Raw genomic sequence first — 136,407 nt, forward strand, 5'->3', positions numbered from 1 at the left:
AAGGAAAGCAAATATCTTGCCTAGGCTATATAGTACATATGACTATAATCTGGGATTTTTAGTGAATCCTCACCACTTAGTTTGTGAGCTCCTCCAGAGCAGGGACTATCTTTTGCCTCTTTTTGTAGCCCCAGTGCTTAGCACAGTCCCTGGCATATACTGGTTGTTCTTCAGACTGGAAGAGAACCAAAATATACAGCGTGTCCAACTGTGACTGATTAAACCCAATATGAGCTTGGAAGACTACCACAGGTTGAAGACAATTGCCCATCTGAACGCTTGGGATAAAGATGTCTCTAAATTTGTGCATCCCACATTTCTTTTGGCAATTCTTCTTTGCCCATTGAGCCTAGCACATAATAGGCGTTTAATAAATGTTTGACTTCAAGAAGAAGATGAAGCAATAATGTGACATTCCAGTCCCCCAAAGCAAGCTTTCTTACATTGTGTTTTAGTGGCTATTTGCAAGTGCTTTGCTTTATGGTGCTAGGAGGAAAAATCAGGCCATGCCACTGGCTCAAAAGACTGGATTTCCTTAGCAAGTCATAGTACTGTGGCAGAAGATCATAGATTTAGAGTTGGAAAGGACTTTTGAGGTCATCTATTCCAGCCCCCTCAGAGGGAGGTGACTTAAAGGTACAACAAGTCTTCAAGGGTAAAACCAGGATTTAAGCCTATCTCTTCCATCTCCAAAATATACACTTAATGTTATGGTTTAGTTTTCTATCATATCTGACTCTCCATTCTTGGCAAAGATACTGGAGTGGTTTGCCATTTCTTTTGCGTCTCATTTTACAGATAAGGAAACTGAGGCAGATGGAACTGACTTGCCCAAGGTTGCCCGCTGGTGTCTGAGGTCAGATTCAAACTGAGAAAGATCAGTCTTTCTAACTCCAGGTCCAGCACTCCATCTACTGTACCACCTAGCTGCCCTAAAATGCACACTAGGCATCTTGATTTCCTTGGTGCATTCGATCATAAAGAGACCCCAAAGGAAAGTAAGGCCACAAAAGGCCAATAAAAGGGACAGCATTCACTTAGGGCAGCTGGAGCCTAGAGAGAACTCTGGTTTTAGTTCAGCTTACTAGCTAGGTGATGGCAGGCAAGCCAATCCAACTTTCTGGATCTATTTCTGCTCATGGAAAATGGGAATACGGCAATGTTGGAGGGGAAGCTCATGGACTATAAATATAGGAATGGCCACCATCATTCACTCCCTCAATTGAAACATTTGACAACCTTAGAAGCTAACTGTTTCCAAGATTCATAGTGTTATGAACACACTAAATGTAAAATAAAGGTTTTGTCTCAAAAAGAAGGGAAAGAAAGGAGATAAAATGAAAAAAAAAAGCATTTTAATTCCCTTTCAAATATGCATTGAGTTCAATACAAATTGGTAAGGCATTTTAGGCCCCTTAGAGCCAAATTTTTCAGAAGAATACAGCAATAAGGCAACTGCATGTGCACAAAAATATAACCTAATCTATTTTTTTTTATTTTTTAAAAAATGAAATTCAAGACATGATGCTATTTTTGATGGGTGGCACAGGGAGCCATCATTACAACTCAAGATTCTATAACCCAACCACATGGCATCCTGGTCAATGGATATCTTGTTTTTGCATTTTTTTGCATTGTCTTCATATCCCATTAAAAATAAATTCTTTAATAAATAAATATTTAAAATAAATATACATAATTTGAAAAAAGTATAAATAGGTCCATCCAAAAACAAACAAAATAATCCTTTTCTAGGTTAGTAGCCTTGTTTGAGATCAGTTCCATCCACAACTCTCATAGGTCCAAGTTCTATGCTATAGACGGAGCTCAAAGAATAAGATTTGTGGCAAAACAACTATTTTCCCCATGTTCTCTACCATATTATCTACAGTCACAATTTCTCATCCCACTCTTCGTGTAAACATGTTCCAAGGAAATTGGGCACCCACAAGCAAGCAGAGTCCGTCTGTTTTTTGCCTTATTCAATTGTCAATTAACTAGCATTTAACAACCCAGAATGGTGTCATCTGCCTGAGTCCAAGTTTGGGCAAAGGAAAATTCAACATGAACAAAAGCTCTTCACTGAACCATCCTTCCCAATCCATACTCTCTAAGCCAGGGTTCCCAGGGGCTTCTAGACCACTGAAATAGCAATGCTGAAGAGAAAGATGTCCCCATGAGGCCACAGTCCCTGTTCAGCTATACAGCAGTACATCCCTGTAGAGCTCAGGCACCCTCTCTGGGTCCACCGGCCTAGGCAGGAAGTGGGTGAACTTCTGGTGACGTCTCGCCCGGGATCCATCGCGTGGGGTGCCATCTTTGTTAAGGGCCACAAAGAACCTTCGCCCTGAGTCCCCATGTTTGTGTATGTTGGATGAATACGTATTATACCAGTTCTCCTCAAATTGCTCCCTGAAGATACACTCAGAAGTCAGTTTCTCCTGGAAGAAGGAAATCAAGGGTCAGTTATGAAATGATTTCTTGTTACGGTTTCTTGTTTATGGCTCTCTAGTGCCTCCCAAAGTCAAAAATCCCTTTAAGGCCCTTGCTCCCACCAGCCTCTGGAGGAAAGAGCACTTCTTAAGTGTCTACTTTGAACTCCCTGGGTCCATGTATCTCCATCTTTACCACTGGTCTATCCATCCAAACTAGACCAGAGCAGGGAAGAGAAAAGTCCCTGTTCTCTGCAATCCCTGAGACCAAGAATCCTCAATTCCACCCCCATTCTTTGGAACCCTGTCTCACTTCCCCTTTCTGCCTCTTGCTCTAAACAATGAAATCAGAAGCACTTTTACTTCTGCAAAGGGTATGTTCCTGGTCTGGCCTATCAGTCTATTCACTGTCCTTGTGACTCCCAAGGAGAAAACTCCTTCCTTGGCCACCATTCCCCATCCTCCTTGCATTCTACTAGGAAGAGTCAAGGTCCTTGAGGGCAGGAACTGCTCAGCATAGTGGGTGCAATACAGTAAAAGCGCTTAGTGCCTTCTCATTCACATAGTCACCTTTCCTAACTGTTCCTGCCATCTCTAGTCTCCACATCTCTGTGCAGGCTGGGCCCTTTTGCTGAATCATCTTCCCTCCTATCGCTTCTTTGCCTCTGGTGCTCTTAACAAGCCTTTCAGTTTTCTTAACTTGTTTTGTGATAGATTCCTTGGGGCCATATGCTGAAGCCAGTTGACTCTTCAGAATGATTTTAAAATCATAAAATGGAAAACTAATCATAGTGACGTAGTTATAGAAAAAAATTTAAGTTCAAAGACCACATGTGATTCATTACGTTGAGGTATACATTTGGGGGTTTGGGTTTCAAAAGATTATTCACTTATAAAAATGAATAATACAGAAATTAAAAAATAAAGTTCAAAGACTCCAGGCAAAGATCCTAAAGCAGAAGTATATCATCAAGACCATCCCTGTGAAAGGAGCTTCCCTGAGCCCCCATCTGTGATGGCACATTGTTTTGTTTCTCTCTAATGTCCTAGGATAATAATATTTCATGTGCTGGGGTTATTTGCATGTGCCCTTTATCAGGAGGTAAACTGTACCTGTGTCTCCTTGTCATCTTTATATCTCTAGGAGGGCACAGCAGGGACTTGGCAAATGTATCCCAAATAAATGGATTCTCCTTTGCCTTAAATCTTCCCCATTGGAGAAGAAAAAGGAGAAATTGTACTCTTTGAAAGTCAAATCCTGCTGTGGAGGGCTTCCTTCAGACCACCCTAGAAACCAAGGAGCTCTGTTACTGTTCTCTTTTTAACCTGGGGCAAGTGTAAGGTCTCCAACTCATTCCCTAAATGTGGCCTCAAATTCATTGCTTTTCATTAGATCACAAGATTTTAGAAGTATGCAGTACAAGGCTCATTAAGGAAACAGAAGACTCCCTCCAGCTAGGCTATACTGGGAAAGAAGACAAAGGAAAGCCCTCTCAAACTTCTCTGGGGGCCTGGAGGGAGGCAATAAGAAGGGATGATGGGAGAAGCAGGGAGACATAAGCAGGCACACTCCTGGGCCTCATACAGCTGACAGGAAAGTAGGGAAAGACAATTCAGGACCCAATATCAAAACTTTAATGGCTCCCAGATAAGAGTCATACACAGGAGAGCTCCTCCACCAATATGGCCCCCCATTTTATGGGATTCTTGCTATGACTTCCCATAAAACTCATAGGGACCACCTAGAGATGGGAGATCTTGGGTTCAAATATGGCCTTAGACATTTCCTAGTTGTATGATCTTGGGCAAGTCACTTAACCCCCATTGCCTAGCCCTTACAGCTCTTCTGCCTTAACCAATACATTCTAAGACAGAAGGTAAGGGTTAAAAAAAACCCATAGGGAGTTTACCCAGCACACCAGTGGCCTTCACCAAATAGGCCTATTTCTGTATTATTGTACAATGAGGGCAAATATTTTACACACATACATGATCCCATCCCTCCATTCAGTGCTTCAGAGAGGCAAGGCCCACTTACAGATCCATAGAGTTCTCCTTTGTCATTCATTCCAAGGTAAAGGCCAGTGTCCACACCTCTGATACTGACCAGTCCTACAGCCACGCTGATGAATTCCAGAATACCTGCATTTACGACAAAGTAAAGGGGTCTGTTTATTTATCCCACTGTGGCCAAAGAGCATTTTTCTGTCACTAGTTAATAGGAATAGCCCCACTACAACCGTCCCCGCCATCCCTGGCCTCTACCTGCCTTACACAAGCCAGTCACATTATACCCATTTTCAGAGTTTAGTTAACTTATTCAAGCACATCTCTGGTCAAGAAAGCAAACACATCATTGCAAGAAGGAAGACTCTAGGAAAGGGTTTCTTAACTTAAAGTTCATGAGTTGTTTTTTTTTTATTTGTTTGATATATGTTGTCAAATATTTGTATTTGTATTTCAATATTATGGGTTTCTTTGTAGTCGTTTATGTTTTATTTATTCATTTAAAACTGTGATTTTTGAGGAGGGGTCCATAAGCAGAGAGCACAAAAGAAGTTCAAGAAACTCAGATCTACTTCAATCGTCCCATTTTACAGCTGAGGAAACTGAGGTTCAGAGCTATTCCGAGGCTTGCCCACAATCATGTAGGTAATAAGCAGCAAAGCTGAATTTGAACCCTGGACTCTCAACTTCAAATCAAGTGATTTTGCTCCCCCTTTCCTCTACAGAGCAGATTGCTTTCCCTTTGGAGGTATCAGCTTCCACAGCTTAAAAGTGAAAAATGGACGAGATGATCTCTAAATTCCCTTCAAACTGCATCTCCTAAGAATTCTGTGGGGGTACAAGCAATAATAGAAGTGGTACTACAGCAGGCAACCACAGATTCTGTGAGGGCTAAACCAGGCAGCACCTGTCCCCACCGTATCCTTAGATCCACTGCCTATAGTTCTTCCACTGAGACCCAGGGAGCACTACCACAGCCCAGGGTTTTTCAGGGCCTGGAACGGCCCCCTCCTCTCCAATACTATCCAGAAAAGAAGGGGGGAGATCTGTGCTTTTGCCTAACTTGTGTTCAACCCTGATGTCTTGGTTCACTATACAAACTTCCGATTTATAGAGATTCAGACCATTTTTCAACCACTGGCTTTTAGAGTCCAGAGACAGGTGCTTAACAAGCTTTATCTTCTCCAGCATCCCTGGCACTCTCTGGTAATAACTTTTGATGCTCCAGGGAGGCACAGAAATCCTTTCAAGCCATTCAGGGGTCAGACTGCAAGATACCCATAAACTAAATGACCTTCTAGCAGCTGGGAAGAATCAATGCTCCTGCCTGGAGGAGGCAAAGACAGACCAAAGTAATGCCTACTTAATGAGGAGGATGGGCTGATAGGCAATCAAATAAAAATTAACTTGCATTAAACTCCTGTTCCAAGTACCAATATCAGCCAAAATGTGAGAATACACAGACCTGCAATATTTCATCCCGGATAGCTTTTGAAATGTCTAAAGTCCCAGGAGGGAGAATGAATATCATCTTGAAGAAGATGGCCCCATACTTGATAGGTAACAATTCTCTGAATTATCACCATTAAAAGTCTCCTGCTTTATAAGGACCAGGAACTGTCTTAAAGACATTCAGAATAATTAATTTTCTAGAATTTGAAAAATATATTTAATAGGTATCTAGATGGAAAAGTGAATAGAGCACTAGACCTATTATCAGGAAGACCAGCCTCAGGCACTTAGAAGGTGTGAGACCCTGGGCAAGTCACTTAACCTTTATCTGCCTTAGTTTCCTCATCTGTAAAATAGATATAATAATAGCACCTGCTTCCCAGAGTGGTTGTAAGAATTAAATGAGATAATATTCATAAAGCATTTTAAAGTTTATATGATAATATAAATGCTAATTGCTATCATTTCCAAATAAAGTACCTAAATAAACTCATCCCGAAGTTCCCATTTTACTTGGAAGCTAAGTGGAAGAGGAAAGCTATAAGGAATTCCTCTGATCTCAAACCCCACCTGACAGGAGGAACTTGTTTGTGTTTAGTAAGAAATAAGGATTGACCTTTCCTCCCTGCCACCCTCTCAACCTTCTCCCAATGAGCACAACTGCTGGGAAATTTAAATAATCTTGATTGTCAAGCACATAGTAGGCACTTAACAACCAGAGAGAAATTACACTGTCAATATGGTAGGAAATCTGTCTCAGGGAAGAGAGGGTCATCAGACTTTGGGATCTGACCCAGATCAATTAATTAGCAAGCATTTATTAAGCTCCTACTAAATGCCATGAAGGGGTCGTGGAGGTGGAATCAGAGCAATTCTCTTGATTTCCAGGTGAATTTTTCAGAGAGCAGACCAGGCTTCAATTATAGGGAGATGCCCTCATCCAGCACTGGGTTTGATCTGTAATTCAGAGAATCTGTGTCTCCTGCCCAGACACCCAAACTCTGAAGTATTCCAGACCCAAGTTTCCAGGGCTTTTTGTCTGCAAGCAGGGCTCCCTTCTGGAAACTGCATAGGGCTAGAGGGGGAGCCTTTGTAGGGGACTGGAATGACAAGTACAGGAGTAGGGGCAAGGACTCTAGGAGTCCTAGTATACAATCAGAAGCACTGAGGCTCCATGAGCTACTACAGAGGGATGTTCATTGATAGGCATCATTTGTAATATGAGCTCTGCTAGTCTTTGGGTACCAGTAAATAAATCATTGCCATATGCAAATGCAGAGTCAGAATCAGAAAGACTAGCTGTGTGACTGTGGACAATTCATTTCACCTCAGTGCCCCAGGTCACCGAGGGAAGACAATGCAAAGCAGGTCCCAGACTCCATTGGTAAAGTTCTCATCCTGGAGATGGCCAGACCAATCAGCTCATGGGTCCTGTCACAGTCACACTTCTTGAGTTTTGTAAACGATGCTTGCAAGAGCAGTTAGCAATAGCGACCACCTAGGGTAGAGTGGGAGATTTTCACAAATTGAAAATGGGGAGCAGTTCCCCAAGATCTACACAAGGGCCCTTCTGGGGCCCAATCAGGATCCCAATTCAGGATCCAAGCAGAAAGAGATGATTAAGTGTGGCTATATTTAGGTCGGAGAATACCACTTCCTCTACCTTACACTCAAGCAAATCACAGTGAAGACAAAAACAAAACAAAACAAAAAAAAACAACCCTTGGATATGATCAGGAGGAAATAGTTTCCCCTTTGTTCTGGGGGAGGGTGGGTGGCTGTGGATGGGTGCTTTCTATTCCTGTACACTCCCTCTCAGGATTTGAGCTCCACTGTTTGCAAGCTGCTCTGTTTTCTTCCCTAAAGAAAGAGGACACCCTACCAAGGTTTGTGATCATTTGATTTCTAAATGAGCTTTGACAAGGCTTTTTCAAATTAATAATGTAAGGTGGCAACTCAGCTAAGTCCTTTACAAAAAGAGGCTGTGAACAGTTTCCAGGAGGTAAACACCAATTCCCCGTAGTAGGATGTTCTGGCGCCCACTGTCCCATGAAGCCCGGGAGTGGGATTTTCTCATTCTGCTCTCATTTTCAAAGCCAGCTGTCTTTAAACTCATCAAAAACAAATGAGTCAACCCCTAGGACACACAGCAGACAAAGAGAATGGGAATAGTGGATAGAGAGAGGTCTCCATTTGATTTCTAGCTATGCTTTTCCCCACTCATGATTCTATAGTAATATAGTCTAGGAAATTCAGCACTGTGTGGAACAGCTCTAATTCAGGGCTTAAGCTTGAAAGAGAAATACCTTTCTCAAGTCTGGAACCATTTTCCCTGCAGGGCATCCAAGGGACTTTGCTCCCTGTGTTTTTGAAATGAAATCATATTCAATTCCAAAAACATTTTTCCCCTTAAAGTGGTGCCAAATTGCCACCAAAGGTAGCAATTAAGCATTCCCTTAGTGCCTCCAAAACTGTACAAATCGGTCTTTACAATTGCAAGAAGTCATCCTTGGAATGTTTGGGAAATGGGGTCTGAATGTCAGGAATCTGTATCAAATGGCTTCAGCCATATCAAATGGCTAAAAAAGGTGAAGGTATGAGTAAGGGGACAGTCCCACGTGAAATCTGCTCTCCCTCTCCCCAGCCCAGGCATTCTCTGGTGGGAAGACAGGATTCAGACACCCCCTAAGGCCACTAGTATGCTCCCCAGGCTCCTGGGGGGTGGGGGGGGGGGAGGGAGAAGCACTCTCCTTTCTTCCAGTTGCTAGAATACACGCTCCTACTACCCCAGAATTGAGCTCTGTGCCAGGAAGTAACTTGCTACCGTCAGGGTCAAATCAGTTAAACACCAATTAACACGTAATAGTGAACGTTTTGGAGGAGAGATATAAAGAAGGCTCATGTTCCGAGAAGCTCCGAGTCCCGCTAGGCAACATCAGTTCTCAGGGGGAAAGGCATCAATCCTTACTTGGGAGTTTAATCAAACATCTTTGAGTGGACTCAAGTCTCTCCGGTCTCTGGAGCCCACCATACCGAATCAGACCTAACCTACATCCTCCCACACCCTGTGGTGTCAGAGAACAAAAGAAGAACCATCTTTTCCAGCCCCTGAAATAGGATGACTGACTAGAACAGAAAGCTTGGAGCTATTGTTACACCACCACCACCACCACCACCCATTCATTTGGAAGATTTGCCTCAGCTGGAGGCAGCAAATGGTTCTCAAGCCCAGAAAGGCCTAGAGGTTCTCTAAGAGCCAGAAGGACCCAGGTCAGCCGACATTCCTCTGTCCCCAAGGCATATTCGAAATGTGCACACGCTGGCCATGAGCTCAGGCTCCCAAGGAAAAGGAGGGGGACGTGAAGAGGAGTCAGATCAGGGGCCAAAATGGGACCGCGGGCTTCTTCTCTGCCTCTGGAAATAGTCCCCAACTGGACAGTTGGCAACACGGAGTTTGGATAATGGGGGATTCGGTGAGTAGGAAAAGGTCAAACCAAAGGTTGGCTCCATGAAGGCTGTCAGCATTGACACCACAAACAGCCCGCAGGGAGAAATAGCAACTAGAATCACTGCCCAACAGACCTCTCCATCCAGACCATTTGAGAGCCAGAGCTCCTATCTATCCCTCTTTTGGTTGATGAGGAAAATAAATGGCAAGGGAGTTAAGAATTTGCCCAACGGGACCCAGGCATAGAAGGTGTAAAACAGCATTTGCTCCTGGCAACCACTGAGGGAGGGAGATGCTACTTTTATCCCCGTTGTACACGGAAGGAAATTGAGGCAGCAGGTCAGTGTCTGGGGCAGGATTCGAACTTACGCCTTCCCGCCTCCAGGTTCAGGCTCTGCACCCTGGTTTGGGAATCCAGAGGACTAAAACGCTCACTAGTTCAGTGATCCCTGCACCGCAGGTCCGAGGTCGCTGCACTTCTGAGCTGCAGTCCAACGTCAGCGACCTCTTTGGAAAGTGCTCTGCTGTTTATTTTTACAGTGGGGCATAAAGGAGGGATGGCTTTATCGGAACTCGAGTCTACTCCTCCTTCCCAGGGCAGGGCTGCTCCCGCCCCCGTCCTCCCTCACGTGGAGGGTCTCTCCTCTTGCTAGCTTCTGCTCTCTCCGCCTCGGTCTTTCTCACAGCTCCTCCTACCTCCTGGCATCGTTCCAGCCAGCGTCAAGTCCTGTCCTGAACCCGAGAACCGACCACTGGCCAAACCACCCACTACTTCTCATTGTCCCGTTTCCCCACAACTGCAAGCTTCAGCGCAGAAGCCTGCGGAAGCAGGAGGCCTCAAGTTCGGATCTCGACTTTGGGGACTCGTGGGCGAGTCACTTCGTTCCTTTGCCCTAGGGATCATCGGGGAAATTGGCTTTTAGTATTTGGATCTTAACCTAATTGGTTTGCTTCCCAAGACTGTGTATTCAATGCATTCAAAAGCATGAGTCGGACAAGGAGTCCCTTAGGCTTCCAAAGTGTGAGGAACCTGAAAAGACCCCCCCCCCCCAACCCTTCTCCAGTCTGGAGCATTGTCCTCTGATGACCGGGAAATTACTAGCTCCTACTTACGCCCCCCAAAGCTGTTTATGTGATAAGCAAAGCACTCTGTAAACTGGGATGGGAGAATGGGGAGTTTGGGTTCCCACTAATTTCTTGGCAGTGGAGGTAGGGGGAAGCATGCCCAAAGGAACACACTCACACACACGCTCCCCAGCCTGCCAGTCCCCTCAAGTGACTGAGTATTAACAGATATGTGTATAAGAGGCATTGGGTCATTATTCTAGAGATGCCCGGTACATAATTCCCAGTTACTTGCTCCCTGGACAACTGCCTTTCTTGAGCCTCAGTTTCCCCACATGTAAAGCAAAAGGCACTTCTAAAGTTTCTTCCAAGGCTCGGATCCTGGAGACCTCGACTGGAATGGAACTCTTAGGGATAGGCTGCTTCCCAGGAGGTTTGGAAATCGACCGCTTTACAGAAGGGAGCTTCCACTTTCCCCCCTATACCTGCAGGTCCCCGAGGCAGCCAGGAAACGGGTTAGCGGTGGGAGCTGGGAGGTTGCAGTGGAGACCCGAGGAAGGCGCCCTGCCACTATCTTGCTCTTCATCACCCCCGCCCTCGTCCTGGTCAGTGCCTGAATGGACAGCTGACTAGACCCAGGACTACAGACTTTAGGTCCAGGCTTCCCTATCTGTTTTATCACCCCGTTTTCCAGCTGGAGAAAAATAGGGAGCAGAGAGGGCTGGTGATTTGCTCCGGGTCACACAGCTGGTGAGCGACGAGGCGCGACAAGCTGGCCTCGGGGCTGGGAACACTCACCGAAGAGGCTGTGGTCGCGTCGGGTGCCGCGCACACGGCCGTCTGGCAGTATCTGCAGGTGGAAACCGGTCCGGCAGTAGAGCTGCCTCCGCCGCAAGACGCCCTGCAGGTGAGCGAAGTCAGCGGGTGCCCCGGGGGCGATCCCAGGCCCGGGACCACCTCGGGGGCCCAGCAGGGGAGCCCGCGGTCTGGGGCCCTGCCCGGCCGGGGGCAGCAGGAAGGGCGCGCTCAGCGGCGGCTGGGCCAAGCCTTCCCAAGAGCCCAGGAAACCCCCGACGGCGGCGTGTGCGCCGGCCACGGGAGCCATGAACCGGCCGCGGCCGCCGACTGCAACCCAACAGCAGCCTCCGAGGAGGATGCAGGGCAGGAGAGTGCCGAGTGAAGGAGTGGAGACAGCCCGGCTCACGCACGGGGCCAGGCCCCAGAGAGCGGAGGATGTCCGGAGTCCAGCGACCACTCAGGTGCCCAGCTCAGAGGCGAGAGGCGAAGAGGGTTCCTGCGGACAAAGCGCGACCATCGGGGGAACCCTGCCCCGGCCCTAGTCTGGGTCTGCAGCTAGCCTTCCTGGGAGCGCACTGACTGGAATCGCGCGCCAAGTCCTCGGACAGCTCCCCGAACCCACGGGCTAGCAGACTGGCCCCGCTGTGAGCCCGGCTATTTAAGAAGGTTCTCTTGACATATGCTAATGAGGCCCTTTGGTGGGAGCGGTCCCGCCTCAGCTGGGGGGTGGTGGGGGGGAGGTTGAAATTGTAAACCGGCCCTTCCCCCCACCTTCTCCCGGTGCCAGAGGCCCCAGGGGAGCAAGCGCCTCCCTCCTCTCGGCCCCGCAGTGCTACGAAGCATCCCTCCGCAGCTGGAGAGGCCCCCGCGCGCCACCCTGTCCCCCACACCCCCAACAAAGAGCTCCCTCTTCCTCCCCGCCCTAGTCGCCCCCTCGGGACTCAGCGGATCCTTGGTAGTGGGGACCCCCCAGGGCGGAGAGAGCCCCACTAGGTTGGGAGCAAGAAGAGGCAAAAGAGGGGGATCTAAGGGGAGGGTGGGGGGAGAAGGAGGAGGAGGATCGGACCGGGGCTGAGCATTTAGGAGACAGGTGCAAAGAGGTGGGAGGGGAAAGAGGGAGGGCGGGTCCTCAGGGTAAGACCTGCCCAGACACACTTGAGCGGAAAAATCAAAGGGGACCCGACTTCCTCTCTAATTTTAAAGCCCTAATTCAGTGTGCGTGCAGCAAGCCGCCTTCTCTTTTATCATTTAGATACGGGGAATTTTTCTTTTGCATAATCAAAAAGACTTCTAATTCTGTCTTGCCACAAAGTGCAAGTCCTTTAATGCATATCTAGTCGGTCGGAGCCCCCGAGCTCACCTGGATAGGTGGAGGCCCTGTATGTCTCCAGGGACTTTTGAATTTGGGTGCCCGGGTCAGGGCTTTCCAATTAACGACGTGTGCTAGCACTCTGCAGTAAACAGAGAAGCTCCTGGGGAAAGAGAGATGAAGTCTTCCCATGTTCATTCGTTCAGTCTTAGATGAGTAAGCACCTGCCGGGCACCGGGCGTGAATCTTGGATTGGCACGGGGACCCTTGTTTACTGCGGCAAGAATTCTTACATTGAGGTTGGCGAATGACTTACTTTAGGTTCTGAGGACCGTTTCAAAATAGGTGGGTCCCTTGATTGTCAGAAATATTATATTTGGGAGTTATAAAGCAGAAGTCTGACCACCAAAGGACACACCAAGGGAGCGATAACCCCGGAGCGATAACCCCGAAAGGGTGAAGAACTCCTGAGTCTGAATCTTGCACCTGGAGTCAGGAACACCTAGGTTCATGTTTTGAGCTGTGTGACTGTGGGCAGGTCACTTGACCCTTCTGTGTCTCAGTTTCCTCCTCTGTAAAAGAGCATCAAACTTTCTTTCTCTTTCCAACATATCCTGTCAATAGCATGTTTGTACCTCATCTTGTATCCCTACAGATTATCTTCTCCTTAGATTGTGACCTCCTTGAAAGTAGGAATTGTTTTTCTTTTTTCTTTCTTTCTTTCCTTCTTCCTTCTCCTTCCTTTCTTTCTCTTTCCTTCTTCCTTTCCTTCTTTTTTTTTGTTCCTTCCTTCCTTTCATTCTGTCTTTCTTTGCCTTTGTAACTTCCGAGTTTATTTAGCACTATACCTAGCATTTAGAAGGAGCTTAATAAATATTCATTTACTAACTGAACCATTTCTAAGCTAAGCCTCCTCCCTAACCTGTAAAATCCATTTAGGGTTGGACATTTTAAAAAGGGATTAATGGGATACACACCTTCACGAGTGGACATTGGAGAAGAGAAAAACGAAGTGAGTCAAGAGAAGTCTAAAGAGTCCAACAGGGTCACAACTATCAATGGAAAGTCCAACCCAATTGTTCAGATGCTGCAGAGTTCTAGAGCTGCTTTCAGTTCTTTCATCTTTCTCACACTATCTCTCTGGTAAAGAGTCAAACTACTCCAGGCACTGAACCCCTGCTGACTCTACCGAGGGGAGAGGGAGGAGATGGGAATGCATGGACCCTTGTTGACTTAAGAGCATTGCTTTGAGACATCTCAGCAAAGCCACATCATTCACTCTTATAACCTTGGGATGGCCCAAGATTTGTGAGCTTCACTAGGCTGGGGAAAGGAGGAAAGATTGCAGTTTCAATCTGGCCTCCTTTTCTTTTCAGTGCCTGCCTAACCCTGGGAGATCAAACGGGTTGGCTGGCCCACTCAACTTTCTTCACGGGGAGGAGGGGATACAGTGTTAATTAATTGGCAGGTGCTTGGCAGCCGGTAAGGCTACACCTTTTCATCAGGGCAGCCCTAAGCTCTGCCCCCTATGCAGCCAAGTTGTAAAAAGAGCCCTTAAGGCAAGTGATTTACTGTAGAGAGATGGAAAGCACAACACAAACTCCAACTCTAGCTAAACCCAGAACCCAGAGACCTAACTCACCTCAGAAAAGGATGCTGGGAGCCTGGTTTGAGAGGTCAGAGCAAAGAGATGTTAGCAGAGTCTTGTTTGAGATGGGACCCCCAAATCCACAGAATCACCCTTTCAAAGCACATCTGTGTAAACAGTATCACATCAGTGTAAAGTGTGGAGGGGGGAGGTCAAGCTGGTCTTTGAACCAAATCTTCTTAATTACAGTGTTAAATCAAAGAACATTAGATCAAAGTTGAATAATCCTTAAAGCAGGCTACCTGAAGTAGCCAGGACTTGGATCCCTGAAAGGGGTGACCCTGAAAGCTGGAAAACTCTGAGGCACACCTTCCGAAGAGGTATCATTTCAGGGTCAAACTAGGGCCTCACAGTTATATCCCTGTCATTGTCATCTCCACCTCACAGGTAGGGGTACTGGGCTGGGCTAGGAGACTGGTGACTAGTGACTGGTCTTTGGTCCCAAATAAGGGGGAGACTGAGCAGGCTGGCATTCTCTCCCTCCCAACCTCTGACTTGGGTCCCCGGCCATCTCCAGGAGTCCTTTCAAGGTCACCCCCACCCCAGCACTGTTCTCAGATGGTCTTCTACCTCTATATTTATCTTGAATGTTCTGATTACTATAGGTCCTCTCCTTCCATGGACTGGAAGCTCCCTGAGGGGGGACTGCTTTTCCTTTTTACTTGGCACAGAGTAAACTTTGAATAAATGTTTGATGACCAATAGCTGCCTTTCCAGCACCTTTGGCAAAGCCTCAAGGGTTCAGATGCAGCTCCCTCCCTTCTACTGCTCAGCTCTGTCACAGGACCTGCTCTTGGGAGTAGTGACCCAAAAGCATTCACTGAGCACTGAAGTTGGGAAGACAACAGAGAAACAGTCCTTGCTCTCTAGTAACCTACAGTCTAGTGGGGGTTTGTGGGCAGGGCTATTCATGGAGCTGGGGAGGTGTGAGTTACCCAAACTTAGTCATGCAAATGACTGGGACTGAGTGCTGAGCCCAGAGGTTAGGGAGCAGACCTGGGGCAATTTGAGTTGACTTTCCTTGAGGTGGATTGATTTAGGATCCAGCTGTGGAACCTTTGAGCTGAGGAAGATGAAGAGTCAGCTCTAAGATGATGGGAGAGCCCACATACCCCAACTTCCTCCACTGAGGCTTCTCCCTTCCTTCAGTTGCTTCCCCCTGACAGTGTTTGAATGGACTTTTATCAAATGAATTGTTTGTTTAAATCCTGAGGTTCTGAATGACCCACAGCACCAAGTGCAGAACTGAGATCTGCTCAGGGGAAGACATGTACATATGGAGGTATATATAGTGATGAGATTGGGGAAGGTGGTGTTTGACCTGAGCCTTGAAAATGTAGACTAGGGATTCTGAGAGATGGAGGTGAGGAGGAAGGATGTCCCAAGAATGAGAAAGTCAATACAAAGACACTGGTTCAGGATATGAAGTTGGTACCTTCAATGGACAGCAAGAAGACCAGTTTAAGATTGGATTGAAAAATGGATTAGAGAGGGCCAAAGTAGGGAGATCAATTAGGAGGTGACGGGAATAGCCTGAGGAATTAAACACCTTGACTAGATAGGTAGTTATGTGAATGGAGAGGAAATGGATGCAAAATGACAAAATTTGGCAACCCAATGAATGAAGTATGAGGAGTCAAGATTGAGCCTTGAAGGACAGTGGTGATCTGGACAGAAACAGAGAGGTTCAGAGGAAGAGTGAGGTTTGGTATAGGGGGGAAAAAAGGAGGACCTTTTTAGATCTAATGAATCTAAGCTGCCTAGGGGATGTCCAGTGGCAGTTGGTGGTGTGAAGCTGGCATTTAGGAGGGAGACCATGGCTGGGTCCATTTGTATTGGGCCCATGTGAAACTAATAAGGCCACTGATAGAGTCTAAAGAAAGAAGACCCAGTAGAGATCCTTGGGGAACATCCCCCAGTAGGGCTTGTGCTATAGAGGATAACTCAGCAAAAAAGACTGAGGAAGAGTAGGGAAGCACGGGAAGAGGAAAGACAAAAGAGAAAGCAGTGTCTAGAAAACCAAGAGAGGAAAGACAGTGCCATATTAAGTATCTGTCATGCCACAGACACAGCAAAGAAAACAAGAATATCCTGGGAGGTCGGTAGAGATTTTCCATGCCCTCATACTTTGCCTCAATGACTAAGACGGGAATGATGTTTAATATAATATTTCCATGGTCCAAAGGTGGAAGAGTATAACAATAAACCATAACATTGTAAGTCTGATTATTCCCATCTTCCAAGTGATGAAGAAAGTTGGCTTAATTTAGTAGGGAAAGTGTTGCATGTCATGTAGAGTTGGGTTCTGGCCCAGCTGCTTCTAAGACTTCCAGGCTATGTGACCCTGGGCTGCTCTATTAAGTTCTAAGTTAACTGTTATTTGTTAGGGGTATGGCTGGCGAGAGAGAGAGAGAGAGAGAGAGAGAGAGAGAGAGAGAGAGAGAGAGAGAGAGAGAGAGAGAGAGAGAGAGAGAGAGAGAGAGAGAGAGAGAGAGAGAGAGAGAGAGAGAGAGAGAGAGAGAGAGAGAGAGAGAGAGAGAGAGAGAGAGAGAGAGAGAGAGAGAGAGAGAAAGAGTGTTAAGTTGAATCTGGGCACAGCTGAGTAGCTTAGTTGATTGAAAGCCAGACTTAGAGATGGGAGGTCCTAGGTTCAAATCTGACCTCAGACACTTCCCAGCTGTGTGATCCTGGGCAAATCACTTGACCCCCATTGCCTAGCCCTTACCACTCTTCTGCCTTGGAACCAATACATATTAAGTATTGATTCCAAGACAGAAGGTAAGGGTTAAAAAAATAATAAATAAATAATAATAAATTGAATCAGCATTATTAGCATTTTCTCCATCACTTCCTTAAGGCTAAGAAAGTTTAGCAGATCAATAAATCAAAGCCCAATGTATAGAGATTGTTGATTTCTATGGCATAAATTCAGGGAGGTGGAATCGAAAACTTAAGGTTGAGATTAGCTCAAAGGATAATAGAGATGAAGACATGTGGTGGCCAGGAGCAGGCTGCCACCCATTATAACCAAGGGGTGGCCCAGGAGAGGTTGTATCCAGGCTGTCCATCAGAAAGTACAGGATCAAAATGACAGGAAGAGCAAGCTTGAGGAGTGGAAGGAAGGCCCCTGGCACCATCTGGGCTCCTTGCCATCCGTCTGTGGAAGGTCAGGGACAGCAGGGGTGCAGAGGCGAGCCCTGATCAGTTGCCACCAGAGAGAATGCCCAGATCAAGGAAGCCACCACGGTGCTAAAATAAGCTGGTAGAAACACCTGATGCCTGGTCTGTGATGGAGATGAAATGAGAGAAAATCCTGGGCAAAGCTTTGAATGACAGTTCTGAATCAATGTTGTTAGGAGAGTTCTGGCTTCACAATCAACCTGTAGACAGTGGTTCAAAATGCAAAATAAACTTTTTCAGCTCTGCCTTGAATGTCTGGACTCTGGGTGGTGCTCCATCTCCTTTCACAGAAGACCAGAATAGAAACCAAAAGATAAGGGTTCCCTTGTTTGCCCTGGTCATGTGACAGGAAAAGATAACACCAAAGGTTTGGGGTAGGGTTTTTTTTTTTTACACATTCTATGATGATATCATGGGAAGTTAAATAATTTTGAAGAGGCTTTTACAAAAGTGTATTATTCAGCTATTGAGCACACACTGCAATCTAATCAACTTCAGCTGGACTTCCTAGAGACCAGGCCAGGCCATGGTGTTGTACAAATACTCAGGACAATTTCCATTTCCACAAAAAGTCCTTCACAGCATTTACAGACAATTTCTGGACTTGGGGGTCCTTCAGAATCAGTCTTGGAGGGGGTGAGGACCAAGAAAAGAATTGGCACCATGTGCTGCTTGGGCCTTCCTGAACAGGTGGCACAAAGCATTGCCTCCAAGTCAGGCCCTGAGAAGTGAAATTTTAACATTTTAATTGTGTTTCAAAAATAAACACAGTTTTGAACTGTGTTTATCAAGCCACTGAGGCAGAATAAATTCAAGTTCTGTAAACTTCAGGTGTTGTGTCAAAAGTTTCTGAATTCTCACCAAAAATCTAATCTAATTACACACACACACACACACACACACACACACACACACACACACACACACACACAGGAGATCTGATAGGAAGAAAGGGTTTCCAAGGCCATGATGAATAGCTGGCAGTTACCCAGCTCTTTAAGGTCAACAAATGCCTTCTATCATCTCAAGTTTCATTCTCCCTATTTTACAGACAGAGAAACTGAGATTCCAGTGGTTTCAGTGGTTTGCCAAGGGCCACACAACTAAGAAATGGCTGCCCTGGAATCTGAACCCAGATGTTCCTAACTGTGGATTCAGCGCTGTAGCCACTACAGATGATTCTCAGTGGCCCCTGGCCCAGATCTTGGGCCATTACAGCTAAGGGGGTAGGTGTCAGCTCTGTGGCTGGGCAGTTAGCCCAGTTCATTTCTATCTTGTGTGAGTCTAGCCATCAGCACATGTGTCAGTGGAGCAAGAAAAATTACTCTAGGTGGGTTTTATTAATGATATTCATTATAGCCTTGTTATACGACCTAAGGCCATAGAGAAAGCCCTGCCTCCCTCAGTCTTTGACTTTAAGAGTGAGGAGCAATTCTTTAAAAGCCAGTGTTCTGAGCCCTTTGGGGGAGATGCTAGGAAGATGGCCCCGTTGTGATCACCATCACCAGAAGACTATACAATTAATCTTCAGATAATCATGTTCTCTGAAGGTAGGGTGCTGCCATTTAAATCATGATTTTTTCAATTTTCCTCCACCCTAAATGCAAGCCACGAAGGAGCAAAAGATAGAAGGGAACAAAAATTGGATTTGGAATTGAGAGATGGGCTCTATCCTAGTTCCGTCATTTATACATTGTGTGAGTTGAGGCAAATCATTTCTCCTCCTTGGGCCTCAGTTTCCCCAACTTTAACATAATGGGGTTGGCTAAATGACAGTTCACTCCCAACTCTAATCTTCCTAAGTTCACGTCCTACAAAAGGCTAAAGAAATGGAGAGGAAAGTATCCTAGGGGAGGGCCCATTTTCCTTTTAAAAATGTCAATGGAATGAAGAACTTTCATGAAAGCCAAACTCTAAGGAAAATCTAAAGTTCAAATGGCCCTTTCTCCTCCATAGTTACTGGCCTATAATTAATGTGAATTTTGATAACAGGGGAAAGTCCTCAGAAGCAGAGTGGCTTAGGGAATCACAAGAAAGGACCTTAAAGCTCATCCAGTCTAAACCATTTAACAAATGAGAAAACTGAGGCTCGGTGCCATCAAATGAGTTTCCCATGGTCACAGAGCTAGTTATTGGCAGGGGTTGGAGAACTTGAGTTTCCAAGCCCCAGGCACATCATTTTTTCCCACAGTATCACACTGCCTTCCCTGTCCACACAGAAAACAAGGGCAGGATGATCTGGGAGCTTGGTCAAGGGGCCAAGTTAAGTGCAGCTACCCTGTCAGCTTGGCTCTGGAAATTGTGGGGTTGGGAAGAGAGACTTACCCAAATGGGCTGTCTTCCTTATACCATATCACACTCCAGGATTCAGGCATTTTGCCTGAGAAGGTTAGATGGGAGAGGGAGAGGCTGCTACTAGTGGAACTGGTTACCTTGAAGAACACTTTTTTCCTCCCTCCTCAGATGCCGTGCTGTGCCATCGTCTGTGTTGAATCTGAATACTGGTATATGTCCAAAAACACTGAGGCAGTGAGATGGAGGGCACAAGGAACTGGCAAAATGGGATGGGTGAGTTTTTCTTTTCATTTTTATTTATAAGCATTTTTATATTACCTTCATTTCTGAAAAAAAATCTCTCCCTACTCCAGAGAGCCACCTCTTGTTGCAGAAGTTTAGAAGGAAGGAAGGAAGGAAGGAAGGAAGGAAGGAAGGAAGGAAGGAAGGAAGGAAGGAAGGAAGGAAGGAAGGAAGGAAGGAAGGAAGGAAGGAAGGAAGGAAGGAAGGAAGGAAAAAATGCAGTTCAGTAAAACTAACCAATAAATCAAACAAGTCTGAACGGGAGACTCTGGCTGCTCACTGGTCAGTTACTTCAAAATAGCCCTCCCTTCATCACAGAAAGGAGGGGGCACATGAGGGTACCAGAAGCCTCTGGTTGAACTTCATTTTTATCTCTCTTTTATCATATTCCTTAAGATATCAGAGTGAACATCGGCCACGGGGGGGGGGGGGGGGGGGAGGGAGGAAAAGAAAATGATCTTTGTCTTTAATGAAAAATGCATGGAAATGATCAAATAAAATACTATAAAATTAAAAAAAAAAAGATATCAGAGTGAAGACTACACTAAGCATGCTCTGAGAGATAGCTACTGGGATTGTCAAGCATTTTCCAGAATGCTCAATGAATTCACAGCCCTATTGACAATAGTCTAATACTGTGCCCGTCCTATCCCAGCTCCTCCAAATTTGGCTATTCAAATGAGATGATTCTTATCTCTGTGCCTAATAAAACATGGCTACCATCTGTCCAGATAGAAAGGACAGAAGGATACCTGGGAACATCTCTGGTAAAACCCTTGCCCAGGCATATCAATGTATTCTGAGTAACTAAAAAAATAAGTAAAGATGCGACAAAGCAGAAAATGAAATTTACCTCCTCCATGATAGCACAGAAGTGGGAGGACTACTGGCAGAGTTGGGAGATTTCTTTCTGAAACAGAGATTTTACCTAATTGTGCTTGTCTCAGTCCCAAAGGATATTTACATCCGGAGGAAGGCTGGGAGAAGACAACAGAAAGACAAAAAGCAGCAGGAAAATGCATTTTTAAGAAGAAATGATCTAAGATTTTAGATGATCAAAAGATCTAGAATTTGATGGAAATAAGAGGCTTCCATAGAAGCCAGTCCTTTATTTTACAGATAAGGAAACTTGGACTCAACATGGAAAGAACCTGCTCCAAGTTTTACCACTGGTAAGTGATAGAGCTGAGATTTGAACTCAGGTCCTCCAACTTCCAATTCAGTATTCTTTCCAGGCTTCCTTTTCGTGTAGCAGAAGTGAATTTCAGAGCTGAAAGAGACCTATAGAGTCTATTTAGTCCACAGGTTCTCAATCCTTTTCTCACAGTACAACATACAGCTTATGACCTCAAAAAATCAGGATATGCCAGACATTTCCAGTGTCGGCCATGCTAGGAGAATCCAGAGAATTGTGCATGCACAAAAGTAGTTTTATAGAATTTTCAGGAGACCTGCAATTGTATTTTTCAGTTCAATTGTCAGCTCATCTAGACAATTTGGGGCATCCTGTTGTACCACAGTACACTCTTTGGAAACTACTGATATAGTCCAACACCCTCTTCTTGCAAAGATGGGAAACTGAGAGAAAGGACATTATTTGCCTAAGATTTTACATCTATTAAGAGTCAAACCCAGATCTGATACCAAATCCAGGACCCTTGGAATTCTTTACATTTCTATAGTTCTTCATTTGTCTGACCCCCATTTCTTAGTTTTCATCCTGGCACATTTCTTATTTTTCTGCTTTGGACAAGATTCGTTCAGAATAAGATACTTTAAAATCCTGGCAGACTGGTTCAAATCTGGCCTCAGCCACTTCCTAACTGTGTGACCATGGGTAAGTCACTTAACCCTAACTGCCTAGCCCTTACCAACCTTCTGCTTGGGAATCAATACTTAATATTGATTCTAAGACAGAAGATAAGAGGGCTTTTTTTTTTCCCTTGGAGGACTTATTTTTGAAGTTATAAAAGTATCTGTCCTTACAGACAATAGAGGCTATTAGAGATGCTATGCCCTTGCAGGTCATTTCCCAAAGCAAAGTCCCTGGGTACCAAGTGATGGATAAATGAACACTCTCCTTTTGTGGTTCAGAGAAGCAGTGGGGCTGATGCTCTCTCATCCAGCCAACCACTAGAGGACACTATCATTCATCATATATGCTGTCTAGTAGAGAAAAGACAGTGATGGATGAGAGAGGGAAGCTCATCTGAGTACATGTTTAGGAAGGCTAGTTTTTGCATGCAAATACACACATGCACACACAAGTGTACACATACTCTGAATGCTTTTGATTAAGTCATATGCAAAAAAGTAAAGCAGAAAGATAAAAATGTTCATGAGCTTAATGTTTAAAATAAGAATATAAGTGCTGCTAGATTTGCACTCCTCAAGATCAGGGACAACATTATTGCTTTCCCCTGTGTCTGCAACATTTAGCATATCATATCATATGTGCTTGACAAATATTTGTTGACTGACTGACTAATGAGCTGCCAGGCGGTCATGGAAATGTGAATGCTGATGTTCAGAGATAGCATCATTACTATTTTTGCCCACAACCTGTCCAGTCCTCCAAGGCAATGGAATGGCACATACATTTCTTTTTTTAATATTTTATCTCATTTCTCATTTACATCTAACAACAATTTCAAACATATGTTTTCTGAAATTATAAGATCTAAATTTTGTCTCTCCCTTCCTTCTCTATCCCCTCCTAGAGATAGTAGGTGGTGTATACATTTCCAAGATAGGTTGCCATGTATAAATAGAGGAGGGCTGAGGAATGGGGCTTCCTGGGAAATTCAGCATCTTCAGGTGCATTCCATTGAATCTGAAGAGGGCCCTGCTGGGGAGAATTATCAATTCAAGAGCCTTAACTTCAAAATATCATCCCAGTGACTAGATCATGAGTAGTGACAAAGCTGGAGAAGTAGCATGATGCAGAGCAAAGGGCCCTGGTCTGAGTTCAAATCCCACTTCTGATAGTTACTACCTATATTACCTTAGGCCTCAGTTTCCTTACCTGTAAAATGAAGGATTTGGAATAAATGACCTTGGAAAGACAAGTGACTTGTCCAGGTTCACACTACATCAGCTAAGATTTGAACCCAGATCTTCCTGACTCTAAGACCATTACCCCAACCATCATACCATCTAGCTGCTTCTCATCTAGGTTTGCATCTCAGATCTGCTGATAGAAGATCTTGAGTTATGCTGCCTCATCTGCAAAATATGGGCAGCACAAGGATGACAAGGAGGCAATGTACATAAGTGTTTGACATTCCTTAGTAACTTCTACAGCAATCCTATTTTCAACATGGCACCTTGGCATGAGTGTCTGGACCCTGGAGTCTGGAAGTCTATGCTCACTGCACAAGTTCCTGCCAAAATGGGAAAGTTTCCAGTTTAGGGTGGCAACACATTTTGTGTCTAGGGTTCAAGGACCAGCCTAGCTGGGTATAGTATAAGACTTAGTGCTACCTACTATCCTGCTACCATGTTCCCAGACTTCCTGTTGTGGCAAGAAAGCTTATTCTGGACAATATTTACTGTTGCAAACACTCCTAGCATTTTATTGCTACTGATGGCCTCAGAGTTCAACCAATGACAAGTATAGCAAACCACTGTCATTAATATCATCACTGAAAACTCAGATTGGTAAGCCTTACAGAGGGGTTAAGTCACACCTCTGGACATACAGTCACATGATCACAGAGGCTGTCCAGTCCAGCCTACATCTCCAATCCACAACTGATAAGTAGTATGTTAATGGTTCCATTTCCACCTCTGTTTGAAAACCTCTTCTAGAGGGGAAATCTGTGGAATCAGCTCATTCCTCCTTTCATGGAAAGCTCCAATAACTAGGTTGCTTTGTCTTACACTCAAATCCCTTACTTTTCAGATGAGGAAACCAAGGCCCACAGGGCAAAATGAATGACCCAAAGTTATACTGAGAGTAATAGACTTGGAAGTAGAAGTTTGTTGATTTTCTCCACTAAATGAATACTTCTCTGCCTTAAAAAGCTATTGTTGTCAGTCCTTCATTTTTGAAGAGGACCAAGGCATTAAAGGATGATGTCTTGACTTGCACATAAATTGGATTTTAGTGGGGTAGAGTTGCTCAAAGTTGTCTTTTCCAGAATCATTAAAATCCAGTGGCCAAACAAAAATCAGGATTATGGGCAATGGCTCTAGATGCAGTGGATGGCATTGGTTTCTTCTTTGTCTGACCAAGTTCTAGGTACTCCACAGCACATTCATGGCTGTGAGACATGGGACAAACTGTTTTTATCTGCCTATTCTGCCAGGGGAGTTCTTCACATACTTAGGGTAGACACCACCTAACTCATTAACAGGTTTTGGATCCATTGGTTACTCTTAACCTGGTTTAGCTCATCTGCCAAGATGGATTACCTTGGTGTGCATGCTACAGCTTCTTGGAGCTATGGGTGAGAACTGTGTCTCACCAAAGGTGAGAGAATGAATATCTATATACCCTATCTTAAAAAGTACAAACATGCATGCTTTTTCTTCAAACATATAAGTACTTATGGTACTTAAATTCATTTCAACAAATATTTCTAGAACCCCTATTATTGGGAAGCACACTGTAGGACCTCTAGGACACACAGAAATAAGCACAGTATTTCAATTCTTTCTATCAAGAAGTTTACAATCCAGCAGTAGAATTAATCCAAATGTTATTTTTACTCCCCCAGAGAGCTGTCTTTGACCTTAAGGATTGACTTTCTCCAACAGAAAAAAATTTACTTTTGAGATGTACTTTTGAGAAATTGGATAGTACTTTGGCACAGCACTTTTTAAAAGCATTTCCAACAGAAAGAATACCAACATTGACTATAATGAATTTTAGCCAAAAGTTTAGCCAATGTAAATCAATTGGCAAAACAAGGAGACCAAAAGAGACCATAAAGTGCCTTAGTCAGCAAACATCTGATTGATTTCTAAATAGAGAGCAATGCCTGGTGAAAGCAACAGCAGGTTCGAATATAGGCTTTTTGTAAAGTCTCGAGGATGACAAATGGTTATAAGCAATATAAGCACATAAACCAAAAGGAAGCATTGAAGGATAAAACTAGTTTAAAGCAAACATGGAAAATCATCCAACAAAGCTGGATTATCCCATGGGTATTCTAGAATGGAAGTAGATAGAAGATGACAAACTGCAGAAAAATGAGAACGATCTGTAGAAACCATTATAGCAAACTCGTTTCTCCACCCACGACAGTGGAATCACCACACTTGGATCCTAATATCTTACTTCCAACTGTGCTTGTGGAAATGGTAAACATGGCCCTTAAGAGATAAAGGATGAGAAAAGTCAGATTGGACCAAGTGATACGGAGGAGATCCATGCTGAAGGTGGCATAATTGTGAGGGTATTCAGAGATCATTATTCAAGGTATCTTAGGGAGAAAGATACTGAAAGCATTGGGGGGATTTCAGGCTCAGTTAATAATAAAAAGAGGGGATCAAGCAATCAAGGTATCAGCATCCACCAACTATATGCCTGTTCTCCCATTTATGCACAATCCATCTGATGAGTTATTTATATACCGAATGCAAACTTCTTCCACAAAGATGTTATCAGTAGGCTTTCACAACCCGCCAATTTTATTATTTCAGTACAGAATACAAGTCTATTGTGCTTCCTGTCTAATCACCAACAAAGCATTTGACTTTGTAGAAACAATCACCCTTCAAGCACACGGTCTGTCTCGGGAAATGGACCTTGGGTCTCAAGGACCCAGCTGCCTCCTAGTCTTTGCATCTCTTCCCGGGCCTGGAGGGAATTCCGTGTTTGGACAGAGCAGGCTGAAGGGGAATGGGAGATGGGACTATGTCATAGTCCTGAAAAGTCCCCCCTCCCCCCTTCTATTCTTTTCCTAGTTTAAATATTGCTCTTTCAGGAGAGAATGCCAGGAATTCCAGGCTAGTAGGTCTTGTGGAGTTTAGGTGAACAGTGTTCTTGCCTCTCCGTGTTCTCAGAATCTGCCACTCCTCCCGGGTTTACACAGTCGCTCCCTTCCGCGCCAGATCTTCCCTTTAAGGGGAAGGGCAGGCGCTCAGGGCTTGGACACCGAAATTCGGGTCATCGTGTCCCTTCCGTAGAGGCCTGGGGAGCCCCTATACCCTCTGGAGCGGAGGAAGGCATGGCTGGGACGCACTAGGGATGTCCCTTGTTCCACTTCTCCCGGGCTCCCCTACCAGCCTCCCCACCCCACCCCCACCCCACTCGTGAAGTCTCCCAGCCCTACACCACACGGGCATCCAGGGGTATCCACGCCCCTATCACGAGGCCACGCCCTCTTAGCAACGCCCCCACGTCAGCACCGCCCCTCCCGCGTTCTTTTCAGCCCTCACTTCTCTCTCTGGCCCCTCCCCTTCTCCCTGTCAGCCCCACCTTCCATCTACCCTCCCTCCCCGCCCCCTCCCTTAGCTCCTCCCTCTCTCTGTATCCTTCCAATCCCCCCGCTTCTCCCAGGTCCCCGTCCCGCCCCTCGCGCGCTCTCTGGCCCCCTCCGCTCCATTGGCCGCCGGTCCCGTTGTCGCGAGATCCCGGCTCTGGTGCTCGGTGCCCGGGCAGTGACAGCGGCCCTGGTGACAGCGGCGCTTCTGGCCGAGCTATGGCGGCCCTCAGGAGGCTGTTGTGGGCGACTCCGCGGCGTCTGGGCCCCTCCTTGCCCGGTTCAGTACCGGGACGGTCACTGCGGGGACGGCCTGACGCAGAGGCCGAGGTAACGGCGGCGGAGCCGGAGGAACGGGAGGACAACGAGGAGGCCTGGCAGCGGCGGCGGCGGCGGCGGCGGCGCTGGGGGGAGCTGGGTGCGGCGGCCGCGGCCGGGGGTGGCCTGGTAGGGGCTGTGTGTCACCGCCTGTATGGGCCTCAGCCTGCCCCGCCCCCCGCCCCCACGCTGGACGAGCCCGGCCCCGAACCCCCAGCTGCGCCGCCAGCCGCTGCGCGCTTGCCCCTCGCAGTGGCCGCCGCCGCCAGAGACAGCACGGTACGTGATCACACACACCCCCACCCCTGGGAGCCCCGGGCTACAGGGGGGAAACTGAGGCACTCAGCCCAGGTCGAGAGGGGCCACTTCCCATCCTCCGGAATCCAAACCCCCCAGGAAGCCTGAGTCCCTCGCCACCCTGGGTGTCTACCGATCCCAGGCAAAGCCTTTCTGAGCCCAAGGACGGTCAGTTGCAGATTGTAAAGGTCCAGACCCTCCAGTAATCCCTCCCCACCTCGACTCAGCTCGCGCTGATCCTGGGGGCCTGCAGGATTGGGAGGTCGGTCAGAGGGTGAGAGAGGCATCAGTCTGGAGGAGAGGAACCTTATCAGCCCAGGCATAGTTCAACCACTCAGCGCCTCCTCAGAGAATAGATCGGATTTTATAAAATGTGAGACAAATGACCCTAGGAGAAGAGAGGGCCATGAGTTGAAAGTGACTACCTTGACTTGGATAAACAGTCTCCCTTAAATTACCATTACACAGCCTCAGGAGCTTGGAGGCCTGCTGCTGTCGAAGATTCAGCACAGTGAGGGCAGAGGAACTCAGAAAGCACTTAGCTGGCAAACTCCTGGTTTGATTGCTAGACTGGGATAACTCATGCCCAAAGCAACACAGGGTTAACATCTAAACTCATCTGAAATCTTACAAAGACCCAGTGGAATTGCGGGTTGGCTATGGTAGGGGGATGAGAGGAAGGGAGGGAACATGAATTATGTAACCATGGAAATATTTTCTTAATCAATAAAATAAAATTAATATTGAAATCTTACAAAGAAAAGTGGTATATCCTCCCAAAACAGAAGCAGGAGAAGGTAAAAACAGTTTAAAGAAAGCTCAAAAAATTAGCTAATTAAGCAAAGTCATCCCAATGGCCTTCAGGGATGAAAATTAGGAAGGAAGTCTACAAAGCAACAAAAATGGAAAGGATTAGGGAAAATTATTTTTTTAATTGTTTTCTCCATTAAAGGTAGTGGAATCACTGTACTTCAACCATTAGCATCACTGTGGAAGTGGATTGGATCAAGTATATTTTGATGAGATCTGGTGCTTGTAGTGATATAGTTGAGGGCATTGTGGCACTGATTCATAAACAAGGTATCTGAAGATGGGAAGTTACAGAAGGGAAGGAAAAAAATCTTGGATTTTATTAACAAAATTTAAAAAAAGTGTTTGAAAGAATGTCATTAATTAACAACCTATCTGCCAACTTCCCCCCTGCATACAATCTTTTTTTAGACATTTGTACCAGAATTACAGTCATCTTTTACTTGGAAATTAGTGGGGAACAAGCAGGCATTCACACTGTTACTCAACAACAGCCCTATTTTTTTCATCTCAGAATTAACTAAGGTGTAAAAATTATGAGAAGCTTTGGTGGGTTGGAGACAGAGGAATTTAAGCATCTAATTCAATAAAGAGACTGCTGTCTCTGAGACTCTTCTATACCACGGTCTCTCCTATACTGACATCAGGATTATTTGGGATTTTTTAAAGGAAGCAATGACAGAAACAACCTCATTCTCAAGAGGCACACAGAGATGTGTGCCTGTCCGAGATCTCTAACTCTGGGATGATGAGATCCTGCACTAAATCAGAGTCGTTGAAGAGGGATTCCTGCCTAGCAGATGGCTAGGTCCTCCAAATGTTCCTGATTGTCTGGAACCTCAAAACTTTGCAGAGCCATGTGCCTAGATATTTACAGGTTGTCTTCCCCAGTAGACTGTAAGCAGCCTCAAAATCAACAGAATTCACTAATGTACAAATACCAAAATAATGTTTTCAACATGATTTAGGCTTTGTGCAAAGGGGGGACTGTAGCAAGGGAAAGAAAAGTAGCAAGAGAATGATTGACAGGTCTTGAGACATAGAATCTTTCCTGAGCTGGCAGGGGCAAAGTTCCAAGCTGTTGAAGACACAGTTTTCCAACTGACAGTCTGGAGCTGAAAAGTGGAGCCTGGAAGGTGAAGATGGATCTCTCCTGGACTCCCCTGGATATCTTGCAAGCAGCCTCTTTGAATACCAGCAAACAAGGGTGAGAGGAAATCTCCATACACTCTGGTAGACAGAGTGGAAACTTAGAGGAACCTCTCTTTCCTGGGACATTTGAGGACCTGACCCACCAAGGACTCTGTGTGTAAGAAATCTGGTTCCCTGTTGGATTTACCCTTAGGAAATTTAGGTATTTAGTTTAAGGTAGTTAGATAGTGGTTTTAATAACTGGGATAAGTCAGATGCAAAGCCCCCTTCCCCTTATCCTCCCTTACCTTTCCTTTCTTTGTTAATAAATTCATTTTATTTATATATACCTTTTCCCCTTGTGTATAACCTTCCTTTCCCCCTTTCCTATAATCATAATAACACTAACTTTACCCAAGACTCAGTTTCTTGCAAACTTCCCTATTTCTGATGATACCATAATACTTCTTCCACTCCGCAGATTCACAACTTCGAGGGTATTATTGGTGTCTCACTCTCCCCCACCCCATATATTTAATCAGTTACAAAATCTCAACCTCCATCTCAGTCATTTCTTCCCTTTGGTACACACACACACACACACACACACACACACACACACACACACACACACACACCCTTCATCCCAGTTCAGTCTCATCTCCTGGACATCACTCAGTAAACATTTGTGACTCCATATTGCCTTTAAAGTCAAATATAAACTCCTCTGTTTTGCTTTAAAAAGCTTTTCATAATCCTGCCTCAATTTCCCTTTCTAATCTTGTTATACATACATTACTTCCTTTCCCATACCCTAAAATCCAGTTAGAGTGGCCTTTGTGTTGTCCCTCATAATATTCCCATCACTTGCCTTTACCTTTGCATTGAACATCTTCCCCTGCTGGCATAAAGCCCTTTCTTATCTCACCCTCCTAAAATCCTATGTTTCCTTCAAAACTCATTTATGATACCACATTCTGCATGAACTTTTTTTTAGCTTCCCTCATTTGCTTTTTCTTTCTTTCCACTTCCCTCCATTCATAAATATCTGAATGTATATATGTGTGTGTGTGTGTGTGTGTGTGTGTGTGTATATATATATATATATATATATATATGTATATACATAGCCCCTTGGCTAGACTGGTAGCTTCCTGAACATAAGTATTATTTAGTTTTTGTCTTTGTATCGCCATGGTCTAACATGGTGCCTGACATATAGTTGGCACTTGAGAAAGGCTGATCAGACACCCAAGTCTTTGGTCCCATAATTGGGGTTCCATTCTTTGTTCAGATTACCAGCACATCAAGTTCTCAGCTTCTTGTTCCAACATCAAGGCACATGTGGCTCGAGTGTGCTAAATCAGTCTTTCTATCAGCAAACATCCAAGAGCATTCTACACCAGTACTTTCAAGAAATAGATTCTTACTATGGTGAACTATTTTGAATTTTTGAATTTTGAATTTTGGGGTAAATTTTACTTAACATTCAATTTGTTCTAGACCTAATTCCCCCCCAACACTGGTCCTTGAAGTCCTTGCTAATGTACATGAAACACTGCATGTGGAAAATTGTTTAATTTTATGAGAATTGTGATTTAGATTGTATTTATCTGAGTTAGCTATTTTTAGGACTGTACTTAGGGAAATGTCACTCTAGTTCAAAATTTCAGTCTTTGTTGCAGTATCAAATCACATGAGACAGTATTTATTTTAGCTAAGCAAGTTTTGCCAAAATTTTTGTTGATCAATAGTGACCCTGAACTTTATTCTACTGAAAAGAGATAAAGTTTATTGAATTGCTTAGTAAAAACTTTGCCTTAGAAGTTTGGGGCATTTTTCATGGTGGAAATTTTGAATGACGTTTTCCTATACCTTTATCATCCCTCAAATATTTTTTAGCTTTAGAATCCAAAGACTTGTTCAACTCTGGTATATAACTTCAAAGTCCAATTAATGAATAGATGTTTATATAATAACAGGCCTTAGGGCTTGCAAAGTACTTTACACTTCGTTTGTTATAAACCTGGAAGACTGGAATAAATAATACTAATTTCTTTACCAGAAATGAGAAAATGTGGAGGAAAGGAATAGGTTTAAGAGAAAATAGGATCATTTCTCTTTTAGACAAGTTGAGATTTCTCTGGTACTTCCAGTTTGAAATGCCCAAAGGCAGTTGATTATGCAAGACTGAAGCTCAAGAGAATGATGAAGGCCTTATATATATATATGTATATATATATATACATATATATATATATGATCTGACAAGGTCACACAGAGAAAGTAGAGAAAAAAGATAAGAGGTCCCAGGATAGAACCCTGGGAAACAATCAGATTTGGGGAACTTAATCGAGGTGAACCCCAAAAAGAGGCTGACAAGTCATATGGATAGCCAGCCAAGCAGGAGGAGACCCAGGAGAGAACAATAATGTGGAAGCCTAGAGAGGAGAGGATATCCATGTAAGAGGTCAGCAGTGTCAAATGAAGCAGAGAAATAAAAAAAGGATGAGTACTGAGGAAAAGTTACTGGATTTAACAATTAACAGTTCATTGATATTGGAGAATATTTTAAATTGTGTGAAGGTCAAATTTAATTGAGTGTGGAGGTCAAAAGCCAGACTGAAAAGGTTTGAGGAAGAAGTGAGAGGAAGTGAAGGTAACAGATGGTCAGATTTTTCTAGGAATTTGCCTAAGAAAGAGTAGAAAGGGAAAGGACATGATGATAATGTCTAGTGGTTTTTCAAAAATGGGTATGACTTTATGTTTGAAAGCAGTGGGGAAGAAAAGAGTAGAGGTTAAAGATTACCCACACTACCAGATTACCAGCCCTATTTCCACCCCAAGCTCAAAGACATTCAGGAGCACAACCTCTGTGGAGAGGGGGGGCACGTCATCCCTGTCACCCATCAGCAACTGACCATTTGCTACTTCTGTGGTAGTCAAGCTAGCCTAGATGGGTCAAAACACCTCCCTTTGTCTTCCAGTGGAAATAGCCCAAGACTGGGTGCTCCCAAACCCAGAAACAACAGTCCCTTCCTAACTCCCACTTGGAGTAAAGTAAAACCTGGGGATTCTCTGTACTTTTGAAACAGCTTCCTTGGCATTAGTAAGGACTCATGGCACAATTGGAGTGGAGGGTTTTTACTCATAAAATAGCAAGACAAAATTGTTTGGATGAGTTTATAAGGCTGTTTTTTTCTTTTAAGTACTGAACCCTGGGTTCCTAAATTGAGATGAAAGTCTCATGTGACCCTTGGTTGAGATCTCATTGTTCCTTTTGTGGTTGTCAAGAGACCTGGACTCTAATAACTCTGGATTTAAAACAAGAAAGTCTCCATTTCTTTTTTTTTTTTAACCCATACCTTCCATCTTAGAATCAACGCTATGTATTGCGTCTAAGGCAGAAGAGAAGGGCTAGACAATGGGGGTTAAGTGACTTGCCCAGGGTCACACAGCTAGTCTCCATTTCTTTTCAGGCTGGTTTGATGATGGCAGCAGCCTGGCAGAATGAAGGATTTGGGGTTGGCAGGTTGACTTATATCAGTACCTTAAAAGTTAAGGGGAGAACATCCTGTTGGGGCTGGATGGCATAATTGGATTGTCAGATTGGTTTGGATTCCTGTTGACCTCCTTGTTGGCTTTTTGAATCTTGGCATCATACATAAAGTATATTGCATATTCAGAGCATGCAAATGGATTTAAAGCCAGCCTTGGAACCTGGAAAACCTGGGTTCAGCTCCTGCTTCTGGCTCCTGCTGACTATGCAGTAAATCTCTAGACTCCAGGCAACTTTCTCACTAGAACTATAGAGCCTTGGAGTGAAGGCACTCCCCCCTCAATGCCAAAGAGCATTTCCTCATCTGAGAAGGAGTTCCCTGTGAAGTCACAGTCCAGCCCCCATTACTATAGTCAGCCAGTATGTGATAGATACACAATAAGGGATCACCAGGAATGAATTCAATCTTCCTCTCATCTGAAGATGAAATACTTAAGGTCATTTAGAAAGTCTGGGATCAGAGCAATACCACTCCTAGATTTGTATCCCAAAGAGATTTTTAAAAATGGGAAAGGATCTGTTTGTACAAAAATATTTATAGAAGCTTGTTTTGTGGTGGCAAAAAAATTGGAATATTGGGGGGTCCCTCAATTGGGGAATGTCTGAACAAATTGTGGTATATGATGGGGATGGAATATTATTGTGCTTTAAGGAATGATGAATCAATGGATTTCTAGTAGTAGTGGTAGTCTCTCGGTGACCGAGAATGACAGTTGTCTTTGTGCATTATCATCTATTGATATACCCTCATGTGGCTTTGGAGAACTGGTAAGACCTACATGAACTGGTGCAGAGCAAAATAAGCAGAATCAGGAGGACATTATACATAGTAACTGAAACATTATGGGCCGATCAAATGTGATTGCCTCTGTTACTAATAGCACTGAAATAATCCAGGACAATTCTGAGAGATTTGAGAAAGACTACTATCCACATCTAGAAAAAGAAATGTGGGAGTAGAAATCCAGAAGAAAACATATAATTTATCACTTGTTTATATGGGTATGTGATTTGGGGTTTTGGTTTTAAAAGATTGCTCTATTGCAAAAATGAATAATATGGAAATAGGTTTTGAGTGATAATACATATATACATGTATTATATATATATATATAATACATGCATACATAATACATGCATAGCCCAAGATAAATTACTTGTCAGCTTCAGGATGGAGGAGAAAAGTGAGGAGGACAAGAATCATATAATCATGAGGGGAAATTTAAAAATAAAACCTAAAAGAAAAATCTGGGATTAGGAATATAGGGAAGAGATAGGATATCTGGTGCTCTATCCACTGTGCTACCTAGCTGTGCCAGAGAATAATTCTTGAGCAACTTCACCTTGAGCATTATTACCTTAGTCTTGGTACAATTTAGTTTTGACTTCAGAAGGCTATGGAACAGTTGGGTTATCTACCCTAAGAATGCACAAGAGGATTTTCCATTTCTTTTACTCCATCCATGTTTCACTACCTCTATACCCTCAGATCTCTCTGTCCAGAGCAAGCTCTGTCTCTCACTCATGAGCTCCCAGGGGCTCAACATTTTTTCTCCTGAGCTCCAATCCTGCATGACTATTATTCAGACCAGCTGCCTATTGAACACCCTATGTATATGTCCTATTGGCATCTCAAAGTTAGCTTGTCAAAAACAAAACTTCCCCTAAACACACATTCTTTTTTTAATATTAATATATTTTGTTTTTATATCACTAGAATTTTTCCCAGTAATAGATAGTAACAAATAGAGCAGCTAGGTGGCACAATGGATAAAGCAATAGACCTGGAGTCAGGAAGACCTGAGTTCCAATCCTATCTCAGATACTTACTAACTGGGTGACCCTGGGCAAGTCCCTTCACCATATTTGCCTCAGTTTCCTTATCTATCAAATGATCTGGAGAAAGAAAAGGCAAACCAGTCCAGTATTTTCACCAAGAAAATTCCAAATGGGGTCACAAAGAGTCAGACACAGATGATACTACAGAACAACAAAAATATTTCTATAGGGCTTTAAAGTTTGCAAAGTGCTTTACAAGTGTGATCTTATTTTGAACCTGACAACAACTCTGGATGGTAGGTAGTATAATTAACTCCATTGCATAGATGAGGAAACAGAATGACAAAGGTGAAGTGACTTGCCCAGGGTCATACAGTTAGGCTGAGTCAAGATGTGAACTCAGAACTTCCTGGCTTCAAGTTGAACACTAACCACTCTACCATGTTGCAGTCTTCTTCTTCCTCCTCCATTCTCTATAGCAAATGATCATTTTAAGGAAAAAATAAAAGGAAGAAAATAAAATTCAACAAAATTAATTAACACCTGAGGAAGTCTGAAAATCCATGCAGTATACCACTCTCCATGGCTCTCCCATATTTAGGAGTGTCTTTTTAGGTCTCTTCTTTGGGGCCACCTGTTCTTTGTAACATCTGCTTTTTTATTGCTTTATGTTGGCTATTCTTTCCATTTCCCTTATTGTATTCCTTGTATCCATTGTTTTCTGGGCTCTGTCAGTCACTACTAGAGGATTCTCCATACACCTTATCCCTGCTTTATGTACTTGTTTTGTATAATATCTGAATAATTTTACTTATGTAGGATTGGTTTCCTCTAGTTTCCTAAATACTTTATGCATTTAAAAACACTGTGCTAAGAAGGATTACTCTGAGACCTACCCAGGACTGCTGCCCAAAGAAGTCAGGTCCCTTGCCCTCTCTCTAACCTCCCTAGTCATTGATGGCCTAGCCTTCCTTCCTTCCTTCCTTCCTTCCTTCCTTCCTTCCTTCCTTCCTTCCTTCCTTCCTTCCTTCCTTCCTTCCTTCCTTCCCTTTCCTTCCTTCCTTCCTTCCTTCCTTCCCTTTCCTTCCTTCCTTCCTTCCTTCCTTCCTTCCTTCCTTCCTTCCTTCCTTCCCTTCCCTTCCCTTCCTTCCTTCCTTCTTTCCTTCCTTTCCTTCCTTCCTTCCTTCCTTCCTTCCTTCCTTCCTTCCTTCTTTCCTTCCTTTCCTTCCTTCCTTCCTTCCTTCTTTCCTTCCTTTCCTTCCTTCCTTCCTTCCTTCCTTCCTTCTTTCCTTCCTTTCCTTCCTTCCTTCCTTCCTTCCTTCCTTCCTTCCTTCCTTCCTTCCTTCCTTCCTTCCTTCCTTCCTTCCTTCCCTTCCCTTCCTTCCTTCCTTCCTTCCTTCCTTCCTTCCTTCCTTCCTTCCTTCCTTCCTTCCTTCCTTCCTTCCTTCCTTCCTTCCCTTCCCTTCCCTTCCCTTCCTTCCTTCCTTCTTTCCTTCCTTTCCTTCCTTCCTTCCTTCCTTCCTTCCTTCCTTCCTTCCTTCCTTCCTTCCTTCCTTCCTTCCTTCCTTCCTTCCTTCCTTCCTTCCTTCCTTCCTTCCTTCCTTCCTTCCTTCCTTCCTTCCTTCCTTCCTTCCCTTGGTTCACTTCCCTCCACTTCACATGTCCAGTGAAATGACCAGATCCTGCTGCTCTTGTCTCTACCATACCTCTCAGTCCTGTTCCTTTCTCTATTTTTATAGCTACTGCTTCATTTCATCATTTCTCCTGCTTCCATACCTCTTGGCTGGCACAAGAGATCTCCCTTCCCATCTCCAGGTGCCACCACTGTTGTGGCCACCTCCTGCCTGAGGCCTATCCTGATTCCCCCAGGTTTTAGCATTCTATCCCAACCCCAAACAAAATGACTGTGCTTGTTTTCTACTCACTTGTGTTTGTGCATCGTTTCCATTGCACAGAGCACAATAAATACTTTCCTTTCAGTCCTAGTGCCCGGCCCAGAGCAGGGTCCCAATCTAAGTGACCTCCTTATCATCATCATTGCTGCTGGGTGGCCCACATTGAAGACATGTGAATAGAGGCTCCTCATTTTCCAGAAGAAGAAGAGAAGCATGAGGATTACACAGCTCTTGAAGAATCAAAGCTCATTTTCTCAAGAAGTCTGGGCATCTCCAAGGATGGTGGTGAACTTGGTTTCTAATGACCGTGCCCAGGTTTCATGAGATAATGTTGCATAATGGGAAAGGGTGCTGCCACCCAGAGTAGCCACTCACTTACTGGCTGTGACCAATGCAGGTCACCCCACCACTCAATTTCCTATTCTGTAAAATAGGAATACTAATTCCCCAACAGCTGCCAGGAAAAGGGTTTGTGAATTTAAGGCTGAGATCAGAGGTGTGTGAGCTGAGGTTCACCCGCCTCTTAGGGACCTCTAGGGAGATGTCAGGAGGTCTGAAGTTTGGGATAGAAAAAAATTGTAACTTTCATTAACCTTGGATTTCCTTTGTTATTGTGTCATTTCTGTTTCTGAGAATCAGTCAGTTTGGAGGCTTCAAGAAACTACTAAAGGGGACCATGCCACAAACCAGCCTTTCCATACTGCTTTACGATTTGCACAGCACCTGCCAAATATCACTTCTGATCCTCCAATCCTGGGAGGCAGTGGCTAAGAAACTTGTAGCTAGCTATGGTCTGAAGCAACATTTGAACTTGGGGCCCCCAGGCTGGGCCCAGCTCTCTATTCGAGCAGGTCCCTTGGCTAGATGCAGGTTATTTATTCCTGACAAAACAATATGCTGACATGTCACAATGATGAATATCAATAAGAGGGTTAGCTTTGACCCTGGCAGACTTTTCAGCCTGGTAATTTGAGTGATTCTGATTTTTTCCCTTTTTTTTCCCTATTGTGTCAAACATGCCTTTACAGCTGATATCTTCCACCCCTACAATGCCCTTCTCTCTTCACTGGCATCTCTTAGAATCCCTTGTTTCCTTCCATACTTAGTTCAGATGCCAAAAGTTCTCTCACTTCTACCCAGCCAGCAAAAAAGTCTGCTTCCTCGTTTCGATAAGCATATGTCATCTCCTTAATAGAATATCACCTTCTTGAGGGCAGGGACTGTTTTATCTCTATGAACCCAATACCTGGCACAGTGTCTGACTTATATAGTAGGTACTTAATGGATTTTTGGTCATTTTTTCAGAATGACATCCCCTCTCATATAAAAAACACTATTAAGCCTACATAGTTTTATATGAATTAGGAATTATACAAAGCAAACACTTAAATGTCAGAAGCAGCAGAAAAATCTTGTGATTCAAGCTTTTAATGGCTGGTAGCTTTTAATGCTGTGAAATGTCTTTCTGAAGAAGAAGGGGAATTATTTTATCATCTTTCCTAAAGGTGTCTTATTCACCCTTACTAGAAATCTGACCAAAGCCCTTTTTTTAACCTATGATGTAATATTTAGCTTACATAGGAAGCACATCAAACAGATAATACAATACCAGTTTTAGTCTTTGTGTTTAAACATGTTGAGCTGGTTTAAATTTGAGAACATTAATTCTCAGTGGTTTCCTGTAATTGTTGGGCTCAATCAAGAATTAAGTAACTTTATTTCCTGAAATATAAACTAACTTGTAATAAAACAAAATGTATACAAACTAATTTATAAAAACTACATTTAAAGTATTAGCTTTATCAAATGAAAAATCAGACTAATTAAGGATGATTTATAAACTACATAGGATTTCTAGACATATTTTCTCTCTCTGCTTAAATTGTTTTAACTCCATTGTATCATTTTGTACTAGTTACTAGTGTGTAAGTTATGAAAAATATACTTAGCACTTTAGTGTTCTTTATCTTGTGGAAAAAGGAAATGTCACCCACACCAAGTTCCCTCTAGGAGAGCCCCATTTTGATCACTCATGGAGATATAGACAATTAGGACCTTTGGTTCTCAGGAACTTTCCCAACTGAAGTCAAGTTCCCTTGGTCTCTAGCCAGTTGAAAGGATCCCCCATAAAGACACTGGGTCTCACACCAAAGGACAGCTTAGTTGATGAAATTGTTTGGCCATAGCAAGTCCTAATGACCATGTAATGCATGGGAGACAGAGATGTCTTTATGGAGGGAGCAGGCACACTAATGAAGTGCAGTCTTTTGGATATGAGATTATTTGTTGAGCATTCAGGTATTGGTAAGCGGATCCATGGAGCCCTTCTCTTTTAAGAATTTCAGTACTCCTTTGTGCTTTCAGCAAATGATGAAAAAAGCCATGAAGTCCTGTAGAGAGGGAGCTCCTAGTGCTCCTGCTGTTCTTGTTCTGATACCACCCATGTACCAAACTCTTTCCAAGCATGACTCTGAGCTTCTTTAACCAGCCTGAAGATGACAAGGTCCTGGACTGAGGACACACAGATGGCAAAGCAGACTCATCTCTTCTCCATTCTTGTCTACCATTCTCTCCCCAGTTATGAAAGTACCTCAATCAGGACTAGGAAGTAGAAGTTGCTGCTGAAAAAAGCAAAAAAAAAAAAGGACAGGAGACTTGATGATCCCTTTCTCAATGCCTTTTTACCAGAAGTGTAGAACATTAAAGGTTAAAAAGTGTTGGGAATGTAAAAAAAAAGAGACTTGCTTAAGAGATTTTTCTTTAGAGACACAAAGTGCTTAATAGCCAAAAGCAAATGGGTTTTTGATGGACTGTTTGGTCTCAAGCATTTTGCAACTTTTATACAATAATTTCACTGTCATTATTTAGGTTACATTATGTTTGGTCAATCAGTTTAAATGTGTTTAAAGTATCTGTTCCCATAAATATTTAAAATATTTCTGTATTGTGCTTCATTCTTTTCTATCTGATTGCTAGAGCAACATGCTGTGAGGCAACATAAGGTATTAAGAAAGATCTGGGTTTTAGTTCTGCCTGGCTAGTCCTATGGCTATGAGCAAGGCATTTAAACTCCTTGACTCTCAGGTTTCTCATCTCTAAAATAGGTAACTAAATTGAAGTCAACTATCTGCCCTGGGGCAAGGGGAAAAAAGAGAAATAGTTTTTAAAACACCAATGCCTGTCATTCTGTTCAGTGAGCATATGTCATGAAGTGAGCATCAGATGGAAGAGATGAATCTGTTTTTCCTCCAGCTGGTCCAGGTTTCCAGATGCCCCTGTTAGTGTGAGCTCCTCACCGAGCCAAATATTAGAATCTCCCATCTCACCACAGTCAGAATTTAAATCCTGCTTCAGTTGATGGAGTAAAGAAGAGGAGCCTCTTTGCTCAGCTCAAAGGCCTCTGCTATGTTCCCTCAATTTGTGTTTTCTTTGTATGCTGGGTAAAAGGAACTGATTAGGTGAAAGGGTTGGGATGAGGAAGGTCTAGTCATGCTTCTGGGGGAGAGGAGAGAGTCCCCTGTTATCTGGAGTAGAGTGGAGGGGGACCTCAGGCAGCTCAAGATCCACCTGCCCTTTGTCCTCTTCCCAACCTTCCCTTCCTTTTCCCCATTCTCCTCACTTGACTGATTCCCCAGGATCCCCTGTGTGTGTGTGTGTGTGTGTGTGTGTACTTCAGTGGGAGTATGTGAAGGGGGGGGAGTCAGCACAACTGATAAATACATTCAGAAAATGTGTACACTGTGTAATACCTGTGGGACTCTCACCTCCAGGAAAGGGAGGGAAAAAGAAGTTAGCACAACTGTATAACACTCAGAGGTCAAGATATTTGTGCTTAGAGACATTCTGCCTGACAACGTTCCAGTTACTCCAACCTTGCTCTCTGTGGAAACATCTGGTCTCAGAACAATGGAAGACCAGATAGCATGTAGCATGATCCACAATATTTGATAACCTTTGAGTTGCCTCATGCTTGGCCTCTGTAAAAGCTAATCTGGTTTTTTATCTTGATCACTGTTCCATGAAAAAAAGATAAACTGAGGCACAAAAAAGCAGGTCTATCCATGTGTGGAAATCCATGAACCAAATGGGAACTCACGGTGAAGAGCATTTGATTCAAGGGCAAAGGAGATGAAAAGCAAAATTACTTTGTCATTCAAGTACACTCTAGGTGATCCTGCATAGGAAGAAAATAGATGAGAATTATGGGAAGCAGACCACAAGCCTGGCACAGAAGTGAACTATATAGTATGATAGGAGAACTTCCCACCAACCTGAATTTTAAAAAGAAAAATATAGAAGATGGATGTGAGGCCAGGGAACAGACAATGAATTGGAATATAGCCTGGCCTTATAAAAAGGACAGCAGGTGTGCTAAAATTCAGAGTGAGCCAAAGTTGAGAAAGGAAGCAAAGAATGACAGAAAGCCTTTTGTTTTTGTTCTAAGCTGTCTGGGGGACAGGGGAGGGAGAATCTAAGAAGAGTTAGGATCTCTTTGGAGCATGCAGCTGGGGTGTGCAGTCAAAAAAGCACCAAGATTAGAGTCAGAAAGACTCAAGTTCAAATTCAGTCTTAGACACTAGCCATGTAACCTTGGATAAGTCACTTTGCCCGTTTCAGTTTCTTCATCTGTAAGACAGAGACAAGATTATCACTTACCTCTTAGGGTTGTTGTGAGATTCAAAGTACTTTGAAAACTTTAAAATGCTAGCAGCTTTTAGATGAGATGTTAAGAACTGGCAAGAGAAAGAAGACAAAACTAAATCCTTAATTTGCTTTTTTTCTGCTTTTGTCTCATTCTCCTCACCCCTTCAGGACCCCCGAATGTTTGTTAGGACCCCTTAGGACCCCCTGACAAAACATTTTGTAATTTGCTTTTCTGTACCTTTGTACAGAAAATGACAGAAGAAGAGTGAATGACATCAGGCAGGAGGTAGTAGGAGACACTTAGCTTGCTGCCCTTTGGTACCTTGCCCATCCTGGTTGAGAAAACCAGCTTTTGGGACTGTTGAGCTGCAATTAGTGTATCTAAAAGATCATGGAAAATAATGGAGGACAGAATCTATCCTGATTTTCAAAAGACAGACTAGAAGAGAGTCTACAAATTATAGGCCAGTGAGCTTGCTTTTTAGGTTTCTGAAAACAAATAGTAGAAGGCATTAAAATGATTGTTCATGGCTATCTAGAAAGTGAAGCAACATCTGAAGATTCAACCTAACTTCATCAAGAGCAGGGCTCTAGTCCCAATTCTCTTTTTCAGTAAATAAGGGGCAGGCTGGGGAGACAGGCTCCTTAGGTTTTGAGGCAAAGTTCTTGTGAATGAAGAGCTGTGTCCTAGATGATGCTACAGATGCATAGACTCAGTACTAGTGGGACAGTTAGACTCCATGAGAAGCCATTAATAATGCAAATCTCCATTTGGCAGGAGGTCTCCAGGGAAATGCTTTGACTATTTCTGTTTGGCCCTGTGCTAGTTAACATTTTTAGCAGTTACTTGGATAAAACATTGTAGCCCCCAGTAGTAAGAGTGGACCCCAGTAAAATCAAAGCCATGGTCTGGCCAAAATCACTCCTCACATGAGGCCCCCTAAGCCCCTCCTTTCCAACCCTCCAAACACCCCCATCCCCCTGCTCAGCTGTATTTGGTAATAATTGGCTGTTCTTGACAAACCCACTGAAGCCAGTATTTCCCTGAGAATCTGGGCTAGATGGTTACATATTTACCTATGATTTATTCTATAGAAAATTCTGTCTAAGCTTCAGCGTACTTGGATTGTAAATCATTACTATCCATTGTCTCTGTAAAAAGCTTAGCCTAAAATCCCTTAGCCTACATCATTTTCTACGTCACTTTCTCTATAAAATACTAGCTGTGATCAATAAATCTTGCCTCTGATTGCTACCAGCGTCAGTGGCCCTCCTGATATGCATCATCCATCCTTCTTACCATGTCTCATTCTCCTCACCCCTTCAGGACCCCCAAATATTTGTCAGGACCCCTTAGGACCCTCTGACAAAACATAGGTGTCAGCAATGATGTGCTGGTAAATTATTAATAATCAGTTCTCCAAAAAATGTACACCCAACACTACCTTTAAAGTTTTGAGATTAATCCACCTTGTTAACATTTTCTCTTTTTTTATTTTTTTAAGTCTAGACAGTCAACAAGACAATAGATCTAGTCCCAATTTCCATCATTTGCTGCTTTCCAAAGTAGAAATGCTCACCATGAAAATTAATCTGTTGGCTCTTAGGGGCCTGTTTGATCTCACTCTAGCATAGCCCTAGGTGGTACAGTTATCCAATTTTCAGAAAACACCTAGAGAGACAGGTTAATCAAAACACGCAACAACAGGGTCACAGTCTGAGAGCTCAGTAGGCCAATACATTCAAGGGAATCTAATAATAAGAAGGTTACATATCAGTCTCAGTTTCCCAAGTACACAGTGGAGCAGACATTATTAGCAGTTTGTCTGAAAAGGATCCAGGGATTTTAATGGACTCAGTATGAATCTACCTGGACTGTGACAACCAGATCCAAATGGGATCTTTGACATAAAGCAGAGGAAGAATGATAACTATTTGTTAGCTATACATTGGTTTTGATGGCCCTGAAGTCTCTTCTAGCCCTCAGGTTCTGTGGTTCAATGATGATTCGTGGGAAAACAGAGAGAAGCAGTTATTTGACAGGGTAGTTATCCCTCTTAATATGCAATAATAACTAAAGCCTTCACAAATAAATGAAGCCTTTAAATAGTATTTTTATTATAATGATCAGTTTTCCTGTATCAATAGAGAAGTTTTGAGGAGGAGAGGGTTTAGGAGGAAAGAGAATGAATTTAATTTGAACTTCTTGACTTTGAGATTGGAATGTCTCAAAGACAATTGATGATCCATGTCTGAATCCCAAGAGAGAGACTGATCTTGGATCTATATAGATTTTGGAGTCATCAATATTGAGATGAGCCAACCTGTGACCTTGGAGAATAATCCTAGAAATGACCATCAGCACCCAATTTTTATGATTTTATGGTATTGCTACTGGGTTTATTAGGCATTGCCTAATAAAAACCTGCATTCATTTCTTGTTCTTGTTACTGACACATGCAATGGATTCTACCACCAACCTTGGATCTGACTAAAAAGCCAAGAAAAGTGTAGTTGATGCATCCTTGGGATTTTACGTTTGGATAATTCACTTTAAGACAGTCTTTAAGAAGGCATTTCATTAGGGGTCAGCTAGGTGGTTCAGTGGATTTTCTAAAGACAGGAAGTCCTGAGTTCAAATCTGGCCTCAGAAACTTCCCAGCTATGTGACCCTGGGGAAGTCACTTAATCTCTATTGCCTAACCTTTACCACTCTTCTGTATTGGAACTAATATATAGTATTTATTCTAAGACTGAAAGTAAGGGGTGTTTTAGTTATTGTTGTTGTTGTTTTAAAAAAGAAGATGAAGAAGACAGGCAGGACTGCCTGGATTGGCTCTCATTTTGAAAAACTATTCTTCAGAAAAAGGCTAATCAGCCACTAACCCAATTTTTATCTAATTACATGTAGTAGAAAGAGTTTGGGATTTGGAATTCAAGACTATGCTTGAATCCAGATTCCCATTCCAATCTGGGAAAAATAATTTTTATTTTTGAAATATACATTTTTCTCATAAATGTTAGAGGGTTGGACTAGATAAAACCTGGGATTGGTGGACTTTTTAAAATATCTTCTTTTTACTTCTGGGTTAAGATGGCTGCTGTGTAGAAGCAGGACTCTTCCTCTCCTCATGACCGACTGATATAGACTACCTCAAAAGGTGAAAAAAAAACCAAAACAAGTTCAGATGAATGAAGGGACTCCACAGTAGGGCACAGCATTGAAGGAACATGGGATTGGGGCATTTCCACGCTATAAGGGGGTGAAATAGCTCCCACCAAAACGTAAGCTGATCAAATCCTCCCCCATCCCACCTATGGAGCCTAAGTCAGAGCCAGTGCACCAGAATCGGAGCAAGCAAGGGGCAATCTCTAGCTCTTTGGGAGCTGATTAAGAACACCAAGGATTTACTCCTGAGAGCAGCTATACTTGAGACCCCAGGAGGCTAAAGAGTGCAGACCTTGGGTGCAGAGATAGAGCAGAGAGGGGCTGCACACAGTAGAAGCCCCAGAGACTGGAGAGGTGGCCTCAGGCACAAACCGCACTCCTTAACTCCATACACAAAGAGCCTGCCCTCCTGACTGGAAAGGGAAGGAAAAACCAGCATAGTGATGGCCAGCAATGCCCAGGAAATACAACCTTCAACCACCAAGAAGAACAAGAGAAAGGCACTGATCCTGGATAATTTTTTTTTTTAGGTTTTTAATTAATTAATTAATTTTAAATTTTTTATTTAATCTATTTAGAACATTATTCCTTGGTTACAAGAATCATATTCTTTCTCTCCCTCCGCTCCCCCTACTCTTCCTATAGCTGACACACAATTCTACTGGGTATTACATGTGTCCTTTGATCAGAACTGATTTCCATGTTGTTGATGTTTGCACTAGGATGTTTATTTAGAGTCTATATCCCCAATCATATCCCCCTCCATCCATGTAATCAAGCAGTTGTTTTTCTTCTGTGTCTCTACTCCCACAGTTTTTCCTCTGAATGTGGATAGTGTTCTTTCTTGTAGATCCCTCTGAGTTGTTCAGAATCACTGCATTGCCACTAATGGAGAAGTCCATTACATTCGATCATACCACAGTGTATCAGTCTCTGTGTACAATGTTCTCCTGGTTCTGCTCCTTTCACTCTGCATCAATTCCTGGAGGTCATTCCAGTTCCCATGGAATTCCTCCAATTTATTATTCCTTTGAGCACAATAGTATTCCATTACCAACATATACCACAATTTATTCAGCCATTCCCCAATTGAAGGGCATCCCCTCATTTTCCAATTTTTGTCACCACAAAGAGCACAGCTATGAATATTCTTGTACATGTCTTTTTCCTTATCCTGGATAATTTTTATGGAGAAAAAAATCTAGACTACAGAGGAAATAGCAGAAGAAAACAAACAAGTAAATGCATCCAAACCTTCCAAACAAAAATGGAAATTGGCCACAAGCTCTTGAAGAATTTAAATTTGAGAATATGAGAAAGATGGAAGAGATTTGGCAAGAAAAATGGGAAATAGTTCAAAAAGAAAATAACAGTTTAAAAGACAGGAACTTCTAATTGAAGAAAGAAACTCAGAAATCAAATGAAATTATAAATAAATTGGAGACCAAAATTAAACAGCTAGAAGCCATGAAAAGCAGGATAGACCAAACCAAAAAGGGAAATCAAAAGATTATAGTGGAAAACCAGTCTTTAAAGACCAGAATTGGGCAATTAGAAGCCAATGATCTTGCAAGACAGCAAGAATTAATAAATCCAAGTCAAAAGACTGACAAAATAGAAGGAAACATGAAATATCTCACTGACAGAATAACTGACCATGAAAACCAGTCTAGAAGAGACAATTTGAGAATCATTGGTCTACCTGAAAACCCAGAAAGAAACAGAAATCTTGACATCACACTACAAGAAATTATCCAAGAAAACTACCCTGATGTTCTTGAACAATAGGGAAAAATAGACATTGAAAGAGTCCATAGATCACCCTCTACACTAAATCATCAAAAGACAATTCCCAGGAATATAATTGCCAAATTCAAGAGCTTTCAAGCTAAGGAGAAAATTTTGCAAGAAGCCAGAAAGAGACAATTCAGATATCAAGTAGCACCAATCAGAATTACACAAGATCTGGCAGCTTCCACACTAAAGGACCACAAGGCTTGGAATATGATATTCAGAAAGGTGAGAGAATTGGGGCTACAACCAAGGATCACCTACCCATCAAAACTGATAATATAGATTCATGCCAGGAATGCAAGGATGGTTCAATATTGGGAAAACTATCCACCTAATTGACCATATTAACAAGCATACCAACAAAATCACATGATTATCTCAATAAATGTAGAAAAAGCCTTTGACAAAATACAACACTCATTCCTATTGAAAACACTAGAAAGCATAGGAATAGAAGGGCCTTTCTTAAAAATAGTAAACAGTATATATCTAAAACCATCAGCAAACATTATCTGTAATGGGGATAAACTAGAAGCCTTCCCAATAAGATCAGGAGTAAAACAAATATGCTCATTATCACCTCTATTATTTAACATTGTACTAGAAATACTAGCAGTAGCAATTAGAGAAGAAAAAGAAATTGAAGGTATTAAAATAGGCAATGAGGAGACCAAGCTATCACTCTTTGCAGATGATATGATGGTCTATTTAAAGAACCCCAGAGAATCAACCACAAAGCTAGTTGAAATAATCAACAACTTTAGCAAAGTTGCAGGATACAAAATAAACCCACAGAAATCATCAGCATTTCTATATATCTCCAACACATCTCAGCAGCAAGAATTAGAAAGAGAAATTCCACTTTAAATCACCCTAGACAATATAAAATACTTAGGAAATTATCTGTTGCAATAAACACAGGAACTATATGAACACAACTACAAAATACTCTCCACACAACTAAAACTAGATCTAAACAATTGGAATAATATTGATTGCTCATGGGTGGGACCTGATAACATAATAAAAATGACAATCCTACCCAAATTAATTTACTCATTTAATGCCATACTCATTGAACTTCCAAAAAACTTTTTTACTGAATTAGAAAAAATCATAACAAAGTTCATTTGGAAGAACAAAAGATCCAGCATATCCAGGGAAATCTTGGGAAAAAATGCAAAGGAAGGAGGCCTTGCAGTCCCAGATGTCAAACTATACTATAAAGCAGTGGTCATCAAAACAATTTGGTACTGGCTAAGAGACAGAAAGGAGGATCAGTGGAACAGACTCAGGGTAAGTGACCTCAGCAAGCCAGTCTATGACCAGCCTAAAGATTTCAGCTTTTGAGACCAAAATTTTCACTATTTGATAAAAACTGCTGGGAAAATTGGAAGACAGTATGAGAGAGATTAGGTTTGGATCAACATCTCACACTCTACACCAAGATAAACTCAGAATGAGTGAATGATTTAATTATAAAGAAGGAAACTATAAGCAAATTAGGTGAACACAGAATAGTATACATGTCAGATCTTTGGAAGAGGAAAGACTTTAAAACCAAGCAAGAGCTAGAAAAAAATCAGAAAATGTAAAATCAATAATTTTGATTACATCAAATTTATAAGTTTTTATACAAACAAAACCAGTGCAACCAAAATTAGAAGGGAAGCAACAAATTTGGAAACAATCTTCATAATAAAAACCTCTGAAAAAGGTCTAATTACTCAAATTTATAAAGAGCTAAACCAATTGTACAAAAAAATCAAGCCATTCTCCAATTAAGAAATGGGCAAAGGGACATGAATGGGCAATTTTCAGTTAAAGAAATCAAAACTATTAAAAAGCACATGAAAAAGTGTTCTAAATTTCTTATAATCAGAGAAATGGAAATCAAAACAACTCTGAGGTATCACCTCACACCTAGCAGATTGGCTAACTTGACAGCAAAGGAAAGTAATGAATGCTGGAGGGGATGTGGCAAAGTCGGACATTAATGCATTACTGGTGGAGTTGTGAACTGATCCAGCCATTCTGGAGGGCAATTTGGAACTATGCCCAAAGGGCGCTAAAAGACTGTCTGCCCTTTGATCCAGCCATAGCACTGCTGGGTTTGTACCCCAAAAAGATAATAAGGAAAAAGACATGTACAAAAATATTCATAGCTATGCTCTTTGTGGTGGCAAAAAATTGGAAAACAAGGGGATGCCCTTCAATTGGGGAATTGCTGAACAAATTCTGGTATATGTTGGTGATGGAAAACTATTGTGCTCAAAGGAATAAAAAAGTGGAGGAATTCCATGGGAACTGGAACAACCTCCGGGACTTGATGCAGAGTGAAGGGAGTAGAACCAGGAGAACATTGTACACAGAGACGGATACACTGTGGTACAATCGAATGTAATGGACTTCTCCATTAGTAGAAATGCAGTGATCCTGAATAACTTGGAGGAATCTACAAGTAAAATCATTATCCACATTCAGAGGAAAAACTGTGGGAGTAGAAAAACAGAAGAAAAACAATTTCTTGAATACATGGGTCAAAGGGATATGGCTGGGGATGTAGACTCCTAATGCAAACATCATCAACATGGAAATAGGTTCTGATCAAGGACACAAGTAATACCCAATGAAATTGCACATCGGCTGCTGGAAGTATGGGAGGAGGGGAGGGAGGAAAATAATGTGATTCTTGTAACCAAGAAATAATGTTCTTAATTGACTAAATAAAGTAATTCAATAAATAAATAAAGATGGGCAGATCTCCCCACTCAATTGTAAAAAAAAAAAAATCTGACTATACTTCCAGGGAAAAGTATGGGAATTCAACAAAATAGAGGATTTCCAAGTATTTGTAAAGAAAAGACCAAAATTAAGCATCAAGTTTGATATCCAAACACAAAAATCAAAAGAAACATGAAAAGGTAAATAAGCAAGAGAGGGGAAAGAGAAAAAAATTTTTTTTTAATTTTCTTCTTTAAGGACTTCAATAAGATCAAATTGTTTATATTCCTATATGGAAAAAAATGTTATTTATAACTTTCAAAAAATATCTTTTTTTTAACCCTTTTTTTTAAACCCTTACCTTCTGTCTTAGAATCAATGCTGTGTATTGGCTCCAAGGCAGAAGAGTGTGTAATAAAAATGATAATCTGTGTGACTATTGCTGGTTGTGGTGTCTGGGTACTCTGGCAGGCTAGATAGCTGTTAGTATGGGGACACTTGAGGGCTGCCTAGTTACAATGGGGATAGATGTACTCTGAGATACTGAGAGGTAGAGAGAAGCTGCCACAAGGGAATGCTCTGGGGTTTGACTACTAAACTCTTCTGATGAGTAGTAGATCAATATTTTTCTTATCCTCCTCCTCCCTTCACTCCCTCCCTTCTTCCACCCTCTCCCTCCCAGTTTCTTCTGAAGCTTGTGGCTTCGCCCCTCCCTCCTGAGTGGACTATGATATTTATGAGGAAAAACTTCTTCCTTTCTTTTCTCAGGTAAAGGGTTTATTGGAATAACAGGACAAGGAAACTGAGGTGAGACGAATGAGGGTTTCCCTAATCTAAAATGAAGATTAAGAGGGTTTGGGAAGTGTGATAGGGGGACAGTCAGAGAGATGGAGGTTAACTGTTAAGTCTTTTCTTCTTTCAAGTCACAAAACCACCAAGGTCTCTCAGCCTAACTCCAGAAGTCCCCTCTCCCCCCCCCCCCCCCCAGGGTCCTTCAGCCTGGGACAGAAGCTAATAGGATCAGTTCAGCTTCTTCCTCTTTCAGCCAGGCTTGCCTCCCTTGGTCAGAAAAAAACCCAGATCAGAGGTTTCTCTCTCCTTTGTTGGTCAGTCAATCCCAGAGAGAGAGACAGAATCCATTCCTCTTCCCCTGGCTAGCTTCAACTGCCTCTCCTGGGAACATTCCATTTGGAATCTTCGTCTTGATTGACAGACAGGTCCCCAGCCTTGTTTCTTTCATGACCTGGCTTGCAAGTCCTTTCTCTCTTCATGCCTCTTCCACAAGTGGTAAGGGCTAGGCAATGGGGATCAAGTGAATTGTCCAGAGTCACACAGCTGGGAAGTGTCTGAGGCCAGATTTGAACCTAGGACCTCCCATCTCTAGACCTGACTCTCAATCCCCAGCTACCCCTCAAAAATATATCTTGATACCATATTTTAATATAATTGGTTTCCTTTTAAATACCATGTATTTAATTTTGTGCATTTTATCACATGATTCTGAGAAGATATTTAAGGGATCCATGATCAAAAAAATTAAGAACCCTTGACTAGGTTCCTGCTAACTCCATGTTTTATTTTGTGATTTCCTTCTCATTGTTAACTATTGATGCCATATTCCTTTATATTGGCTTGGCTAGCATAGTTATTTATTTTCCCTAAGTCTAATGAAATGTTTAAAACCCAGACAGGCAGAGTTAGTTGTAGCCAGACTGAAAGTTCTTTGTGTTAGCAGTTCTCCCTGGGTTCTTCTTGGTAATCTAGAGATAAAGGACTCAATCAGGTTAAGTCATCTCAGAGTCTCTCTTGATTGAATTTTCTCTAACTACAATATTCTCTAATTCATTTTATAGCTGAGTGAGAAATGGGGAGGAGTCCTCCCCTGACTCCACTCTTTCCCTCCTAGGCCTAGTCAAGTGTGCCTCCTACAGCTCATTTACACCATGGCCTCATAGTCTACATCAGTAACTATCTAATGTCCTTGTGCCATAAGGAACTCTTGACATCTTTCCATCTAAACACAAATATAATCCAGGTCACATTCTATGGCCATTATACTTAATGCTTGTCATTAAAGTCCTCACCTTGAGGACAAATTTCTAGCAGGTATGGTCCAACGTAGAAAGACTTGGAAACTTGGAGTCCCAGCTGCTCTGTGTTGTGTGAGGACCAGCATGGCTAAGTTTAGAGGGCTTTTAGCTCTATGGATAGTGGGATTTCCAATCACATTAGCTCTCAAATACCACCCACTACATTGTAGTATTGTGTTCTGTGTCAGCCAAGGAGAAACTGGCCTGGCAAAATCAGAAATTCTTTAAAAAGTATGAAATTATAAGTTCAGGCTACATTTATTAAAGCATTTTATGGGTTTTTTCACCATCATGTTGACCTTCTCTACCCAGTTGTAGGTTGGTGAATTTATACTATGCCCCAACCCAGCAAATCAAAATAGGTACTATTTGACCAGACATAAACTTTATTTGAAAAAAAAAATTTTTTTGAGTAGTGGAATTGGGAGTGGGGTGCAGGTGTATATGAAATTAACTTTTGAAATATATATATACATATATATATATTGGATTTGGGTGAGAAAATGATAGGGCTTTGGGTTCAACCAGCTTTATTTGAAATATTGTATTATGCAAAGTAGGTCAGCCAGTGAATACAGGTGTACAAGTATTAGTTTGACATGTGTAATATAAGGATAATACCACTAATCGGAGATTCGTGACATTTTGCCTGAGGGAAGTGGGGATGCTTAGTTTGAAAAAGGCACAGGGTGTTAACATGATACAAGATCATTGTAATTTGCAGGCAAGAAAGACATCCAAGAGGATTAGTGAACTGAAGTTTAGATATCCACCCCAACCCTCCTTTATTTGTTAGCACATTTGGTGTCTTTTTTCCCCTGAACATCCATAATGGTGATGTTGAAACTTCAAAAGTTTTAAATTTAGAGAAACTCTACAAAGTTCAAAAGCAAGGTCTACCATTTCATGTGACACTGTGACCGTCTCTTGGCCTGAGGCTTCATCTTTCCTTACTTTTAATGTTCTGGTAAATCTGGTAACCTTGATTGAACCCGTAGGTTCAAATTCTTGTACACTGAAAGGTTTAACAAGGTCAGATTCAACAATTATTCTGGAATACAAGAGATTTGACTTTAAGTAGGATTGAAGATAAGGGTTTAGACAGAGGTTGATGGCAATGTCAAGACCTAGCTATATAAAGGGCAGTTAGATGGTACAGTAGAGAGTACCAGATCTGGATTCAGACAGATCTGAGTTCAAATCCAGCATCAGACATTTACTGTATGAGCCTGGGCAAGTCACTTAACCCTGTTTGCCTCCCTTCCCTCATCTATAAAATGAGGTGGAGAAGGAAATATGAAATTACTCCAGTATCTTTGCCAAGGAAATCCCAAAAGTGGCCTCAAAGAGTTAGAAATGTCTAAACAACAACATCATCTAAACAACAACAGACATTATATATATATATATATATACATATTTTAATCCATATGATACGACTGCTTAGACAAAGTAGAAGGTGAGAAAAAGTCAAAGAATATTCTAAAATTTCAAGTCTGGATATGAGAGTAAAAGTAAACCTGAGAAAAAGGGGGAAGCCAGGAGGGTAAATTGGTCTGAGCAAAATGTTCCCTGAAGAGAACAAAGTCTCAGGTTCCTTTTATATCTCTTACAGTACTAAGCACTTAATAGAGACTTAATGATCAATCACTTGTAAATTGGATGAAGATTCAAAGAAGATTTTTTCCCCCAATAGAAGCAAAAAAGAATGTGCCCAAGGAGAATATGTGACTGAGAATACTCTGCTATACTTTTATTCCCACCAGTGCCTTGTTGGTGATGTCATCTTCAGCTCTTACCTGGACCAATTCAGCAGTCCTCTAATTGGCCTTTCTGTTGTAGTCTTTCTCCTTTTTGGTTTTCCCTTCATCTAACTACCACCTTGCTATTAGTAAGAAAAAGAAATCAATATTAAGAAAATTAACTGACCATTTTTCTAACAAAATTCTTTAATACTTCCCTGTTACCTTTAGAATAAAATAAAAATTTCTCAGTTTGGATTTTAAAACGTTCATAATCAGGATTTCCTTCCTGCATCCCATTCCCATCTTCACAATCTCAGAACTGGAAGTCTTGTCCAACTCATACTTGTACAAGAATTTCTGCAACAGTATCCCCAATAAATGATCATCTAGCCTTTAATTGAGGACTCCTATGGGGAGTGGGGAGAGAGGAAGGCTTTCCACCTTCAGAGATAACCCATTCCACTTGTGAATAGCTCAAATAGCTAGAAAGTTCTTCCTGATACAAAGTTTAAACCTGCTTCTTCACATCTTTCACCCACTGTTGCTAGCTCTGCCCACTAGAGATATGCAAGATAAATCCAATTCCTCTTCCAGATTGTAATAGGGTATTTTGGGGGAGATGGGATTAGATGGGATTGGATGGGATTAAGTAGGTACTTTGGGCCGGTAACAGGTTCAACACTGTGAGTGGAAGGGCCAAATAGTCAGCCTGGACCAGGCAGAGCCTGGTTTGGGACTAGTACATAAACAACAAAAGCTTAATAACTGGGAGCATATTCTATTTCAAAAGGGAGAGGTTAAGAGGATAAGGGGGAAATCCCTAACACTAATTTTACTAACTAAAGTACCCCAAAATCTAAAGCCTTAGCATGAAGGATCTTAATAAAGTTGATTTTCTACTCTATTTATGCTAAGCTATAAAACCCGAGTCCCTGTCTATCTATCCTGCACTAAACCCTCTCTTGGTTTTATTAGAGATACTGGTCAATAACAGATCAGGCAGGGAGCCAGGGAAAAGTCTGAAGTCCAGATGGATTTGGACCTAAGCTTATTGACAGCTTGATGTTGACACAGGACAGAGATAACTTCTTCAGATCTTCTTCAGAACACACAGCACAAAAACAGCAATGCAGGCAGTAATAAAGGATAGTCAAACCCTTAGGACTCGGCATCCATACCCTCCAGGTTCCAATCCAGAGAGAGAGAGACAGACAGCATCAAAACTCTCTGAGTTTTCAGCTTCACCCCCCTTGCAAGCAATTCAGAATCTTTTCCCTGTTGGTCTCATGCCACTGTCCCTTGCAAATCTTATCTCTTCCTTATAACAAGATAAATCATTATGTCTCCATAAATTTCTAAGAATTATATTCAATGATTTTCAAATCTTTTAGGGCAGCTAGGTAACAAAGTGGTTAGTTCCCTGTGTTGCCTATTGTATATATAGAAGGAGGTTTGGCTCCTGATTGACTGAGAGAATGTTGAGCACAATGATGCATACCTGAGTGAAGGGCAAACACTTCAGACACACTTCAATATAGTTAGATTAATTTAAATTAATGTATCTAGAGAGAGGTGAGGAGTGGACTTATGAATGATGGACTATAGCTTCAGAGCTACAGATTTGTAGGGACTTGACCTCCATCATATTCTTTGACTTCTGCCACTTGTGATTCAGAAGAAAATAACAATGTGAAAACAGCTAAAACCAAAGCCTCACAGAAAAGTGCTGATTATCCAACAACAATTCCTGGAAGACTTAGATAAAGACATAAGACACGTGGGGGAAATAAGGAAAAGAAATGAGAATGATGAAAGAAAGTTATTAAGAGAAAATTAACAGATTGGCAAAAGAAGCACAAAAAAATACTTTAAAAAACAGAATTGGCCTAATGGTGAAAGAGGCACAGAAATTCACTGAAGAAAAGAACTTCTAAAAAAGTAGAATTGGCTAAATGGAAAAGGAGATACAAAAGTTTACTGAAGATAATAATTTCTTTAAAAAAATTAGAATTGGACAAGAAGCTAATGACTCCAGGAGACATCAAGAAACAAAACCAAGTCAAAAGAATGAAGAAATAGAAGAAAATGTGAAATCTCATCAGAAAAGCAAGGATCCAGGAAAGATAATTTTTATTGGACTACCTGAAAGCCATGATTGAAAAAAGAGCCCATGCATTGTATTTTAAGAAATTATAAAAGAAAACTTCCTCCCTATAAGTAGAAATTTAGAGAAGCCACCAGTCAAAAAATATCCCAAAATTAAAACTCTCAGGAATATTATAGACAAATTTCAGAGCTCCAAGGACAAGAAGAAAATATTTCAAACAGTCAGAAAAAAGAAATTCAAATAGGATGGTACAATAATCAGAATCACAAAAGTTTTAGCAGCCTCTACCTTAAAAAGATTGAAGGGCATGGCATAGGATATTCCAGACAGCAAGGAGCTAGGATTACAACCAAGAAAATTCTACCTAGCAAAACTGAGTATAATTCTCCAGGAGAGAAAAATTGATATTTAATGAAATTAGGGACTTTGAAGCCTTCCTGATAGAAAGACCAGTGCTGAATTGAAAGTTTAACATTCAAACACAAAACTCAAGAATAAAAATGTAAACAGGAGAGAGAAATTACAAGGAACTTAGTAAGGTTAAACTGTTTACATTCCTATATAGCAAGATGATACATGTAACTCCTAAGAACTTTATCATTATTCGGGCAATTAGAAGGAGTCCACATAGACAGAAAGCATGCTTGTTGTTGATGTGAATTGATTATGTTGGGATGATCTCTGAAAAAAATGAACACATAAGAAAGAGGTATCCACTGGGAGAAGGAGAAAGGGAAAAAACAAATGGGGGAAATTATCTCACATAAAAGAGGTACATAACAATGAGGTTTTAGAGAGGAATGGAAAGTGGTGGTAGGGTGAGCAAAACTTGTCCAAATAACTAAAGCTGCCCATCACTGCATGGGCATGCCTTCATGCCAGATTTGTTATCTCTTTATCAAACTCCTCATTCATTTCCTCTTCCTTTTCAAGTGATCTGAACCATATTCTTTTTTTAAAATTTTTATTCCAATAACAAATTTACACATAAGTTTTCCAAAGTTATATGATTCATATTGTCCCCCTACCCTTTTCTCTCTCCTCTCCTGAAGTTGACAATTAGTTCCACTGGGTTATACATAGATTATCTGAACCATATCCTAATGACAATATCACTTGTATTTCTACCTCCATTTGGGTTTTTTATTTATTTTTTAATTTTATTTAATTAATTTAGAGTATTTTTCCAGGATTACAAAAATCATGTTGTTTTCCTCCCCTCCCTGCTAACCCCCTCCCATAGCCAACACACAATTCCACTGGGTTTTACATGTGTCATTGGTCAAGACCTATTTTCATATTATTGATATTTGCAATAGGGTGATCGTTTAGAGTCTATATCCCGAATCATATCCACATTGGCATATTATCAAGCAGTTGTTTTTCTTCCATTGCTTTTCACCCAAGTGCTGTCCACCATCCTTACCCTTTGGTTTCTGGATTTCACCATATAAATCTGTTCACTGCTACTCCACTCCTGTCTCCTTTCCTTAATCTAATATAGCTGTACTGAATATATACACCTTCTAGAGTTGTATTCCAGTCATAAGTCCCATCCCACTAAGTTGCAGTGATACCCATAAATCCAAATTTGCCTCATTGCTATAGGATCTTCCCTTTTCCCTTGCTTATTCATGGAACCATAGAATTTTTGAGTTGTTAAGGGAGTCCAATGACCATTCAGTGAATATTGTATCCATAAAATAATCCTTTTTATAATGTGCCCAAAAAGTGATTAGCCAGTTTTTGAAGAATTCCAATAAGAGGTCACCATATTTTGTGCATATGTATATAGATATCCATGGCAATTCGTTTTGTTCCTGGTCTTTTTTTTTTTAATTTCTCCTGTGACTTATTGAGCATCTTGAATCTTCTTGTCTATTGTCCATGGTATCTAGTTTGATATACATAACTAAACTGTATCCTTTTTTTCCTCTCCCTTTTAAGCTTAAAGCCCTTTTCATTTTTATATCTCCAAGCAAATATGTTTTTAACCTTGTTAGATGCATTCCTTTCTTGGCCAGAGTCTCCTAACTAATCTTACCTCTAGTTACTATTACCATCCAATCTATTCAACACCTCTGTCTAATTAACTCTCCTGAAACACCCAGGTTTATTGCCTTACCAACAGACTTTCCTTGGGTCCCCATTGCTTATTGTAGTGAGTTCACTTTTTTTTCCCTGTCTTTTTTTTTTACTTTTCAAATCTAAGACTTAAAAAGAGCCACAATTGGTAGAATTTCTTTTAAAAATTAAATTCATTTATAATAATTACTATTAGACAAAACTCTCTCTTCAGTTTTAAGTCAGTCAGTCATTTACTAAGTGCTTACTCTGCTCCAGGTACTAGGGATAGAAAGAAAGGCAAAGGCTCATGCCTTCTAGGAGCTAAAAGTCTAATGGGTGAGGGTAGTACATAAAAAGAGGATGAAAAGGGATACCCACATGAGGACTCTGCCCACCTTTTGCTCTCTCCAGGCAGAGGAAGCTGGGACTGAGAATGAATCAGTTTCAGGGTTGATATGATCTTGCAGGATAGGGTTTCTGGGGAAGCATGATGAAGATTAGAGGAGCACAGTCATCTAGGAGCTGAAGGATTCTGTTCTAGATAGGAGAGGAAGATGGCACTTCTGATGCTTGACTGTTTCTGTGATGATAAACCGGTTGGTGTACCCTCAGTTTGCTGCTACTCTTCCTGTGTAGGGTTAGGAGCTGGCTCTGGAACCACACCCTCTCCATCCAAAAGAAGAAAGAAAATTTTGCCCTCCCTATACTTTTGGGGGATTTTTTGCAAGTATAGAACCTGCTCATTGTTTTGAGCCTTTTCTCAGACATAATTAGGTATAAAACTTGAGGTTTGGAATCAGTGGCTAAATGCCTTAGCATCATAAGTCCTGCTCTGTGGGCCATCTCTGATCCACTAGCCATATGAGAGCAATGAATCTGCTTGACTATTCCCATGTGACCTAATAGCCACAGACACCATAAAGATTGCTTTATGTAAATTATATACATACACATATATATATATAATTATGTCTATCATAATTTTTTCTATAAAGGCTTTGCCAGAAACTCCAGTCTTGGTGCAGGGTTATTTTTCTCTCTCCTGAACCTATGCCTTAGCATAATAAAATGTTGGTTTTTACTTTTGTAATTTCTGTATTGTGATTGATTTATTTGGCAGCAGTAATCTATCATAGGAACTCAAAGAGGAAATACTTCTCTCATAACACTAGGAAATGCATAATAAATGCTTGTCTTTTTCCTTCCACTCCACTCAGCCATTCTTGGCCACTCTAGCCCACAGGGAATATGGATGTGAATGATACTTTAGAGCAGTGATGTCAAACCTATGGTATGGGTGCCAAAGATGGCATGCAGAGTGCTCTCTGTGAGCACATAGCCACTTTAAACACACACACACACACACACACACACACACACACACACACACACACACACACAAACACAGAGTTTGTTATTAGAAAGGCAGAGGGACTTGGGCAAAGCTGCACCTCTCCCCTTCTCAACCATGCCTGATGACATTTTTTTTTCACATCCCCTGCCCTTCTGCCCAGCAGCCCAATGGGAGCACACAGAGGGGGTAAGGTGGGCAGCAGAGCTGGAGAGGAGCAAATTCTTAGGCCACTCCCTTCCCCCTCTCTACATTCATGGAGGACATTCCTTCCTTCACCCACCCCTCCGTCCAGCACTTCCTCCCTCCCCTGTGTGGGGTAAGGGGGGGATTGGGGGGCAGGGTGCACCCAGCATGTGGTAGGGGAAGGGGCATGGCACATGGTCTCTGGGGAGGGGAGGGGCAGGCACAGCACACAGTCCAGGGGGTGGGGTGAGGGTGGGACCTGGCACTCCACCTCCAAAAGCTTCACCATCCCTGCTTTACAGTGTCTCCCTACCATGATGCTGTGTTAACTACTCCATAAGTATTTATTGACTGAAGGAATAAAGGAATGAATAAAAAAGAATGAACAAGAACAGCAGCAATCTCTTCCTCTTGTGCCATCCTGACTCAGGCATTGATGTTAAATCTGTTTCTGTAAAGCTCTGTAGACATTTTATCATACTCTGACTTCAAGGCCTCACGTATCTAACCATCCTGTAAGATGAGATCTCCTTTGTAGAAGGGTGCTGCCTGCTCACATCTACTTCATGCCTCTCCCCCAGTATTCTTGGGGTCACTATCAACTTCTCTTCTTTGGATACCCTAATGTTCCATGACCGTAGCCAGACACCATCACCAGATCAATACTAGTAGAAGGATAGAAAGATGGGTCTTTGTTTCAGCAAGGAATTGGGTGTCATGACAAGGATTGTGCAGTTTCCCAAAGGGGATCCATCTGGCTTTCTTTGTTCTCTTTCTGTTCTTCATCACAAATCTTTTAAGTGTGCCCTAGTGGCACCCACACCACCCAGCAATTTCAGCTGATTCATGCCATCTCCTTCCCCTGCTGCTTCCCCTACATTCCTGTGACAGAAGCCTTCAAGTCACTTTGCGGTTCCTCTGAATATCGGCCGAATGGATCGCCCTGATTTGTCTTTTTGTTTCCTGTATGCACAGTGGATCTCCTGAACTGGCTTCTAAGCTCCTTTAGGCGAGGCCCATGTGTCTTCTACTTCATCAGTAGAATATGCTGCCTTTAAAAATAGTGCCTGGAACATAGTAGGTGCTTAATAAGTGCTCATTTACTGCCTGATTGACAGGCTTACTGACAAACAAGTAGGTGCAGACTCAGTGGAAATGAATATCAAAGTAAGCAGAGTCCTTGACATTACTCACGTCCTGCAGATGTCCAGGGGCTGGCACATTTGCCTTCACATGTTACATGGAAGTACCTGTAAATGTGCCAAGTGAAATACAGAGAGCTTCCATCAGTTATAACACCAGCCATTCAACAGGCGCTTTATTAATTAAGCATTCCCTATGTGCCAGGCACTCTGGCCTATAAGCTCTGATGGGGTAATGTGCAGTGTAGTTCTAGGCATCATCCTAGTAAGGTGGGTCACCTCAGAGGGATTCATGAGGTCAGTTGGGGTTTCTGTTTAGTGCTGGAATTACTCTTGACCCCAGGTCTGGGCAGCAGCAAGCCCCAAAGCCAGCCTTCGAATTAGCAGGGACAGAGCCACACAGGCTCGAGGCCCTTACTTAGCAGCTGCAGTACTAAATGTGTGCTCAGGCTAGAATTACAGAAGGTCAGCCCTTTAAATGCCAGACTTCCTGGCCCTCATTTTATAACTAGCCCCTTTCTCCAACTAGACTAGAAGATGGCTTTTGTGTCTATGCTTTCTCCCAGGAAGTTTCAGAGACCTTCTCCATGGCTCATCTCAGCACCCTCTGATCAAGAAAGGGCCTCTGGGCCTTTAAAGAAATTACAAGATCTCTACCTGTCTCCCCTTGGTCTCCCACTTTACCTCTCTCCAGGGGGAATAAATGTCTCTGATCCTGTTCCCTTAATTACAAAAGAAAGTCTCCCTCCCCTCTTTCACCATATGAGTGTGAACAGTTGACTTCTATCTGGGAGCCTGGAGGACAGATTCTGTCTGCTTGTGTTCCTGTCTCTCTTTTTAGCTCTCTGTCCATCTCTTCTTCTCCTGCCAGACTGGGAAGGAAAGGGGCTCAGAAGAGAGCATCCCACAGTTCAGCTGGGAAGGCAGGGTTTGCAGGTAAATTCCTTCAGTGGGCAGAGAGGAAAAGCCCAGGGCCTACCAGGCAGCCCTGGCAGAGGGGTCAGCCCTTACCATTTCCAGTCAGCATCCCTTTAGTTTTTGCTTCCTAGCATCCCTTCCCACTACCGACCCCCCAGCTCACTTCTAAGGGTCCCAAAGGGGATACCAAGAAGAGGAAGTGTTTCTCTGGTCCTGCAGCCCTAACTGCTCCAAACATCGTGAGAAGGAAGATGTATTCATCTCCTTTCTCTTTCCTGGTCCTCATCCCAAGTGTCACTTTGGGTGGCCTCTGGGCAATAGTCTGCTTGCCATACAGAACCAGGGTCTTTAGTGCCTCTAGCAACACTCACTCACTGACCAGTAAGCCAGGAGGCAAGGAATGAGTGGTACATATAATGAAACAGTTGGTGAATATTTGAAATGAGCCTTTTTTAGTGAAAACCTTCTGGCAGTTTTGATCACTGCTTACCGATACTTTCAAGTCCTTTGGCTACTGCTCTGGGACTTGCTATGCCTGGTACATAAGAAAAGTGGCATAATGAACTCCAGTGATCCCTTGCTGTGGCATTGAGATCACCCTCGGTTCTGGAGGTCTTTGCCAGGGCAGGGCAGACTTCTGTAAAACGGGAAGGGCTTGAGTTGAGCCTGTGAGAGGCTGACTCCAGGATCAGGGCTCCTTGAAAAGGCTTTTCCCAGAGACTAGGCCACCAAGACAAGGAAGGGGCAGGCAGAAAAAGGACTGGGACTGAAGGAATCATGGATTCTAGAAGTATGTGTCATTGTCAAAAGGACACATGTGTGGACCTCCCCCAGTGTACACTTCACAGAAAAATGGTCTTTGTGAAAAAGAAGTGAATCCTTCTGCAAATTCCCTTTAATTGAAAAGGAATCCAAGTTATTACAGGATTACTTTTCTAAAAGGATGCTTTTTGATCACCCTAGTGCAAATACTAATAAGGAAATGGGTCTTGATGGATGGCACATGTTAAACCCAGTGGAGTTGTGCACCATATATGGGAGGGGGTGGGGGTAGGGGAGGGAAGAAACATGAGTCTTGTACACATGGAAAATTATTCTAAATCATCTAATTAAATAAAATTAATATATCTAAAATTAAAAAAGAAAAAAGGATGCTTTTTTTCCTAGCGATAATAACAAGGTAGCTTATGTTATGTAGAGGTCTAGTTTTCAGAGATCCTTCACGAATTTTATGTCTTCTGAATCTCACAACACCTTTTTTTTTCTTTTCTAAAACCCTCACCTTATTTCTTAGAATTGATACAAAGTATCAATTCCAAAGCAGAAGAGCCAGAAGGGTTAGGCAATTGGGGTTAAGTACTTGCCCAGGGTCACACAGCTGAGATGTGTCTGAGGTCACATTTGAACCCAGGTCCTCTAGGCTTGACTCTATTTAAATGCCCCTACAATTTCCCCCTCCTCCTTCCCTTCCTCACCTTCCATCTTAGAATCAATACTCTGTATTAGTTCTAAGGCAGAAGAGTGGTAAGGGCTAGACAATGAGGGTTAAAGTGACTTGCCCAGGGTCACACAGCTGGGAAGTGTCTGAGACCATATTTGAACCTATGACCTCTGGCTCTCAATCCACTGAGCTACCCAGCTGTCCCCAGTTTCTTCTTGATGTAGGCATTATTAGCCTTATTTTAAAAATGAGCAAACAAAGGTCTGGTGACTTTCTTAAGAGAATATAAGAGAGTTGAGTTTTGACTCAGGTCTTCTCATTCTCCCTTTAACTGCCTTTTGCCAGTGTTTCCCAATTGTCTCAATCAAATATGTTTTAGAGAAATAATAAATCAATTTCTCTGTAGTTGGTACAGAGATTAGAGAATCTTTACATAGAATAATTTTTCTCTTTATGCAAACCATTTAAAAAGATTCCTGTAGTTAATTGAAGGAAATAACAGCAAACGATGGTGGAAAAATTCTGACACAAGTGCACATAAGTTGTAGCAAAGAAAGCATGCTTTTGGCTTTGATCTTACTGCAAAAAAGATTATCTGCCAATTCTGTCAAAAAAAAAACTAACTCATAATAAAACCTCTCATGCAAGAACTAGAGGCTCTTCTTTGAGTGTCAAGATGAAAACTTCTTCTTTCAACCTTGCTTCCACCAAGAACTGACTGTAACCATGAATGCCTCCGTCACTTCATTCCTGTGGACCTCCTCTATCTTGTATGCCTGGCAGCCTTTGCCTCTGCACACACTTCTCCCATTTTGTTTGTTCCCTCACTCCATTCCCTGCGTAACTCAATTTAAGGTAGTGGTTTTTTTTTAAGGGAAAAAGCTCTCAAAACAGTCAAAATTTTTCTCCCTTTCATAGGTGGTTGCCAGTAAAGCAGATTCAGAAGACTTAGACTTCTTTGCCACTTCTCGTGAAAGACGGTTTCGTTTATTTGCTTCTTTAGAATGTGAAGGACAGTTATTCATGACACCACATGATTTCATTCTGGCTGTTACAACTGATGAGCCCAAACGTAAGTGTGATTTTAAAACACATTTTATCTATTTGATTTGCTTTTGTTCTTTTCAGTTTACATGACCAGGCCAGGGAACCCATGCTCTAGTGTCCAAAGGTCCAAAAGTGCCTAAGGTCCATCAACTAGGGTTTAAGCCTTGGCTCTGTCACTTCTAGCTGAGGCATCTGTGGCTCAAAGAGAGGGATTTGCTTGCCCACAGTGATACAATTACTTGTCAAGACAGGATTCCAACCAAGGTCTTTCCCGATTTCCAAGTTCAGTGGGATTGTTCCATTATAGTATAACACTGTGGTATCACCTAATCCCCCTGCACTGCCTTTCTTGCCTTGTAAAATGAGAAGAATAATACCCATTTCATTATTTGCTTCGAGGACATTGTTTTAAAAAAACACCTTAACAGACTTAAACTGATCTACAAATGTCACTTATGTTGATCTTCCATATTTGCTAAACAGACCAACTACCTATCTCCTTCCTTCAGTGAGTCTGGAGTCTCCTGGCTTTGAATTTCCCACTCTAGCAGAGCAACCTCTCCATGCCAGCACAGAGGAGCTAGGTAGCACACTGAAGGCTGGCACCCCCTTGGACTTGTTACATTCTAAGGGACCACCTAGGGGTTCTTCCAAGGGAAGCACTCAACTTATGCTCCTATCTTCCCAACTCTTGGGTGGAGGTTTACATTAGAAATGAGCCAACACTTTATCAGGCCCACTGTGTAAGTCCCTGTGGCCTTTTTTGTCACCCACAACTCCAACTTACTGCGGTCAGCAACGTTCCAAGATTAGCAACCAGAGAATAGAACCAAGAGTAATGGGGAAAGCACCATAGAGGTTTCCAGCTGCCATCCAGAGAACACCCTCAAATGTGGGCCTTCCTCCCTGTCCATCTGCAGTGCTTATCCCAAGAGCATGTTCTCAGATATATCCTCAATAGACTGGTCATCCAAGGCATGGAGCGTCACTCTTGAAGCATTGGCCACTCATTGTTTATCTCATGGGGATTGCTAGGCTAATCTCTCTTGAGGAATCATGAATTTCATTGCAAAGGTTCTACAGTCTTCTGGTCCTTAGGCTCCTAGGCTCATAGAACTATTGTTGAAGAGGGCCTCCAAGGCCATCAAGTCACCCCTTGATTTTATAACTGAAGGAACCAAGACCCAGAAAGGTTCAATGATTTGTTCATGGTCACCCAAGTGGTAAGTGGCAGGGTCAGGATTTGAAATCAAGCCCTATAATATTAAGGTCTACATTCTTTCCACTATATCATAATTAGTACAAGATAGTCTATAAACAGCAGCCCCAGGAAGGCCTCCCCAAAGAGGAGGAGCCCTCTTCCTTTTGTCCATGTCTTTCCTGACCAGAGAAGTGATTTCTCTGCCTGATCTCACCTCATGTCCCAAACAGAAAGAGAAACATACAGATGGAGGAATGTTGTGAGATCTGTTCATGTGTACAAGAAACTCCTTGAGGAGAGCAGCCCTAAAGGCTATGCTAGCTCTACTGACCCAAGGGATTTTTTTAAATCAATAAACATTAAGCACAAGTGGAATTTGGTATTTTCCACACTTTTTAGTCAGTTGTTGGACTGCAAATTTGTAATCTATTGGACAGAATTCTTTACAAAAGTTTACTTGCTCCCTTCTCATATTTTCATCAAATGGAAATTATTCTTTAAAAGATTTTTTTAAAGACATAGTAGCAAGAAGAAGAGGAAATATTCTAGTCAAATTCAATGTCCTCCCCCACCACCTGAGAAAATCAGAAATACAGCAAATGATATAGAAGATCAACAATTAAGAAAAAAGAATGAAAAGAAAACCCTACACCATAATCCTCATGGGAAAAAAAAAATAGCAAAGGACCAAAGGTTTGGCTTCCCTTTCTGCCAATTGCCCCTCCCACCACATCCCACATGATTGCTCCCAGCTCTGTGCATGCTGACCAAGATCTGCCTCAGGCCTTCTACAGAGGACTAAGAGTTCTGTCCTAGGAGTTCCTAGGGGCTGCTATCTATCTACCCCCTACCACACACACACACACACACACACACACACACACACTGAGAAAGAAAAGGAAAAAACCTATATTAAGTGCCTATTTTATGCCAGTCACTGTCCAGATTGCTTTACAATTATCATATCATTTGAGCCTCACAATACCCCTGGGAAGTAAGGTCATCGGGGGTGAATTGTTTGCTGTGGTGACCAAAAAACTGGCCTTATCATTGACTCCATTAATCAAGACATAAAGTTGTGGTCTTTGGGAGATGCCAGTCCTGCTTTGTTCTGCCCACCATAGATGACTACTCTGTTTCATTCCCATTGCCATGTTTTTGGCAGTATTTGCAAACAGGGAGTACCCAGAGGAGAGCAGCCAAAGTGGCTAGACACCTATGAGCTCATGCTGCGTGAGGTGAGTTGAAGGAAATGGGGGAGTGTATACCCTAGAATAAGGAAAATGTAGTGAGGAGGTAAACCTATTTTCAGGTGTTTGACAAGCTGTCAAATGATAGAGGGAATAGCTTATTCTGTTTTATCCCAGAGACCAGACCTAGAAACAACAGGTAAGATTTGGAAAGGGATCGAGTTAGGCGAAGAGAGACAGAAATATCCTAAAGAACAGAACTCCTTGGAGTGTGATGCGCTGCCCAGAAAGTGGTTTCCCACTGCCAGAAGGTCTTGGAGTAGAGGCTGGTTATTGAGGGGATTCTCCCTCAGGTATAGACTAGTAACACTGAGTGTCACTGGGCTCCTCTCCATCTCCCAAATTGTCATTTTGCTATCTCTGCCAAAGAATCTGGGATAACTCAGAGAATCAAATTCAAGCATTCCTCTTGGAGAGGAAGGCAAATATCTGCCACACCTTGTATAAGATAAGATAAAGTATTCCCAGTGTTTGTTTTGAAAATGGTAATATGCTGCATGTGTAAGACATATGCAAGAAAAGCAACATAGGAGAAGAGAAAGTTTGGGAAACAGTTGAAGAGAATTTCCAGCTTCATCTGATCCACGGGTTCTTTCCCTGGTGCCCACAAAGTCTCACAACTTGCCCACCTCTCCTATCATCTTTGATTTCCCTCTCTCCCACACCTCACAGCCAAACTCCTAGAAGACACTGTTAGCAGTTACTGGGGGGGGGGAGGGGAGGGCAAGTGAAGCCAACAGGGAAGAGGAAAGTCAATGATGCTCCTGAGCTCTCCCAAATTTCTCAACACACAAATTTAATATAATTCCTCAAAACAAATTCTTGACTGACAGAACCTTAAAAGATGGGATAAAACAATTTTCCTTCCCCAGAATATCTAGAAGGTTGTCAAGAAAGGTTTATCACAATAGAGTGAGAGTAGAGCAGAGTCTGGTAGAGGCAATATCCTGGTGAGACTACAGCAGGAACACCTTAGCAAGCACACAACAGCAGCTTTGGAAACTCTCACCCCACAGTCAAGAGAGCAGTCAGACAACTAGTCAGAAGAAGAATACAAAGATCCTTTGCTGGTACTAAGTGCAGGATTCTGTTGCATTTTCCATATATGGGTTGCACTGCTAGGGCATAGTCCCAGGGCAAGGAGAAGCACTAGCACATCAGAGCATGCAGCCATGGGGGAAAAGGACTCTGGTCACAGCTCCCATGTAGAAAACAATAAATGTGGTTGCTCACAGACCAGAGCACAGATCAGGAGAGTAGTAAACATACCTCTCCTTAGAGCATACCACTTTGGAAGAACTGAAAATTTATAGATCTCCAGAGTGATCTCTAAAGACAGCTGCACAAAAAGCCTAAAGCTTTGGATGATGCCCCCTAAACCCTGGGAGAAGAACCTAACTTTAATATAAGTTAAAAGTCAAGAAAAAACTAGAAAAATAAGGAAACAACAAAAAAAGAACCTGACCATAGAAAGTTATTTTAGTGATAGCATCTAAGTTGCTTAATAGATAGAGAGCCAGGCCTAGAGAGACAGGAGGTCCTGGGTTCAAATTTGTCCTCAAACACTTCCTTGGCTGTGTGACCCTGGGCAAATCACTTAACCCCCACTGCCTAGCCCTCACTTGCAATTCTGCCTTGGAATAAGTTCTTACTATTGATTCTATGATGGAAGGTAAGGGCTAAATTTTAAAAAAAGAAAGAAAGAAAGAAACAATAAACAAAATCAAAAGAATGAAAAAACAGAAGAAAATGTGAAATATCTCACCAGAAGAACAATTGACCCAGGAAATGGATTAAGGCAAGATAATATAGGAATTATTGGACTGCCTGAAAACCATGATCAAATAAAAAGCCTAAACATCATCTTTCAAGGAATTGTCTAGGAAAACTCCCTGGTACTGTAGAACTAGAAGTTAAATAGATATTGGAAAAAAAAATCTACCAATAACCTCCTAAAAGAGATCCCAAAATGAAAACTCCCAGAACTATTATAGCCATATTCCAGAGCTCCCAGGACAAGGAGATAATATTGTAAGCAACCAAAAAGAAAAATTTCAAATATTATGCAGCCATAGTGAGGATAACATAAGATAACAGCTTCTACCTTAAAGGATTGGAGGACTTGGAATATGATATTCCAGAAGGTAAAGGAGCTTGGATAACAATCAAGAAGGACCTATCCAGTAAAAACTGAGTATATTTCTTCAGAGAGGGAAATGAAAATTCCATGAAATAGAGAACTTTTAAACATTACTGAATTGTGAATGGATTAGAAAAGCCAAAGAAAGCCCTTATCAAATCTCACACTGCTATGTAAACATAAATGTTATTAGTGCATAGTTTGTATAAGCATTGCATTATAATCCTTGGCATTCATGTCCTAATTTTTTGTTTGCTCATTTTAGGTGTCAAACAGTGGAGATCACTTTCCAAACAGGTAAGAAGCATTTTGAATTTCACTCGAAGACCTGCCTATGTGGTGGCTGTTGTGTTTCAGAGTGAACAAAGATAGTTCTGTTAGTCAGAGAAGTGTAAATGCTCTAAAAAGACAGCGTCCTGAAATGCAATGGGTACTTCCACCCCTTAGCTCTCCTCCCCAACCCAAATCCCTATTTCCTGAGCTCTAGAACCTCCCTTCAGCCTACAGATGTCAGGTTTTGGTGATGGTGCTGGGGGAGAGCGGAGGAGGAGGAGGAAGAGGAGAGGAAGAGGAGGAGGAGGAGAAGGGAGGAGGGAGGAGGAAGGAGAGAGGGAGAAGAAGGAGGAGGAAGGAGGAAGTCATTTAAAACTAATCATGTATCCCTTATCCCTCTTCCGACTTTGAACTGATCCATAATATCAATTCTAAGACAGAAAAGAAGGGGTCTTTTTTTTTTTTTTGGAAGGGGGGGATAAAAAAATTAGAGAAACAAGGAAGAAATTTGTTTTTGGATCCACAGATAGGGGAAGACCTGACAAGATTGACTGTATAAAATTGAAATTGTTTTCACAAACAAATCTAGTATTAGAAACAAATCTGAAATCAGAAGGGAAAAAATTCTTTACTACCAGTTTCTTGGGTAAAGCTCTCATACCCAAAATACAAACATATACATATACATGTATATGGAAATGTACATATCTTTGTGAAAGAATAAGGTGATCCATTGCATTTGATAGACCAGAGTAGTAAGGTGAAAAGCAATTTTACTTTTTTTAAAACCCTTATACTGTATACTGGTCCCAAGGCAGAAGAGTGGTAAGGGCTAGTCACCCAGCTAGGAAGCACCTGAGGTCAAATTTGAACCCAGGATCTCTCATCTCTAGGCCTGGCTCTCTATCCAGTGAGCCACTCAGTTGTCCTCTCAGAAGACTGTTCTTGAAAAGAACTAGAATTCAAGTTTAAGCTTAATTGGTAGAGACTGCTTCCTTCCATTCTCTCCATCACTGGTTTTTATGAATATTTTATTGTGGTTGTAAACAGAAATGTAGCTTATGATCAGTATTGAATAGTCCTTTGTTAGAGGCCAAAAGAGAGTAATCAAAAAAAAAAATAGGGGAAGAATTTCTAAGAAAAGGAATATATCTATATGTGCATTTGTGCATATAAATTCAATCTTTTTAAATTAGACCATTTGTATATAATTGAACACAGATTTATATGTACGTATATCTGCATGTATGTAAACATTATGTGTATAAATCCTATCTTTTTAAACCAGAACACTTCTATGTAATTATTTAAATAAACAATTGTCCTCTTTTTAAGTTAAACTATTTTTGCCTCAATCATAATAATAAAATATTTTTATAGGAATTAAATGAAATGCTTAAAGGAACACCACCAGCATGGAAAGGGTCATCAAAACTTTTTCGAAATCTTAAGGAAAAAGGTAAATTAATCCTTTGGCTGTTTTACATTGACACACTTTGGGAATGCTACTCCAAAAGCAGGACAACTTTATACTTCGAGGGATCAGAAGCACAAACTCCATTTTCATAAAGAAAATATCATCAAAAATTAATATATTTCTTATGTGAAGATGCATAAACCCTCTTTTCTTCCTTCCATGTTTTTTTCTCAATACAGAATGAATATTTTCTTAAGGAACATGGGAACACCACCTAACAAAGTCATTCAATAACAGGAGGCCTTTCTTTCAAGGCTCTCCTTTTTCTTTGTTATCCCCTCTAGAAGAACATACCAGTTTCCAGCTTATTTCCCATTTTCATTAAATCCATTTTATTGACTGCTTCTGTTCATATCTCGTCTTTCAGCTCTCTGTCACCACCTTCCCTTGTAAAAAGGAAATGCAGTTAAATCAGAATCTAGGCCCTGATCTCATCTTGGCTTCTTGCAGTCTGACCTCTTCTTCTTCTTGACCTTCCCACAGATATTTTGTACCCTGCTCTCCTGGCTCTGCAAGTCATCTCTGCCCCAGCTCAGATTGATCTTCCTATGGCAAGTGACTTTTTAGAGGCAATGTTTTGTTAAGCAGAGCCCATTTCCACATCATCCTTATTCAAGGGTGTTCTCCAGGCTATCTGTGATCCAGCTTTAGTCTTGTGATGGAGGCTGAATATTTAAGTCCTCAAAGCAAAGCTAGATGGGATTTCTCCTACCCGAGCTTTTACACAAGGCTGTAATACTCCTCTTCCTAACTCACAGCACATTAAAGCATTTTATCTGTATTTGCAGTAAACTGTCTATATTTTCTCAAGCCTTGAAAGCTTGGAAGGCATTTGATCTTCCAAGGTATTCTTGAATAGAGGGTGTTTTTCCTTTCTATCTGGCCCTGAACATCCTGTGGCAAACTTTTTTCTAAAAATAAAATTCTGACTTCCTTCCCAGACAGATATATAGATATAGATAAAGATATAGATATAGATATAGATCTTATGCCTCCTCTACAATTTCCTTGTGGATGTTCCCTGGGTGAGTTTGCCCAGTGTCTGCCCTCTTGGAATCAACAAGGGCTTCAGTTTTTCTTTCATCATTAATAGGGGCTCTTTAGATGACATGATACTGAATGATTCATGAGCCCCTTTGCTTGAATTAGCCCTTAGGCAATAGGGATCATGAGCGCATGGCAGGAGCTTGGGTCAACACACTCATTTTATTCTTTCTTTCTTACATTTCAGTCTATTTTGCTTTTCTTCTTCATTGAATTCTAAGTTCTGGGCCTTCTTGATTTCCATTGGCCATCCCACAATCTTTCTCCTAGATCACCCAAAGCAGCCAAACAGAACCATCTGCCAAAAGGTCACAATCTTTTCATTTAAATGAAAGAAGGAGAAGGTTTTCAAGGCCTCTGAGTGAGCTTCTTCCCAAGCCTCACTGTTCCTCAACATTGCTTTAGTTCTCCACAAAAAGGGATCACTTCAAAGAACAATGAGTGGTGAGTGGTTTCATGAGTCTTGATGCCCCTTTGTCAAGCATTCCAGCTCTAGATAAGGGGAAGAACACCCCACTTCAGGTTTTGGTTTTCTTGGTCTTGGCTTATCCAATTATAGTTCTAGTCTTGTTTGGAGCACCCCCAGAGCAAGAGTCCAAGCTATAGGCAGATGCTTCTAAATTGTTTGGAAAGTTTCTCTTTTACTAGGTCACAGAGAGTACAGTGCCCTTTGCTCATATGTGGCAAACATTTCCACTTGGTCACTTTCCCTCCCCTAACTTTTTAAAAGACTATGCTTAAGAACCCAGTTTCCTTCCCAAGGAATACCAAACCATGGCTTAGATGCCTGAAGAAGTCCACAGAGAAGGACAGGTGCAGGCCAAGGCCGATCCTCTTTCTGAAGCTAAACAGAAATCATACCCCTAAGCAAAATATCTAGTATGTCAATAATCTATTCCTGTCTTACCAAGTGGCTGGGCTCAATGAAGTAGTATCTCTGAAAACTGGCTTCTCCATCATTCGTGCTGATTTCATGATGGCCATTCACAGAAGTGATTTTAACAAGAGGCTAAGGGAAATGGGACAACTCTTCCTTTATCTGATTGATCTTTGAAAGATCATTAATAAATTAACAATAATTAATAACATGAGCAATGCCCATAATATGCCTTTCCATTTGTATTAATAAGCATCAAGAAAAACCTAACACAGCTTTACCTAAGATTTTATGAAAATGAGAGATTAGAATCCATTTGGCTCTCTGGTGATAATTTCACAAAATCACATATTCTAACCTAGCCCAAAAGTTAACACCTGCTATAGGATCATCCTCTCTGTCTTGGCCTGTTCATCCTCTGTCTAGACATAATATTTTATTGTTGGGTGTTTTTATATTGGTATGTAAAGATAGAGTAACATTGTACCCATTTTCTGTGGATCAGAGCTGATGGTGTTTTTCTTCCTAGGTGTGATTTCTTATACGGAATACCTGTTTCTTTTATGTATTTTAACAAGTAAGTATATTCATTACAATCTATTATTTTGCTAGTGTAAACATTTCCTTTTAATGACATCTGGGCTCCCAAGGCTCAGGTAGATAATACAGTGTAAATTAAGGTCCCAAATAGCCTTAGGCAACTGTCTTGTGCCATGTGATAGAACTCAGATCACAAAGCCCAGAGTCAAGAATTTGTAAGTCCTTTACTAGAAGAACACTCCAAATCCCATGGGATGAGCCCACAAGTTCACAGACAACATCCCAGACATTGAGATATGTGTTTTCTCTAGACAGGGAACCCTTTTGTGTCCTTGAATCCACGATAATGACAAGCACTTTGTAGGAGCTCAGAACACATTTGTCAAAGGAATAAATATATTCTAGTACTTGTGTCCATGGGGTTAACCTTATAATTCAGTCAATAAACATTTATTAAGTGCCTACTATATACTCAGCATGGTATATAGTGCTAGGGATGCAAAGAAAGGCAAAAGACAGTCCCTGCCCCACAATCTAACAATAGAGGCAAGCGTATAACTCTGTGGAAACAAGCTATAGAGGATAAACTGGAATGATTGGCAGAGGGAAGGCAGGAAGAGGGATCTCAGGCATCATCAGGCATGGAAGACCACTTAGTTTAGTGCATATGGTAACTAAAGGCTTTGGGATGGGATTCATGAATGGTGACTAAGGCTGAATGCCATTCAGCTGTGAGGTGCCAGTGTATTTTGATATCTGGTGCAATAAGAATAGTATTGATGGTGCAAGAGAATGATAATGCTTTAGTGGAATACAAGAGATTTGAAAAACTAGTTGGTTGGTTTAAAGCTGGGCTCCCCACCATTATTCTTAGATGGATAATGGTGGTAGCCATGGAAACACAGTGAGTACCATTAAGAGAATGATAGAAGAGAGTCCCAAGGGAGAGGGGACTCAAAGTCTCTTTTTATTTTAATGCATGAAGGAGCTATTATTTTGAGGCACAATCCCTTGTAGATTACAGACGTGCTATAACTTAGTAAGATGGTATGTGCAAGTTGTTGAGATTGAATGGACCCTTTGAGTAACCTGAAATGAAGCCTTTCAAAATAACAGCATCGCTTTCCAGAACCCAGGGTCACATCAAAATGAGTCATTGAAGGAGGCATGAGTAGAGGATTCGCTTTAGGGATTAAAGAGAAATCAGGGGAATAGAAAACCTAAAGCTGGAGTAATGGACCTATGAAAACAAGATATATGAAAACAAGATCTCTATAAAGGTAAGAAAGAACTAGATTGTGGGGGTAAAGGGGCCTGGCAAAATCAAACCCACACATGGCATAAGCTATGAAAGGGCAGCATGGTGTAGTAGAAAGATCGCTGGATTGGGCATTTAAAGATCTGGATTCAAATCCCATCCCTGCCGCCCAACTACCTGAAAGATCAGGGAAAAGTCTTATTAGCCTTCGTTTCTTCCTCTGTAAAATGAAAGAGTTTGACTAGCCGAGGTCCTTGCCAGTCCTAAATCTCAGATCATTTCCAGGCCAGTCATGTAATGGTGATGGCCAAATTAGAAAGAACGCTAAGAGTAGAAATGGACCATCCTTTGATTGGGGTAAGATTGGCCCTGGAAACAGGAGAGGGAGGGCATTGGGGGACTTTCCTTGATTGTGTAGCCATAACCCTCCATGCTTGGTGAATTTTCAGCTGCTCTAGAGATGTGAGGCTTTAATCTGTATTAACATTGTGCTCTTCCAGCTACCATCTTTGTCTGGTTTTACTTTCATTCTATTCTCTGTCCAGTAATACCAACGATGCTGACTTTATTTACATCTGTATTTGCAAATCAACTTTACCAAATTTAGTATGGTGTCTAGAAGGCAGCCAGCAGCTATGCCTACAATGAGATAGAGGCTTCTCTTTTTGAATATTCTTCTGAATAGCTGTCTAATGAAATTGAGTGAGCTTGTCCTCATAATGGGTATGGTGTTAAGCAAGATTTAGTGATTTATTATCTTAGAAGAAAAGGTCAAATGTTTCCAAAAAAGCATTTGGGCTGAGTTCTTCGAAGGGCGATTTCAGGATTTCTTCTTAAAGATGTAGGATATAATTCAGCTCCCATTAGCTTCTTGATTGGTCATGCATGGCATAAAGAGAGTCTCAGGGAAATTTTAAGGGCTTTTTTCCCCTGGGCCCTTTTTGGTCTAGATCCCTAACTCCTGGCACTTCTAAACCTTTAGATACATAACAAGCTGGCTGCCTAGGCACCAAATCATGGGGTTTCCCTCTTCCTTGATGGAATGGAATCACAATCTGAAGAATTGCCTGCCACATCTGGTCTCCACCATTCTTGCCACAGCTATTTTGGTCAATATTGCAATAGCTTTTTACAAACTACTTGAAGCATAACAGTCTTGAAAGCTGTCATTCTTTCATAGGATATTTTTCTGGCAAATTTTTTAAAGATTTTTTTTGGGGGGTGAATAGGTTAACACCAGTGCCTTCTTTTTCCCTTGCACTGACTCTTATCTGTTAAGTCTATTTTAACAACAATAGGCAACTAGATTTATGGAATTTAGACAATAAAGAGATGCTTATTTTTACTGCAGATACCTCATGATTGCACTGAAATTGTATCACTGTTTTCTCCTTGACAGTGAGAATGTTAGTATCTGAACTTGCAAGACTGGGTGATTTTATTTCTTTTAACAAGGATTTTTGTTTATTTGCAAAGGATGACTGTTAATGGCATCTGGGAAACATCTTCACCATTTCTCTTTTTGAGTTATAAAATTTAGGCTAAAGATTCAAATTCAGGTTTCCAGACAGAGACAATCACTTGCATTTTTAAAATGCAACATTAGGCTATCTATCTATCTATCTATCTATCTATCTATATTCCAGTTATATTCCAGTTGAAAAGTGTAAATGTTCTTGCAACCTTTTTTCTCTCCACAATATCAGAGGCACAGTTAGGGACCTTAAAAATATTTAAACTTACTGAACCAACTACCTGTGTTGTAAACTGAGGCAGTATGCTCTGATGAATAGAACAAAGAACTTGGAGGCTAACAGGAAGATCTGAGTTCGCCCTGCCTCTGTTTCTTGTGATCAATCAGTCAGTCATCTGTCATGGATTTGCCAGTCCCTTGTCTCCTCAGGCTCATTTTTTTTCTTAATTCCTCTGCCATAGAGGGATTAGGAGGCTTTCCTGAGATTGTGGAAAGCTCTGAGTGACCTCAAAGCACTATATAAATGTAATAGCAGCAATAGCAATAGCATGTAGAAATGGCCAAAGTTTCTCTGAAGGAAAGGGAAGTGTTTTCATCCTATGCTTAAAGGGCTTTTTTTAGAGTTTTCTGGTCCCTCCCCAGACTCTCAGTTAGGATGGACCCCCAAGGTCATCTAGTCCAACCCTTGCCTGATCAAGAGCCTTATCTCCAACAACTCTAACAAGTGGTTATCCAGCCTTTGCTGGAAGGCCTCCAGAGATGGGGACCTTGCTACCTGCCAAAGGTGCCTGACCCATTTGGGAGCAGCTCCATCAGTCCTCCAAACAACAGGAAAGTTTCTACTTATAGCACGCCAAAAGATGCCCCTCTGCAACTTAGGATCATCTGGTCATCGATTTAGAATAGGAAGCTTTCTCAGAGGGCAATAGATATAACCCCTTCATTTTACAGCTGAGGAAAGTGGGGTCTGGAGAAGTTAAGGGGCTGCCCAAGGTCAGACAGGTAGCAAAAACACATTTGAAATTCCAGGCCTCTGAATCCCAAACTTATTTCACTGCACCATGCCTTCTGGGTCTAATTCCTTCTAATACTTTGAAGAGCACATGTAACACCACTCTCTCAACTCATACTCATTGGCTAGATCCCCAGACGCTGACAACTCTCCCAGGTTCTAGGAGTAGCTCCTCCCAAAACTAGAGATTGGGAGCCCCTATCAGTACACTTCCCATGAACAAGTAGCCAAGATGGCCAAGAGGCACAATTACCTTCTAAGCAAAAGCATTGACTATTATTGAATAGTTAAGAACAGCAGCTACAAAACACCCCTCTCCTCTCCATAAACCTGGAGTGCACTGGCCAATAATATCTCTAGCCTGGAAGCCATGGCCACAGATTTAGAGTACAGCTAAGGCTATTCAGTCTTCATGTCTGCAGGCCCAGAAGTCCTTTTGCTCTCATTAGATACCTCATAAAGCTACCCCTGGGCCTAATGGCTGAAACACATGTTATTCAGTGAGCTCCCTGGGGCTGCTTCTCTGCACAACTCAGTTTTCTGTTGCTAAATTGAAGTCTCTGGGATCCACAATTGATTCAATTTGGGGACTGCCATAGATATAATATGCCCAACTATTAATTTAAAGCATCTATGACATATATACAAATATGTATGGTATTCCACAAATTTAACATCATTTTAGTATTTAATTAAACAGTAGTCATCATTACCTGATATTCTAGGAAATAACCCAACAAAGAACTATGTCACTATATTGCATCCTGTTTATTAATAGAGATATCACTGTCAATAGTGTGTGAGTGTGTGTGCGTGTGCATGTATGTGGGTATGCACATGCATGTGCCTAGGAAAGACGATCTCTGACACTTCTGATTTCACTTTCTTATTTTTTATAGTTCTCAGTCACTTTTCCCTTGGAAAAATATTTGCCGGTATGCTAAATAGAAAGGTAACATCCCTCCCAAATTACTCTTCCAACTCACTCTCGTACTTGTAGGTTGCAGACCCAAAAGGTGGCTGCCATTTCAGTTTCTAAGGTACTTTGTGCATGGCTACTCCGACTATTTGGTGTAGTCATAAGCCCCTACCAGAGTGCTTCTCATTAACAATCAAGTCAGTAGTCTACAATTTGTTCTTAGCAAAGGTGCTATTCAGACAGCAGAGCAAGAATAGAAAACATTTGCTCTGAAACTTGGGTACATTTTCCAACATAAACCTAAATGGCAATCTGCATATATCTAGCATATATATGGAGCAAAAACACTCACAGCTCCCACTATTGCAGAGCCTGAAAGGCCATTCCCTCTTCATAAAGGCCTCATACAGCTCCTGTTGATTGCTGTGTTTTGCTCAGGGTCTGCTCTTCTCCATGATCTCACTTCCAATTACTAGAGTTCATCTTCCGTCAAGCTCTCAGATGACTCTCTCTGTACTCAGTCCTGCTTGGACTATTCCTCTCAGTTCTCTTCTAGACACAGTATTTCCTTCTGGTCCGGTAGCTCCCCTTCAAGACTGACACAGGTGGAGGAGGGAGAAGAGAGAGAAATACCTTTCTCTTCCCTCCTAGGAGTCTCTCCACAGGCTTTCAGGATCTCCAAGTCTCAATTGAACACTTCATTAACTCCTTGTAATTCATTCTAGGCCTTCTGTGACTAGGGAGCTGGGAACCCCAGCCCTTAGAGAAATCTGTGCTCAAAAATGTATACGGTATGGTGGCTGCAAGAATTAATTGCTGGATGAAAGTCCGTGAATATGGAAATGAGTGATTGCTCATAACTGACATGCATTTTATAGCTGACAATACATTGTGCTGATCTCATGGATCCCTTTTCTACTCTTTTGGCAGAGCCTCATGCAGGTTTTAAAATAGCTTTCAATATGTTTGATACTGATGGCAATGAGATGGTGGATAAAAAGGAGTTTTTGGTGGTATGTAAATTAGTATTGCCTTTGATCGCTGTTAAAGTAGTTCATTATTTCATTTTTATGTTTGAATGCTGTACAGTACAATAGAACAGGAAGGAAATGTCTAGAAATATGTCCTTTAATTTGAAAGGTCTCAGTTGTGGTCAAAAGCTGAAATGGTCACCTTTCTTATTCATATTTGCTAATGTTTGTGATGTGCTTGTGCACTTGACCTTTGCATGTATTCAATCCTTGCACACGTGCATGGTCATACCTGCCCATCTGAGCACCCACATAATCATTGACTTTAAACCTTGGAGACAACATTGCTACCGCTACCTATGAGCTATGGCAAAGGAAACTGAAATACAGTTTCTGGTCTTGTTCACATAGTGTGCATGGAAAGGCTGTCCTCTGGCTTGCTGCCATAGCCCGTCAGGAAATCTGGCTGGCTGGAACAGTTTAGCCTCATGCACGATGCATGTTTGCAAAGTGGCCACTTCCCCTCTAATCTGGTGCATGCTACATTTCTCTGTCATGTTCCCTTCTGTCCCCAGTCTAGCTTTCTTCAAAGCTGTGCCCCATCATGTCCTTGGAGGCATCTTCATGCCTGTTGGGTCACTCCTGTCCTCTCTCAGTCCCAGGGATCAGAGTACATGGCCATACCTCCCTAAGCCAGGAGATTTAGCTCTGGAAAGGGCCTTCATCCAATCATTTTACAGAAGAGGACACCAAGGCCCAGAGAAGGGTGGGGATACCGAGCATACTGGGTGGGTTTTTGACAGTCCTTCCTGGTCACTGATCCTAACCTTAATTTGGTGATTCTCTCTAGCTGCTTTTTCTTAATCCCCTCATGGGCACTTGTCTTCTCAGCTATCATCACCTCCTACCTATGAAGGCTATTGAACTCAATCACCCCTAACTCCAGTTACCATTTGTATGGACTCCCAAGTCAATAGTCCCTATTTTGAGCCAATTCCTCTTTCTCTTAACCTGCTGAAAGGGCGAACCTTTGGCCTAATAAACCCCAAAGTAGTCTATCCCAAGCAAGCTCTTTGTTATTGGTCCCTTATTTCCCAAAACTGAGCTTTGTGCTTCTTTCCCCTTCATGCCCAGGGCTTCCCATTCTTCCAGAGGACTCAATTCTCCAGTGTTAGGAGATGTTACCTCCTTTGTACTATACTAGGTCCTAAGTATTTTTCCCCAGCAATATCTTCTGGATCTGTCTGAGCCTTAATGACCTAAAATCCAGAGTACTACAGGGACCACCTCCTTTCCCTTAAGCATTTTTGTTGGGCCATTGTTTATCACAATGACAACTGGACTGTTCTAGACTGATAAAGTTAAAATTAAAAAGGACAGTATTCCAGCCTAGTCTGATAAATCTTACATCTATGTCCTAATTGGTGCTAATTATGCACTGAAATGTCCAACACACCACCAGAGCTCAGTTTATCAGCCTGTAGCTTCTTGCTCACACTATTGATTTTGAGACCTAGTCATGTGTCTTAAGAGAGCTCATTGTTGGCACAGTTAAGTAACTTAAATTCTACAGTAACTCAAGTGGTTCAAAGGTTCCCTGCCAATCCTGTCAGTATGACCTTCCCTCCAGAGACACAAAGAGCATCCTTCTTGGTTGTGGAATCCAATAGCCAACCTCCTAGAGGAAAAGTATGATGGCTCAGCCCTTGGGCAAGCCACATGGTTGGAATGTCAGTGCCCTCATTGTCCATGACTGGCCACCCAAGACTTCCAAGGAGGTGGGTAGTTTGGAGCCCTGGGATGGTATGACAGGATCTAATGGTAGCTACTGACCAAGGCTACTCTATGAAATGTATCTCACAGAAGCAGGCAGGCTATGCCTGGCACTTCCCTGCAAGCCCTTCTGCTTCCCTTCTCCTCCCTAGAAAAGGCCAAGAAGGCCTTGGGTTCATCACCACTAGCCCAGGTTCTTTATGGCCAACTCCTGCATTACTTCAAAGCTGACAACAGGTTTTATACATTTCACATTCTGTAGAAAGTGATGAGTTAGAAGGTTTTTGGTTTTTTTTTTAACAATGGGGAAATACAGTCATTAGTATTTCAGTAAATCTCTGTGGAGAGGCCTTGAAGTAAAGGACCAGTTGGTAAATTGGTAACCAATTGGCAGCTAAGTGACACCACAGTACACGGAGCCTGGATTCAGGAAGACTTGAATTCAAATCCTGCCCACTTATTACCTGGATGATCCTAGGCAAATCACTTCACCTATTCCTGCCTCGGTTTCCTTATCTGTAAAACAGGGATCATAATAGCCCCTACCTCCCAGGGCTCTTATGCAGATTCAATAAGATAATATTTATAAAGAACTTAGTATAGTGCCTGGAACCTAGTCAGCCTTGTATCAATGCTAATTGCTATTATTATTGTCATCATCATTATTACTAATACTAGAGAGTTCCCTAGAGCACCTAGAAGTTAAGGAACCTTATCACTTATTTCACTGAAATGTAGCTGAGCTCCATCTGTAAACCTTCCCCCAGCATATAATAAAGTGTCAATAAATGAAATAAGCTTCATTTGGCTTCATGTGGGCCTCACTTCTCATGGCACCTCTGGTGGGACCTTAGGCAATATCATCTATTGTACAGAACTCGGTCCCCAGCACACCAGTCCTGATGTCCACACTCATGATCTATGGCCCCAGGAGCAAGTCATAGGACCAAAGCTTCATTGATTGAGAGCTCCTGAGAGCCTCCCCACTTGTGAAAGTGGAGAAACTGAGTCTCAGTGGAGAGATGTGCCTGATACCCCCAGGTAAGCCAGGATTGACACCCAGATCCTCACCCAGCCACTATACTGAGGCATTGAACCACTATCATCTGTAAAATGGGGCTAACCGTCCTTGTACTATGTGACTCAAGGATGATTCTGGGAAATCTGGGTCCAGCTCAAAGCAGTATAGTGAGGCAGTGCCACGATTATTCAGTTGTCCCTCTGTAAAATGGAGGAATAGTGCCAGACCTTGCCCATTCCCAGGGTTATTAGGAGAAGCATGAAGGTCCATGTAATCAAGGCAGGTAGGGGAACATGATTAACAAATAAAAGGTGAAGCATAACTCCTGATTGTTATCATTTTCAGCTTCAAGAAATATTCAGGAAAAAAAATGAAAAGAGAGAAGCAAAAGGAGATGAAGAAAAGCGTGCACTGCTGGTAAGGACACTTGTGGTCATTGTGGAGCCTCATCAGCCCCCAACTCTGCTGTCAGATAATCCTGGAGTTTCTAAGTCCTAGGGGGCAGCAGTGGGAACGCACATTGGCACCAGGCATCAGCCTGGTTATGAGGCATAGCATAGACCTGTGGTGGCAAACCTATGGCACATGTGCCAGAGATGGCCTGCAGAGCACTCTCTATGGGCATCCCCACCACCAGAGTTTGTTACTAGAAAGGCAGAGAGCCTTGGGGAGGAAGCTGCTTCCCTCTCCCTCTCAACTGCCTGAGGACATTTCTCCCATCACCCTCTCCTCTGCCCAGCAGCCCAGTGGAAGCGCTACTTCCATCCTCTGGGATAAGAAGGCAAGGTGGGGGGGGGGCAGCAACTTGGCACTCAGTCTGGGGGAGGGCACCTGCCCCCATATTAAGACTTCTTTTTCCCTTGGTGACCACACAGGAGGTGGGGGAGGGATTGATCTTCCCAATGGCATCTGTGCAGCCACTGCACTAGGGGTGAAGTCACAACTTCTTTGGAGGGCATTGACCATCTCTGAAGGGGAGAAGGATTTGGGGACTTGAAGAACTGCAAAAGGGGGTGGGATGGAGGAGGGTAAGGTTGTTATGGGGATGTGAAGATGGGGATGATGTAGGAGATGAGCCCCATGGTTGGCTGTCATGGGGAGGTTGACACAGGATAAGACACATCTTCCCACCTTCACCTGGTTCATCACACACCCCTTAGGATGAGACCATGGCCCCAGAGCAATTCAGTAACTATTTATTGGAATTCTGCTGGGGGGCAACCAGACATTAAATGCTGGAGATACAGTTGAAAAAATGCAAGCATCTCCTCCTGGCAGTTTCCTTTCTCCAAGGCAGGATAAATACCAAGCATTTGGGTAGTTAGGAAGGGAAGAGAGAGAGCACTGATAGGGGCCCAGGAGCAGAGTTCTTGGGATTCTCCCAGGGGGAGCTAAAGAGGCCAAAAAGACCACTGTGTGAGGAAAGTGTTGGAAGGCAGGCTCTGGGGCTCAGCACCAAAGTCAGCACTTGGTGCCTCAATCAGTGGCCCAGACACTAGCCATGCTGTTTATACTGCAGCCTCCATCATGAGGAATGGTTACCCACTGCTAGTTCCTCTCAAGGTTTTGACTGTTTCAAGACCAGAGAGATCTATATCAATCTATATAACCTGGAGATATGTGTGTACCCAGATAGAGCCTTCCCTGTGTGTCATGTATGTGCACACACACAGCACTCAAGGGAGATTCTTTCAAAGTAGGGTGGGTTGCTCTGATTTTTAAAGGTGGGATTTCATCCCTCTCGTCTGTGCCAGCCATTCTCTCTCAAGAAAGAAAGGTTCCTGTGGACTTGTGCCCTCCTCTTCCTCTTGTTTGGACTAGTATGTTTACACATCTCCAGAGGGAAGAGTCCCTAATGAGCTGCCTACACAGGGCAGATCACCACCAAAGACTGCTCTTATTCAGTGTAATGGAGCTCAGACTAGCCCGGGAGGCCTCTCAAAATCAGTGAAGGTCCAAACTTGGGGAGTTTTGTGTAAGTGATTTTGCTTTCACCTAGCCACAGGATCTAGGCCAACAAGGTGTTATCGAATATGGGTAACTCAGGAATTTGCTTTAATGCATTCTGGCATCATGGATCAAGGAGTCAGCAAGACCTGAGTTCAGATTCTGATTTGGACAGTTACTTACTTATGTGTCCATGGGTGAGTCACCTAACTCCTCTATGACTTGTTATAGGTCAGAGCTGGGCCACTCTAGATCTGTATTTGTGAAGGAAATTCCCTCCCCAATAACTAGTCTATTGCTTGCTTAGGCTTGTCTCCTCAACAATTCCTGTTATTCCCCTTCTGGTCTATGTTCCAAGAAAATGGTTCTACCTACTGTTGCCTGAACTGGGGAGAAGCTCCCAGCTCTGTGTACAGACTGCACAGGCTGCCCCTTGTTCCTGGCATGCTTTCCCTCCTCAATTCCTCATCTGAGAATCTCTAGCTCCCTTTACTGCCTAGCTCAGGCAGCCCCTCACCTCTCAAATGAGGCTTTTCCTCATCCCTTGTTTGTGCTCCTTCCCTCGCTAAATTGTCTCCTATTTATTTCTATTTACTCTTTACTCACCACTGTATCCTGTGGTAGCTATTCACCCCCCACACCCTTGAGGACAAGGGTGGTTTGGTTTCTGCCCTCATGGCTCCCATGAACCCTAGCATAATGCTTTGCATTTATCAAATGTTTCTAGTGCTGAATGGAAACGTGTGGTTTCTAAAGTCTACCCAGAGCTCTTAATCTTTATCTGGTCATAGGGTGAGAGCCAGAAGGACATTTGAGGATATTGGAGTACAGCCCCCCCCCCCTTATTTTTCTAAATGCTGTCCCGAGGGCTGGTGATTTGCTCAAGATGGGAAGTGTCAAGCCTGGGATTTGGGCCTACCATCTGCTGCCTTGAAATCAAATCGTCTTTGCCCTCAACAGTAAGCCTTCTGCCCCAAGTGGTTTGACCAACCACACTCCCAGTCTTGTCTCTGCTGTTTGTTAAGTCAGCAAACCTGCCCTGCTTGTGTTCCTAATTCACAGTCTAAGGTTTTCTTAACATTTGGGGCTAAGCTGTGAAATAGGTATCAACAAAGGCAACAACCAACAGAACCCATAGCAAACATTCATTCACATGGTCCTGAGTTCCCACTTTGACTATTGTTAATGGCACAACTTCTTCATTGAGTGGGAGAGCTCCCCAAAGGCCCTGCAGGCTGCTGACCACTTGTAGTGAGTTTCCAGGTACGTGAAGGCAGTTCCACATCCTAAACATGTCACCATGATCCTCAGAACTTCAGCTCTGGGAGGCCCTGTTTGATTCAAAGCCAATCCAGCTTTCTAAGGAATTTGCCCAGAAGGGAGATGATCTCCCCTTGAAAATTATTTTGTGGCAACCAAAGGAGAAAAGAAAACTCTCTGCCCTGAGATGTTCAGGTTATCCCATTCCGGACTGTGTCTGCTGCGTATTGAATGGACCCAAATGATTTACTCTAATTCCTAATAGACTCTTTTGTCATCTTTCCTTTTCCTGTTGCTGTTCTGAAATGTGACCCTTCATTTGGCCCTTTGTGCTGTGTGTCAGCGTGTTCAACTTTATGGACTCCGTACCTCTCCTAATAATGTATGTACCAACCCTCTTGATGTTCTTTATGTTTCTGGATCTCACCGGGCTGGGGGTAGAGGGCTGGTGGGTTAGGGGGGATGGGGAGGTGGAGAAAACAGTTTCCTTATAGAAAGGGAGGCTCTCTTAACTGTTAGGCTGCTGCACTAAGGCCTAGGTAGTTCTAGAGCCTAATATTAAGGCCAGAGAAGGTTGGTTCTCCTTAATTTTAGACTAAACCAAGGGCAAAGTCACCTCCCAAAAGAGGCCATTGGGTTTGGAGGGAAGTAGGAGTGGGAAAAACAGAAAAGTATAAATACTTCCCAGCATGAACTTTACAAGGGATTGGCAAATTCAGAGTTCCCATAAACGAGCTTCTTGCTTCCCTGTTTGCCTTCTGCTGAAGTGGGTTCCTTCTTCTTGTCTTCTCCCAGCAAGTTATTGCCTTATCAGAGCACCAAATCCCCAGGAATTGTGTTGTGGCTTCTTAGCCAGACCCACAGTGCCTGGTTGAGATGTGTGGGCCCTGCCACCCACAGCTCCTTCTCAGGAGTACAGTCTTAGTGAATTCTTCCTGATCTTTGGAGCGAACCTCTCATTACTGCCCCAGCAGCACGGGAAAGCTATCAGGTGTAGAGCTTGTCTGTCCATATTTAACCAGATGCCCTTGGCCAGGCCATAGAAGCATTTGCATTCAGGGACATAGTCAAGCCAGATAAGATGCCAAGTCTCTTTCCACTGACTCAGGAGCCCCAGTAAAAAAAAAAAACAACTTTGAGGAGTCCCCAGCTGCCTCTGCACAGGTTATGTACAGCTAATTCCCCTGGACTTCAGATCCACTGCCAGTTCATATCAAGACACTCTTGGGTTTGTATTACGAGGTCCCTTGGTGTTAGTCCAGAGGGCCTTTAGCTTCCCCAAGGACTGCCACCACTCTTAGAGGGACTCCGGAGGCATGCTGAGAAGCACCTCAGGACCAGAATCCAGAGTGTGTACTAGGGCAGCAGCAACCTCCTCCTCCTGCTCCTCCTCCTTGGCATCACAAAATCTAGCATTTTTATGGAGCCCAGTTATAAGAACAGAAACGGTTGTTTCTACCTGATTTTAGACTAAACTAAGACAAAAGTCATTAATTCTAACATATGGAATATAGTTTAAAGAGAAGACTTGCATGATCTCAACCAGAATGAGGCTGAAATAGAATCCAGGGTCTTAATTCCTTTTTGAGGTAGCTAATTATTATATATAAACTCATTGCCTCTTACAGTAGAGGAGTTTTTGCTCAGAAAGAGGGGATGGGTCTCATAAAGGACAAAAAGGACAAGTATGTGAGGAAAGCTCATTTAGATCCAGAAAGCAAATGCAAGGACATCCCAAGAGTTTTTAAACATTTAATGCATGGGACTTTTTTAGTGACATCATGAGTATGCTGATCTGAATTGATTGCCATGTTCTAGTGGCAACCCAATCATGTTTGGGTTGAAGGGAAAGACAGAAGGTCAAGACGGGGGCAGGGACTATCCAGAGAGAGATAGATAGCACAGAAGAGATTAGCTAGGTCCCACTTCCTGCCCTAGACCAGCTTTGCATCCCTTAATGTTTCCTCATCACATTGGCTTCTTTGGCCTCTTCAAAGTCTAACCTTGAGAAGCTGGCTGTACTCTCCTTGCTGCCTTGGTGAATTAGTTCTTTGGGTCATCATTATACTTCCCCCCTCTTGAATTCCTCCTTCTCTCACTGCCTGCTGTGCCTTGCCAGACCCATCCTTGGGTCACCCCCACTATCTTCCTCCTCCACTCCTGCTCCCAGATGGCTCCAGAGAGCCATGCTGCCTAGGTCCACTGAAAATTTATTACATGATCTCAGCTGGGCCCTCCCTGTGGCATTCCTCTCAATTAAGTGATATTTTCCCACCTCCCCAGAGTGGCTCTTCCAAGCTTTTTTATCCTTCAAATCTCCCATGGCTCCCTCCTCCCGTCATACCCGTCAGGTATGTTTATGCGTGTCATTGTTCCATTATCATAGTAAGGGTGGACAGGGCCCTAAGTGTTGGGGAAGCATAGATTCACAGGACTGGTCAACCATGCCTATAGAGCAACTCCCCTTACAAACTTGTCTGTCAATGGAGAGGAGCTCAACCTTCGTCTGAAGCCTGCCAATATAAGGGAACCTGCTCTTTCTCAAGACAGCTCATGGCTCAAGAGTTTGCCTTTATATCCAGCCAGACTTATGTCCCTGTAATCTCTACTAACCTAGAGCCAAATTGAGCAAGGCCAATGTCTCTGATACATGACAAATCATTAGTAATGTTACAGTCTGGGTCCCTCAGCCTTAGGGCTTGGGCTTCCCCTAACCTTCATGGAGTCATCATGTCACATCCTTTCAAGTCCTCTTGCCTTCTTGACCAGTGCACCAAGGACAGCCTTGACTAGGGGAAGACAAAGCAGACCCCTGATTGCACCCACTATGGACACGGCCTATTAACAATCATTAACCTCGTTAGTCAGTTAACCTCATCTTTATGAGCACAACCTACAAGCTCTAGGGGGAAGAGAACAGAACATCTCCTAGTCAGCAAATCTGCTGAGAAGCCATACAATGGGCTCTTCCTCCACTGGTATGAAGATCAATTCCCTTCACATTGTATCAGAAGTTCTCAGGCTTTTCTGTGGCTAAAAGAATCTACCCCCCCCCCCTTCCCCTTCCCTTACCTGAGGATAACCCTCTCTGAATTAAGCTGGTTCCTCCAGTATCTGCTACCATCCCCAAACCTTCCCCTGTCCCAACTCAGACCCTGCTGTCTGGCCTCAGACTCCTGACCTGGCCTTCAAGTGCCCCAAGATGCCTCTGGACTGGAGTGAAGTGTCAGAGTAAGACTGTAGTAGGGTCACTTATCCTAGGAAGCAGACAGACAAACATTGCCCAAGAGATCTGGTGAAATCTTCCTAGGCAAACTCCAACATAAAGGACATGTCATCGTTTCATCATCTCTGTGTGTATTTGTATGTGTTCATACATGTCTCTATCTCATCTACATGTGCATGAATCATCACCTTGGGTTCATGTTTATTTATAGTCTAAGAGAGCCACTTGGATGGAGCCCTGAGAGAGTCTGTGACCTGCCCAGCCAGGAGTCAGCCACAGTGCTGGACCCCAGGTCTTCCGACTGCACCCCAGCCAGGGAACTATCTGGGGGGCTTTGGCCAAGAGTGCCATCCTTCATCCCCTTCAAGGTGCAGCATTTCCTCCTGATGAGACTGCCACTTACCAAGGGGGTTCTCTGAGGGTCATCTAGGATTCCTAGTGGGGGGGGACCCCTTTGATAATCATCACTTGTAAGGCAGCATTTTTCACAAGCACATAACCTTGGATTCTTTCTACTCACCAGCCATCTTCATGTCACACCTACCTACTAATTACCTTTCTCATTCTACTCCTAGTAAAGAAAGAGGGACTGCTGCTTTTTGACAAAGGCACTCTGTGTCCAGCCAGGTAATCATGAAGAAGCACCCTCGCCCTGCTGAAAGTCTTGGAAAGCAGGGTAGTAGGAGTGTGTTTTGTGCAGCCCCCAACCACAGGCTGAGTTCAGGTGGTTTTCTTCTCTTTGAAAGCTGACTAGAAGAGCTTTCAGAAGTGGGCTCTGTCCTTCTTGGGGATCCCATTTTACGTTTCAGTTGTGCTTCTTGAAACTTCTACAGGTGGTTAAAACAGGAGAAGTCATCTCCAGAAGCTATTGGGATACGCTGAGACGGAACACAAGCCAGGCTCTCTTTTCGGACCTCACTGAGGTATCAAAAACCTGGACCCACTAGGTCCAGGCACTGTTTACCATATTAGTCATTTAATCCATATTTCATTTCAAAATCAACCATGACATTAAAAATTCCTGGTGGAAAAACCAGTGGTTCTCAAAGTGTGGTCCAGGAGCCCCAAGACCCTTTCACCAGGGTCTGTGAGTCAAAAGTTCTTTCATAATAATACTAAGACTTTTCATTTAATGTGGCAATTTTCAATAGATATAACACACAAACAGAAATTGGGGGGTCTTCAGTTATTTTTAGGAGAATAGAGGGACCATTAAGGGTTCCTAAGGCTAAAATGTTTGAGAGCCACTGGTTAACCATTTCTATTTGACATAGTAGGAATTAAGAAGGTAAACTCATGTCCTATGAATGTGATCCTTCTCAGACCTGAAAAGCATCAATTATTTTATTGTTTCCTGACTTTCTTTCACTTAGGCAAAGGAAACATCAACTCTCCCAGTGACCTTCAGATCCTTTTTCCACACTTGTAAAATGACTTTCCCCTCCCCCCCTTTTTTACTTTGATCTATTTTTTTAATTTGCATCAATTCTATTATACAAATTGCTAACTTTCTTTTATTTAGTTGGTCAGAAAAGAAATGTAAAATGGTAAAAAGTTTAAAAAGATGTAAAAAAAAAGAGAATCAGTAATAACCAACTTCCCTGCCTGAAATCCATACAAATTTTATCTCAAAGAATAAAGTCATCTCTGCAGGAGAGAAATTTAAACTTATTTAAGAAAGCCTCATCTTGATTCCCAAAATGAGACTGTTTTTTAGACTAAATACTTAGTTAAGTGTTGGACAATAATGCTCTAAATTAGTTATCTGAAAGAACCTTCTGCCCTCAACCCTCCTCTACTGTTTCTTCCAAAGGACACTGTTGGGGGAATCGGTGAGCATCTGCTGGGCAGCTATCCTTGTCCTTGGGTTCATGGCTTCCTTCCTCCCTTTTTATCTCCCTTTGCTGCCAGGCAGTGGATGCTTCAGGTCTCGATCCCGCCTTGGCTGAGCCATTAAGGCAGTGCTAGCTAAGCATGTGCACTGCTGTCCATCATCATGCACCAGCCCAAAGATTGCCACCTCAGTCTCAACACTCAGATTAGATAAATGTGTGTGTGTGTGTGGGGGGGGTGATCTTTAATTTGGAGACAGATAAGAGGCTTTATCTGTGGTCAGCTGAAGCAGTATCTGTAGCCACAGTAGCCACATGCAGTTGGGGGGACCAAAAGAAACAACAGGGACAATGATAGCAGGCATTGACACAATGGTTTGTAGTTTGCCCAATGTTTTCTGTTACTGGTTTTTCGTGATATCTTCACCACAGCCCTAACTGTCAGGTAATGCAGCTAGTATGATGCCCATTTGGGGAACAGCTGAACAAGTTGTGGCATATGATTTTGATGTAATGCCATTATCCTGTAAGAAATGAGCAGGATGGTGTTAGAAAAACCTGGGAAGAACAAAGTGAACAGAAACAGAACATAGTACAGTAATAGAAGAGTGATGGTCAATGGTGAAAGACTTAGTAATTCTGACCAATAGGACTCATGGTGTAAAAACACTATCAACCTCCAAATAGAGAACTGATAGATTAAGAATGCAGACTGAAGCAACTTTTCCCTGCCTTTATTTTTCTTTTGCTTTTTTTCAAGATGTGGATAATATGGAAATAAGTATTGCATGGCTTTTATGTATAGTGAGTATCATACTTCCTGCTTTCTCAGTGATTTGGGGAGGGATGGATGTTGGGAGAGAGAGAATTTGGAACTGAAAATGAAAACTAAATTAAACAGAAAAAGAAAATGGAGAGCATTTACTCTAGGCTGACGAAGAAAAGGTAAATCCCAATAATTTCACCCACTGTGAGAGACAGACCAGCTCCATTTTAGAGCTGTCTTAAAGTGCCTATCTTCCTTAAATATAGCTTTGGAATTTCTGTAGAAGAGATTTATACTGTGGGTGATTTATGGGTTACCACAGTGTAAATGAACAACTCTATTTAGTCAGTTATTCTCTGAACAAATTAGAGCTTTGACCAGGCTGGTACAGAGTTGAAGCGGGGAGGGGGATTGAGGGGGTTGTTATAAAGGCTGAGGTCTTGAAGGTGGGCACAAAAAAAAAAGGAAGGGCAGTACCATGGTCCTGAAGACAAACTTCACCCCTCTAAGAGTTGGAATCTAAACATTTTAGGGAGTGATCAAAAGTCTGGACAAGAAAATGCTTTAGCTTGGTGAAAACATGTGACTCCCTATGGTATGCCATCATCATGGTGGAGTAGATGGAGCCCTGTGTTCCAGGCCTTCCCCTGACCCACATTGGTTATGTGACCTCTCTGTGCTGTAGGTTCCACCTTGCATTGAGTTCCCTTCACCAATGAAAGCTTAATAGTTCCTACCCCTATGCTGTCCTTTTCACTGCTGGAACAATGCCCAGGCAATATAGGTAAGAGACTATATGTATGCCCCTTTTAAGAGTTACATCTCTGTTGACTCTAAATCAAATGCTCTGACCACTCCATCTGTGTCCTTCTGACCCAAGCCACCCTCCTCCTGACCTAACAACCAAAGTGGCAAGGGACAAATGGACTCCCCACCTCTACAGACTCTTGGAGCCAGGTCTAATCTGGCACTTGTTCCCTGGGCTGGGCACTATTGCCACTCCCCAGCTAAGGACCTTACCCTCTCAAGCCAATAGCAGCCCTATCTATTATTCACTATACAGCTCTTTTTACCAGTTTTTAAGAAATCAGTTCAAAGACAAAAATATGTTTTAATATGGAAAAGTCGAAAGTCCCTTATGAAGTGAACCTGGCAACCCTTTCTTGTACAGTTGTACCAAGGTAAACCTGCCATCTGCCAGGAGCCTGGCACTAAGCCCCAATGGCTAGCTGGTCTAGGCGACAGAAAGACAGATCTGTGAGTCAAAGTTCTTGGATTTTGTGGAGAGGGAAAGAGAAAGCCACATTCCAAAGCCACACTTACTGAATTGTAGGTGATCAGAATCTTGGAAAGGCCATTCCCTGTCTCATACCTTTTCCAACTCCACCAAGCCAGCATACACCTGGGAATTCCTCATAGAATAGCCTTTTCAAGATCTCCATTTGTTCAAAGCAAAGTCTTGAAAACTTGGGGGAAAAAATCACATTTTTATTCACTACAAATTATAAATCGATTCGTATCTTCCAGGTAATTATTTTTCAGTATTGTTGGCTAATTTGAGTAGTAATCTGCCCCAGGCTCTAGACTCAGAGTTAGATGTAACCCTAAGAATTTGGGGAACCCCAGCAGAGCCCTGTTTTAATGAGCTCATTATCTTTGCCTGGATTTAGTTATTCCACAGGTTAAAACATGCCCCCTTACACGTAACAATGTACTGTAATTTCCCAAAGCACTGTGTTTAACTTGGAACAGAAAGGGGCCTCCCCAGCTATTTCTCCATCTTGCTTTACTGTGGACTTCTCAGACTTCCAGTGTGCAGAATCACACCAAAATGCCAGCTCCTGTTCAGAAGTCCAGTTCTCATTGTCAAAGTTTTTTGCCATACAGACAATTTATCTGAATGGATAAATACCTGTCAAGTCACTAATTCTGTTCATGGTCCTCTTGGTTCCTTGCCTTTATGTATTGAAACATGATTCATAAATATAGAGAGTGTACATATATCTATGTAGGATGGGGCCTGCCTGGATTTTATTTTAAGGCTACTAGATCAAAGCAAAGTGAGATAATCCCCTTCTGTGAAAATAGCATCTGGGGTTCTTTTGTGGTTTGGGTGTCTTTTTGTTATGAAAACACCTGAATTCATTTTCTTCTAACAACAAGCAGTGGAATCAAAGAGCTCAAGCCTCTCCTCTGGTTTTGTCTCACCCTTTATGAAATTCTAGTTATATAACGCTGTGAGGGGACAGAGGACATGGGTGTAGTTTTCAGGGACTCAGAACTGTGCTCTGTTTCACAGAATGAAAAAATGTTTTGACCATTTCCATTTGCTCATTTGTTTTTTTGTTTGTTTTTTTTTCCTGATGTCCAACTGGAGCTCATGGCTCTGTAGCTCTGGATTAGCTGGATAAATGCAACCTAAATCTAATAAGATTTTGATGATGAAAGCCTGTAAGGGAAGATCTGATCTGTTCAGGGGCCCTGAGAAAAACTGGCTCAATGAGGTCATTGTTGAAAAGTTGTATAAAATAAAGCCATCTACATTTCAGTGTATTATGTCCCAAAACGGAGGACTCCATTTCCCTCCTCGCTGGGGGAAAACATGATTCAGTCATCACTGTTTCTCAGTTTGCTGAGTTTTGGTGTTCTTAGAATCTCTGATTTTTAAGGAAACCCAACCCTTTTTCAGCTTCGTGTTGTTCTTCATTGGTCCTACAATGAAAATGACATAAATGAGAGGGCGTCACATAGCCAAAGCCTTATTTTGTCCTTGTTCTCCAGCATTTTACTAACTAAATAGAAAGCTTGAACCCTCAGAAATGTGAAATGGGTGGAGTTTACCTTCTTTTCCTGCTCCCAAATGCCCATCTTCACTGCCCTGAGCTTCTAAATCCCTCTTAATGATTACCCCATCCCCCCTGGTCAAAGCTCCAATTCTCTCAGAGAACAATTGAGTTTTTAATTTATGCTGTGGTGTTAATAGTGAACATACTATGTTAACTCTCCCATGGCTCACTGCATTTTCGAGTATAATGTTTGAGGGAGGAGACACTTCCTGACAGTCCTAAAATATAGCTGGTTCATCACGAGCAGGCATGCCAAGTGGATAGTTTTGTGGGAATTATGGGAATTTTCTTAAATTCAGGAAAAAAGCTATCCATTTTCATTGTTTAACTTCTCTTAAACCTCTTCAGAATAATGGATTGCCTTATAATAACTGTAATATAGTTATTCTCCTATATCCAGTGTATTGCTATGAAGTTCTCCTATTTGTCATTGACTTTTTAAAAATGAATTGATATGTATTTATTGAGATCTAGCATACATTATTTGAATGTCACTAGAAGGTTATTTCATAAGCATCCATGTGGTTGACCTTGGCTAAATGTGAAATAGATCAAAGATGAAGTGGCCTTCGAACCTGGACAAGTCCTTTCTGCCTCCACAGGGATAGTGGGGGGGGGGGGGGGAGGGAACAAAGTTAGAATAGACAGTGACTAGATCTTCTGTAAATATATCTTAACTAAAAGCACGAGGTAATGCCTTAGTCCAGAAGCCAAGAAGTTGGAAGAAAATGGAAAACATGGACAAAATAAACCATCTCCCTTTTGGAAATCCTGTTTTAAATGGAACCACAAGGCATAGTCTGGCTCTTGGAGAGATAAAAGAATTTAGCTAAATTGGTATCACGGAGAACCCAAAGATGAAAAGAAATATTTCCAGAGCAATTTGGTTTTGCCTTGCAGAAGTCACAATGAGCATTAACAGACTGACTGCCATGAAGAGAATTACATTTTATATGCCCACATGCATTCCAGATTATGAATGAACTTTTCCATACCACACAAAATGCCCCAGGCCATATTACAATTTAATCTTCACAATAAAGGAAGAGCTAAGTATCTTCGTTGTTACAATCAGGAGATAGCTAAATCCAATCTTCACAATGATAAGTCTTTGCTTCTGTCCATTAAGTCTTAGATCAGTGATGGAGAACCTTTTAGAGATGGAGTGCTGGGCCACACTGCCACCCCACCCCCCCAGATCAAGTACAGTGTCTACCACCCCCCAGACTGTGTGCCATGCTCCACCCCTCATTACCCCACATAGGGGAGGGAGAAAGTGTTCCCATTGGGCTATTAGGCAGAGGGGTGGGTAAATTGAGGAATGTCCTCAGCTAGTGTAGAGACGGGGAAGGGAGTGGCCACAGTGCTCTGCTCCCTTCCAGCTCTGCTGCCTGTAAGCTGCCCACCTTATCCCCTGTGCATTCCCATTGGGCTGCTAGGCAGAGGGGCGAGGGATGGGGGAAAATGTCAATTTAGTGGAGAGGAGTGTTAGGGGCTAGATTATGGTTGGACTAAATATTTAAGAATATGGCCTCCAGGAATTTAATTACTTAATTCCAAATGAATTACTCAAGTCAGAATGACTTTTATGGTAGTTTTATTTACAAATAAAGAGTGAAAATAAGAAAAATGAAAGAGAAAGAGATAACTGCTCTGGCCTGGTCAGAACCAGGCAGGGCTTCAGAGGCCCCAGCAAAGAGGGGGAGGGGGGAGGCACAGAGGTTAATTAAACAAGGCTTCCAGCCACAAGGCCTCCTCCAAGACGAGGGGCCCCTCCAGAGGCTAGTGCCTCCAAAAAAGTCAAGGAAAGGGAGTCAGCCTTTTTTACTCAAGTGTCAGTCCAAAGGGAAGCAGTCTGAGGTCTCAAACCTGAGCTCCTCCAAGACCAAGTTCAAAGGGGAAAAACCCTCATAGGAAGTTACCACCGTATTTAAAGTCAGTTCTTTGTGTCACTTCCTGTGCCTTTGGTCCAGTTTTTACATGGACCAATGGCAGCTTTTAGTTTGCTTCGGACTGCCCAGGGGGAAGTCAGTTGTTTTTGATTTGTCACTCACTAGCACACGTGGGTCATAACTCTCCCTCCCTTCCCCATACATTCCTGGTGGCTAAAATTTAAAGAATAAATAGGGGAGAGTTAATCCCATCTTCATGGAAGAAGGAAGCAGCTCCACCCAAGTCCCTCCACCTTTCTAGCAACAAACTTGTGGGGGTGGGGAGAAGAGCATGCCATCTTTGGAACCTGTTCCATAGCTTTACCATCACTGTCCTAAAAACTGGTTGCCTTCCTTGCAAAAGTGGATGCAGGAGCAGACACTGAAAATTGTTTGAACAACTGGATTTTAGTTCCCTAGATGGCCAGTGGTGTAGACTTGTTTGATTTCATTGACCTTCTTAACCACATGGGCCACTCTCTGCTCTTGGAGGCTGAGTCACTAAGAAGTAGCAATAACAGCACAATGGCAGAGCATAATGACCAGAGGCTCCCAGGTTACATTGATGCATACTGTCTGTGTATCACAACCACTTTCTCAAAGAAGAAAATTGAACACATGAATGAAGAAGCCTTTGTGGAACACATGTGGTGCCAAACATTGCGTTAAAAGATCTTTCCTGTTCTTGGAATGAGGGAATATTTGGTGTGATGAGCTCTGAACAACAAGATGAGGTGAAGATCTCAAAGCAAGAAGGCCAGTTCACCTCAGCAGTGTCAGAGATACTTGGTGGGAAAAGCCGGAATGTGACTAAGTTTGGTGTCTTATATGGGCACTGTTTATGGTACCCCAAAACAATTCCAATAGTAACATCAAAGATCACTGATCTCAGATCACTGTGACAGATGTAATAACAATGAAAAATGTGAAATACTGCAAGGATTACCCAAATGTGGCACAATGTGAAAGTCACAACATGAGCACATGTTGTTGGAAAAATGGTGCCAGTAGACATGCTTGACACAGAGTTGCCACAGACCTTCAATATGTAAATAATTACAGTATCTTTAAAACACAAAAGACTAAAGCATAATAAAACAAGGTATGCCCATGTGTGCAAGTAAGCCATATGTGTGATTAATAGGAAATAATGAACAGAGGGCACAGAATTAAGAGATTGAGAAAGTCTTGGTGTAGAAGGTAGGACAGGGAGGCCAGGGAGCAGAAGGAGAGCATTCCAGGCATGGGGTGGGAGGGAAGGGGAACAGAGAGAAGCTGGAGGAAAGAGATGGAGTGTGTTGTTCATAGAACAGCCAGGGGGTCAGTGTCACCAAATGGAAGAAAACATGTCAAGGAGTGAGGTGTAAGGCTCAAAAGGGAGGATGGGGCTAGTTGACAAAGGACTTTGAATGCCAGGCAAAGCACTTTGTATTTTCTAGAAGCAATAGGAAATCAATGGAATTTTGAGAGTAGGAGATGACATGGTCAATTCTGCACTTTAGGAAAATTCCTTTGGTGGCTGAATTGGAGTGGGGAGAAACTTGAGGGAGGCAGATTTCCCCCCTCCAATCTGAGGCAGACAATTGCAATAATCCAAGGATGAGGTGACGAGGAGTAAAAGAATGATAAAGTATGGTGAGCAAATGAAATTATTCAGAACCTGCTATAGCTTTTTCTACTAAAAGAAGAGCAGCTAACAATTTTTTTGACTTTCCTCATATCAAAAGGCAAAGGAAACAGTACAGGAAATTTCTCTTCTAAATATATACTTTTTTATCCACATAAAGTAACTAGTTGCCACAGTGGAGATGATGGGAACATTGGCGGGGTAGTGACCACTCCATCTCTGAGTTTGTGATAGAGAGAAGAAAACCGGAATAGTCTGGCATGTACCCTACAAGTACAGAGTGCATTTTTCTTTTTTAAAAAAATTCATACTTTTTGTCTTAGTAACAACTCATTTAAAAATGTTTATATTTATTTTATTCCAATAACACATTTATACCTAAGTTTTCCAAAGTTACACAACTCCCTTAGTAACAAGGGCAAGGCCTAAGCAACTAGAGTTAAATCACTTGCCCAGGGTCACACAGCTAGTAAGTGTCTGAGGTCTGATTTAAATCCATGTCCTCTCAACTGCAGGGCCTGTCACACCATCTATTTAGCCACCTAGCTGCCCTTTAGAGTGCATTTTTTCTTTCTTTTTTTAATCCTAGGCATTTGAGATTAAGTGACTTGCCCAAGGTCATACAACTAGGAAGTATCTGAGGTCAAATTTGAACCCAGGACCTCCCATCTTCAGGCCTGGCTCTATCTACTGTGCCTCCTAGCTCCCTCTCAGAGTGCATTTCTTAAAAGCTTCCCAAAAAAGCTAGAATCCCATAAACTAAAATTCTACAGGAGAAATCATTCCAGGCAGTATGGTAAACTTTGAAGAATAAAACTCTGAAGACACAAATTCTGAGGAGGAGGAAAAGGAGGAAGAAAATTATCTAAAGGGGCTGATGTGTATATACCCAGAATGCATCAACCAGTTTAAGTTTTTAAAATGACATTTACAAAAGAGGAAGATATCGGGCAGATACAGAGAACATGATTAAAATAGGGTCAGGCAAGGTAAATAGTTGACAATTCAAAAGCATTGCCTGCTTCTTTAAAAAAAGAATGTCTTAAATGTTAAAGCTCAGAATGAGCTTAGATGGATAATGAAGATTAAGGACAGCCAAGGGGGGAGGGAGAGTTTGTTAGCTTCATTGTGAGAAAGAGAATTAAAGAAATAATAGAACCACTGCTCAAGGAGTTGACATGATGATTTCAGCAAATAGAAGGTGGAACTCACTCATTCTTTGTTTGCATTTACCATGAATCTTTGGATTGGAAAGGACCGAACTAACATAACTAACAGAGACTCAATAACCAAGATAAGTAAGGGCATAATAAGAAAAATATCTATGTGCCCTGATGCAGGCAAATTACATGACCCTAGTGATCTATGGCCCAAGTCCTGAAGGCCCTGAGAGCTAGAATTGCTGAACTAACGTGGGTGAACAACAACATAATGTTGGCTTTATTTTTATTTTTTTAAAAAGAAAGTAATCACTTCCGGATCTGTTTCCCAAAGAAATAAAAAGGGAAAAGGATCTATTTTTACAAAAATATTTATAGCAGCTCTTTTTGTGGTGGCAAAGAATCAGAAATAGAAGGGATGTACATCAACTGGGGAATGACTGAACAGATTGTGGTACATGTTGGTGATGGAATACTAGTGTGCCATAAGAAATGATAAGCAAGATGATTTCAGAAGAAGCTGGAAGGATCTGCAGGAATTGATGCAGAGCAAAACAAGCAGAACTGGGAGATCATTGTACTAAAAAAACAACAATATTGTACAATTGACTGAAAACTTGGCTCCTCTCAGCAGTGCAATGATCTGAGACAATCCTGAACAGATTGACAGAGAACACTGTTGGAGTCATCTTTCACATCAGTGTATTTATGGTTTTATTTTGGGGTTTGACTTATGTATGAGTTTGCTCTTACAACAATGACCAATACGGCAGTATGTTTTGAAGGACAATTAAAATTATTTTTTAAAAGAAGGTAGAGAATGCAAGTTATAGTCCAGTGAGTTTGGCTTGGAATCATGGCAAACTTAAAGAAATGAAAAAAAAAAATACAAGAAGCTGTGAGCAAGGGAAATATCCATCATACCTGTCATAACCATAACCATAAATTGAATAAGTTCATCCATAAAACGGAGGAGGGAGAGTAGCAGAATGATGAGAAAGCAAAATTGATAATGCAACCTACAAGAAACCACAAACTCATGTGAGGCAACGGTAAAAATAGTCATGGTTAAAAGAGACAAACAAAAAAACTATCTTGTGCTTTTGTTGTTGTTGTTCAGTCATTTAGCCAAGTCCAACTTCCTGACCCCATTTGGGGTTTTCTTGGCCAAGATCCTGGAGTGGTTTGTTATTTCCTTCTCCAGCTCCAGTTTAGGAATTTTCCTAGGCCCAAAACTATGTGCGGGGACAGCTAAATGACACAGTGGATAGAGTAACACTGGGCCTAGAGTCAGAAGACCATCTTCTTGAGTTCAAATCTGATCTCAGACACTTACTAGCAGTGTGACCCTGAGCAAATCACTTTAGTGTAAAATGAGCTGGAGAAGGAAATAACAAATCACCCTAGTATCTTTGCAAAAAAAAAATGAATTCACAAAGAGTCGGTCATAACTGAACACAGCAACACACATAGTTTTACACAAGCCTAACAAATGTTCATTGGATTGAACTGTACAAGTATGGCAGATGGAGAATGTGTTTAACCCAGAAATGAGCAGGAGAAGAGGCTAAGACTAGATTAATTGGAGAAACATGTGTTAAGTGGCCACAAACTGCTCACTGACCCAAGAGTGGTCCTAGGAGAATATTAGTATCCCAGATGGACTCCAGGGTCATTTGGAGTCATAAGAAGCCCCAATCTAGGATCTTATAATCATCAGTGCAGAGCTGGGAGGGACCATTGCATTGATGATGCTAAGATTCTAGATCAGATGTAGGGCTAAGCTTCCAAAATGTGTTTCTCCTCTGGAAACAGAACTTTATACAAACTTACTTTGAAATCAAGTTGAAATTGCTTTTCTTCAAAAGATATAAAACAATATTAGCTTCATTGAGTTTTTATTGAACTCATGTAAAATTTGTGTTCTAGTGCCAAGGCAGAATTCACTTATGCAAAAGAATAATTTGCCTTCCTCATACAGGAGAGACATTTGGAGACTGATCACTTAGAGTTCTCTTTGGCTCTTTAGAAAACCCTGAACTGAGGAAACTGAAGTCAAAAGTTGAAGAAAAAATACTAGACTGAATTATGAAGAGAACCATCAACTGTTCTAGGTTAATGTACTGAACACAGATACAGCTTGAGTGCATATTTTGGAAATGACCATTTAAAAAATATTGTCCCAAAGAACTTGATTACTTTTTAAAAAGTAGACCTGTGGTTTCATTGGGTGCAAGTTAGTAACTGCTTTGGCCTTAGAGAATCCCCTGGAACCTAGGAGATTGAATTGTCCAGAGCCACACATTTAGTGTTAGAGGAGTTAGAGAAGGGAGCAAACAAAGGTCTTCTTGACTCCAAGACCAACCCTTTCTATCTCTCACTGACTCTCCTCTCCTCTCTCTCTCTCTCTCTCTCTCTCTCTCTCTCTCTCTCTCTCTCTCTCTCTCTCTCTCTCTCTCCTCCCATTCTCTCCCTCTCTGTATCTTTCCCATGTCCTTTTTCATTACTATGCATCATAGATAACATCTTTTTCAATAGATATCATCATAATTAATATGCTTTAAAACTATTGGGGGGGGGCATCTGGGTATCTCAGTGGATTGAGAGCCAAGCCTAGAGACGGGAGGTCCTAGGTTCAAATCTGGCCTCAGCCACTTCCTAGCTGTATGACCCTGGGCATTAAGTAACCCCCATTACCTAGTCCTTACCATTCTTCTGCCTTGGAACCAATATACAGTATTGATTCTAAGGCAGAAGGTAAGGGTTTTAAAAAAAGTTATTAGGTATAAGATACTCAGACTTCCATTGAATTAGTCGCTTTATTTTTTAAAGTTTTTATTTCATTTTCCTTTCCATTTAGATAATCCAATTTTCACTCCCCTGTCCTTCATTGTTCATTATTAAATTAACTTTTATTTAATATTTAAAATACTACTATTGTTAACATTTTATCTGGTCTTATTAAAATTATGTAAAGAATATGGAAGCATCTTTTTCTGTTTTGTTGATTTTTTTTAACTAGAACTAACTTTTTTATTGTACTGTTTGAAGCGAGCTGACGACATCACAAATTTAGTGTCAGATACCACTCTGCTTATACACTTTTTTGGAAAGAAAGGCAAAGCTGAGCTCAACTTTGATGATTTCTACAGGTAAGATTTAATTTTTACACTTGGAATGACAAATCTAGGTATTACTCATTTAATACCTGTTTGGTTTCTTTTGCATTAAATCATGAAAATTTTAGCTCCTAAAGGGATCTTAGTGATTTTATATAACCATCTCTTCATTCTATGGGAAAGGAGAATGGGCCACCAAAAGTTAAGCAGTGGCAGAACCAGCCCCAAGGCCTGAATCTGAGTCCATAGTTCCTTCTATTAAACTTAAATAAACTGTCCCCAAAAAAATAAACTGTCCCCAAAAAGAGTTCATGAAAGAGCTTAAATTCTTTGGCCTTAAATGTGTCAACCATGCCAATGCTATCCTTTTTCATTAACAGACATTTTAATGTCTATGATTTTTATTTTTAAAAGTGAGAAGTATAGATGATAACCATTGGCATAAAAACTGAAGCTTTTTTCAATGTTTGAATAAAACTAGTTGTTATGTTGTACAATGATATTGCCATAGGTTTTCATCTAGTGCCTTTATAATACCCTGACAAGGAATGGAAAGGGATTCCTGCCTTGGGAATTATGTACTTTAAATGGCCAAAATTTTTGTGTCTCTGAGGATTCCCCCACATTCTGCTAATAAGGCCTTGCTGGTTTCATCATTTTGATTTTGAAGCCTGTGAAACAACATCACTCCAAGACTCAACTGGCTCTCTGATCTCATTGGGTCACAGATTGCAGGCTATCATGCCTGCCCATCCTGGAAAAACATATCCAGGCCCTGTAAACTCACAACTGGAGACCCACCAATGTTCTGGAGGTATTGCTCATTTTCTCTTGAGCACCAGCAGAACACCATGGCTGCCAACCTGTCATCCCTCAGTCTTGCCATGGGTACTACCCCACCATCTTCCTTACCTAGATGAGGGATGACATTTTCACCACCACTAAATATATCAGTACTAACACTTTTAGCCATCTTATCCACTCTTTTAGGAGGGTGAGGAGGCCTAAGCCAAACACACTTGTGAAGATTCCTGGCCTACTCATCAATTGCCCACATGGGATGAATAGCCATTATCATTTCAATCTACCCCACACTAACCCTTCTAAACCTATTAATCTACATTACCATGACACTCACCATATTCCTAACCCTTGACTTCTCTTCAGTAACTAAAGTAAAATCCCTTACAAATATATGAAGTAAATCAACCCCAATAATCATCATTATTTGACTGACCCTTCTATCCTTTGGGGGCCTGCTACCCCAACAGGGTTTATACCAAAATGACTTAGTCTTCCTGAACTTATCGTCCACAACAGCATCTCAATAGCAACTGCCATAGCTCTCTCTGCTCTACTAAACTCACTCTTCTACATACCAATGATTTATTCGTCTACCCTCACAATATTCTTTGGGATGCCATTTTTTACTCTTATTCTTCCTCTGTGCCTTCATTGGTTATGAGCTGTAGGCTGCCCAAAGCCACCTTACACCTCTCCAGTGCCTTTAGTGGGAGACTCATTTTTAACTCTTTGGATAAGTATCTATGTATCACTACCATATAGCAACTCTGTTCTGAGATGGGACTTCACTTTGATGAGAAACAGAGTCAGTAAAGGAGCTTTATCTGCTCTTCTCCAATTCACCTGCAGGCACACCCCATTGTCCAAAGCACTGTGTCCTGATGAGTAGTCTATCCAACTGCAGACTGAAATCTGAGCACTACCTAGGATTCATCTGCTTGGTACTCCTTGTGCAGTTGGATGGGTTCTACTCCTCTCTAGGGGACTCTGACATGGCCTGGCCACACAAGACCTCCCCGAACAGGAGCCAGCATGAGCTGGCCATCCTCAGAGAAGCCCTCTTCACCCTGAACCCTGCTCTGGTTGTTCTCCATCATATGGCAAACACCCTTGCAAAGCATCAATCTCCTTCCTTTAGGCTTTGCCTGATGATATTGTCAGAAAACCCCTGAATGGGCTTGTTTCTGTTGTTGTCTTCCAAGGGATCTGGAATGACTTTAGTGTACGTGTGCAACATACTTTGTCGTAACTGGTTAAAACTGAGGCAGGATTCTATTCTACTTACTTAATCATATGCTTCTTCAAACCAACATAGAGTGAATACAATGGGCTTTTACATCCTCGACAGTTTTTTCAGTCGATTTTGAAATGACAAAGATGTCTCTCATCATTGACTATCACACCAAGAAATACTGAAGTGCAATACCTCTACTTGTGGCTTCCCTGAGAAGGGAACAATAAAAAATTTGAGATGATTAAGTGGAAGGAAATCACAGGTGATTGGGAGGATTTGGACCAGCAAAGGAGATCAGATGTTGAATTTGGGGAGGAGAAATATGGCAAAATTGGGAGTTGGAAGATGGAAAGAAAAATTGAACAATAACCATCTACAGTACAGGATACCAGTTCAAATTATACTTGTAAGGAAAGCAAAGTAAAGGACAATTAATGAGAATTAGAGAGGAAGGAGTCCAAAGGAGCCCACTGAAGAAGGATAAGCAGAAGGTAGCTGGCAAAACCAGGCAAGGCAATGTACTTGTTTTTTAAAAGGCAACAGAATAAACAGAGGGACTGAGTCGATTGATAGAGTGAATTGCTGAGAGAGACTGGTTGAGGGGGACAAATTGGCATTTGAAGTTTTAACCAGTTGTTTAGTAGAGTGTCATAAACACTCACAAGTGGCTTCAAGCTACAAGGCTAAACATTTCAACTATTGTAGACGATAGGCGAAACTTTTCAACAACTTACATCACGTGTGATTTTTGTATTTCTGCTCCAGCTAAAATTAACATACTTTGACACCATATTGGGTATCAGGTGGGGATGGTGATAGAAGTAAAGAATCCAGGATGACTCCTACTCTAGAAACCTGAAGCACTGGGAGGGCAATGGTGCCTTTAGCCATCCCAGGATGTGGGCAGGATGTGTCTCAGTGAATGAAGAACCAGGCCCAGAGATGGGGTCAAATCTGACCCCAGATACTTTCTAGCTACATGACTCTGTGCAAGTAAGTCACTTAACCTCCATCCCCTAGCCCTTACCACTCTTGCTTTGGAACCACCATACAGTATTGATTCTAAGATGGAAAGTGAGGGGTTTTTTTTAATGTTTCAGGATTCCAAATATACTTCTTTCAGAGCAGGGTGACAGAAATTGTCCTTTGTTAACAATTTGTTTTTTTATTCTTCTTGATCATTTTCCCATTGTCTTTGTTTCCCAGATTTATGGACAACTTGCAAACAGAAGTTCTGGAAATAGAATTTCTTTCCTATTCCAATGGCATGAACACTATCAGTGAAGAAGACTTTGCCCACATTCTGTTGCGATATACAAATGTGGAAAACACGTCTGTGTATCTGGAAAATGTGCGCTATAGTATAGTGGAAGAAAAGGTATTTTTTGCCTTATTTTCTTATTACCATTATTTTATTATGATGTCAGAAATAACTCACAAAAACATAGTCTAGGCAGCCAGGCACTCACCAGCACACACATGCACACAAATGGTGCATATATACTTGCATGTGCGTACATGCTCACTTAAGGTACTTGGATCCTTTTTCTTGTTTAACTTTTATCCTAAAATGCTTGGGGGGGGTGGTTGTAAAACACTGTAATGAAAGCATGTCTGAACATTCTTGGTCATCTTTATTAGGTGTATGGTAAAACAGCTTCTTCAGCCACTGGGATTCCTTGCATTCCCCTCCAGTCTCTTTTTTCAAAGAGCTCCTGTGTAGCCATGGCACTGACACAAAGAGTCCTTTTCCCAAACCAGTGTCTACTGGCATCCTTTCATTCTCACTTTATTCATTTCCAGAAGGCCCATAATTCAAGGGTCATTCGTGGCAAGGCATTTTAGGCATCTTATCACCATTGAAAAGAGCTTTTCAGAGCAGGATTGAGTGGCAGGAATGGTGGGAAAACCAGAGACACTTGTCTGTCCCTTTGTGGAGTAACATAGAGCTCAGAAGTCTGGGTGCAAGGGAACTCTCAAGGGTCCTTGGAGGCATCTGTGCAGTCCAGGAGGAGAGGTGTTCTAAGCACCCTCTTCAAAGGGGGCATGCTTGGGGGTTGTGTTGAGGCAAGGAAGCTGAGAACCTACTTTTGCAGGCTCCCAAGGGCAGCATGGGCAGCTCATCTGAGAGAAGGAGGCAGCCCAGGCTCCAGGCCTTCCTCCTAACAGAGATCTAGGCAGCGTGAATAGCAGGGAGCTCTAGAAGCAGTGCCCACACTGAATGGAACTGTTCTAGGTCATCAGATATTTCCTAGGATTCACTTGAGCACTTTGGGAAGTCAGGTTATCTCACCCAAACCCCTAGAATCATGCCGGGCTGGGGGTTCAGACGGGGCCATCTTTGTTTTTCAATGGCACCCTAACTCAAAAAAAGCATAACTTGAGAAAACAACAAATTTACTACCTGAGACCACATCATCTCGATAGATTTAGTATAAATCCCCTATTAGTAATAATGGTGACATTCCTGTGACAGATATGATGAGCTGCAGGTGCTCTCAGTCAGAGAACAACAGAAGTCTGCCAGGGACATATTTGAAGATTAGCTGTTTTCATTTGGATGACAGAAGCATTCCTTCCTTCCCTTCCAAGATGGAAGGAGGGTTTTAATCTTGCTTTATCATGAACCTGTGACAATGCTACATCTAAATGGAGAAGAGTTTCCAAATGAACCTTTCCTAAGAAATCATCTTACTTGATGCCTACTTAATAGCCAACATATTTACCTTCAAAGTTAAATATTGACGCAGATGGCTCACATTTTTACCTTTTTTATTAATCATTAAATTTTTACTAAATCATTTTAGTTGCATCATTTAAATAACAACTCTGGGGGCCAGCTGGGTGGCTCAGTGGATTGAGAACCAGGCCTAGAGACAGGAGGTCCTGGGTTCAAATTTGGCTTCCAACACTTTCTAGCTATGTGGCCCTGGGGAAGTCACTTAACCCCATTGTCCAGCCCTTACCACTTGCATTGAAACCAATATAAAGTATTATTCCAAGACAGAAGTAAGGGTTTTAAAAAACTGAACTTGCTGGTTTTGGTCAAAATATGTGGAAGGAGCTTCCCATTCCTTTTTGAATAAGAAAGTGCAAATATTTCTAAGTGTTCTATCTTGAAAATGTCCGCTTTTAATATATAAATGCAGACCAGGCCACATGTGGACCCTCCCTGCTGCCAGAATTGTGGCCCTGATGGGAGCTAAATGTGAAACCACCAGTTGACATCCACCATCTCCCCAGTGGTCAGTGACCAGCACTCATTTTTTTTCTTGCCAAATCACAGCTTTTTTTTTTTAAACCCTTACCTTCCGGCTTGGAATCCACACTGTGTATTGGCTCCAAGGCAGAAGAATGGTAAGGGCTGGGCAATAGGGATTAGGTGACTTGCCCAGGGTCACACAGCTGAGAAGTGTCTGAGGTCAGATTTGAACCTAGGACTTCCTAGGTTCCTGATCTCTAGGCCTTACTCTCAACCCACTGAGCTGCCCAGCTGCCCCTGCTTTTATTTGTCTTAATAATATTTTATAATTTTTCAATTACATGAAAAAAACATTTTAACCTTCATTTTTTTAAAAATTTGAGCCAAATTCTCACCCTTCCTACCTCCCATCTCCCTTCCCTGAGACAGCAATCAATCTGATATTGATTTTACATGTGTAACAGTGTAGAAATCTTTCCATATTAGTCCTTTTGGAAAAGAGAGTTTGAAAAAAATGAAGAAATAAGATGAAATAGAGTACATCTCAGTCTGCACTGACCAGCATTCATTTTAACAGGGCATAACGTTCGATGAATTCCGGTCCTTCTTCCAGTTTCTGAACAACTTGGAGGATTTTGCAATTGCCCTGAACATGTACAACTTTGCAAGTCGCTCCATAGGGCAAGGTAGGTGCTCACATCTTTTCAGGTAAAACCTCTGCAGAAAAGTTGGGAAGCCTATCAGAAAGAGCACAGGTTTTTATATTGAAAAGGCAAAGCATGCTTTTGTTTTCAAGTTTGGGGAAAGTGAGAGCAACCACAGTCTTGGAGAGAGAGAAGGACCAAGTAAATGCAGGTAGTGGGGGTAGAGGGTTCTGGTGCAGGTAAGGAGCTGGGGATAGGGCTCAGGAAAGCACCCCCTACCTCGAAGAGCTCCCCAGGGTCAGCCCATAGAGGTCCTGTTCTTCATCATTCTGTGGTGTCATGCATCATCCTTTAAGTTTAGACCCAGCCACCTCCTCTTAAGATGGACATTTAAGGAACCCAATGCACAGCACTGGGAGGACCTTCCTTACACCTTAAGAAAACACAGGGCAGAGGCCAGGGCCTTGTCCTGCCCATCTGCCATTCTGCTCTTTCATCCTTGTTTTTTATTTTTTTTTAACCCTTACCTTCCATCTTGGAGTCCATACTGTGTATTGGTTACAAGGCAAAAGATTGGTAAGGGCTAGGCAATGGGGGTTAAGTGACTTGCCCAGGGACACACAGCTAGGAAGTGGCTGAGACCAGATTTGAACCTAGGACCTCCCGTCTCTAGGCCTGGCTCTCAATCCACCGAGCTGCCCAGCTGCCTCCCATCCTTGTTTTTTAAAAGTAGCATCAATTCCTTTTGTTTTCTCATATTCATTTCCAAATAGAACCCTTCGGGAAGGGGGGGGGGGCACACAGTAAGCCTCATGAAACTGAGTTGCTCCAGACAGACACACTGAGCCACTGAGGCTGCCAACACATGTAGCACTCCTGCACTCTGTCATCATGCTTTCCCCAGAGCCTAGCTCGGTCACTGATAAATTACATAGCACTTGCAGTCTTTGTGCCAGTCTTTCGTTTCCTTTGTCCTAGTCATCAGATGGTTCATTGGCCTGGTTCTACTGCCTTGGTCTCCCAGTGTTTTCCAGAATTCCTCCTAATTATCATTTCTCGTGCTTTTTGATCTGTCCTGACTTCCAGGCACCACTCTTGTTAGCCATTCCTCAATGGACAAGGCCCATTTTATTTCCAGATTTTTACCAACACGGCAAAGTCCTGCTTTAAAGTACTGGGGGCCTAAGGGGGAGGCCTTTTTTCCTTTCTCTGACTTCCTGGAGCGTGTGCCTAGTCACAGAATCTACCCCCATGCATTCCTCTTCTGCCCCCTTCCCCATCAAAATAGCTAGAAGGGATTATCAATCAGTCCCTTCATCTTACAGACAAGAAAACCATAATAGGGGAAATAAAATGTTAAATTGTCATATAATTTTGAGAGGCAGGGAGAATCTGACCAAGAAGAGAGGCCAAGAGAAGAGAGCTGCTGCCTCTCTGCTGATGCTCTAATTCTTCCAGGGGTCTGTGGTTTCAATAATGGAACAGTCCCCTTTGAAAGCACAGACTCCATGAAGGACCCCTTCATGGGCCTGATCTACAGAAGGGGCTGACCTGGAAGCTAGGGAGACACGACTGCAAGCTCATGGTCAACACTAGGCTCATGACTGGACCTCTCCAAACCCACATTTCTTTAGCTCTAAGAAGATAGCGATGCCTGGGGTACCTGTCACCCTGGAGACTCTGAGGCTGAAATGGCATAAAGGAGGCAGTGCTCTTTGCAACCTTCCCACCCTCTGGAAATGAGGTCTCCTCTGAGCCTGGGTGCACACACGCACGCACGCGCACACACACGTGCAAGCACACACACACACACACACACACACACACACACACACACACACACGAAAGCCTAAAGGGGCAGGGAGGGGCATTTAGTAGCCAGCCATCCCCTTTAGCAGGACACTTTTTCTCTTGTTCCTGCCCTTTGCCCAGATGAATTCAAACGTGCCGTCTATGTGGCCACGGGCCTGAAGCTCTCACCCCATCTGGTGAGCACCATCTTCAAGATCTTCGATGTGGACAAAGATGACCAGCTGAGCTACAAAGAATTCATCGGCATTATGAAAGACCGACTGCGCAGGGGATTCCGGGTAAGGAGAGAAACGCCTGCAGGGAAGAGCCAAGAGACTCTGCAGCCCCTGAGAGATACATAGATATGGGTTTGGTTGTGGCCCTCCCCAAGCCTTCTTGGAAAAGGCCTGCCATCTGGAAAGATGCTCTGCTCCATTCGTGTAGAGCGCGTGAGGCCGGCAGCTGGGGGTAGAATTGGCCTTTCTCAGGCCAGGTGCTTGATGTGCACACAGCGTCAAGGGAGGTTGTTGGAGGGGTGCTCTGGACCATCACCACTGACCTCTGTGCTTTGTCTTTTCATGCTTGGACTCTCTGACCTCTCCCCAGGGCTACAAAACGCTTCCAAGTTACCCCACTTTCAAATCCTGCCTGAAGAAGGAACTCCACAGCAGATAGGTACGTTTACTTGTTGGTGTCTGTGGATGGGCCAGCCTATGGTGTGACTACCAGTTGCTGCCAGCTGTACAAGATCCCCATTTATCATTCTGCCCTTCAGTGTAAAGCCAATTCCCCCATTATCTCCCTATAGCATGGCCATGGTTCCAGCCCAGGCCCCAGCAGCCCTCAGGTGCCTGTCATCCGTGGTCCAACCAGCTTGGCTGAATGCAGGGGAGGCTGGTCATCTCTGACCATGCAGGGGACAGTCCCAGCCTGTGAAGTCTTGGCCTAAGTGAAAACCAAGGAAATCTCTAGAAAAACTGGGATGACCACCCCGCCTTTGGGTTTAAAATGCTGAGATTTGGCAGGACGTCTCTACACTGAGAAATGCTGCTGCCAGTATCTATGTGCTGGTTTGCTGAGGGCCAGGTCCATTATGAAAATGCACCATTAGCCAAGACCCAGTTAGCCCCCGTACTCAGGAAACGGCTTGTCTGATGAACTGAGCTGGCAAACAAGAAAATCATGTCTGTTTCAACTCTTACTAAAAGTCTCTCTAAAGTCCATGAGTCCAATTTCCTGCGGGAGTAAGGACGGCGTGATGAATAACATGGAGTGTTTCCTTGATATTTCGTGATCATGCCCTTCCTGATATATGGCAAGAGCCCCCAGGCCCAAACCTCTCACTTTACAGATGAGGAAACCGAGGGTTGGCCACGTACCTGAGGTTATCCCCACCTATGCTTATAATAAATATTTACTGGCCTGCTTTGGGGCTAGCATTGTGAACATTTCTGGATATGTGGGGGAAGCTATTCGAGAGGTCAGAGGCCTGTCTTTGGGATGTACTCTAGCCATTTAACAGGCTAAATCCCCCACCCAAGAGGTTCTCTCTGTTTTGGTTTCGGGATCACTAACATTCACGGTAATTGATGGTTTGGAGGCCTCAGGCCCTTTTCATCTGGAGTTTGCTCTCCATTTGGAAAGAAATGGACACAAGTCCTACTCTATAGAGTTTGTACTAGTGCTGTATTTCTTAAACTTGCTTTGTCTATGAAGGTCTCTGGGCCAATAATCCCAGACATTTCCCCAGCAGGTTTTAGTTGACAAAGGACTTTACTGAGCTGGATTCTCACTGGCCCATAAAGGGCAGGTATCACTGTCTCCATGTTACAGAGAGAAAACTAAGGGTAAGAGCAGCTTGGCACTGCCAAGATTTGAACCCAGAGCTAACTCCACTGCCTCACCTGGCCTCTGATCATAGTCTTAGTGACTTGCCCAAGATTGATATTATGGTGATGGTTCTGGCAGAAGAAAGAACCTCCTCTCTCCTCATTTTCCCCCTGGTTTTTCATTCCTCTCAGTCCTCAAGGGCCCTATTCCCCCATGGGCTCTCCTGGCTGGGCAGCAAAGGGATGCATCTTTGACCGTCAGCACCCAACACCTGACCTAGGTCTGTCCATGTGGAGGAAGGAGCAGCCCCCGTGCCTCATTTTGCCCAGTCAGTGAGCAGCCTTTCACTTTCATCCTAACTACTGAAGGAATGATGTCTTCTTGTCCTGGGAGGTCAGTGGCTTTCTGCCCTAATTCCTAGGGAGGTTGTTAAGTGAAGCCGAAGAGGTAAAAGAATTGGTTTTACTGCTGTAATAAAACCTGAAACCATCTATCTCAAGTATAATTGCTTGAGAGGAAAAGACCTCTGGGAGGATTTGTTGTGGCCCAGAAAGCACCTTGTGAACTTTGTCCTCCTGAGCTTGTGGCTCGCTGTGATTATTAGTCAGAACTGCCCACCATGTACCCAGGGGCACTGATGTACACAAGCCATGGTACCTGGAGTTTCATTTGGCCATCAGGAGGCAGACTCAAAAGCCAAATGCTGTTAGGTCAAAAGGTAGCCAGGGCCCACGCCCTTGTTGCACTAAAAAGGAGCCTTGGAAAGTGAAGGTTCCAGGGAGAACTGGGCATCCTCAGCCCAGGCCCAGTGACCCAGAGGAAGCAGAGAAGCCATGGCAGAGAGGCCAGAGGACCATTGGGGCTAAAGGAGTGGGCCTGGTGTACCATACCCAGAGAGAAGGCCAGGAAGGTGGGCCAAGGGGCACAGCCTCTGTGGGGATGGGGGGGATGGATGCTTGCGTGCTGCCTTCTGGCTTCTAATCTTGCAATTGTGGCAACATTCAGTACCTCCCCTTTTTTCACCTCAAAAGTCATTGGTCCCATCCCACAAACATGCTGTGTGGATTCTGAAATGTGAAACCTAGAAAAGAGGAGAGAAGTAGGGCGGGCAGGAAGGTGATGACAGCTCTCCTCGTGTGCAGGAAGAGCCATCCTGGGGAGGAAGGGTTCATAGCTCCAACCCAACACTAAGAGAACAAGTTCAACTCTGTGTAAGAAAGCCAGGCTACCAGGAACTCCTTAATGTGGATGTGGTGGGGTTGTGCCATCCCTGGAGCAGAACAACCATGTGTTGGAAATGTAGAAGCAACAGCTAGGGGTCATGGGAGACAGAGTGCTTGGTGAGGAGTCACGAAGATCTGGGTTTGAATTCTGCCTCAGAAACTCATTTGCTCTATGACCCTGGCCAAGTCTTGTGATCTACCTCAGCTTCAGGGTCCTTGTCTGTAAAATAAGCTAATAGTAGCTCCTCCCCATGAGAATCAAGTTAAATGACAGGTCGGGTCAACCTTGATGTGCTGGTAAATGCCAGCTGCCGCCATTTCCAGGAAGCAGCTCTAGGACGAAATGGCCCTGGCAACAGCTTCTTGATTCTAATTTCATATCGCCATGGACCGTCATTTCTCTGAGCATCTTATCCTAAACAAACACATACACTGACTTTCTTAATGGTGCCGTTCTTATTTTGATCAGGTGCCTCCCAAAGGGGGCTTCCAGGATGATTGTCTACTCCAAGGGATCCAGACAGACCTTTCAGAGCCTACAGAAACAGGTCCACAGCCAAAAGCTCCTGAGATAGAAAGATGAAAAGCGGCAAAAACCACACGTTCTGTTTGTCCTCACCCCATGTCCATATGAGCCGAGGAGTGCAGGAGATCCCCAACGTGGCAGCCAGCCCCAATCCATCAACCCCTCTGTGTGTGCTGCTTCCCATGCCCTGAAGAGCCTCGGAGACTCGTGTCCTTTGGGCTTATTTATTTATTTATTTGTGGGAGATTCGCCCATCACCGGAAACAACAGGTGCCCTGGAAGAGGGGATGGGAAGGATGTGCACGCGTGTCCTCAGAGCCGAGCTCTCCATGCACTAGCCTCACTCTGCCCTGCCACAGCCTTCTCATGCACTTTGGACTTTCAAAGGGCCACACGGATGTGTGCCATCACTGGAGTCACGGGAAGCTGGAGGTCTGGACATCCTTGTGCTGCCCTCCTCAGGAGAGGTAGCCTCCCCTGCCTGTCTGCCGGCTGGCCAAGCTCTCAAGTGACCACAGGCCCAGCCTGTGGTGGCCCAGGGCCCCTGGTGGCAGGCCCTCCTCCTATTGTATTGCATGAGAATCGCGCCTTTCTGTTCAGGGGAGAGTAGCCTAGAATGAAATCCAATTTGCTTGGCAACAGTGTTTGTGTCATAATACTCAATGGTAGTAATTTATTCTTTTTGGGGAAAGGACCACAAGGAACAGCCCAGGCCCACAGCAAGGTTGTTTTTAAGTAATAGCTCAGAAATCTCAATACCTAATTTATTCTTCTTCAAGCAATGTCTTTAAAGGGCAAAAGATCTCTCTTCAAAAACAATGAAAATTCGATTTGCAAAGAGAGAAAATAGCTCAGTACTGTCTTGATTGATTCTTGCAAGTCTGTATGTTAATCAAATGTGCCAGCTTGATCAATGCAGAAAAAACTCTGCATGAGATGGAAGACGCTCTTAGCTCTGCGACAACCGATTTTGTGTCGCTTTCATAGATGAACTTGTAATGCCCGCTCTCCTCGTTAGCCATGATCTTTGTTTAACTGTAAGGATTTCATCAAGGTGGGCCCTTCTTCTACCAATGCAGAGGACAGCGACCTCCATGAGTTGTTGTTTTGAAGACAAAATTATCACCTGGTGGCCAGTCCTCTAGAGATAAACAACACCTTCAGGGGCGTTTGGCCTGGCTTCCTTTCCAGCAATATTCAAGAGGATGGAACCCAAAAGATGGCAGGTCACCTTCTGCTATGAGGCAGCTGAGGAGAAATGGTTCAAAGAGTCAATAACTGAAGTGAATTCTCAAGATGGCAGTGCCAATGGCTGGTACTGACTGGCCAGCTCCCTTACTTGAGCTTTCTGCTCCTGGCACTGGGCTAGAAAGGGGCAAATCTGAAACTGAACTGCCACCGTACTTTGGTTCCACTTGCACTTTTAAAATACAAGTTCAAGGCTGAGGGAGTAAATACAACACCCTGCTATTCCATATAAGATTCCTATCTCTAGGTCCAGCCTAACTCAGAGTCACTTGTTCCCAGTGTTACCTCCTAGTGGGAAATGATGCCACGTAAGTCATTGCTTGGCTCCCAAGCTGCTCTGCCCAAGCACGGTCTAGGAGAAAACCTGGCCTGATTTCAGCAGGCTGGCCCTGTGAGGGACGCCTGAGCCAGTCCCGATGGTGTATCAGCACTAGCAAAATCAACTCTGAGCCCAAGGAAGTAGATGAATGCCTTTCTGTGTGTAGACTGGCCATATACTATTAGGATGTGAATAAGCAAAATCTTGCCAGAAACTTAAGAAAACTAGTTTTCCACTGAAAATGATGCATCTCTATGTGCTAATGATATTTGCCCCTAGACTTCATAGAAACACTGAAATTAGGTCCCCATGCCAAACCCTAGCATCATGTCTGACAGAACTCCTGCATTCTAAATGTGGCATCATCAAATAAAAGTTCACAGTGGCATCTCAGAATGGCCTCCTCATTGTGTAGCTTGGAAAATGTCTTGTCTCAGTGTTGTGTCTCTAAAGAACGAAGAAAGTCGGCCTTGTAAGATATCAAGTCCTTGGTGTTGTGTCTTGGAGCTCCTTTGTGCGCCCATCCCCATCCCCATCCCCATCCCCATCCCTGGTTTTTGTTTGTTTGTTTGCTTGTTTAATTGAGTTTATTTAATTTAGAATATTTTTCCATGGTTACATGAATCATGTTTCTTCCCTCCCTCCTTCCACCCCCATCCCAGAGCCAAGAGCAATTCCACTGGATTTTACATGTCCTATTTCCATATTATTAACATTGACACTAGGGTGATCATTTAGAGTCTACATCCCCAATCATATCCCCATCCCCATCCCTGTTAATGGTGGCAAGGCTGACCTTTGGCCTTACCCCCTGAATGGGCCTCACCACAGGAAGAGGGCTTGAGGGCTCTGGCCATTTCCATTGGTTGGTGAGCTGGCACCAAATCTAGCTAGAGAGCCACAAAGTTACCGGCAGAGAGCCACAGGGACAACCTCTCACTTTGTCCCCATTGTGTAAGAGTTAAAATTAATGTCATACTTCAAGTATAATATTTTTTAAGTTGATTACCTGACAAAATAGAACCATGTGACTAAGGTTTTTCTACCTGCTAAAAAATCCTACTCCACCAAATCTGCGACAGGAAGGAAAGAGACAGAGTGACGGACTGCCACCCAAATTATGTCCTGTCTAAGATTTTATTTTGTTTGTTAAGTGCACATATTGGTTCTAATCTGATATATTCCACTACACTATGTCACTTTAAGCTACTGTGTTTTGGCTTTTAGCTATGTGTGCTGTTATATTGTCTTTATTGTACCTTTCCCCTATGACTGAACTGGAGATTATACCATTGTAACAGCACCTTTGAGTTGTTTGTAACAAGAAGTAAGGGTCCATTTAGTAGCTGAAGTGAAGTTCTATAGCACTATTCCCCACTTCTGCATTTTAAAAATGTAATGGATGAGACATATAAAGACATGCCTTTTATGGCTGTTACAGTTTCATACAGAGGAGCTGGGAAGATTTTCCTAGGGGGCATGGTACCCTGAATAGCTCCCAAGAGGGAGCATTTCCTATGAAGCCTAAGTACCTTCTGGATGATTTTTACCTCTTCAGCTTAGTGTAACTCCTCCAGAATGATCTAGATTTTTGGTGACATTTTATGCTCAAAAGGTTTTCTTGAATTAGCTGCTATACTACTGTTTTTTATAAAGCTGTTTTCTTAGTGAAAATTAATGTATCCTGAGTTGATCCATGTGTTTGTCAACACCCTCCTCAGGGGGGATTGTATAATTGTCAAAAAAATTCTAGTTTTATTAAAGTTAAGAAACTTGCTATCTCCCAGAATCCAGAAAGTGAATTTTTGGGAGAAGGCACCATGGAGATGCCTGCAGAAAACTCACCCTGCACCAAAAGATCCAGAATGAACTTTGGGTTGTAGTGAAATTGAACTGTGGGGGGTTGTAACACATTTATTTTGTATGTATACTCTTATGTCAAAGGGAACTGTCCCCTAATTGGCTTTTTGTCAATGCACCTAGCAATCATTGGTTTTGTTTTCTTTCCTTTTTATCCCCAAATTATTGTAATTTATAAGTTGGTTATGTTTACAAGATCTAGTTGGGAGACTAGTCTTCCAAAAGGATCTCAGGGGGATTGTATAATTAGAATCTGTTACCCTAAAAACTACAATCCCCAGCAAAACTATGATTCCCAGAACCCCACTCACTTCCTGTCATTACATGCTGATGTAGACAGGACGTAAATAGAGTGGGGGTCCATCCCTCTGTCTCTTTCCTTCCTGTCATGACTTTGGTGGAGCAGGATTTTGGAGCAGGTAGAAAAACTTAGTCACATGGTTCTATTTTGTCAGATAGTAAACTTTAAAAATATAATACTTGAAGTATTACATATTAATTTTAACTCCTACAGTTGCTGTTGGCTATGGTCAGTCATGTTCTTTGCCACACAGAAATGACCCTAAACAAGACATAACTAGTCCAGATAATGTTATTTATTCCTTATGCTCAACTCCACCACACTTAGCACATAGTAGGCATGTAATGAATGGTGGCTGATTAATTCCTCCAGTGATTCAATTCAACAGCTTCAATTGAATTTCATCCCTCTGTAGAGCACTCAGGTCCACACTGAGCACTCAGGTCCACACTCAGGGAGATACACAATTAAAAGAGTGACCACCTGGCAAAAAATTGGAAAATGAGGGGATGCCCTCCAATTAGGGAATGGCTGAACAAATTGTGGTATGTGTTAGTGATGGAATACTATTGTGCTCAAAGGAATAACAAAGTGGAGGAATTCCATGGAGACTGGAACAACCTCCAGGAAGTGATGCAGAGCGAAAGGAGCAGAACCAGGAAAACATTGTACACAGAGACTGATATACTGTGGTACAATTGAATGCAATGTACTTCTCCATTAGTGGCAATGCAGTGATCCTGAACAACCCAGAGGGATTTATGAGAAAGAACATTATCCACATTCAGAGAAAGATCTGTGGGAGTAGAAACACAGAAAAAAAACAACTGCTTGATCACATGGGTGGATGGGGGTATGACTGGGTATATAGATTCTAAACCATCATCCTAGTGTAAACATCAACAATATGGAAATAGGTTCTGATCAAGGACACATGTAAAACCCAGTGGAATTGCATGTTGGCTATAGGAAGGGGGGAGAGTGTAAAGATCATTATAGCGTTGTGACTTAAAATCTAAATTTAATTGGTCGCCAGGGAAAATTCTAAATAATAACATACCCAAGTCAGCTGGAAATTTATGTTGATTTAATTGATATAGTGGAAAGAGATTAAGAAGAAGGAAGAAGGAAAGGGAGCAGGATTTCTCCCACCTGGCTAGTGCCAGAAAGAACACCAGAGGCTCTGGAAAGTAAGGAGGAAGGAATCAGCATGAACTCCAAAAGGGCTCAGCCAAGATGTCTGAGCCTGAATCAGCTCAAGGGCAAACTCACCACCAAACCTAGACAGATAGCTGCCACCACTCCAAGATGTCAGAATGCTTAGCACACTGCCAGCCAGAGTCGCCTCTCCAGGGAAAGAGGGAGAGAGAGGAAGTGACATGCCTTATATAGACGGTTTTACACCACTTCCCTCCGTCTCATCTGTACCAATGATAGCTTAGCTTGACTTAGGACAGCCCAGAGGTCTGTCTGCTGTTTCTGATTTGTCATTTGCTAGCGCATGCCCGTGTAATGTGCATGTGCACATTCCTGGGTGCTAGACCAAGCAAGATGGAGAGAATCTAAAAATCACAGGAGGGGAGGAAAAGAATATGATTCTTGTAACCAAGGAATAATGTTCTAAATTGACTAATTAAATAAAATTTTTAAAAATAATATTTTCCAATAAAAAATAAAAATATAAAAAAGGAATCTTCATCAGTGGAACTCTCTGCCCTTGGATTAATGTTATGTTTAGAGGCTTATCATAAATTTCATATAAAGAATAAGAATTATTTATCTTTAACTTCTGGGAAAATTCCCTTCTTTTCTATGAAATTAAAATTTTAAAGCTAACACTTTTAAATCAATCAATAAATAAAAGAGTGATCACCGAGTGAAAGGAATGAGCAGCCACCAGCACTGAGGACCCTCGGAACACCTGAAACAATGGGGAAATGGGGAAGGGGCTTTGGGATGTTCCCACCTCCTGTCCATTGGGTTGATATTTTCCAGGCTAATCATGATCGCCAAGGTTGTGGACACAGCTCTTTGCTCTGGTCTCACCATTTGGGGCACTCTCTCGCCCCACCCCCCAGCTCAGAGAAAACTAGGCACGTTTTAAGATGCCACCTGGACCCTCTGTCTCGAGTCCAATGTGCATCTTCTCTGGAATGGCCTCATTTCCAGAGGACAGTGAAATGTGAAAGATGGAATATTATTGCCCAAAGCTCTCCACAAGCTTTGGAGATGAGGAGAAGGGGGCTTCTGCAGCGATACGAGCCTGCAGAGATGAGAAAGCCTCTAAAAGTGGGAATAGTCGTGGCTCTGGAGGGGATATGAAAGAGAATAAAAGCGCACAAAGCCTCGGACAGCTTCTCTTGAAGGCTGGCTTAAACTTCTAGGAGGCAAAGTTCCATTGGAGCAATGAGTGCTCCATCCCGTGACCCCAACCCCAACCCGGCTTCATGGGGTACTGTGCCAAAAAAGCAGCCAACCACCCCATAACGAGTCCAGCTTCTGGTGGTGAGCCTCCCTCCAAATGTACGGAGTCCATCTCCTGACCCAGGCTCAAACCTTTCCAACACGGTATGGCCTGCCTGTGCTCGTGCCTCCCTGGTCCAGCCTCCAGGAATCCCAGCTTCACTGAGCTACAAAACCATTGTCCAGGGAAGCAGGGGCTCTACTCCTTCCTGACGCGTGTAGTTTTATTTTACATTCGTAATAATATTCTTGTTCTTTTCAAGGTTGAGGACAGAAGGTGGTAGGAGGGGGAAGAGTTTAGCCTCTTGGCTAGAGGAGAAAGAGACCAGGGTCTGAGGAAGGCAGGGGAGGAAGAGGGTGGCCTTGTGGCCTGGACTTCCTGGGCACCTTGCATCTTGGCCTTAGGCAATTTCACCCCTTTCTTTATGTATAAAGCCCAGACTTGGCAGGGTCATTTCCTACTTTTGACATTTTAGGCTGTCTAATGCCTGCCAAGAGTCAATCAACAAACATTTATTGAATGCCTTCAGGAGAAAAAGACAGAGACAAAGAAAAGAAAAACTGTGATCTCTGCCCTAAAGGACTGATTGAATGGGAGAGAAAATGTGCCAACAGCTGCGTCAGTACCAGACAATGCCAGGAGAAGGGGAGCCGCATTCAGAGTAAGGACGCTCCTGGGCAGGGGAAAGTCTGAAGTTGGCAGAAGCTGCTGGCAAAAGGCAGGGGTTAGCAGATGCAGTCACCAGGCTTCAGTTTACCCTGAAGTAATTCTAGTTGGGAAAAAAGCCATCCCTCCTGTGGTCCTCCTGACAGTCAATAGTCATGTTAGCAGAGCCTTACGCAGCAGGGTGGCCCGCTGCTGGCATGCTGCAGGTAGGGGTGGCATCATTTATTAGCTCAGCATGCCCCGCCTCCCGCCAGCGCCAGGCTCCTCAGGCACCAGAAAGTGAAGGCTGAGGGATAAGCTCCCCGGGCCAGGGGTCAGAAGACAAAGGGAGAGAAGCCGAGGCCAGGCATGTGCCCTTCCCCAAGCCAGATGACCACTAATGGCAGCAATCACCCAGGATGGCCCGAGAAAGAGACGAGAGTGTGCCCGGGAGAGGGAGGGCTGCACAAATGCGAGTTGTCCCTTTTGTCACTGAATCATTGGGGAATGACTGTCATTCCTGGCATTGGGGAGAGCTTGTACAAAGGCACAGTGGTGGGAGATGGAAGGTCTCATGTAAGGACCAGCCGTAGGAGAGCAGTTTGTGAAAGGATGCTAAGGTGAGAACTCTGGACGGGGAGATGCAACAGCTCTGCCCAGCTTCCGTACTGAAGACAAGGATTGGCATTTACCTCAAGAGGCAAGCAAGAGCAGGAAGCTCCTGCAGCTCACCGAGCGGCATGGCCATGCCCCAGCCCTTTGACACCGACTGGGGAGGAGGGGGAGGCTGGTGAGGACACTACTGCTCAGAGGCCAGAAGGGAGGCAGGGAGGGCCTGACTGGCATACAGCCTTGGGACAGACGAGTCACATAAAGAAGGTAGAATAAAGCCAATTACTAGTAACTCCACTTTTAGCTGCTGGGGATACGTGGGAGATGTGATTGGGTTCGCATTTTTTCCTATGGCAAAAAAAAAAAGGGATTTGTTTTTAAAGTGTAATATAGGGGGCAGCTAGATGGCTCAGTGTACTGAAAGCCAGGCCTAGAGACAGGAGGTCCCAGGTTCAAATCTAGCCTCAGACACTTCCCAGCTGTGACCCTGGGTAAGTCACTTCACCCCCATTGCCTAGCCCTTACTGCTCTTCTGCCGTGGAACCAATACATAGTATTGATTTTAAGATGTAAGGTGAGGGTTTAAAAAAGTGTAACATCCACATTTGAATCATGCAACAGCAATGCTATTTCTTTTCCATTAGTCTACTTAAAACTGCATTATTGAAAGTATTGTCCCAGAGGGGAAGGAAGCAGAAGGTAGGCTAAGCCTCGAGGGAAGCTCAGAGTTCTGGACCAAAAGACTGAAGTCCTGGCTTTGCCCTGGCTGGTTCAATTTGGATGGGCCTCAGTTTCTCCACCTGTAAAGTTAAGGCATTGGGCTAGTCCCCCGGCTCTCTCAGCCCTCTGGGCCAGTGCTCTGGCCTCCTTCATAACCCGTGTCCATCAGTGGGGTCTGGGCCAATAGACAGGACTGGGTTTGTGTGTAAGCATGAACTGTGGCATGAGAAGCAGAGGAAAGAGCAGATCCCATTGATGGGGCTGGAGACTCCCCCTTTGTGTAGGCCTTTGAAGGCCAAGGTCTGAAAGGAAAAGGAGAGCATTAATAGAGTAAAGGGCAAGTGTGCCAAGGCAGTGTGGTGACCCTCCTACTGTGGTACCTCACAGGGTAAAGTCCATTTTCACAGATGGAATTTCAGTGTTCTCTCTGTCTCTCTCTTTCTCTCTGTCTCTCTCTGTCTGTGTCTCTGTCTCTGTCTCTCTCTCTCTGTCCTAAAGTCCTCAAAGCCAGAAATGGCCTCAGAGGCCATCTGATAAAACCCCTTCTTTTTACCAAGAAGGAAACTGAGTTCCAAGTAGGAGGAATGACTTCTTCCAGCTCAAGAAGAGATCAGAGGCCAGCTAGATCCACTCTCTCATTTTACAATTTAAGAAACTGAGGCCTGGGGAGGGGAGCTGATTTGTTCAAAGACACATAGGTAGGAAGTATTGGGGGTAGGATATGAACCCATGTTCTCTGACTCCCTTGCCTCCCTCACCAATTCTAACCTCAGCCTGGAGGCAGCCAGAATCCAGGAGAAAGTGTGGCACCATGAGACCGGCCCAGGGCCATATAAGCTGCTGGGAGAGGAGGAGGAGGGGATTCCCTGGCCTTGGATGGCTTCGAGCAGAGACAGGATGTCTGACCCCATGGCAGGCGTGGCACACTTAAATGTTTCCCTTTGGAAAGCACAGAGTGGACCTGATGGACACTGAGGCCTCCCAACTCTCCTGTGACTCTGAGATGTGGTGACACATCACCCAGAATGAGCTGTGGACTCATGCAGGCCAGATTCCTCCATACTCTGACCTTTGGAGCTGCCCCAACATCTTCCATGCCTCTTCATCTCCTTTGTGGGCATCCTCTCCAGCCCAGTGTCACAGGCCTTCAGGAGCCTGGGCATCAATGTCAGCTGGTTGCCATAGTCACTTCCCAAAGACTAAATCTCCATGGCAACCCAGTCAGGAGGCAAAAGGAGGGTTATACAAGGTAAATCCCAGGGCCTGTAAAGCTAAGAACCAAATATACTCCCCACCCACCCACCTACCCAGAGGCTACAGAAGTCACAGAACTCCCCAGGCTGCTTCTAAGAGATGCTGAGATCTACAAAGTCCCATTCCCATGACAACAGCATCATGGTGCACAGTGGTATGGGAGGCAGGAGACTTTTGCAGGCTCATCAACATCATAATTCTAGAGCTAGAAAGGACCCCAGACACCACCTGGTCCCACCCCTCATTCTATAGGTGAGGAGATGACCCAGAGAATTTAAGTGCCTGCCTGGGGTCACATGGGCAGGATTTGAACCCAGATCCCTTGACTCAAGAATAAGTGCTCAAATAAGAGCACAAATAAGTGCTCAAGCTCAAATGCTTGACACTTTTCTTGGGACTTCCTAGAGTTGAGTCTCCACTAGAGCAGCCTTTGAGAAATTGAGCTCACCTCAAACCTCATGGTAAGACAACAAAATGGAATTTTTAGCAAGGGAAGGGACTGTCTTTTTTACCTTTCGGTGTCCCCAGCACAGTGCCTGGCACAGAGGAGAGGAGATGTTTAATCAATTCTTAATGACTGATGAGAGCTCTAAAACCGTAGTCTCCTCTAATAACCTGAATAGTCCAGTTAGAGGTAAGAAAGACCGAGGCTGGCTACTGTTATCCTAAGATCTCCTGAAATCCTGGCCAAGACTTCGCCTTGGAGCTCTGAGTCCTGACTAACCAGAGTCATCCATGTAAGTCCCACAAGCACCCGCAGCACCCAAGTCCTACTGCTTCTATTGCTCTGAAAAACAGAAATAAAGAATGCTTGAGGGGAAAAACATCCCCAACTGGCTGGATAATTTTGGAATCCCAAATAGTCGTTGACTTTTATCCACATTCAGGAAAACTACCGCCCCCAATTGGCATTTGCAAACAAAAACATACGTTGTGATTTAAAACCTCCTTTTGATGCACACCAATTTAGAACAATATCCTGTAAAAAAGGAATGATTATGAGTGTGATTCTTTTATTTATTATAGATCGCTAGTTAGTGACAGTCATTAATGGCACGAGTTCTCCAGAAAAGAAGCAAGCCAAGAAACAAGTGTGTGTTAAGGGTTACTCGGAGCTAGGCACTATGCTAGGCTCTGGGAATGCAAACACAAGCACAAAAACTAAGAGGGTCTGCCCTCAAGGGGCTCCCCTTCTACTGGGGGAGACAGCATACAAAAGGGAACTGGAGGGTTGGGGAGGGGATGAGGGTAAGGAACTCAGGCCTATATTTGTTCTCTCAAATAACCAGCTTGGGGAGGAACCTCTGCCTGGCGGTAGTAGCTGGCTTTAAGAATTCTTGGGGTGGCACTGAGTCACAGCTGAGTCCAGTTCCATGCCATCAAATGAACTCTTAAGCCTCCAGCATGTGCATGTCTCGGAGTAAGGCATTCTCAGAAAGAGGCAACTACATGGTACAGAGGACAATGGAGTCAGAACGACCCAAGTCCAAGTCTTGCCTGACGCCTTTTTTTTTTAGTTTTTAAAACAATATTTTATTTGGTCATTTTCATACATTATTCATTGGAAACAGGTCATTTTCTTTTCCTTCCCCCCAAACCCCCCCCCTTCCCTAGCCGGATGCCCGATTCGGCTGGGTATCCCTTCTGTCCTTGCTCTGAACCCATTTCCTTGTTGTTGGTATTTGCATTAGGGCACTCGTTTAGCATCTCTCCTCAATCATATCCCCTTCCCTCCTGTAGTCAAGCAGTTGCTTTTCCTCGGTGTTTCCACTCCCTCAGTTTGTCCTCTGCTTGAGGATAGTGTTTTTTCTCCTAGATCCCTACAGATTGTTCAGGGACATTACGCCACCACTAATGGAGAAGTCCATTACGTTCAATTGTACCACAGTGTATCAGTCTCTATGTACAATGTTCTCCTGGTTTCGCTCTGCATCACTTCCTGGAGGTTGTTCCAGTCTCCATGGAATTCCTCCACTTTATTATTCCTTTTAGCACAATAGTATTCCATCACCAACATATACCACAATTTGTTCAGCCATTCTCCAATTGAAGGGCACTCCTTCATTTTACAAATTTTAGCCACCACAAAGAGCGCAGCTATGAATATTCTTGTACATGTCTTTTTCCTTATTATCTCTTTGGGGTACAAACCCAGCAGTGCTATGGCTGGATCAAAGGGCTGACAGTCTCTTAGCGCCCTTTGGGCATAGTTCCAAATTGCCCTCCAGAATGGCTGGATCAGTTCACAACTCCACCAGCAATGCATTAATGTCCCTATTTTGCCACATCCCCTGCAGCATTCATTACTTTCCATAGTTGTTATGTTAGCCAATCTGCTGGGTGTGAGGTGATACCTCAGAGTTGTTTTGATTTGCATCTCTCTGATTATAAGAAATTTAGAGCACTTTTTCATGTGCTTATTAATAGTTTTGATTTCTTTAACTGAAAATTGCCTATCCATGTCCCTTGTCCATTTTTCAATTGGAGAATGGCTTGATTTTTTGTACAACTGGTTTAGCTCTTTATAAATTTGAGTAATTAGACCTTTGTCAAAGGCTTTTGTTATGAAGATTGTTTCCCAATTTGTTGCTTTCCTTCTAATTTTAGTTACATTTGGTTTTGTTTGTACAAAACCTTTTTAATTTGATGTAGTCAAAATTATTTATTTTGCATTTTGTGACTCTTTCTAAGTCTTGCTTGGTTTTAAAATCTTTCCCTTCCCAAAGTTCTGACATGTATACTATTCTGTGTTCGCCTAATTTACTTATAGTTTCCTTCTTTATATTCAAGCCATTCACACATTCTGAGTTTATCTTGGTGTAGGGTGTGAGGTGTTGATCCAAACCTAATCCCTCCCACACTGTCTTCCAAATTTCCCAGCAGTTTTTATCAAATACTGGATTTTTGTCCCAAAAGCTGGGGTCTTTGGGTTTGTCATAGACTGTCTTGCTGAGGTCATTTACCCCAAGTCTATTCCATTGATCCTCCTTTCTGTCTCTTAGCCAGTACCAAATTGTTTTGATGACCACTGCTTTGTAATATAGTTTGAGATCTGGGACTGCAAGGCCACCTTCCTTTGTATTTTTTTTTTCATTATTCCCCTGGATATCCTTGATCCTTTATTCTTCCAAATGAACTTTGTTATGGTTTTCTCTAATTCAGTAAAATAGTTTTTTGGTAGTTCAATGGGTATGGCACTAAATATATAGATAAGTTTGGGTAGGATGGTCATTTTTATTATGTTAGCTCATCCTACCCATGAGCAATAAATGTTTTTCCAATTGTTTAGATCTAGTTTTAATTGTGTGGAGAGTGTTTTGTAGTTGTGTTCATATAGTTCCTGTGTTTGTCTCAGCAGATAGATTCCTAAGTATTTTATATTATCTAGGGTGATTTTAAATGGAATTTCTCTTTCTAATTCTTGCTGCTGAGATGTGTTGGAGATATATAGAAATGCTAATGACTTATGTGGGTTTATTTTGTATCCTGCAACTTTGCTAAAGTTGTTGATTATTTTGATTAGCTTTTTGGTTGATTCCCTAGGATTCTTTAAGTAAATCATCATATCATCTACAAAGAGTGACAGCTTGGTCTCCTCATTGCCAATTTTAATACCTTCAATTTCTTTTTCTTTTCTAATTGCTACTGCTGGTGTTTCTAGTACAATATTAAATAATAAAGGTGATAATGGGCATCCTTGTTTGACTCCTGATCTTATTGGGAAGGCTTCGAGTTTTTCCCCATTACAGATGATGTTTGCTGATGGTTTTAGATATATATTGTTTATTATTTTTAGGAAAGGCCCTTCTATTCCTATACTTTCTAGTATTTTCAATAGGAATGGGTGTTGTATTTTGTCAAAGACTTTTTCTGCATCTATTGAAATAATCATGTGATTTTTGTCGGTTTGTTTATATGGTCAATTATGTGGATGGTTTTCCTAATATCCTTGCATTCCTGGTAGGAATCCTACCTGATCATAATGGATAACCCTTGTGATGACTTGCTGGAGTCTTTTTGCTAGTACCCTATTTTAGATTTTTGCATCTATATTCATTAGGGAGATTGTCCTATAGTTTTCTTTCTCTGTTTTTAACCTGCCTGGCTTTGGGATCAGTACCATGTTTGTGTCATAAAAAGAATTTGGTAGAACCCCTTCTTGGCTTATTCTGTCAAGTAGTTTGTATAGTATTGGGGTTAGATGTTCTTTGAATGTTTGATAGAATTCATTTGTGAATCCATCTGGCCCTGGGGATTTTTTCTTAGGGAGTTCTTTGATGGCTTGTTCAATTTCTTTTTCTGATATGGGGTTGTTTAGATAATTTATTTCTTCTTCTTTTAGTCTAGGTAATTTATATTTTTGTAAGTATTCATCCATATCACTTAAATTGTCATATTTTTGCCATATAATTGTGCATAGTAGTTTTTAATGATTGCCTTGATTTCCTCTTCATTAGAGGTGAGGTCTCCCTTTTCATCTTGGATACTGTCAATTTGGTTTTTTTCTTTCCTGTTTTTAATTAGACTGACTAGTACTTTGTCTATTTTATTTGTTTTTTCAAAGTACCAGCTTCTAGTCTTATTTATTAAATCAATAGTTCTTTGACTTTCAATTTTATTAATTTCTCCTTTGATTTTTAGGATTTCTAATTTAGTCTTCATCTGAGGATTTTTAATTTGTTCACTTTCTAGTTTTTTAATTTGCATGCCCAATTCATTGACCTCTGCCCTTCTTAATTTGTTTATATATGAACTCAAGGATATAAATTCCCCCCCCCCCCCCCCCGAGTACTGCTTTGGTTGCATCCCATAGGTTTTGAAAGGATGTCTCACCATTGTCATTTTCTTCAATGAAGTTATTAATTGTTTCTACGATTTGTTCTTTAACTAGCTGGTTTTGGAGAATCATATTGTTTAATTTCCAATTAATTTTTGATTTATCTCTCCATGTACCCCTACTAATTATTATTTTTATTGCATTGTGGTCTGAGAAGGTTGCATTTATTATTTCTGCCCCTTTGCACTTGTTTGCAATGATTTTGTGCCCTAATACGTGGTCAATTTTTGTGAATGTACCATGTGCTGCTGAAAAGAAGGTGTATTCCTTTTTGTCCCTATTTATTTTTCTCCATATGTCTACTAACTCTAATTTTTCTAAGATTTCATTTGCTTCTCTTACCTCTTTCTTATTTTTTTATTTGATTTATCTAGTTCGGATAGCAGAAGGTTCAGATCTCCCACTAGTATAGTTTTTCTATTTCATCCTTGAGCTCCTCTAGTTTCTCCTTTAAAAATTTGGATGCTCTGCCATTTGGTGCATACATATTGAGTACAGATATTTCCTCGTTGTCTATACTGCCTTTTATCAGGATGTAATTACCTTCCCTATCTCTTTTAACTAGATTTATTTTTACTTTGGCTTTGTCTGATATCATGATTGCTACTCCTGCCTTCTTTTTATCATTTGATGCCCAATAGATTTGGCTCCATCCTCTTACTTTCACCCTATTAGTTCTTGCAGGGGTCCAGCTTCCCACAGGGGATGGGGTCTTTGAGGTGGGATGGTGTCTGCAGAATGATGTATGGGACATAGCTTTCATATTCAACCTGCAGCACAGGTTTCACAGGAAAAGCTGCTCCTCCTTGGCTGAGGCCTGGCTTTATTTTATACCCTCATGATCACACATCTACTTGGCCCACAATTTCATTCTCAACATACATGTTTCCATAGTTCCTAACAACAGATGTGAAGACTAAGGAGGTAGTCAACAAAAACACTGTTGCCAAGTGCAGAGTCAGAAAGGAGGATCAACATGACCCAGTTTTAGGTTGGAGAATTTTGAGCAGATTTGCCAGAAGTTTTATGCCTGGAAAAGAGGATCCTATCTAAGTGGGTACATAAGAATGCTTAGGTTTAATTTTGTAAGTGGGATCTCCTGGTGATATTGTGGGGGGACAGAGAGGGACATTTGTATTAACCCTGCAAGCATGTTGCTCTCATCTATTTTTCCTGGGGCTAAGTAAGAATAATAATCATAGCAATTCCAATAATAAGGGGATGTTAATAAGGAAGTCACTCAGGGAAGTTGAATGGGTGTCTCATCTTTCCTGGGGGCTGCTTTGTAGTCCCCAGTTTCCACATGTGACTGTGTCAAACTTCATGGTCTTTGATGGCTCCAGGCAATTAGTGACTTTTTTGTTGCTGAATTTCATTGGCTAAATCTTCAATTGAAGGTTGGTATTTTGTACACTTCAAGCCCAAGCAAGCACTACTAACTTCATCTGTCAATCTGTTTCTTTTGTGGGTTTTGATATTATTTAATGCTGAGAATAAGGTCTCACACAAAAGTACATAGAGGGAAAAGTTGTGAGTAAAGCCATTGCTATATTTTTCATGGTGCTAAAAGTGTCTGGTAATCAGTTCCCAGCACTGCTCCATTGCATATGGGCTAGAGCCCCACCCAGTCTTCCACCCCTCCCCTGCCAGCTATCTCGGGGGGTGCAGCAAGAGCAGGGGCTGCTGCCTGCCAGCCTGCCTGCCCACTCAAGCTCCTTCCATGCACACTCACTCCTCCTTCCTATCCTCACGGGAGCCCCACATGCCCCAGTCATCTGGCACACTGCCTGCTGCTCATCCCTGGACTGTGGCCAGCACATGCAGCAGCACACCCCCCCCCCCTTATGGTTAGGGTTAGGTTAGGGCCTGGAGGCACACTGAGCCCACATATAGCCCTGTGTCATAGAAAATGGCTATGCATGTCGGTGCTGACATGCATGTTATAAGTTCACCATCACAGGCCTAGTCCTTACTCCTCTGTCTTAGAGTTATTATGAGCCCAGAAAGTATTGCCACTATTAGAGAAGTCCATCACCTTCGATTGTACCACAGTGTATCAGTCTCTGTATACAATGTTTTCCTGGTCCTGCTCCTTTCACTCTTCATCACTTCCTGGAGGTTGTTCCAGTCCCCAAGGAATTCCTCCACTTTATTATTCCTTTTAGCACAATAGTATTCCATCACCAACATATACCACAATTTATTCAGCCATTCCCCAATTGAAGGGCATCCCCTCATTTTCCATTTTTTTTTGCCACCACAAAGAGCGCAGCTATGAATATTCTTGTACAAGTCTTTTTCCCCATTATCTCTTTGGTGTACAAGCCCAGTAGTGCTATGGCTGGATCATAGGGCAGACAGTCTTTTATCGCCCTTTGGGCATAGTTCCAAATTGCCCTCCAGAATGGCTGGATCAGTTCACAACTCCACCAGCAATGCATTAATGTCCCTATTTTGCCACATCCCCTGCAGCATTCATTACTTTCCATAGTTGTTATGTTAGCCAATCTGCTGGGTGTGAGGTGATACCTTAGAGTTGTTTTGATTTGCAGCTCTCTGATTATAAGAGATTTAGAACACTTCTTCATGTGCTTATTAATGGTTTTTATTTCTTTGGCTGAGAACTGCCTATCCATGTCCCTTGCCCATTTATCAATTGGAGAATGGCTTGATTTTTTGTACAATTGATTTAGCTCTTTGTAAATTTGAGTAATTAAACCTTTGTCAGAGGTTTTTATAAAGATTGTTTCCCAATTTGTTGCTACCCTTCTGATTTTAGTTACATTGGTTTCATTTGTACAAAAACTTTTTAATTTGATGCAGTCAAAATTATTTATTTTACATTTTGTGGCTCTTTCTAAGTCTTGCTTGGTTTTAAAATCTTTCCCCTCCCAAAGGTCTGACATGTATACTATTCTGTGTTCACCTAATTTTCTTATAGTTTCCTTCTTTATGTTCAAGTCATTCACCCATTCTGAAGGGTGTGAGGTGTTGATCCAAACCTAATCCCTCCCACACTGTCTTCCAATTTTCCCAGCAGTTTTTATCAAATACTGGATTTTTGTCCCAAAAGCTGGGGGTCAGGGCTCTTGATTAGCTTTTGTGACCTTCATACTAGAAATGATGGGAACAGCAATGACCAACAAAGAGTGGATACCTAAGATATCAGGAGATAGTAAGTCAGGAGTCAGGCGATAGTAAGAGAGCACCTAACTGCCCTCGATTAATTCCCAATCCCTAATCCATATGAACTATATACCCTTCAAGACTAAAAGAACTGCCCAGTGTGACCACCCAGCAAATGTCAACAGACTTGAAAGATCATGAGAAACAGGAGAGGCAAGGGTCCCAAATGGCAGGCTCTGACAGCTGAGCTATCTTGCTGGGAGCCATCTCCACCCCTAGCCTTCCACCTTTCCTTAAAGGCATTGCCCTCTCCAGGTAGAATGTCAGCTCCTTGAAGGTAAGGACTGCCTTGTTTCTTGTATTTGTATCTCCAGTGTTTAGCATAGTGCCTGGCACATAGTAAATATTTAATAAATGCTCTATCTAGATATACCCAAGATCAGATATATTGGTTTTCAAAAAAGAAAAGGACAGAATCTTCAGGGTAAAGACCAGGAAGCTCAACTTCAATTCCTGAGAAAATTCATGAGACAAAGATGAGAAAGAGAAGTGGCAATTAAAAGGAACCACCATGCTTCGGGTCAAGAACAGGTCATACCAGATAAAAGTCATTTCCTTTTCTGACAAAATTACTGGAGTAGTAGATGAAGGGGATGCGCTAGCTAGAACGACTTTAGCAAGTTTTTTATTAAATATCTCATATTGTTCTTGTGGAGAAGATTGAAAGATGGTAGACTAGGTGATCATACAATTAGACAGCTTCAGAATGGAATGGATTGTCACATTCGAAGGGAGGTGATTAATGGTTTCACGTCAGTATCTCAGGTAGTCACCCGTAGTGTGCACCAAGATCTGTGCTTGGCCCTTTGCTAGCTGATATGTCTATTGCTGACTTAGTTAAAACGCCTATCTACCCCGTTCATCAAATTGCTCATATAGCACAAAGCTGGGAGAGCTGGCTAACGTAACTGGGAGAAAGAGGATGCAGAAGAATCTTGATGGGCCACAACGGTAGACTACTCATAAAATCAAATTCAATAAGAATAAATGGAAAGCCACTTAAGGCTTGTCACTCCTTTGGAGAATCATTTTCTGGAAACCATTCATTCTCTCTTCTCCATTCCAGCTGGTCAAAGGTCAACCCTGGAGATCTCTTGGTTTGACCATTACCATAATTGTTTTACAGCTTGGGAAAAGAAGCAACTACTCTTAGGTGGGTCAGGGAAGGTTTCTTTGCCCTAGTTGCATCAAGGACCCTTTCCTGGATCAATCAGAGAGAAGGAAACAGGACATTATTTAGGAATTTATAGTTAAAGAAACACTGATAAGGTTTTACTCTCACCTCCATCTAAAGATTTCAGGTTAGTCTAACTTTTATTTTATTTTTAATTTTAGCTTTATTTTATTCCAATAAAAATTTTACACTTAAGTTTTCCAAAGTGAAATGATTCATGTGGTCTCCCTCCCCTCTTCCCTCCCCCCTCCCAGGGTTGACAAGCAATTCCATTGGGTTATACATGTATTATAGGATAATTTTTAAATGCTTTCCTAATGTTTCCAAAAGAAGGTGTAGGGATGAGGCGCTCTGTCTGCCTTCACCATTACTCCACCCAGCAAATTTAAGTTTGAAGTCGGAAAAAACTTCTTATCCATGAGAACTGTCCCCAAATGTCCTGGGATGCCTAAGGAGGTGGTGGGCACCAAGCCTGGCTATCCACGAGTCCACTATCTTAGAGTGAGGAATCTTTTCCTACATGGCACAGAGCTCCCTTCCCACTCGGGAATTCTGTGATTCTCTCTGTGTGAATCATCCCTTTAGGCCTATGGGCAACGATTCACAGAAAGAAAAAAATACAAGCACTCAGAACACATTTGTATTATTAATGCCACTTTAAAAAGTGAATCCTCTTTATAAAACCTGTTTTCCAGAACTGCAGAACAGCTGCTTAATAGAATCTAAAAGCCACTGGAGGTACAGGGGCACCCTCTTCTGTTAGGATATTGGAACTGTAAGGCAACTCTGTTGGAGGAAGCCACTTCAGACCTCATGGATCATTGGAAGGGAAAGAACTCTGGACATGATCCTGTCCAGCTCTCCATTTTAAAGAGGGGGAAACTGAGGCTCAGAGGAAGGAAAGACCCTGCTATGGTCACCAAGCAAACTTTGCTCATATCCTAGTTTTCCCTAGGTCAGTCTGATACTGACTGTGGCCCTAACCCTGACCGAATCATCATGAGTAGCAAAAGAAATCATATTTGTCAAGTTCTTTGCAAACATTAAAATGCTATTGCGATTATCATTAATTAAAGGTACCATAGATACCTTTATGTTCTTGTTCAGAAGATGAGTCATGTGGGACAAGCAAATGGGGTAGGTGATGGTATACACCTGTTAGCTTTCCATTATAACAACTGTTATAACATCATTTTGTTATTTTTCACTCTGAACCAACTTCTCTCCTGAATGTCCGTTTCCATTGAGGATCCCGCCATTTTCCCATCCACCCAGGCTTCCTCCTTCTTAGTCACACCTCAAATCCAATCAGTGGCCAAACTGTCCTTTCCTACTCCATGGCACTCCTTGCATCTGGTCCTCTTTCTCCATCCCCATAACAATAATGATACCCACAGAGAAAACCTCATCACCGCTGGGCTGGACTTCTGAAATCGTCTGCTAATGGGCACTCCCCTCAAGTCTCTCTCTACTCCTCCAACGACTACTCACCTGCCAGTGACCTTTAGCAGATGTAGGTCTGGCCAGACTCCCCTGATAGATAAACTCCAATGGCTCTCTATTGTCTTCCTGCCTCCAGCCTACCTGTCCAGGCTCCCTACCTATGATTCCAGTCTTTGGTCTAGCCAAACTGGTCTTGCTGCCTAAACTCTCCAAATATGAATTGGAAATTAAGGTCTGACACCTTCCATTAAGCAGGCCCACATAGAGAGAGAAATGAATTTACCTTGACAACCTTCAGCTGAGTGGAAGTCAGAAACAATTCACTTTTCCTTGAGCTTTTCCACTTGGTTGGTGCGTCCTTTTAGGATACCCAGAGAAACGGTGCTCTGGTTGGAAAGCTGTTATGCTTATTGATGGTAATGACCTATTAATTGATCATTGTACTCTGTATCTTTCAAAATAAAAACACTGGGGAAAAAAAAAGAAATGCACCTGCTTGGCTAGCCCCATTGATCAAATTAACCGAATAATTCATTACTAACAAGCAGTCATTATTAAGTTTCCCCGGTCCCCAGAGATTTTTTGAAAATAATGAAGCAAATTCAATCACCTCCTTCTCAAAAGCAAGATGACTTCTGGAATTCATAAATATCTTTAAAGGGTCTTTGGCATCTTTAGCTCCTCCTTTTGAGAATGCGTTTCTGTGTAAGCTTTAGAGCAGATATAGATATATAGATATACATACAATAATGTGTATAATTTATAACATGTATGTTTTCTTTTTAAAAACACATTTCGAAGATCCATGTTCAAAGATGGGGTCTTTCCTTTGTCTTTGTTGAGAAGAGCACACAATCAAAAACACTGGAGACCACTGGGCTGAATGATAAGATGGAATTCAGTACAGATCAATGTTGTGTATATCTTTCATTTACCTTCATAGTTATAGACTGGAGGAAGCATGATTAGACAACAGGCTGTGTGGAAAAAAACTGGGAGTTTCAGTGGACTGCAAGCTCTGAGTCACTGGTGTGATAAGGCAGTCATCTTGGGTACATCAAGGGAGACACAGCTTCCAGCAATAAGAAGGTTGATAGTCGTTGGTTCTCTATATTCAGACCTCATCCATAGTACTGGGTGCAATTGAGGGCACCCCCATGTATGTAAGACACTACTGAGCTGGAGGACAATCCATATGGTGGATGAGTTGGAGTCCATGTTCTATGAGGATCAGGTGAGGGAATGAGGAGAAGCTATGATCCAGGATACTGATGTGGGCTGCCAGTGGGCAGTGAAGGGTAGTAACAGGAATGGGATGCCCATACTCTGAAATCTTGCATTTCTCACTGATTGGCACTGGTCAAACCTCAATTGCAAGCAAAACCTGTAGTTTCAGCAGTAGTCAAGCATAAATTGTAGACTGTTCAATTATCCACTCTTCATACTAGATCGGTACCATTCTATGCTGGGCATCAGCTTTGTACCTTCTCTGTTATATTCATGGCTTATACTGTTCTTAAAAATATTTAATTGCCTATAGTGGTCCTCCAATGTACCCCATCCCCTCCTCCCCACATTCCCACTCTGGAAGGGTAGCAAGATCTCTCCCACGTTGGCAAATGATGACAAGGTGGACAATGGAGGAATGTGGACCCTGCTTATTCCAGAAGAATCTCGAAATCTTGCGCATGCTCCTTATTCTCTATGACAAGCCCCAAAACATCCCTCCACCTGAGTTTGAGAAGAGACATGCTAAGCTACCAGATCCCTATAAGTATGTGAACTCTGATCCATAGGGTATGGGAGCTCCGCTCCTCAGAGGAAGCTGCCACTCTATAGCAAAGCTACTATACTGTACTATCAGCTCCAAAGGGTCTTATCTGAGGGTCCTAAGGCTACCTGATTAGCCTCCAAACTATCCCACCAGCTATTGGTGGGATACCACCAAAAACCACCATTTCTTCAAATCAAATTCTTTTCTTACATCTGAACTGAATGAAGTTTGAGTCTCCCATTCTTGGGGCGAGACCCTGCTACAAACTGGGGTGAGTTTCTCCCACATCAATATGGAGGGCTATGATGTGGATCATATGGAAGGGGGACTGGACCCAGAGGACAGAGACATGAGCAAAGCAAGAAAAGTTGCAAAGATACAGATTTCTGTCTGATATCACAATTCCCTGCCACTAAAAGCAGTCCCCAAGTGGAATGGGCCACTCTTTGGAGGTCCTACCTAACCCTAAGATTCTGTGATTCTACATAGTGGAATTAGTGAATTAAATAGTAATTCAATTAAAAACCAAGTATATCCTACGGGTTTTCCAGTCCTGAGATCACAGAGACTTTGGATTCTGATGCCATACCTTTAGAAATAATGAAGCAAAACAAGAGTTCCTGGGACTGACATTAGCTATCATGGCAGAAGGAAGGAGTCTGTAGGTAGCTGGGAAAGGATTGACAGAGCATCCTTCCTGAGGAGAACTAATAGTTAACTGTCTTTGGAAGAAGAGTCTAGGAAAGAAAGACTGGAGAGGCTCCAACACTGATGAAAGTGTTCTGAGAAGGGTTGCCCTGGGTGTTGAGAGTTAATGGCTTTGAGGGACCAATCGAGATATACTCCACCTCCCATGTGTGAATTTTAAAACTATTCCATCCTAATCAGACCATACTTTAGAAGATTTGATTTAGCTATTTCCTGATCAGTGACAATAGAGATACTTGGACTAACAGAATCAGGTCTTGGAAACTCTACATTTCTCCACCCTCCTTAGTTTAACAAGATTAGAAAGGTCTGTACCAAACTCAAGGATTAAGTATCTGAGAAAAATGGCCTTCAACAGACATGTGCAGAAAAAAAGCGGACAGACCCCTGAGCTGTCCTAAGTCAAGCTAAGCTATAATTAGTACAGATGAGACGCAGGAACATGACAAAACCGTCTTTATAAGGCATGTCACTGGCTCTCTTCGCCCTTTTTCCCTGGAGAGGCAACTCTGGCTGGCAGTGTGCTAAGCATTCCGACATCTTGGAGTTGTGGCAGTTATTTGTCTGGGTTTGGCGGTGAGTTTGCCCTCGAGTTGATTCATGTTCCGGCATCTTGGCTAAGCCTCTTTTGGGGTTCAGGCTGACTCCTTCCTCCTTCACACTCCAAAACCTTACTTTATACATCTTCTAATCTTCCCACCCAGTACTAGCCAATCGGGAGAAACCCTTACTCCTTTTCCTTCTTCCTTCTCCTCAATCTCCCCCACTATCCCCCACTATCAATTAAATCACCATAAAATTTCCAGCTGACTTGGGTATTTTATTATTTGGGATTTTCCCTGACAACCATTTAAATTTAGATTTAAGTCACAATGCTAAAATTATTTTTACACATATTTGGAGATAATAGAAGTGGAGAGGCAGAAGAGCTTGAGAAAATGAGATTCCAGGGAGAGCGGTGTCTGGAATCTCATTTCCTCAAGCTCTTCTGCATGACAGAGCTTGAGAGAGACAGAAAGAGACACAAAGATAGAACATCTGGGGAAATTCCAGGATGTCTATATCTCTGGACTGCCTTGGGAACCTAGAGGGATAAAGATTTAATAAAGAAACAAGCCAATAGGAGACTAAAGGATGAGTCATTTTGTGTGTTCAGCCCCAAAGCACCTGAGATCTCCACATCATGAATCCTAGCAGATGTGCTAGATTCTGAAAGAGAACCTTAATCTATTAAAGGCAAAAATAAACAATTTAAGTGAACTGCTGAGTATCTTTAGAAATACACCAGAACCCAGCCCAGGAGCCCCAACTTCAGATGCTTCAACATTAGGAAAAATAACTAGGGAGTGGCAATATGAGGTCCTCCTTCACATGCTACTTCTCAGAGTAAAAGACCTCTGGCAGGGACTGATAAGTGGCAAGCAGCCTCTGGAGACAGAGACGCCCATCAAAAAAAGCTTTGCCAGCCTGTTCAGCTCAGGAACTAGACACACTGGGACTGTTTCACTTCTTTAAAGAGTCATACTGGGGGCAGCTGGGTGACCCAGTGGATTGAGAGCCAGGCCTAGAGTCTGGAGGTCCTGGGTTCAAATATGGCCTCAGACACTTCCCAGCTGTGTGACCCTGAGCAAGTCACTTAACCCCCATTGCCTAGCCCTTATTATTCTTCTGTCTTGGAACCAATACACAGTATTGATTCTAAGATGGAAGGTAAGGGGGGGGGGGAGAAAGGGAGGAAGAAAGAGAGAGGGGGAAAGAGAAGGAGGGAGAGAGAGGAGGGAAAGAGAGGGAGGGAGAAAGAGAGAGAGAAAGGAAGGAAGGAAAAGAAATTATCTGCAGAGAGAAATTGTTTTTAAAAATAATTTATAATTCTTCTGTAAGGAGTTTCATTCCCAGCTGCTGGTGTCCTGATATGACCTTGGGGAAGGTAGCTGGAGACATCATATCTGAGCCTCCAACATTTGTTTAGAGAACAGGATATCAGCATTTGAGCAATAAGGAATTTGGGACTTGTGGCATTTTGAGAATCAATATGGTGTCCCAGATGGCAAGGCAGCCTCAGGACCAAGGCAAGGGTGACGCCTGCACATACATACTAGCTGGGTGATTCTGCGTAGGTAGATTAACCTCGGTGCCTTTGGGCAAGCCTTGAAGACTATGAGCATCAGTGACACTGTTGACCTCCATTTGCCAGGGGAGTTTCAACACCAAGACTTCCTTCCCAATGATGAAGTCTCAAGTTTGAACCCCCCAAATCTATATATCTCCATCTAGATCATTTGAGGTGGAAACCATTTCAGCTCTGAAAGTGCACCCTGCACAGATGCCCGTGGTTTGGGGAATGGTCAAACAAACTGCGGTGGATGACCGGGAGGACCCCAGAGAAGCTTAGGATAACTCCGATGAACAGATGCCATGTGATGTAAGCAGAACAACGTTCCCAAGGACTAGAACGGTGGAAAGGGAAAGAACATTTCCAAAAAATGGAACCTGAACACCATCATTATAGAGACCAAGCCTGACTCTGAAGAGACAACATGTGCCCCCTGTTTTTCTTTGCCCAAGTGGGAGACTGCCATCAAAGGGTGCGGCATGCCTCCGTTGATGGCTTGTTTGGTGTTCCTGATCTGGATTGTTTGGGGAGGGCGGTCGCTTTCTCTTTAAGTTTTTGTTAGAAAGAGAGGGAAAAGGAGAAGATTAAAAGGATAAAAAATGTATTAAATCAAGAAATCAGAAACTGAAGATCCAGATTTAAATCCATTAGAAAATATTCATTAAGTACCTACTCTGTGCCAGGAACAGTGCTCACACACATTGAGGATATATAAAGAAAGGCAAAGGATAGTCCCTGCCCTCCAGGAGCTCACAGTTTTGAGGGGGAGGCAATATGCAGCCAGCTTCTCAGAGTACATGCTTAGGGGAGTCATTAGGGAAGAAGAGGAGAGACTGAGAAAAGCTTCCTATAGAAGGTGGAATCTAGGCAAGGATTTGAAGCAAGAAAATAAGAGGAAGAAGAGAGGGGACAGCCAGACCAAACACACTGACTTAATGAAGTTGGGAGATGGATGAGCAGGTAGACACAGCAAGAGGGCCAGTGGAGGGA

General features: G+C 42.7%; 2 protein-coding genes across 2 annotated transcripts; one reads left to right on the plus strand and one right to left on the minus strand.

Annotated features, from left to right (window-relative positions):
* Positions 1-1,358: 1,358 nt before the first annotated feature.
* Positions 1,359-11,937, minus strand: FGF20 (fibroblast growth factor 20). Its single transcript, XM_001373869.4, has 3 exons — positions 11,203-11,937; positions 4,471-4,574; positions 1,359-2,441 (listed from the first exon to the last, which is right to left on the minus strand). Exons 1-3 carry the CDS (start codon positions 11,507-11,509, stop codon positions 2,196-2,198), a joined length of 657 nt encoding a protein of 218 aa, XP_001373906.1. The 5' UTR covers positions 11,510-11,937; the 3' UTR covers positions 1,359-2,195.
* Positions 11,938-26,423: 14,486 nt separating this feature from the next.
* On the plus strand, positions 26,424-112,722 carry MICU3 (mitochondrial calcium uptake family member 3). Its single transcript, XM_056803397.1, has 15 exons — positions 26,424-26,944; positions 62,433-62,586; positions 67,418-67,449; positions 68,806-68,884; positions 71,353-71,400; positions 76,957-77,039; positions 80,137-80,208; positions 83,342-83,380; positions 87,058-87,147; positions 99,438-99,538; positions 102,750-102,921; positions 105,323-105,431; positions 107,322-107,479; positions 107,787-107,855; positions 110,703-112,722. Exons 1-14 carry the CDS (start codon positions 26,567-26,569, stop codon positions 107,853-107,855), a joined length of 1,584 nt encoding a protein of 527 aa, XP_056659375.1. The 5' UTR covers positions 26,424-26,566; the 3' UTR covers positions 110,703-112,722.
* Positions 112,723-136,407: the final 23,685 nt, after the last annotated feature.

Source organism: Monodelphis domestica, chromosome 6 (assembly GCF_027887165.1).
Source record: "Monodelphis domestica isolate mMonDom1 chromosome 6, mMonDom1.pri, whole genome shotgun sequence".
Lineage (NCBI taxonomy): Eukaryota > Metazoa > Chordata > Mammalia > Didelphimorphia > Didelphidae > Monodelphis > Monodelphis domestica.

What these genes read in the sequence shown, in the direction of transcription:
- MICU3 (XM_056803397.1), top strand. Translation starts at nt 26,567, where the DNA reads ATGGCGGCCCTCAGGAGGCTGTTGTGGGCGACTCCGCGGCGTCTGGGC. An exon ending in TCGAAATCTTAAGGAAAAAG is followed by an intron (nt 68,885 to 71,352) that starts GTAAATTAATCC and finishes TTTTCTTCCTAG; the next exon opens with GTGTGATTTCTTATACGGAA. An exon ending in ATAGTATAGTGGAAGAAAAG is followed by an intron (nt 102,922 to 105,322) that starts GTATTTTTTGCC and finishes TCATTTTAACAG; the next exon opens with GGCATAACGTTCGATGAATT.
- FGF20 (XM_001373869.4), bottom strand. Translation starts at nt 11,509, where the DNA reads ATGGCTCCCGTGGCCGGCGCACACGCCGCCGTCGGGGGTTTCCTGGGC. An exon ending in ACGCGACCACAGCCTCTTCG is followed by an intron (nt 4,575 to 11,202) that starts GTGAGTGTTCCC and finishes TCGTAAATGCAG; the next exon opens with GTATTCTGGAATTCATCAGC. An exon ending in AAGGAGAACTCTATGGATCT is followed by an intron (nt 2,442 to 4,470) that starts GTAAGTGGGCCT and finishes TCCTTCTTCCAG; the next exon opens with GAGAAACTGACTTCTGAGTG.